Raw genomic sequence first — 144,179 nt, 5'->3', positions numbered from 1 at the left:
TCAAAATATGTTAGTCGCCAACCCCCTGACTCACAAAATGTTGCCGAGGATAGCTACAACTTTCCCGCTAGTAAACCCGAGTACAGCACATCATACTCCTGTGACCCAACATACTACTCGCTTAGATCTACCGCCAGCAGCTACTCCGTATGTAGTAGTTTTAGCTAATGTTCCTTCACTGACTGAGGTGGGGGATGAAACATGGGTGAATCTTAGGAATAAGTCCTTACACTGGCTAGGCTATAGAACAGGACTAACCGGCAAATTATTTGACGAATTCAAGATGGTAAGGAGGGTGAGTTGGCTAGGAAAAGGACCACATTTTTTTTAATGGGATTGCCTTGTATTGACCTTTAAATCACCCAACCTTGTGAACTCTATCTTGAATAACATGGGGAACAATCCTACAGGTAACACGCAGATTAGTGTTGTTCCTCTGGGATATTTCAATCGCCCCGCATACTGGGCCCATCCAAAGTCAAATTGGGAAGATCCAAGGATGTTATTTAGAAATCAGATAAGTATCCCCACTTATAATCTCTTTGATAGACTTCATGGGCTCGAGGAAGTAGATTGACTGAGTTTGGGAGATTTTATCAATGTTGGTACCTCCAACTTAACAATTGCTGCACAGCAGGAACCAACTTTTTCAGATAGCTTAGGCTGTTCTAGCAATATACACCGCTTAAAAGAGACCGTAAATAAACTTGCTGAACCTTGTGAAGAGAAACAGAATGAGCTAGCGCCTAATTGTATGCCCCTTGATGAAATTTCTCCAACTAATGCCACGGGTAGTGGTTGCCAGGTAGATGGTAATCCTAAGGATATTAAATGTCAAATGATGTTTTGGAACGTGGCTGGTCTAAAATCAAAGGTGAATAACAAAGTGTGGGTAGATTTCATAAATACATTTGAGATTTTAAGCCTACAGGAAACCTGGGCGGAAGAACCTATTCATTTGTGTGGTTATAAAACTCAGGCTATTAGCTCCAAACATGGTAGAGCAAAAGGGGGTCTATGTACTTATATCTCAAATTATCTAAAAATGGAAAATGTTGAGATGATCCATAACAAGAGTTATTATCATATTGTTACAATTCGCGTGGACAAGGCGCTATGTGTGATTATTGTGAATGTCTATAATAATTCCCCCTCTGAGATGATGGAAGACATGATGGGAAGTCTGAGCAGAAATGTAAAAAGTCTACTCGGTCAGAATACTAGAGATGTTTTTGTTATTTGGGGTAGGGATTTCAACTGCTCTCTATGCCATAGGGGGATACGGGGACGTGTGGGTTAATGCTAGGTAATGATACCAGTATTCCGCATTTTGCACATACAGTCTGTGGGGACTTTATGAACAATATTATGTTTTCCTTTGATATGGGGTACGCTAACAGTTTGTGTCAGCCCGAGGTGCCCTTATGTTCTACATTCAATGGTAGAGGTGTTTTCTCAATTATAGATTACATTTTGATATCCTGTAGTCACTACGCACGTGTCAGGAACTTTACCACACATGACATTGCCTTAAGTGACCACTTCCCATTAAGTGTCGATATTTTGGTATTTAACCTCTTGTATGCTCATGACGAGCTCAGCTCGTCATGGCATACACCTCTCGGGTGCTCATGACGAGCTGAGCTTGTCATGAGCCCCACCCATGGGGGGAGTGCTGGCGCTCCCTCCGTGGGTGCCCGATCTACTTTATTCTCACGGGGAAGGCAGGGGAAGACCTTCCCCTGCACGAGGCGCGCTGATGTCATTGGAGGTTCCCTTTCTCCTCCGACGCGCAGGGAATCCATTTGCTACCTGTACATCGGAGGAGAAAGAGGTAAGTTTGGGGGCTGCGATGGGGGGATTTAAATTAAAGAGGCATCGGGGGAAAGGAAAGGGTTTTCCTTTCCCTTGATGCCTCTTTCGAGCATTCCTGCTGCACGATCGTGTGATCGTGCAGCAAGACTGCCCACTAGATGCCAGGGATTTTTTTATTTTTATTTGGCAACGTTTGTTGGTTTGGGGAGCGGCTCCTTGGGCAAGGGTCGCTTCCCAAGAGGGGGCACAATAAATCGCCATGTCTGCCACCTGGGAGGAGGCAGATTTTTTTAAATTTTTTTTTAAATCGCCGCAAAAACGGGCATTGTTTTGGGGAGGGACTTTTGGGCAAGGGCCACTCTCATGGGGGCCATTTTAGTCTTGGGGAGTGACCCCTTGGGCAAGGATCTCTCCCCTGTAGGGGGTATATCATTTCACAATGTCTGCCACCAGGGAGGGGGCTGAAAAATAAATATTTATTAAAAAATCGCCACAAAATCTGGCATTGTTTTGGGGAGTGGCCCCTTGGGTAAGGGCCATTTACATGGGGGCCATTTTAGGCATGCATGCCTAAATATTTAGTCTTGGGGAGCGACCCCTTGGGCAAGGGTTGCTCCCATTTTGGGGCAATGTATTTTGTTGTGTCTGCCCTCTTTGGGGCAGCAGAAATGTAATTATTATTTATAAATGTTAACATTTGCGCTGGGGAGCGGCCCCTTGGGCAAGGGTCACTCCCATGGGGGGCCACTTTAGGTAGCCTATTTTTTAAATGTAGTTTTGGGGGCATTTTAATTCACTTTGTCTGCCCCCCTGGGGGTGCAGAATTATTATTATTTTTTCATTGGGTCAATGTGCTGGGGAGTGGCCCTTTGGGCAGGGGTCACTTCCATGGGGGCCATCTTAGGGAGCCCAGTTTATCAAATCTAGTTTTGGGGAGTGACCCCTTATGCAAGGGTTGCTCCCCTTTTGGTGGCCCATCATTTTTCTGTATTTGCCCCCCCGGGGGGGGACTGATTTAAATGTGTAGAACTCGGGTGGCGGAGTGAGCTAAAGAATGATGATGGATTAAACCCAGATTAGTTGATGGGGGTGAGAGTTAGATTTGCTGAAGCACTCTGTCCATCATCCCTTTTGATATCACCCTGAGGGGCAGTTTGGTGGGGTGCCGCCTTCGGACATGGGTTACTCGTCTTTATGGAAGGATGATTGTGACCATTTCTGCCCTCTTTGTGTGGCAGAGTAGCAGTAAGTTTTTAGGCCCATTTACTCCCAAAGGGGGCAGAAGCCATTAGACACCAGAGTTTTTTTTTATTTTTGTTTTGGGGGGTGGCCTCAAGGGCAAGGGTTGCTCCCCTTTATTGGGGGGGAATATTTAATTTATACTATTAGGCCCACCTACCCCTTAGCTTGGATGGTGGTTTGGTGCATTGTTTGCATATGTGATTGTAATGTTGTTTCTCCTTTTTATTCCAGTGTAAAGATTTTGATTTCGGTTTTTGCTTTCGACAGTGGTTGTTGTGCAGTTTTGCGTACTTGCAGCTTTTGGGCAAGTGAAATATTTGTGTTGTATTTGCTTCAAATGAGTAATATTGTAATGTAGGAATTACTTTTTTTGTAAGTGGTCGCATAGTGGCAGCATATTTAGTTAGTGTTTTGAGCAAGAACATCTTTGTCATGGGTTTTGTATTGTCTAATGTATTTTTTTCTCTTTTTTTTAGTGGTTCATTGTTAATCCATACAGTGTCTGAGCAGAGTATGTGGTGTAACTGCTTCTTGCAAGTGAGTGGTATCGTTTTGCAGTGTATAGGTATTTTTGATAAAGGTGAATTTTGTTCATTGCCTATTTTACATAGTCATTGTTGTTGTTGACTAGTGTGTCAAGTTACCTTTATTAGTAATCATTATGGCCGTAGAATGACTGCTCAGCAGGTGGTAGGTATGGTTCTTGAATCTTCCTCTGAGCCGGATTATGACACTGACAGTGCGTCTGAGGGAGAGGAGGGAGGGGAAGATTCTGGCAGTGAGTTTTCTCTCCACATGGAATCATCGGATGATGAAGGTTCTGTCAGTGCAGATGAAGGGCCTGTTTTAGAGGAGGATACTGCTGTGCCGATGGTGCAAGAGGCATCTGGATTGCAGCCTGAGGCTGCTAGCCTTTCTACTGAAAGTGCTGGACTCTGGGTTAATCCTAACATGGTGCAGCCAGTGTTGCCTGCCTTTAGCGGTGATGCAGGGTGTAGAGTGGATTGTGAAAATTTTTTGCCCATACAGTATTTTCAGTTATTTTTGGATGATGTATTTTTGGGTGAGATTGTTGAGCAGACCAATTTGAAAGCTGAACAGTTTTTGAGGGACAAAAGTGACACACTTAGGCCCCACTCTAGAGCTACAAGGTGGAGTCCCACAAATCTGGAAGAGCTGAAGAAGTTTTTGGGTTTTACTTTTTTGATGGGTTTGGTAAGGAAGCCTAACCTCGCTTCATATTGGTCTTCCAGTCCCTTGATGGCAACAGCCATATTTCCAGCAGTTATGACTCGTGATCGGTATTTACTTTTGCTACGCATGTTGCATTTTGTGGATAATTCTTTGGCGTTGCTACGTAATCACCCTGACTGTGACCGTCTTTTTAAGATTCGGGCTGTTCTTGATCATTTTGTTGATAATTTTTGAGAGATTTACATTCCAGGGAAAGAAATATCTATTGATGAGTCTTTGGTGTTGTTCAAGGGTCGTTTGTTGTTTAGGCAGTACATTCCTAGCAAGAGGGCATGCTATGGAATTAAACTGTATATGTTGTCTGAGAGTAAGACCGGATATGTTTTTAATTTTCATGTGTACACTGGTAGAGATTGAACTATTGACCCCCCTGGTTGTCCGTCCACTTTTGGAGTGTCAGAGAAAATTGTGTGGGATCTTGCTAGAAGACTGTTCGACAGGGGTCTCCATTTGTACCTTGATAACTTCTACACTGCTGTGCAATTGTTTAAGGAGTTGTTTAAAGTGGAAACATTTGCATGTGGCACAATCTGCTCTAACCGCAAAGGTTTTCCGAAAGAGCTTGTTTGCAAGAAACTTCAGAGGGGTCAGTGCAGTTCCTTGCATTGTGAAGAACTACTAGCAGTGAAATTTGTGGACAGGAGGGATGTGTACATGCTGACTACCATTCATTAAGAGAGTACTTCACCTGTGCCTGTTTGGGGTCAGGCTGCTGATGTGTACAAACCTGTGTGCGTTGTGGACTACAATAAGTACATGGGTGGTGTTGTCAGAATAGATCAGAGGTTGGAACCTTACACAGCTATTCAGAAGGCTTATGTTCGGTATAAGAAGTTGGCCATCCATTTTTTCAACTTAGCAAACTTTCATGCTTTCATTGTGTTCAAGGAGTGTTCTCCTGCGTCCAAGTTGACATTTCTTCAGTTTCAGCACTCTGTGATATCTAGCTTTGTTGTTGTGGAACAAGTAAGTGTTCCTAGATTTGGAGTGGTGGAGGATGTGGCTCGATTGAAAGATCGCCACTTTCCTGATTACATTCCTCCCACATCTACAAAAGACTTTCCCACTAGGAGATGTAGAGTCTGTTGGCGAAGAGGTTTGCGGAAGGAGACTCGTCTTTTCTGCCCTGGGTGTCCTTCTAACCCTGGGCTGTGTGTGCCTGCTTGTTATAGAGCTTACCACACACAAAAGAAGTTTTGGGAGTATCCATGAGTGGTAAAATGAGCTGCCTGGTCTGGGTTTTCTGAAATTTGTATTCTGTTTTAAGGTTGGCATTTGTGCAATGTATTTAGTTACAGATTTTGTGTTACTAGATTTCTATCTATTTGCAATTTGTTTGTGTTTGTTTTGTAAGAAAAAATTCAAAATGTGATGGCAGTGTGCGTAGGCTGGCGCTTTGCTGGTGGTGTGCATGCAGTGGCGCTTGGTTGGCGGTGTGCGTGGAGTGGTGCTTGGATGGCGGTGTGCGTGGACTGGCGCTTGGCTTGTGGTGTGCGTGGACTGGCGTTTGGCTGGCAGTGTGCGTGGACTGGCGCTTGGCAGGTGGTGTGCATGGACTGACACTTGGCTGGCGGTGTTCGTGAATGGCACTTGGGTGGCGAAGTGCATGGATTGGTGCTTGGCTGGCGGTATGCGTGGACTGGCGCTTGGCAGGTGGTGTGCATGGACTGACACTTGGCTGGTGGTGTGCGTGAATGGCACTTGGGTGGCGAAGTGCATGGATTGGTGCTTGGCTGGCAGTGTGTGTGGACTGGTGCTTGGCTGGTGGTGTGCATGGACTGACACTTGGCTGGCAGTGTGCATGGATTGGTACTTGGCTTGCGGTGTGCGTGGTTTGGCTCTTGGATGGTGGTGTGCGTGGATTGGTGCTCGGCTAGCGGTGTGTTAGTAGAGACTTGCTGGTGGTCACTACACATATTGCTAGTGAGTGCCACTCCACACAATCCATCAGTTTGTGTAGTTGCTGTGTCTGGAATGTGGGCGTTTGAAAGTGATGGGCCCTTGAACGGCGCTGTCTGCTGGTGTGAGTGTTGTAATATGAAGGGCCCACGGCTGGCGGTGTGAATGTTTTGTATGTGTCACACGTATGAAAGATGTATGAATGGCCTGTAAAAGGGTTGGTGCCTTGTCGTGACTTTACAGCTCATGAGCTGTGAGTCAATGGTTCAGTTTCTTGTCCTTTCAATTATTAACAGTGCATTTCACTTTTGTGAAATGATTTGCTGATACAATTGTATATACTGAATCATCACTCACTCTCGTGCCAAATCCAACCAGTATGTGTGTGTGCTTGAGGAGTAAATGGCTGTGCATTAATATTAGTCTTTTTTTTCTTTTTGAAGCAGGTTGTACTTTGTCCCTTTTTGTAAATTATTTAATGTCTTGGTTTTGTGAACAGTCTTGTGTGTATCAGGTATGAAAGGTGCATCAATGGCCTGTAAAACGGTCGGTGCCTTGTCGTGGCTTTACAGCTCACGAGCTGCGAGTTATTGGTTCAGTTTTTTTGTCCATGTAATTGACAGTGCATTTCATTTTTGTGAAATCTCTTGTTAATTAAATTAAAGGTACTGTACCATCACTCGCCCTCGTGCCAAATCCAACCAGTATGTGTTTGTGTTTGAAAAAGTGATGGCTGTGTTGGAACCTTTGTGTTTTGAGTCTCTCTGTCAAGGTGTACGTACATTCCATCTAAGAATAACCTCATAAATGTAGATGTTATTGTTAACCTATGGGAGTACATGGTGATGTCTCTCTTGTGAATATCAAGTTATTTTTTCATCCACAATGTCCTGCAAACTTGACAATGTCTGTCACAATTTCCATGTAATATTGTGCCAAAAATCTCACGCTGTAGAAATGAAAACATAACTAGGTCAAAAAAATTGGTGGTGCAAGGGGGCCACCTGGGTTTTTGGCCTGTGCTCGACGGCCATCTAGGGAAACCTACCAAACCCACACATTTCTGAAAAGTAGACACCCGGGGGCTGCCAAGGAGGTATGGCTTGTGTGGATCCCCCAACGTTCCCTTAACCAGAATCCCTTGCAAACCTCAATTTTAGCTGAAAAAAATCAGTGTTTTCACCCAACGTTCCCCTTGTTCTCCCGAGTAGAATGATACCTCACTTTTTTGTTTGGGTGTCCAAAGCAGAACTGGCTAAAAATGTATTTTTAAACAATTGTAGTGTTTAGAATTCTCTGTGCTCTCTTTTAAATACCACTGTTTTGGGGTCATCCTAGTCACAGGCCTTTGGCCCACCCATACAAGTGACATATCATTTTACTCGGGAGAAGAAGGGGAACGCTGCGTGGTAGAACATTTGTGCCGCTACGGAGATTCCACTCAAAAATGTATGGTAAACTGATTTTTTTACCTAATTTTAAGGTTTGCTGGGAATTCTGGGTAGGAAAACGTTGGGGGACCCACGCATGCCATACCTCACTGGACTCCCACGGGTGTCTAGTTTTCAGAACTATTTGGGTTTGATAGTTTCCCCAAGATGGTCGCCCCTAAAAATAAGGTAGTTTTACTATAGGTAATTTTTAAGTCTCCACCGTACGATTTAGGCCTTTTTCAGTTGCAGCCACTATGCCTACCCACGCAAGTGAGGCACCATTTTTATCAGGAGACCTGGGGGAACTCTGGGGAGGAGGAAATTTGAGGATCCACGCAGATTATACAACTTTACCACACAGAAATGTGAGAAAAAAACGAATAGTTTTGCGAATTTTGAGGTTTGCAGTGGGGACCGACGCAAGCCATACCTCGCTGGACTCCCCCGGGTGTCTAGTTTCCAGAAATGTGTGGGTTAGGTAGGTTTCCCTAGATGGCCGCCGAGCCCCGGGCCAAAAACTCATGGGAACCCCCTTGCAAAACCAGGTTGGTTTGTGATAGCTAATTTTGATGTCGCCTCATTAGGTTTTGGGCCCTTGCCTGTTGCGGGTCCTTGAGCCACCCACGCAAGTGAGGTACCATATTTATCAGGAGACCTGGGGAAATGCTGGGTGGGAGGCAATCTGAGGATCCACGCAGATTCCACACCTTTACCACACAGAAATATGAGAAAAAGCACATTTTTTGCAACTTTTGAGGTTTGCAGTAGATTCTGGGTAGGAGAATGATGAGGGACCCACGCAAGCCATACCTCCCTGGACTCCCCTGGGTGTCTAGTTTCCAGAAATGTGAGGGTTAGGTAGGTTTCCCTAGATGGCCGCCTAGCCCCGGGTCAAAAACTCATGGGAACCCCCTTGCAAAACCAGGTTGGTTTGTGATAGGTAATTTTTATGTCGCTTCGTTTTGGCCCCTTGCCTGTTGCGGGTCCTTTAGCCAACCATGCAAGTGAGGTACCATTTTTATTGGGAGACTTGGGTTAACACTGGGTGGGTGGAAATGTGTTGATCAACGCAGATTCCAGAACTTTCCACCACAGAAATTTGAGGAAAATGCATTTTTTTATACATTTTTTAGGTTTGCAAGGGATTCTTGGTAACAGTACCTGGCGGGAGGCAGTCGAGTCACCCCATCCTGAATTCCCCTACGTGTCTAGTTTCCAAAAATATATAGGTTTTCTAGGTTTCCCTAGGTGCCGGCAGAGCTAGGGTTCAAAAACGACAGGTAGGCACTCCGCCAAAAAAGGCCCATTTTTCACAGCGAAATTGAGGTGCGACCACGTTGCGTTTTGCGCCATTTCCTGATGCAGGCACTAGGCAGACCCACGTAAGTGAGGTACCATTTTTCTTAGAAGACTTTGGGGAACGCGGGGTGGGTGAAAATGTGTTGATCCACGCAGATTTCAGAACTTTCCAGCACAGAAATGTGGGGAAAATGCATTTTTTTGTCTATTTTTTAGGTTTGCAAGGGATTCTGGTTAACAGAACCTGGTAGGAGGCAGTCGAGCCACCCCATCCTAAATTCCCCTGGGTGTCTAGTTTTAAAAAATGTATAGGTTTGCTTGGTTTCCCTAGGTGCCGGCAGAGCTAGGGTTCAAAAACGACTTGTAGGCACTTTGCCAAAAAAGGCCCATTTTCCACTGCGAAATTGAGGTGCAACCACGTTGCATTTTGCGCCCTTTCCTGACGCAGGAACTAGGTAGACCCACACAAGTGAGGTACCATTTTTCTCATAAGACTTTGGGGAACGCGGGGTCGGTGGAAATTTGTTGATCCACACAGATTCCAGAACTTTTCACCACAGAACTGTGAGGAAAATGTGTTTTTTTGTACACTTTTTTAGGTTTGCAAGGAATTATGGATAACAGAACCTGGTGGTTTACCCCATAATGGATTCCCCGGGGTGTCTACTTTTCAAAAACATATAGGTTTGCTAGGTTTCCCTAGGTGCCGGCAGAGCTAGGGTGCAAAAACTACAGCTAGGTACTTTGCCAAAAAAGGGTCAATTTTTAACTGCGAAATTGAGGTATGACCATGTTGCATTTTGCCCCGTTTCCTGTCGCAGGCACAAGGCCGACCCACACAAGTGAGGTACCATTTTTATCGGGAGACTTAGGGTAATTCAGATTTGTAAATTAACTGTTATCACCTATTGAATTTTCATGCATTTCTCCCTTCAAAATGAAAGACATTGTGTAAAAAAAAAATCATTTTGAAAAATGACCAATAATTCTCATGCTAGTATGAGTATTCCAAATTTTGAAAATGTGGAAATATATACTGTTTCTAAACTCTATAATTTGTACCCAATTTAGAAATACATAGGTGTCTTTCATACCAATTTTTTCATGTATACATTTTCCCAGAATAATTGCTCTATACCCAGTTCATAATGAAATACCATTGCAAGTTGCTGCTGAGTTTTTGGCTCTGGGTTCATCGTGTTCTTGGCAAAACTACAAGTCCTGTATATCCCGACAACCAGAAAGGTCTAACGGATGTAACGGTATATTGCTTTCAAAGAGCTGTCAAAATTACAAGAAGTTACAGGTGAAAACGTTGAGACAAAAGGCTGTTTTTTCAACTAATTTTCAATGTTTCCAATATTTAACTGTTAATTTCTATAAAGAAACCTTCATGGATTTAGACAAATGACCCCTTTCTGGATTCAGAATTCTGTCTACTTTTTTAAAATGTATAGCTTACCAGGATCCATTATTGCTTTCAAACTCATTTCTACCATTAACTGGAAGGAGGTTGAAAGCACTGTCCCAGAAAAATGCCAAAACTGTGTGAAACATGTTGGTTCTCTGACAAAACACTGTCATCCCCTTAAAGCTGGGAAAATGCTGATTTCAGCCCCACAAACCCTTTTTTGATAACATTTGCAGGGAAAAACCCAGAGACTTTCATTTGCAACCCGTTTTTCCCATGTTTCTGAAATAAACAAACATTTTACTGTATTTTGCTTAATTTCTGGGACCCCTCCAAGGGAATCCACAAACTCTGGGCACCTTTAGAATCCTCATGATGTTAGAAGAAAAGGACGCAAATTTGGCGTGGATACCTTATGTGGTCAAAAAGTTACAGGGGCCTAAGTGCGCACTACCCCAAATCGCCAAAAAAAGGCTTAGCACAGGAGGGGAAAAGGCCTAGCAGCGAAGGGGTTAACCAGGAGCCAAACAGGTCCAGTAGACCTGAGTCATGCTTAAATAATATAGGCTTAAGCAGACAAAATGGTTATGCCCTGAAGTGGATGAAAGTGATTCCTAAGGAATTTCTTCATAATTTATTGGTGAAATGTGATTCTAGCTTCATTGCCTGTTTGGATGAAAACTCTACTAACATGGTGATTGTAGAGAATTTTACAACTATTTCAGCCCAAATTAAGAAAAGTCTTTGGTTAGATGCCAAAAGACGAGGTGCTACTAACAAGGGGTGGTTTGATACTCCTTGCACAAAGACTTATTCAAGGCTTAAGCATGCTTTAACACCTTGACCGCGGCGCCGATTCCGCCCCTGTGCTGGACATTCCAGAACAGGGCGTGGTCGTGACGGAACCGTTCCGTCATCAGCACAGCTCAGCCGTGACTGATGACGGAACGGTTCCGTCACCAGCATCGAAGGTGTTAAACACTTCAAGCAAGAATCGGGACTTAATAAGGGAAGTTAGAAGGAATTATAAGAAGGCGCTAAAAATAAGGAAGGATGAAATGAAGAGAGAAGCATGGAATACTCTGCATGAGGCGTCCATGAATCGAGATACTGTTGCTTTCTGGAAGGCGGTTAATGCCCCCTTCTTTAATGATATCCCCAAGGCAACTATAGAGATTTCTATTATGGAGGAAGAGTGGATATTACATTATGCCAAACTCTATAGTGACCAACCTCTGTCTGACCATTTAAAGGAAGGGCCAGAATTCGATCAAGAGCTCTATCCCCTCTCCCAGCAATTGGAGATGGGCTTCACTTTGGAAGAAGTTAAACTAGCTATTAAATCTAGTATGGGTGGTGAGGCCCTGGGCCCAGACGGAGCTCCAGTTGACTTGTTTAAAAACAATATAGCTCTATGGGGACCATTACTCACCCAATTATTAAATGCATGTTGCTCTATAGGCCCATTAAAGACGTGGTATGAATCCATTATAGTTCCCATATTTAAAAAGGGTGATAGAGCAAGCCCTGTTTGCTACCGCCCAATTTCACTCCGAGATTCTACTGTTAAGATAATTGGGAATGTGATCTTAGACAGACTACAACTTTGGGCAGACGAGCAATCAATCATCACCGATCTCCAATATGGCTTTCGAAAAGGCCTTGGCACTGTTGACCAGAGCCTAAATCTTCATATTCTTTTAGACAAATACACGAAAGCAAAGGGAGGGAAGCTGTTCTTAACTTTTGATGACCTAATGTCAGCGTATGATTGCATCATACATGTAAAATTATGGGCAATTCAGGAAAGGCTGGGGGTAGACAGTCAGATAACCACCTTTTTGAGGCAATTATATTCAGGGGCAAGGGCAAAGGTCCGATTTGGAAAGGACGGGGACTTAACTAGGGGGTTCCAGATTTCGAGAGGGGTGCGGCAAGGCTGCGTCCTAGCTACATTCCTGTTCACCCTATATATTAATGGTCTTGAGAATACTCTGCTTAGGGAGTGCAGGGATCTGCCTAGGGCAGTGGCACGATCTGTCCCTGCACTCCTATATGCAGATGATGCGGTCCTGATGGCCCGGACACCCATTGCTATGCAAAGGGTGGTAACATCTTTTTCACAATTCATGACAAATCTGGGCCTTACAATTAACTGCTCTAAAACTTTCTCAATGAACTACGGTCTTGGGGCAAAAAAAAAGAAAAAGACAATTTGTATTGATTTGAAAGTTTTAGATTTTACTCCCACATTCTCCTATTTAGGGATATTGTTTGAGTAGTCTGGCTCCTGGAGCAATGCAATAAAAACTAGAAGGCTCCTTTTTTGTAAGTCTTTAATGGCCCTGACAAACTTTAGCAGAAAGATTGGTAGGCGCTCGCCAGTAGAATTACTGTGCATTTACAGAGCTACATGCGTAGCAATTGCTACTTATGGGGCAGACATTTGGGGCTACGCCAATGTTTCTACTTTGCAGGTGGCAGAAAGTATCTTTCTTCGGTATCTGTTGGCAGTCCCAGGCAGTGTTTCCACCCTAGTTTGCCACACAGAACTTGGTGTTCCGTACTTGGAAGATATAGTTAAGGGTCAACCAGTCTTATTATGGCACGAGTTTGGACCACTGTTTTTAATCATTTTATTTTAAAAGATGTAATGAGTATCGACAATGTCAACAAAATTAGATGGCTCCACTATGTCAAAATGTTTTTGTCACAAATAGGCCACTTGGAATATTTTAACGATCCCCTATTAATGTTACTGTTTTCTAGAAAGGCACTTAAAAACCGTTGCATGACACACTTGAGTGACTTAAGAATAATTAACGAAATGACCAAACCCACAGTGGTAGCACATCACCTCACCCTGGTTACTGGTAACATTCAACCTTACATCTTGCTACCTATAAAGGATTTTGAGAGGTTCCTACTAACATGCCTCAGACTTAACGTCCTGCATAGATCCTTAAGTTTTCCTGAGGTGAATGACTGGTCACGATCACTCTCTAAGTATCCTTGTGATGATCTGTCGGCCCAATCGTCCATGCATGTTCTGTTTTTCTGTACATTTTACATGGTACCGAGAAAAAAATGGATTGCCCAGCTACTAAAGAGTATGGAAATAAGACGATGCCGCTCTGCATTCTTGGCAAGTCAGAAACTGGATAATATACGAACTGTTGCCTCTGTCACTGCCTTTCTAAAGACTGTTTTTAGATTTTGGAAATCAATTATAATATGAATTTTATTATACATGTTTTTATCATGTGTAACTTTATGGTTATTTCTTAAATATGAATTTTGATTGTCATAAGTCAACTGTACTTTTATGGTTATTTTATATGTAAAATAATCGAATAAAGTTATTTGAATTGAATACTAAATATTGAATACAAGAAACCTGGAGAATTGTGCTCTTTGGATCCAGTTAATGTATGCAGGTATTTCAATCATAGATTTGAAGCTATGATGTCTTTTATCACCAATAAAAAAAATCCTCCTCTTGGAGAGGTTGTGGATTGCTTTTGGAGAAAGGAGTATCAAGCGAGAGGTGCTCCCACATACATATGTTAATATGGATCAAATATACTCCCAAGTTTGGAACAGACTCCGTTGATACTCTGTTGTCTTTTATTGAAGAATATGCTACATGTGATATACCTCAGATAATCTATTGTCTTAATATTTATAATAAACATATATAAATACGTTTTCCAACATTAAAGTGATCGCGGAAGTCGCACACCCACTGCGTCTGATATGCCTATGATGTCACGCGCTACTGCGCGTCCGTCATGTCATGTTATACGTACATCTCGCGTATGTGACAGGCGTCGCTCACAGGTCGCACAGCAAAAGCGTTGGAAAAGTCATACCTGTCGCACATCCTCCGCGGATCCTAGACAGCGACCCTAAAATGGCGGACATGTTTTGCGCAGTTAACAAGCAGGGTGTTCGTACGGTGCGCAACTCTAAAAAAACTGAATAAATAATGTAAGTATATTATGAACAATATATAAAATATAAAATATAAAAATTATGATTTAAACAATCTTTGAAATTCACTAAAAAAACATAGGTTTTGCATATTTTATAGTTGGGAATTAGCATTTACAAAACCTTTGAAATTCACTGAAAAAACCATAGGTTTCAGACAAGTTATAGTTAGTTATTAGCATTTAAAAAAACTTAGAAATTCACTGAAAAAACCATAGGTTTCAGGGGTGTTATAATTAGCTGGACATTTCACTCATATAAAACTATCGAAATTCGCCCGTCATAGTTAGTTAGAAATCCACTGCAGACGAAGTCACATATTACATCATTCATGACATGGTCAGTGACATCACTGATGACATCACTGATGGCATCTCAAATGACATCACTGATCAATCAATTTTACAAAAAAACATCCATTTGGACACTTATTTACCCATTTATTCTTCCATCGACCTTTAGATATAAATATATAAAAAATATTTATTTTTCAGAAAGACACACATTCACTGGATGATGTCATCAGTGTTGTCATTTGAGATATCATGAGGGATGTCACTGACCATGTCATGAGTGATGTAATATGTGACGTCATCAGCAGTGGATTGGGGGCGCGCAAGTTACTGTTAGCTGAACTAACTATAACAGGGGAATTTCAATGGTTTTGTATGAGTGAAATTTCCAGCTAACTATAAAATGTGTGAAACCTATGTTTTTTTCAGTGGATTTCTAAGGTTTTTTAATATTCCTAACTATAACATGGCTAAAACCTATGGTTTTTTCAGTGAATATACGAACTACAACTGGCGGAGTCTTTCGGGGATGGAGCAGCCGCAGTCAATCCAGCAGCGGCAGGACACTTATACGTGTGGACTTTCTTCCCTTTCCCTGACTTTCCATGGCGCTGACGAAGGCCAATGATGCCGAAATGCATTCAGCCTGGTGGAAATTTGGGAATAAAAGGCTTCCTACCTGTTCCTGTGTTGGCCTCCGCCTTTTCTTTTGGGAAGGATACTTTTGTAAATTTTACAGGCCTTGGGAGGCCCCCGTACATCAAGTGGCCTGACTGATATCTGGCAACGATTCGGCATTGGTTTCTGTCATAGATTGACATGGTCAGGCCCACCACAACATCCAGGTGGAAGAGACGCGGTGATGAGGACATTGTTCCTTGCACTGGGCTAGCTGCATTGCCACATTCACCCGCGGAACAGAAATCTGGGCAGAGTGGTTGTGCGGTGGGGACGGAAGGAGGCTTTTCATGTTGCCTACAGGGGGAACATTGGATTCCTGTGCACACCGTCCTGCAATACGGCGTATCCAGTTTTCATCACCGCCGCTGGACCCCGAATTGGATTACTGCATTCTGGGTCCTGTAGTTCAAGTACCCACAGTACGAACTACAACTGGCGGAGCCCTTCGGGGATTGAGCAGCCGCAGTCAATCCAGCAGCAGCAGGACACTTATAGGTGTGGACTTTCTTCCCTTTCCCTGACTTTTCACGTCGCTGACGAAGGCCAATGATGCCGAAATGCATTTGCCCTGGAGGAAATTTGGCAATAAAAGGCTTCCTACCTGTTCCCGTGTAGGCCTCCGCCTTTTCTTTTGGGAAGGATACTTTTGGATATTTTACACGCCTGCCAGTGGCGTGTTCGGAGGCCCCCGTACATCAAGTGGCCTGACTGATAACTGTCAACGCTTCGGCATTGGTTTCTGTCATGGATTGACATGGTCAGGCCCACCACAACATCCAGGTGGAAGAGACGCGGTGATGAGGACATTGTTCCTTGCGCTGGGCTAGCTGCATTGCCTCATTCACCCGCGGAACAGAAATCTGGGCAGAGTGGTTGTGCGATGGGGACGGAAGGAGGCTTTTCATGTTGCCTACAGGGGGAACATTGGATTCCTGTGCACACCGTCCTGCAATACGGCGTATTCAGTTTTCATCACCACCGCTGGACCCCGAATTGGATTACTGCATTCTGGGTCCTGTAGTTCAAGCACCCACAGTACGAACTACAACTGGCGGAGCCCTTCGGGGATGGAGCAGCCGCAGTCAATCCAGCAGCAGCAGCACACTTATAGGTGTGTACTTTCTTCCCTTTCCCTGGCTTTTCACGGAGTTGACGAAGGCCAATGATGCCGAAATGCATTCGCCCTGGTGGAAATTTGGCAATAAAAGGCTTCCTACCTGTTTCCGTGTTGGTCTCCGCCTTTTCTTTTGGGAAGGATACTTTTGGATATATATATATATATATATATATATATATATATATATATATATATATATATATATATATATATATATATATATATATATATATATATTTTTTTTTTTTTTTTTGAAAGGCTTGTGAATTAAATACAACTTGCCTGGATATCGTGGGGTCTGCCTCTTCTTTCGCCGCTTGTGTGTGGAGGTTTGAAGATTACGGGATATATATATATATATATATATATATATCAGTTCCGCATCGTACACACAAGTATGTGGTGCAGTCTTTCACAATAATTCCGCCAGTCAGAGTAGCTTGAAAGACTTTATTCCAACATCAAGCCAACGAAAAATCCCAACGCTTTTCAGCAAAACAATCGCCTTGGTCATGGGTATTTCATTATTGACAAGCAGACATTTAAATAAAGATAACTTTACGTGCTCAAAAAAACACACAGTGCGTGCTAATAGAAATCAAAAATGGACTTCAGTGGTGTCGGCCATATTTAAGTGTTAAATCACAGATAAAGTTCTAATTACATCTCGCAATATATTCTTGCTAAATTCAACATAGTAATTTCAGTTTTGATTTCTACTAAATATATTATATAGTTCTGTGATTTCGGGATACAATCTATCTTTATCCAAAATATGATAGATACGTCATATTCTGCACAAAAACAGTTTCCTCAACGAGTCCCAACTAATTAAAATATATTTAATTTCATTATTCTTTTGCAACATATGAGTCTGTACAATGCGCAATTTATCTATAAAATTTACATCATTATATAGGCAAAAAAGTCAGTATTCGTTCAAATTTACACAAATAACATTCTCATTGCATTCATTTGAACTTAATCGTTGCGAACATAGCAGCTCAAAGAGAAATTATCAATATAAATTCCCAGTGGGTAATTATATAAGGGCAACAAATTCTTTAATAAATCTGAAAGCATAACAATAATGGCTCCAATTGTAGCCCAAATTGTGCAGCATTCTATTTGCATTTTTACAAAAGGTCAACTCCTAACAAAACTTTGCAGTGTTTCAATTCTATCAAATGTGTTTGCACAATATCTTAATCCCAAGTGGGTATATTCCAAAACTCATAGTTCCAAAATGAGTTGATATGTCAAAGCTTTACAATATTCAATTCTCTTGAGTGCTTGACACAATTTCTCAATCCCAAGTGGGTATATTCCAAGACTCATGGATCCAAATGTTAATTAGATATAACCTTCTTCCTGCTATTTCACCTAAAAGGAAATCAGATGTACAATATAGCTTATCCCAAATTGTCCAATTTGTTTTCAACACAAATTAAGAAGTGAATTAAAACATTTAAAAATAATATCAGAAGCTGAAAAAGGTCAAAAGAGACTACAGAATTCAACAATATTCCAACTGTGATATAAAGCTAACTTCATCAGAACGGACTTCATTCTCTCAAAAACCCATTCATTTCTTCTTCAGAGTTTAGGCCCCCAGGAATTTTAGTGTCCAGTTCTAATATGAACTTTAATTCCATTTGACGCAACTTGAGAATTCTATCTCCACCCCGGCTAGATAGAGGTACTCTATCAATCACAAAGAAGCGCAATAAATTGTGATTGCTGTTATGCAGTTCTTCAAAGTGGTGTCCTTGTTAGCAATAGCGGAAGAATGGGCTGAGAATGTTATGGATTGTTCAAACCGAATGCTCACAATACTTAGCAAATTTGCATGGAAGGAACGTGCATCTGTTTTGAAATTGATTGCTGAATTAAAAGAGGAAATCGAAAAAGAAGAGAATGCGGAGATCTTCATCAGCAAAATAGATGAGATCAGTAAGAGAATTAACAAACATGAGGAGGAGACTATTGCTAAGAAAGAACACAAATTCCTAAGAGATAAAATACACTACCAATCTGATAGGATATTTACTTCCAGCAAGAAATATGATAATGCTAACAGAAAAGTGAACACAGAGAATCCGATAGTTTGTGGTGTTGAAAGTGATGTATCAGATGATGGAACTCTGGTACCTGAAAAAATGCCCATACGTTGCCAAATTTTTGGAAGGAATTTCGCCTAATGAATCAGAGCCAAAATGATCAAAATTGGCAGATAGATCGAGGACGAGGGCGAGGAAGGGGATTCAGCGGACGAGGCAGAAGAAGAGGAAAATCAACAGGAGAAACACCATCAACCTCAAACAAGTCAGGAGGGGTGGTTGGTGGAAAACCCATACCAACAGCACTGGGAGTGGAGACAAGAGGCTAAAAGAAACAACAAGGCAAATGAGGAACAACAAAAATGTGGTAAATCTCTCTGATAGATTACTAACTAATGTTGAATTTGATGTTTTACGTTTTCTCCTTTCCTTTTGCCCTACCACTGCTTATTCATATCCCCAAGAAAGAATTGACCTTTATAATTTTACCAGAAAATTAAGGCTTCACAAATTGCACAAACTTAAGGTAAAGAGCATGGTAGAGAACGCAAATAATGTTGCACCAAGTGTTGAATCTGTCAATGAAGTTGAGGCTTTAATTGCTTTAAAAAAACTGGAGCGGGATGATTCGGAAGCGACACCAATAGATGCGAGTTCATTGGGTTTCACTGTCAACTTGAATTGTCCAAATGATTTTAAACCAAAATCTATTTTCAATCCCACATTACTACCTTGTGGTATTGATATTTTTGAGATTTTAATGATTGTGCCCCGGTAGAACCGAGGCACTAGAAAACAAAAAAAGTGAAAAGGGGGCAGGGTAGAAATACCCTGACCCCCTAGGCCTACGTAGGAGGTCCCACAAGGACCCCCAAAGAGAATTTTTTTATTTTATTTTTAAATCACGGGATACTCATAGGATACGTGTACGCCGTGAAAAAGAAAAAAAAAACAGCAGCTTGCTTTATTTTTGATTAGCCCCCGGGGGGCCAAATCCCAGGGGCAAAGTTTTTATTTATAATGGGGGCCCAGAGGGGCACCCTAGCCCCGGGGACCGCCACCCCCGGGGCTTCTTTTTAAAAAAATGTTTTTTTAAAAACCTGTGTGGGGGGCTCAAGCCCCCAACACAGGGACCTCCACCTCCCTGGGGCTCTAATATTCAAAATAGGCTGTCCGTAACAGACCCTCCAGCCCCGGGACCACCAACCCCTGAGGATTTTAAATGTTGGGAGTGGGGGTAGCGCGGCCCCCCTCTTGGAGCCTTGTGGTGGCCCTAGGGACCTCCACCTCCCAGGGCCGGCTCCTGCAGTGTCCCGGGGTGCCTACCCCGGGACACTGCTGTTTGCTATGGTAGGGCGGGAGCCTCGCTTTTCCCGCCCTACCATAGCAAACTGCTTTCCTATTTGGAAGAAAGAGCAGGAAATCTGCTCTCTCTTTCAAATAGGAAAGCATATTGCTTTTTGTCAGGGGGAGCAGCATGTAAGCTGCTCTCTCTGATGAAAAGCAATGCCGGCTCCCGAAGGACGCGGGGAGCCGGCTGGGACCGTGGTGGCGTTGGGGCCCCCCCCACGGTCGGCAACAATTTATTTGAGCCCCGGGGGATGGGATCCCCGGGGATAATAAAAATTTGTGATAGAGGCTTTTTTTTACGGTAAAATTACCAAGCGCGGCCAGAAGACGTATGGTGCGAAGTTCCTAAGTCGTCCCGTACGCATACCTAAGCAAGAAAAAGAAAAATATTTTTCAGATATTCATCAAGTTTATGTGTTTAGATGTTGGGTGGCTCTAAAATGAGCCCTTGTGTTTATTGGGAGATTTTAGTACCTACACAAGTAAGTACCGATGCAGAGTCTAAAGAACAAGAGCAAGACTCTGTTCTCCCATCTGTAAAATGTACACCATCTCTCCTATAGATGTCATGCATATTGAAACGTAGATTGTTGTTGTAAATGGACCCCATTCTATAGTCTCGGAAAAAAGCAGAAACTGATTTATTCACATATTTCCTAGCTTTCTCAATCTGTGGACAAAATTGATTGGACCAGTTCCAATTCTGCCTTTGGCATATATTAGAATAGACAAAGGTAGTTTGGGGGAAAAGTGACATCAGTTCTGTAGAGGTGTACTTCATAAACATTTCCAGACCTACCCCAGTCAAAGTGCCTAGGTCATTGCCACCACAGTGCACAATTATGAGGTCAGGGTGTTGGAGATGTAAAAAGGATTTAATCAATGGCATAAATTGGTGCCACTTTAACCCTCTCTGTCCAATCCATTTAATGTCTACATTTGGTAAACCTAGGTCTTTGTGAAATCCTTTCTGTTCTGCATACCTTTGACTCCAGAAAATATAGCTGTGTCCCACAATCCACAGTCTAAGCATCTTGAAGAGAGGTCTGGATGCACTCAGATGGTCTCTGTAAATGAAATGTCAGTTTGAAAAATAAGATTTTTCTAAAATGGTGGATAAGTGGAGTTTTGAAAAAAGCAAAGAAATAATTGGTTGTTTCAAAACATTTTACACAGAAACCTAGGGTGCAATTTTCTGTTTTTTAAAAGCCTGATATTTATTGGTTAACAAAAAGAGATAGAAAAGAACGTTACTTAAGATAAGCTGGTATATTGAAAAGTCATGCACACTTGCTGTTTTGATTTGCAACATTGTTTGGTGAACTTTTCACCTGTGTGCTTAGTTAAGTGTTCCCTGAAGTGTTTCCATGGTAACAGGCAGAATGTGGAATGAGGGTAGCGTTGAAAGTTTTGTCAGTTGGAAAGGGTTCAAAAGTTCAAGCAATAGAAAAGTGTGTTTCGTTTTGATTTAATGTGGGAATAAATGTGATTTGTTATCTATTTGTATAAGTGTGTAGATTGACAGGAAAAGTTTGCTATAGGACTTCCTGACACCCTAGGGCTGCTCATGGGGTTTCACAATGATCCCCAATGTCAAAATCTTTTTTTTTTAAATCACTGGATACGCGTAGGGTGCGTGTACACCGTGATGAAGAAAAAAACACTCAAAGCCCACTTTATTGTTAATTAGCCCCCGAGGGGGCCAAATCCCGGATACAATGTTTTTTATTTATAATGGGGGGCCCAGAGGGGCCCCCCAGCCCCAGGGACCGCCACCCCCCGGGGGTTTACCGATATGTATGCGGGGAGCTCACAGCCCCCCACAGCCACCCCTCCGGGGCTTCTCTTTTAAATAAAAAAAACAAACCTGTGTGGGGGGCTCAAGCCCCCCCACATGCCCCGGGGACCGCCACCTCCCCGGGGATATAATATTCAAAATAGGGGGGTCCGTGATGGACCCCCCAGCCCTGGGGACCACCCCCCGGGGCTTTTCAATGTTGGGAGTGGGTCCATGTGGCCCCCCCTCCTGGAGCCTTGTTGTGGCCCTGGAAACCGCCGCCCCCCAGGGCCGGCTCCTGCAGTGTCCCGGGGTGCCTACCCCGGGACACTGCTGTTTGCTATGATAAGGTGGGAACCTCACGGTTCCCGCCCTACCATGGCAAACTGCTTTCCTATTTGGAAGAGAGGGCAGTAAACCTGCTCGCTCTTTCAAATAGGAAAGCATATTGCTTTTCGTCAGGGGAGGCAGCATGTAAGCTGTTCTCTCTGACGAAAAGCAATGCTGGCTCCTGAAGGACACGGGAAGCCGGCTGGGACCATGTATGCGTTGGGGCTCCCCCTATGGTCCCCAACGTTTTATTTGAGCCCCGGGGATGGGGTGATCCCGGGGATAATACAAATTTGTGATAGGGGCTATTTTTTTCTACGGTAAATTTACAGTAAGCTTACCAAGTGCGGCTGGACAACGTATGGGGTGAGGTTCCTAAGTCGTCCATACGCGTACCTAAGCAAGAAAAAAAGAATAAAAAATATGTTTTACAGATATCTATCAAGCTTATGTGTTTAGATGTTGGTTGGTTCTAACAAGAGCTTTTCTCTTTATTGGTACTTATGAGTAAGGACCTTTTGCAGAGTCTAAACTTGTTGAGGCGGAGTGTTTTACAGTGTGCTGAACTTTTGACCTCTGTGGACAGTTGACTTTTGCATGATCTGTTGGGGGTAGGATTCAAAGTTATGTCAGTTGGAAAGGGTTCAAATGTTCCACCAATAGAAATGTGTGTTTGGTTTTGAATTAATGTGTGAAGCAATTTGATTTGTTATTAACCTGTGTATATGTGTAAATTGAAAGGGAAAATGTGACATTTTCTGGTTTTGCTGCGAATACTGAAGTAGAGAGATTCTGTATAAGAATATCTGCTGTGTGAGTGGCTTTCTTCTTAATCTACAAATCAATTTGAAAGGTGAGTTGATAACTTGTAAGGGAATGTATGTGGTGTATTTTGTTTTAAGTAAGAGTAATGTGTTTATCCTTCTAAAGTGTGTAGAATCACATTCTGAGTTTGTCTGCATTTGGATAACTATTGTGATAAAACCATTTGGTAAGTTAATGTGTTTAGTGAGTCAGCTTTGTGCAATAAAGTGCAGTACTAAAAAATGTAGAATGTCTGCAGTCACTTTTTCAGTTTGTAGAGTAGTTCATAGTGTTGCTTGTTTAGAATTAGGCTTGTGTTCTAAATCTACAATCTTTCAGCCAGTATACAGAAACTACTGTAAGTTCTCTGAGATATATATATAAGCCTCTTGTGCGTCTTTGTGCTGCCATTGCGTTACTTTTTTGATGTAATGTTCGCACAAATAATGCAGCAAATTGTTTATGTATTTGCTAAATGACTCATGGTTGTACAGTAAAATGCAGTAATTATATTTCCGTACTGTGTGCACTCATATTAGCCCTTCAAGAGAAATTAATTGTGTTTTTTGTCTAGAATCAGACTTGTGTTCTAAATCTACAATTTCCCAGTCAGTATACATACACTGCTGCATACACTCTGGGGCAGATTTACAAGCCCCTTGCCCCTTTTTGTTGTTCTAATGTGTCACTTTCTTGATGTAATGTTGGCAAAAAAAATGCAGCAAATTGCTTTTGTATTTGAAAAATGAGTCAGGGTTGTCCACTGAAATGTAGTAGTTATATACATGGAATGTGTGCAGTCACTTAACCGTTTCTAGACTAGTAAGTGTGTTTTGGTAAAATGCAAGTTCTTGTATTTTTTGTCTAGAATCACACTGTGCATTTGTGTGCATTTAGTAATTATATTCGCCCCTTTTTCCACATTCTCCCCTTTCTCCTCCTACTCCCCCCTCTCTCCTTATACTCTCTCTTCTCTCCTCATACTCCCACCTCTCTCCTCAAACTCCCTCCTCTCTCCTCATGCTCTCCACTCTCCTCATACTCCCCGTCTCCATTCATAGACCCCTGTCTCCTTATATTCTCCCCTCTCCTCATATTTCTCTCTCTTCATACCCCCTTCACTCCTCATACTCTCCCGTCACCTCATACTCCTCCCTCTCTCCTCATAGTACCCCCTCTCTCCTCATAAACCGCCTCTCTTCTTATACTCTTGTTTTGCCAGCATTCTTCCCCCTCTCTTCTCATGCTCTCCCTTCTCTGCTCATACACACCCCTCTCTCTTTATTCTCCTCTTTTTCCTCATACTTGCCCCTCTTTTCACATATCCCCCTCTCTCCTCATACTCCTCCTCTCTCTCCTCATACTCCCCCTCTCTCCTCACATTCCCCTGCTCTCTCCTTATACTCCCTCCTCCCTCCTCTTACTCTTCCCTCTCTCCTCATACTCACTTTCTCCTCATATTCCTCCCCTCTCCTCATGCTCCCCCTCTCTCCTCATTCTCATATTCTCTCTCTCTCCTCATTCTCCCGCCTCTCTCCTCATACTCCCCCCGTCCTCATACTCCCTCCTCTCTCCTCTTACACCTCCCTCTCTCCTCATACCCCCCTCACTCCTCATACTTCCCCCATTTCTTCATACTGCTCCCTCTCTCCTCATAATCCCCCCTATCCTCATACACACCCCTCTCCTCATACCCCCCTCCCTTCATACTCCTCTCTCTCCTCATATTCCCCCCTCTCCTCATATTCCTTTCTCTCCTCAGACTCCCCTCTGCCTTCATACTCCCCCCTCTCTTCACATTCCCTCTTTTCCTCCTATTCCCCTCTCTTTATACTTCTTACTGTCTCCTCATACTACCCCTCTCTTCTTATACACCCCTCTCTCCTTATACTCCACATTCTTACCCCAACCTCCTCATACTCCCTCCTCTCTCCTCATACACATTCCTCTCTCCTTATACTCCCCCTTTCTCCTCATACTTGCCCCTCTTTCCACATACTGCCCCCTCTCTCCTCATACTCCTCTCTCTCTCATCATACTCCCCCTCTCTCCGCACACTCTCCCTCTCTCAACTTATACTCCCCCTCTCTCCTGATATTCTCCCACTTTCCTCATTCTCACCTCTCTCTCCTCATATCCCCCCTGTCCAGATACTCCCCTCTATCCTCATACTCCCCCATCTCTCCTCTTACTCCTCCCTCTCTCCTCATACTCCCCCTTGTCCTCATATTCCCCCCTGTCCTCATACTCCCCCTCTTGCCTCATATTCCTCTCTCTCCTCATTCTCCCCTCTCTCTCCTTATACTCCCCTCTGTTGTCATACACTCCCCTCTCTCCTCTTACTCCTCCCTCTCTCCTCATACTCCCCCTTCTCCTCATATTCTTCCCTGTCCTCATACTCCCCCTCCCTGTGTTCATACTCCCCTGTCTCTCCTCATATTCCTCCTCTCTCCTCATTCTCCCCCTCTCTCCTCATACTCCCCCTTCTTCTCATACTGCCTCCTCTGTCCTCTGACTCCTCCCTTTCTCCTCATACTTCCCTCTTAACAATTCCCAAGTTAGTATACATACACTGCTGCATACACTCTGGGGCAAATTTACAAGCCCTTTGCGCCTCTTTGTTGTTCTATTGTGTCACTTTTTTGCTGTAATGTAGGCAAAAATAATGCAGCAAATTGCATATGTATTTGCAAAATAAGTCTGGGTTGTCCACTGAAATGTAGTAGTTATATACATGGAATGTGTGCAGTCACTTAACCGTTTTAGAGTAGTAAATGTGTTTTGGTAAAATGAATGGTCTCATATTTTTTGTCTAGAATCACACTGTGTGTCTGTGTACATCTAGGAATTATACTCACCCCTTTTTCCATATTCTCCCCCCTCTCTCTTCATACACACCCCTCTCTCCTTATACTACCCCTCTCTCCTCACACTCTCCCTCTCTCTCCTCATACTCTCCCTTCTCTCCTCATACTCCCACCTCTTTCCTCATACCCCCTTTACTCCTCATACTCTCCCATCTCTTCATACTCCTCCCTCTCTCTTCATAGTACCCCCTCTCTCCTCATATACCCTCTCTCTTCTTATACTCTTCTTTTGTCCACATTCTCTCCCCTCTCTTCTCATACTCTCCCTTCTCTTCTCATACACACCCCTCTCTCCTTATACTCCTCTTTTTTCCTCATACTTGTCCCTCTTTTCACATACCCCCCTCTCTCCTGATACTCCTCCTCTCTCTTCTCATACTCCCCTCTCTCTCCTCACATTCCCACTCTCTCTCCTTATACTCCCTCCTCTCTCCTGATATTTCTCTCTCCTCATACTCCTCCCTCTCCTCATACTTCCCCTCTCTCCTCTTACTCTTCCCGCTCTCCCCATACTCCCTTTCTCCTCATATCCCCCCTCTCCTCATACTCCCCCTCTCTGTCCTCATACTCCCCCCTCCCCCCTCTCTCCTCATATTCTCTCTCTCTCCTCATTCTCCCCCCTCTCTCCTCATACTCCCCTGTTCTCGTACTCCCTCCTCTCTCCTCTTACTCCTCCCTCTCTCCTCATACCACCCTCACTCCTCATACTTCCCCCATCTCTTCATACTGCTCCCTTTCATCATAATCCCCCTCTCTCCTCAAAATCACCTCTCTTTTCAAACTCCCCCTCTCCCTTCATACTCCTCCCTCTCCTCATATTCCCCCTCTCCTCATATTCCTTTCTCTCCTCAGACTCCTACTCTCCCTTCATACACCCCCCTCTCTTCATATTCCCCCTTTTCCTCATACTCCCCCCTCTCCTCCTATTCCCCCTCTCCTTATACTTCTTACTGTCTCCTCATGCTACCCCCTCTCTTCTTATACACCCCCTCTCTCCTTATATACCTCTTTTCTCCACATTTTTACCCTTCTCTCCTCATACTCCCTCTGCTCCCCTCATACATACTCCTCTCTCCTTATACTCCCTCTTTCTCCTCATAATTGCCCCTCTTTCCACATACTGCCCCCTCTCTCCTCATACTCCTCTCTCTCTCATCATACCCCCCCTCCCTCCTCACACTCTCCCTCTCTCTCTTTAGACTCCCCCTTCTCTCCTGATATTCTCCCTCTCTCCTCATTCCCACCTCTCTCTACTCATATTCCCCCTGTCCTTATACTCCCCCTCTATGTCCTCATATTCCTCCTCTCTCCTCATTCTCCCCTCTCTCTGCTTATGCTCCCCTCTGTCGTCTTACACTCCCCTCTCTCCTCTTACTCCTCCATCTCTCCGCATTTTCTCCCTTCTCCTCATATTCCTCCCTGTCCTCATACTCCCCCTCTCTGTGTTCATACTCCCCTGTCTCTCCTCATATTCCTCCTCTCTCCTCATTCTCCCCCTCTCTCCTCATACTCCCCCTTCTTCTCATACTGCCTCCTCTGTCCTCTAACTCCTCCCTCTCTCCTCATACTCACCCCTCTCCTCATATTTCCCCCTCTCTCCTCTTACTCTTCCCTCTCTCCTCATACTTCCTTTCTCCTCATATTCCCCCCTCTCTTCATACTCCCCCTCTATGTTCTCATACTCCCCCCTCTCTCCTCATATTCCTCCCTCTCTCCTCATAACCCCTCACTTATCATACTACCCCCATCTCTCTCTTCATACTCCTCCCTCTCTTCTCATAACCTCCTCTCTCCTCATACTCACTTCTCTCCTCATACTCCTCCTCTCCCCTCATTCTCCCCCCTCTCCTCATACTCCCCCTCTCCTCATATTCCCTCCTCTCCTCATACTCCCTGTCTCTCCTCATACTCCCCCTCTCTTCATATTCCCTCTTTTCCTCATACTACCCCTCTACTCATATTCCCCTCTCTCCTCATACTTCTTACTGTCTCCTCATACTACCCTCTCTCTCCTTATATTCTTCTTTTCTCCACATTCTTCCCCCTCTCTCCTCATACTCCCTCCTCTCTCCTCATACACACTCCTCACTCCTTATACTCCCCCTTTCTCGTCAAGATCGCCCCTCTTTCCATATACTTCCTCCTCTCTCCTAACACTCTCCCTCTCTTTCCTTATACTCCCCTCCCTCCTGATATTCCCCCTCTTTCCTCATTCTCACCTCTCTCTCCTCATACTCCCCCTGTCCTGATACGCCCCCCTCTCTCCTCTTACTCCTCCATCTCTCCTCATGATGCCCCTTCTTCTCATATTCCCACTGTCCTCATACTCCCCCTCTCTGTCCTCATACTCCCTCCTCTCTCCTTATATTCCCCCTCTCTCCTCACACTCCCCCTCTCTCTCCTCATACTCTCACTTCTCTCCTTATACTCCCACCTCTGTCCTCATACTTCCCCCTCTCTCCTTATACTCTCCCCTCTCATCATACTCATCCTCTCCCCTCAAACTCCCCATCTCTTCATACTCCCCCCTCTCCTTTTATTTCCTCCTTTCGTCATACTCCCCCCCTCTCTCCCCATACTGCCTTCACTCCTCATACTCCCCCATCTGCTCATACTCCTCCCTCTCTCCTCATACTCCACCCTCTGTCCTCATACATCCCCTCTCTCCTTATGCTCCCCTTTTCTCCACATTCTCCCTCCTCTATTCTCAGACTCTCCCCTCTCTCCTTATACTCCTCTTTTCTCTTCATACTCGCCCCTCTTTCTACATATTCCCCCCTCTCTCTTCATACTCCTCCTCTCTCTCCTCATACTCCCCCTCTCTTTCCTCACAATCCCCCTCTCTCTTCTTATACTCCCTCCTCTCTCCTTCTACTCCCCCTCTCTCCTCAAACTCCTCCTCTCACTCCTTATAGTCTCCCTTCTCTCCTCATACTCCAACCTCTCTCCTCATGCTCCCTCTTCTCTCCTCGTACTCTCCACTCCCCTCATACTCCCCCTCTCCCCTCATACTCAACTGTCTCCTCATATTCCCCCCCTCCTCATACGCCATTCTCTCCTCATACACCCACCTTTCTCCTCAGATTCCCCCCTCTCTTCTTATATTCTCCCCTCTCCTCATACACACCCTCTCCCCTCATACTCCCCTTCTCCTCATACTCCCCCTCTCCTCATGTCTACCCCTCTCGTCATATTCCCCCCTCTGTCATCATACCTCCTTCACTCCTCATACTCCCCCATCTCCTCTTATTCCTCCCTCTCTCCTCATAGTACTCCCTCTCTCCTCATACACCCCCTCTCTCCTTGTACTCCCCTTTTCTGCACTCTCTTCTCATACTCTCCCCTCTCTCCTTATACACCCCCCTCTCTCCTTATACTCCTCTTTTCACCTCATTCCGCATGCTACCCCATCTCTCCGCACACTCCCCCTTCCTCTCCTTATACTGCTACCTCTCTTATGATACTCCCCTATCTCTCCTCATACTCCCTCCTCTTCTCATACTACCCCCTCTCTCATCTTACTCTCCCTTTTCTCCTCATACTCCTCCTTCTCCTCATATCCCAACCTCCGAATACTCCCCCTCTCTGTCATCATACTCCCCCCTTTCTCCTCATATTCCCCCTCTCTCCTCATTCTCCCCCCCTCTCCTCATACTCCCCCATCCTCATACTCCCTTTTCCCTCCTCTTAGACCTTCATCTCCCCTCATACATCCCCCTCTCCTCACACTCCACCCTCTCCTCATACCCCCCTCTCTCCTCATATCCCCATCTCTCCTCATACTCTCCTCATCTCCTCATAGTCATGCCTCTCTCCTCATACTACCCCCTCTATCCTCATACACCCCTTCTGTCCTTATACTCCCCCTCTCTCTACATTCTCCCCCTCTCTCCTCATACTTCCCACTCTTTCCTTATACTCCTCCTCTCTCCTCATACTTGCCCCTCACTCCACATATACCCCCCTCACTCCTCATACTTCCCCATCTCTTCATACTCCTCCCTCTGTCCTCATAATCCCCCCTCTCTCCTCATACTCCCTCCTCCCCTCATACTCCCCCTCTCCCCTCGTACTCCCCCCTCTCCTCTTACTCCCCTCTCTCCTTATACTCTCCCTCTCTCCTCATACTCCCTCCTCCCCTCATACTCTCCTCTCTCCTCATATTCCCTCCTCTTCTCATACTCCCCCTCTCTCCTCCTACTCCCCCTCTCCTTATATTCCCTCCTCTCCTCATACTACCCCCTCTTTCCTCATACACCCCCTCTCTACTTATATTACTCTTTTCTCCTCATTCTCCCCCTCTCCTCATACTCCCTCCTCTATCCTCATATATACTCCTCTTTCCTTATACTCCCCCTTTCTCCTCATACTCGCCCCTCTTTCCACGTACTCCTCGCTCTCCTCACACTCTCCTTCTCTCTCCTTATACTCCCCTTCTCTCCTGATATTCCGCCTGTCTCCTTATTCTCCCCTCTCTCTCCTCATATTCACCCCTGTCCTCATACTCCCCCCTCTCTCCTCATACTCACTCCTCTCCTCATACTCCTCCTCTCCTCATACTCCATCCTCTCCTCATACTCCCCCCTCTATCCCCATACTCCATCCTCTATCATCATACACACCCCATTCTCCTTATACACTCCCGTGTCTCCTTATACTCCCCTCTCTTTCCTCATTCTCCCCCTCTCTCTTCATATTCTCCCCTTTCCTCATACTCATCGTCTATCCTCATACACTGAAGCACTTATAAATTCAGTCAGGCACCCACCTTACAGAAGGGTAATCATTTAGTCAGTACTCAAGTACTAATGCAGTGAAGTAGGCCTTAGCAGATGAACTGCTTCAATCCGTTATCCAGTATATACGCCTTCTTCTATCCATGTGCACTCTTGTGTTTCACATCTTCAATTCTCCATTCCGTATCCTTATACTTCCATCAAACACTCTGTAACTGTTCTTGCACTATTGTAGCGACCCATTTAGCAGTCTGTGATAATCCATTCACTGCATTAATACTCAGGCCTTAGGAGATGAACTGCATTAAACCCCTATCCAGTATAAATGCATTCTTGTATCCACCTGCACACTTGTGTTTCACATATTCAATTCTCCATTCTGTATTGTTATCCTTCCAACAAACGCTCTGTGACTGTTCTTGCATTACTGTAGTGACCTATTTAGCAGTCTGTGACAATCCTGTCACTGCACTAATACTCAAGCACTTATTAATCCAGTCAGGCACTCTTTTTACAGATTTGTAATCATTTAGTCAGTACCCAAGTAATGATGCAGTGCAGTAGGCCTTAGGCCATGGACTGTTTCAAACCCCTATCCAGTATATATGTAGTCTTCTATCAACCTGTACACCTGTGCTTTATATCTTCAATTCTCCACTCTGTATGCTTATACTTCCACCAAACACTCTGTGACTGTTCTTGCAGTACTGCAGTGACACATTTAGCAGTCTGTGGTAATCCATTCACTGCACTAACACTGAAGCACTTATACATTCAGTCAGGCAATCTCCTTACAGAACTGTAATTATTTAGTCAGTATCCAAGTATTGATGCATTGAAGTAGGTCTTATGCCATGGTCTGCTTCAAACCCCTATTTGCTATGCATGTACTCTTCAATGCACCTGAAATCTTGTCTTTTAAACCTGTAATTACCCAGTCTGTATCCTTACTCGCCCTCCAAACTCTCTGCCATTGCTGTTTCAGTATTGTAGTGAGCCATACAACAGTATGTGCTTATCTATGCACTGTGCTAAAAGTGAAGCAGTTATACATTCAGCTAGACACTCTCCTTGCAGAAGTGTAATTATTCAGTCAGTACCCAAGTACTCATGCAGTAAAATAGGCCTTAGGGCATGGACTGCTTCAAATCCCTATTTACTATGCATTCACTCTTCTATGTACCTGCAAACTTGTCTTTTAAACCTTTAATTACCCAGTCTGTATCCCTACACTTCCTGCAAACAGAGTGCCACTGCTTTTCCAGTATTTTAGTGAGCCATACAGCTGTATGTGCTTTTCTATACACTGTGCTAAAAGTACATCAGTTATACATTCAGCTTGACACTCTCCTTGCAGAACTATAAGCATTCAGTCAGTACCTAAGTACTCATGCAGCAAAGTAGACCTTAGGGTCTGGACTGCTTCAAACCCCTATAGACTATGCATGCACTGGTCTATGCACCTGCAAACTTGTCTTTTAAACCTTCAATTGCCCAGTCTGCATCCTTATAGTTCCACTAAACACTCTCACACTGCTGTTTCAGTATTGTAGTGAGCCATAAACAGTATGTGCTTATCTATGCACTGTGCTAAAAGTGAAGCAGTTATACATTCAGCTAGACACTCTCCTTGCAGAAGTGTAATTATTCAGTCAGTACCCAAGTACTCATGCAGTAAAATAGGCCTTAGGGCATGGACTGCTTCAAACCCATATTTACTATGCATTCACTCTTCTATGCACCTGCAAACTTGTCTTCTAAACCTTTAATTACCCAGTCTGTATCCCTACACTTCCTGCAAACAGAGTGCCACTGCTTTTCCAGTATTTTAGTGAGCCATACAGCCGTATGTGCTTTTCTATACACTGTGCTAAAAGTACATAAGTTATACATTCAGCTTGACACTCTCCTTGCTGAACTATAAGCATTCAGTCAGTACCTAAGTACTCATGCAGCAAAGTAGGCCTTAGGGTATGGACTGCTTCAAACCCCTATAGACTATGCATGCACTCGTCTATGCACCTGCAAACTTGTCTTTTAAACCTTCAGTTGCCCAGTCTGCATTCTTATAGTTCCACTAAACACTCTCACACTGCTGTTTCAGTATTGTATTGAGGCATTCAGTAGTATGTGCTTATCTATGCACTGTGCTAAAAGTGAAGCAGTTATACATTCAGCCAGACACTCTCCTTGCAGAAGTGTAATTATTCAGTCAGTACCCAAATACTCATGCAGCAAAGTAGGCCTTAGGGCATGGACTGCTTCAAACCCCTATAGACTATGCATGAACTCTTCTATGCACCTACAAACTTGTCTTTTAAACCTTCAATTGGCCAGTGTGTATCCTTACACTCCCTCCAAACACTCTGCCACTGCTGTTTCAGTAGTGTAGTGAGCCATAGAGCAGTATGTGCTTATCTATATACTGTGCTAAAAGTGAAGCAATTATTCATTCAGCACGACACTGTCCTTGCAGAACTGTAATCATTCAGTCAGTACCTAAGTACTCATGCAGCAAAGTAGGCCTTACGGCATGGACTGCTTCAAACCACTATAGACTATGCATGCACTCTTCAATGCATCTGCAAACTTGTCTTTTAAAGCTTCAATTGCCCAGTCTGTATCCTTACAGTTCCACTAAACACTATGACACTGCTGTTTCAGTATTGTATTGAGGCATTCAGTAGTATGTGCTTATCTATGCACTGTGCTAAAAGTGAAGCAGTTTACATTCAGCTAGACACTCTCATTGCAGAAGTGTAAATATTCAGTCAGTACCCAAGTACTCATGCAGTAAAGTAGGCCTTAGGGCATGGACTGCTTCAAACCCCTATTTACTATGCATGTACTCTTCTATGCACCTGAAAACTTGTCTTTTAAAACCTTTAATTACCCAGTCTGTATCCTTACACTTCCTCCAAACATTCTGCCACTGCTGTTTCAGTATTGAAGTGAGCCATTCAGAAACGCAACGCAGCTCCAGCAATGCTTGAGAGACCTATGCTCACAATACTGTGTCAATCCTTACGCCTGCTTCAAGCAGTTGCAGGGTTATGACGCAGCATGGACCCAAAAGTGACTAAGTGAAATCTTGTAGATGTCACTCAGCCACTTTTAGGAGGTGCTCCTGCACTGGAACACCCCCCCCCCCCTGCACAGGATTGTCTCCGTCTGGTACATAGATTTAGAATGTGATGTGATCCAGCGGCCTATAGAAAATATATCATAAACTACACTACCCAACTTCATAACCTATAAACAAAATTCTATACTAAATGTGGACCCATTTATAAACCTGACATATTTTGGGCCTACTGAATCAGGTGGTCAAATTAAATCTATATACACATTATCTACAAACTATATACATTTTATACATCTGCGAAAGGAATGTTGTCATTAGAATAAAACTATACCATTTAAATGACCACCATTGGCGACGTGATCTAGCTAATAGTAACCTACACTTCTGAATAACCAAGACCAGCTTATTTGTCAAAAGTAAGATTTTATTTACTAAATTATGGTATATAAATTGATAGTTTTATAAATGAATTTTATTTGCAATAAAGCAAGCATGACTGTAAAGAAATATGAGAAAAATACAATTTAAGCAAGTGAATCAAAATTAAAATGAATATTTAAAGTTTAGCATTTCTAAAATCTAATTCCCTAACTGAGCTAAATAGATAGAAATTAAAGTAAAGTTCTTTGAGGATTCTTACGTGCTCCACGCAAAGTCCAACAGCACATCACCCTCATCGGAAAGTCAGAAAGCAGCAGCCAGCCCATCCCTAAGGGCATGACTTTTTATACCTTTCTACGCTAACTGAACTAAGCAAAGGAAAGTTTTCAGAAATCTTCGACGTCCCATTGGCTGAGAGTGACAAGTGACATGTCACCCAGTTTTCAAAAAGTTCCACTAAATCATATTTCATAGAGACCATTGTTCCTTCCACGTGAAGCCAGAAGCTTCCTCATATTGCAACAAATGTATTAAGTCATTCTCGCAGCGTCCATTGACTTTCATTATACTTCCGCGGATGCCAAGTTAAGGATTGACAAAATGTTCACTTTCGACCTTGGCCATGTCCGACAGAATGATGACAGCATTAGTTTTTGCTTTGTGAACGCAGCTTTTGACAAACGCTTTATTTCAGAATGGGCGTCTCGTGACTTTCTGCAGAAATACATGTCAGCTCTTTTCTGCGGCTCAATTGACTAGGCCCAAAAGCAGGCAACTTATGATTTCTAATATAAAACAAACACAAGAAAAGTATTAATGTAAGAAATAATGTAGATTCTGTATCCACCCCTTGGTTCACTAATTAATTAACCCACCCGATTAATCAAAATGTTACCTAGCCATTGCAAACAAATAAAGCAGCGTTTATATCTACCAGTCTCCGTTATTCCATGAGACTCATATGCACCTAGAATAGTAGAAATGACAACACACAGACAAGGAAAAGCAAAACAAGCACATGCTTATTTTAAGTTTGCAGCAGTTAGTAATGACAAAAACGAAAACAATAAATTATTTTATTATTTTTGCACGAACAAAAAGATGCAACATTTATGCACGTTTATGAGCACACATGTTAGTCCCCCCACGTGTAAAGTTTAATCTAAGTTGTATTAGCACGACATATCACAAATCATTAATATTTTTATTCATGTTATGGAAATGTGACTTTGCGAGTTTAAACAAAATTTTGTTTTCTATCTCGCTCCATCAACTCCCTCATCTGGTGATTAACAAATCACCACACCAGCACTTAAAATTTTGCTAAATTAAAATTTTAAGAAATCGATTCAAATTCATTTGTATCAGTAAACCTAAAAGTCTGTTTCTGCATAATCTTTGCAATTAACATGACGCTCTCTATGTAACTCCTGTAATTCGATCTCCCTTTCTTCTTCTTTTCTGAGTTTATAGATTCTTTTCTTTTCTTTCAACTGTTTCTTTCTTTTATGTAACAAACAACCTAATTTGGTCAAAATAAAAATGAATACTATTATAATCAAAGGTGCCAGAATCTTGCCAAGAATTGAACTTCCGATATTATGAAACCAGTTTTTAATTGCTTGAAACCTTTTTGAAAGTTTCCCTGTAAAATCTTCTTCTTCTAAAGGAATTATCTCTGAATGCATTTGTGTAATATTCTTAATATACATTTCAATATTTTTACTTTCATCAGGTATATATGTACAGCAATGTTGAACATGTAAAATGCCACAGACTCCTCCCTCTTTTGCTAGAAGAATGTCCAAAGCAAGACGGTCTTGAATTACCATAGATCTAATTGCAATAACTTCAACATTCACTAATTGAAACCCATCAGCAGTGTCAGTTGATAATCTATCAACTATAGTGGACAATTTTCTGATTCTCCCTGCATTTAGGGTTATACCAACAAAAGGTATTACAGCTTGAAAAATATCTCCCAGAACTTCAGTAAAAGTTTCTCTTTTAGCTCTATTTACATAATTATGAATTTTAAACAATCCTTCTGAATCTCTGTCAACATGAAACACTTTAGGAAAAACAATTCCCACATAACAAGTTCCATACCAATGGTCTGGAAGGTTGTAGTAGGCTTTGTCACCACAAACAAAATAAATCCCAGGAAAGATAGGATCTTTTCCACCTTTAAATCCCCAACCTCCCAAAATCTGATAAGTATCTTCACAGTTACTTGCACCTACAAAGTAATTATCAAAAAGTGTATTATCTCTTCTAATGCAAAGCTTTCCACTAACTGGTTTGTCTATGTGAATTGCAATATTTTCAAGCATTTTGCCATTTAATCTCTCATCCTCTTTTTGCCAGAAGGCTGACTTAGTCTGCTTGACTAATTCATTTCTTTTATAAATTGCTCTTCTCTCCTCAACCAAATTCAAAAATTTCTTTCCTTCAGCACTTAATTTACATGTTAAATTATTCTTGTAAGCATACTCATATGTGAGTTCATTAGTAACAAGGAAAAATTCTCTCATTTGTTTTGCTTTCTTATGCTTATTTAAAGCGTTATCAATCTTAATATTAGCAAAAATCTCATCATAATTTGAATAGTAATATTCTAAACGTCCAGTTTGATAAAATAAACTAGTTAATACACTACATGTTACAGCATAAGTGAGAGGAAGCATATTATATGTTACTCCCTCAGAAACAGAAGCAGGTAACTTAACACAGACATAGCAGTCTTTTGCATCCATTACCTTAACATATTCACTCAATAGCTTTGTAAATGTATTACTTGAAAAATCACCTATTGATTTATCTTGATGAATGTTAGGCTGATGATCAATAACTTTTGCAGATGCACTATGTTTAGTTTGGCTAACCAGAGCTTTGCTTGTTATGTTAACTTTGTGTAATTCTCTATTCATTTCTAAAGGGATAATCACAGCTAGTACCAACCAGAGCAGAACTAAAATGAGCAGACATACCAGAGTCATCTTACAGCATCTTTTAAAAACAGAACATTTTGAAGTGCTCTCCTTAACATAAGGCATTTTTGGTTAGTTTTAGTCTCAAAAATAAAAATAAATTTTAAAATTTATATACACCCCCCTTTTAAAATATATTTTTCTTTTATAACCCTAAACATGATTTCTTCGACCTTATGTCATACATAAGTTTTCTTCAACTAAACAGTTTTTCTTCGACCTTGTGTCAACTAACAAATTTTCTTCAGCCTTTTGCCAATTTAATAATTCTGTACTTCAATCATTGTCACTAATTTCTTGGATTTCGTTTTCTTCTTCACTACTATCATATATGTCAATAACAGGTGGAATTACTAAGTAAGTCCACTCAGGAGACTTGTATTTCTGGTTTGGTCTTATTATTCTCTTCCCTTTTCTCGATATCACTTCAATTTTCCTTCCAACTCCAACTTCTTTTCCTGGACTCTTTTGACTACTGATTTCTTCAACTTGTTCTATTGGCTTTTTGATCAATCTGACTCTCAATCTTCCACCTGGCCAGTAGTCTGCTTTTCTCACGTACTTCTTCTTTGGTTCAGAATTATTTGATTCTGACTTCCAAGTCCTTTTCTTTCCGTTTTCACTTTCACCTTCCACGTCACTTTCTTCAGTTTCGTAGTCTGAAATTTCAATTGACTCAGGAACTTCTCTATTCGGCAATTTCACTCCTTCAGGAACTTCACTTTGTCTTCCATCACTGGTACTTGGTAATTCGTTCTCCTCCTCTTCCTCAATTACCTCCAACTTCCCAGATTTCGGATTTTTGTTCCTTACTTCAGAGTTTGTTCTCTGCCTTTCGATACTCTCCTGGTCTGAAACTTCTTTTGGTTCAGCTTCTTTGTCTTCAATAGAGACAACCGAATCCTCAGTTATCTTTCCTTTTAACAGATTCTCTTCACCTTGAGAATCTATTTCAATTATTTCCAAGTCTTTTCTTGTCAGATTTCCATTCACTGGCACAGTTTCCAGATGTCGACTTTCTTGTCGATCTTCAGAATCTGGAATTACTTCACCTTCTGTTTTGTCTTCTGCTTCAGAATCAGAATCATCTGTGGTATCACTTTCAATATCAGAACTCTCAGGAGTTGGTACTGGAATAGTATGACTAGGATGTATCCAACGTTTTAATCCTCTGCACTTTACAGCATTAGTAGTGATCAAGATTATCTGCCTAGGTTTCTGCCATCTAGGAGCTAGACAATTCCTTCTCCGATGTACTTTCGTTCTGACCCAATCGCCAGGTCTCAGATCATGAGTCAAAACTTTTTCATTTGATTGAGCTTCAGTTCCCACCTGATTAGACACAGAAGTTACCATATCAGATAACCTTTTACAGTAATCCAAAATTGCACTGTCATTTATGCTCAACAGTTTACCTACAGGTACAAATGCTTGTCTCATAACTCTTCCCATTAAAATTTCATGAGGACTCAAACCTGTCTTTTTATCTGGTGTACTTCTTAATGACATCAAAACAAGTGGAAGAGCATCGGTCCACTTAATACCTGTCTCAAGACACATTTTTCCAATTCTGTTTTTGATTGTTCCATTTATTTGTTCAACTACTCCTGATGCCTCTGGTCTGTATGCACAGTGTATTTTCTGCTCAATGCTCAAAGCTTCGCAAATTAACTTCATCAATTTGTTATCAAAATGGCTTCCTCCATCACTCTCAATAGTGACTGGAAAACCGTACCTTGGGATGATTTCTCTGAGCATTAGTTTTGCTACTGTAATTGAATCACAGTGTCGTGTAGGAAAAGCCTCTACCCATCGTGAAAATAAGCATACAATTACAAGTACATATTTCAAACAATTGTGTAAGGGCATTTCAATGAAATCCATTTGTAACCTGGTAAAGGGACCACCTTCTCGACCAATTATTCCTGTCCCCACCACTGATTTTCTGTTTGGATTCATTTGTTGGCATGACAAACACCTTTGACAAAAAGATTCAGCAATAGTTCTAAATTTGGTATTTAACCATGTTTCTCTGAAAAGTCTGACCATAGAATCTCTTCCTAGATGTGCTGGACCATGATATAATCTGGCCATATCAGCAATCAAACAATTTGGTAAGACTACTCTGCCATCTTTGTAAACCCACACTCCATCTTCTTCACGTGGTCTACAATCTGATCTTAACCATAAGTCTTTTTCATCATCTTCTGCTTCATTTTGTAAATCTCTAATCTCATGCCATGTTTCTACAACAGTTGTTAGCATTAATGAATTTGAATCAGTTTCTTTACTCCTCTCCCGATTGTATGAATAATTTTTCCTTGCGCAGTACTTTGCTGTTTCGTCTGCGAAGGCATTTCCCTTGGAAATATAATCAGTTCCTCTAGTGTGTGCTGCACATTTAACAATGGCAATTTCTTTTGGCAATTGTATTGCTTCAATTAATCTCCTTATGAAAACTGCATTTTTAATTGGTGATCCTGTTGATGTCATGTATCCTCTCTGTGACCAGAGTTGTCCATAATCATGCACAACTCCGTACCCATACTGACTATCAGTAATGATGGTAACTCTTATATCCTTTGATATTTCACATGCACGAATTAAAGCAATCAATTCAGCCACTTGTGCTGAACGAACTCCTTCAAGACATGATGCTTCTTCGACATCTACGACTGTACAAACTGAGTATGAAGCTTTCAAGACACCTCCTTCGGATCTTAAGGATGAGCCATCTACAAAGTAGACAAAATCCGATTCAGACAAAGGTCTGTCTTTGATGTCTTTTCTTGGTTTTGTGCAGAATTCCATGACATCTAAACATTCATGTTCTGTTTCAATGTCATCAACAATTTCAGAATCAGGCAGTAATGTAGAAGGATTCAGATTCAAACATCTTGAAATCGAAACATTATCTGCTCCCAGTATGATTTTCTCATACTTTGTCAATCTGCTACTTGTTAAATGTTGAGTCTTACCTCTTGTCAGTAATATTTCAACTGAATGAGGCACAAAAACTTTCACAGGAAATCCCATAATGATTCCTTCACTTTGTTCGAGGCTGATACTTGTAGCTGCAACTGCTTTCAAACAACCTGGTAATGCCTTTGCAATTGGATCAAGAACTGCAGAGAAATATGCAATAGGTTTCTTTAAATTTCCATGTCTCTGAATTAACACAGATAATGCACATCCTTCTCTCTCACTGCAATACAGTTCAAAATCTTTCTCATAATTTGGCATACCTAAAGCAGGAGCTTGGCATAAGCTCTTTTTCAGGTTCTCAAAAGATTCCATCTCAGCATCATTGAGAATAATTGGATCTTTTACATCTGACTTTGTCAGTCTTTGTAGTGGTTTTGCAATTACTGAAAATCCACTTATCCATTGTCGACAGTAACCTACCATTCCCAAGAACATTCTGACTTGTCTTTGTGTTCTTGGTGGTAACATTGCTTGAATCATTTTTATTCTCTCTATTGTTACTTGTCTTTTTCCCTTTGCAATTCTGTGACCAAGATATTTTACTTCTTGTTTGCAAAACTGTAGTTTTGCTGGGGACACTTTATGTCCTTCTTCTGCAAGGCGATTTAACAGAATTATTGTATCTGTTACACAATTTTCTCTTGTCTTTGCAGCTATTAACAAATCATCAATATACTGCACTAATGTAGACCTACCAGGTAAGTCTAGGTCTTCTAATGATCTTTTTAACAGTTCGTTAAAGATTGAAGGACTTTCTGTATAGCCCTGTGGGATTCTTGACCATCCGAGGGTCTTACCTTGGAATCTGAAAGCAAATATTTCATAACTGTCTGGATGTAAGGGAACAGTAAAGAATGCATTGCAAAGGTCTATGACTGTATACCATTCAGCATCATGTGGAATCTGAAATAGAATTACTGCTGGATTTGGAACCACAGGACAACATGGAACGACAATTTGATTAACCTTTCTCAAATCTTGTACTATTCTAAATGTTCCGTTAGACTTTTTAACTCCCATAATTGGTGAATTACAAGAGCTACTCTTCATTTCCTTTAATACACCTTGCTTAATTAATTTTTCAATTATAGGTGTAATACCTTCAATTGTTTCTGTTTTCATTTTATATTGTGGAGTGTTTGGAAATTCTATTCCCTGTTTCAATGTAATTTTCACTGGATCTACGTTTTTCATCAGACCCATCTCATTTCCACTAAAATCCCATATTTCAGATTTCACTGTTTCTTTGAGTTCTTCAGGTAGATCTTTTTCTTCAAATGCAGGAAACAATTTTGTTTCTTCTGCTTCTATCATCATCATTGTCATTCTGTATAAACCATCTTCCTCCATTGTTTGTAATTCAACTCCATCAGGAGAACAATATATTCTACAATTCATTTTACAAAGGATGTCTCTACCTAATAGATTTACTGGACTACTATTACAAACCACAAATCTGTGTTTATCTCTGTAGTTTCCAATTTCAACTGGTACTGGATCAGTTAAGTCAGTTTTAATTTGCTGATTACTTACTCCGACAACTTGGATGGTATCCCCAGAGAGAGGTAGGTTTTCAATTTCTACTGATCTAACAGTAGAACGGGTAGCACCAGTGTCCACTAGAAAAGTGATGTCTACATCATTAACTTTCCCGTTTACAAAAGGACCAGACTGGTCAACCTCAAGAGTGGCTCCAACAACACACTCTTCCTCCTCTCTCGGGCACCTTCAGTAACAATCATCAGAATCACTGTCTTGACTTTCTGCTAATAAAAATTGTTGTGAAGCATTTTGCATTTGAACCCTTTGCTGTTTTTGCTGTTTTTGTGGTTTTATTACCTGTTCACTTCCTTGAAATCCCACGTTTGGATTATATTTTTGAACTCCCCCACAATTCGGAAAAGGTGGTTGTGGCAATTGGTCTTGACGATTATTCACCTGTTGTTGTTGCTGTTGCTGTAACTGTCGTTGAATATTAAATTCGTTTAACCCCTGTTGCATCTGTAGCTGTCGCTGCAGGTCAACACCATTCTGCATCTGTGGATTCAATAAGGGATTCTTTAAGTTTTTAGGAGGATGAGGACACTCGTCCCTCCAATGTCCAATTTCGCCACAATTAAAACAAGGTAATCTTTGCTTCAGCTCCTCAATCTTTGGGCTAAATTTCTTTGGGAAATTATTACCTTTAAACTTTCCTTGTATCTGGTTTGTATTTCCAGTTTGAACAAAATTAGTGTTCTTATTTCCCATGCTGGCAATCTGTTGCTCAGCCACCTTTACCTGAGCCCACATGGCTTTCTCCTTCAGCTTTTTCTGTTTTACTTCTATTTCATCGCTACAATACTTTGCTTTTCTTAGAATATCATCTACAGATAGTGATTGCCATCCGACAATACTAGTTCTGATCATTTCTCCAATTTCAGGTTTTAGTCCATAAACAAATCTATAGACAAAATGACTCATGTCTTTTTCATCTAATTTTTCATAACCACTGTATTGTTTAAAGATTAACAGTAGTCTTTCATAAAAAGAATGAACTGATTCTTTTGTTTCCTGTTCTGTTCTTTCTATTTTAACCCAATCGACTTCTTTGGGTGGAATTTTGTTTTTCATCCAAACAATTACTTTCTCATAAAAATCCATTACAAGTGGATTAGGAGCACCTGTTTCTTTAATTCGCTCAGGTTCTGCTTTTGGCCAACTAATCGATATTTTGCATTCCGTCCAAAGATCAGATGGAACAACAATGTCAAAAAATCCATCTAAATCAATCCACAGAACTTTTGACACTTTGATAAATCTATCAACTTGCCTGTACCACTCAACTGGTTTTTCCCTCAATTTTGGAAAGTCATTTGTAAATAACAGAATGTCCTGTCTCGACCACGGGATATGAACATATCCTCCACCTGCAACTTCTCTCATTGGAAATTGTTTTGACAATTTATCCAATCTTTCATCTTCCTTCTTTTTCGTCCATTTTACTCTCCATTTATTCAGTTCTCCTAGCTTTTTGATATAGACAATCAAATCTTTAATGTGAACTATTCTTCCCATTGAGTTCAAACTCTCAATGTCGTTTTCTGAAAAGTCTAATCTGTAATGCTTTGCAAAATTCTTTTGTTTACTCACATCGATTTCAAGTTCTGCTGCTAGATCCTCTAATTGATCATATTTATTTTTCGTTTTCCACTGAATGCTTTTGCAAATGAACAGTAGTTCATCATCCCGATAGTAATTTAAACTATCTGGACCAATTGTTCCAATTATTAATTCTTCGATATTCGCTTTTAATTTGGCCACATCTAGTTTTGGTGTGGTTACCCTGACTTCAGGACTCCCTATATCTGATATAGCACCCATTGGTGTTTTTGGAGATAAATCCTCATTAAAGGTTAAATCAGGCATTCTTGATTTAGAAGTGTTTATTTCAGATAAATCTGAATAAAATTTTTCAGCAGCCTTTTGAATTTCTGTATTTAAAGGAATAGTTAATCCAGTTTTGCTTGTTTCCCTTTGGTCAAATACAGGCTGAACAGGACCAATTGTTACTGGAACTGTCACAGCTTCCATGCCTTTTGTCATTCTTTTTATTAGTTCTTCCTTTGATCTTATATATTCATTATAATCAACATCTTCAACATTTCTTGCCTCTCTTGTATAATCTTTTGGAGGTTCCCTTGCTCTTGGAGTCATTGAAAAATGTCTACCTTCATTTCGAGCATTCTCGAATTCTGGTCTTCTAGGAGTTTCATTGATTTCGCAATTATTTGGATAAAGTTTAGGAGCTTCACTAATTGGAGGTGCACTCGGTGAAGTTTCAGTAGAAACCACCGGAGTAGACCATGATCTAGGAGGTCTCAAAGGCTGATTAGGCTGATTCTTTCTAGCAGTTGTATATATTTCTTCCATAACTGCATCCTCAGATTCACTTTCCATAGATTTCCCTGTAGGAGTACCCATTACCATTTCATGAATTAAATACAATCCTTCACTCATGTTTCCCTGTCTCCACATTCTCAATCTATCTTCATGAGTTTCTCTTTTCCAAGATGGATTTTTAGAAGGTCTTTTAATTCCACTAGCTTCTCTTTGTAACTGATACATCTCGTCTTCCCACTCAACTAAAGCTTCAAATTGAGTTGGTCTCGGTTTTGGAACAAGAGCATTCATTTTCTCTCGTAAATTTCTTAAAACTCTTACATTAAATGAACCTTCATCAGGCCAAGTTAAAACACCGTCATTTTTAGTATAACGTTTCCAACTGTCGAACCATAAGACAGTATGATATCCATATTCACCTTCCATATACGCTGCAGGTGTTTTATACTTATGAAGTAGTTTACCACCTCGCGTTTCGATTTTCTTGTCAGGTGAAAATAAATTCTTACATTTCTGAAATAATGTTGACTTTTTCTCAACATGTTTAAAATGATAACTCATTTTTAAGAGTTAAATTTAATTCACAAAATCGTTCGTAAAATATTTCCGGGATGTTCCGCAAAACAACCAATCCGTGCGCGAAACACACCAACAAGCCAATGACAGTTGAGCTACGTCACTTTTCTGCTCAACCAATAAATTTGGAGATTTTCCGAAGGACCAATCAGCTTACAGGTCGTCAGAGACTCAAGAGCCAATCAGAATATAGCTTGTGACGTAGGTCACCCAATCCCAGCGCGGCTCTGTGACGTACACAGCAGCTGCGGTTTCTCGTTTCTCACTCCTGGCGCTTACCCCTCCTTCACAAAATCTTTTCACAGCGCCATTTTAAGAACACTTTTTAGAGTAAATTAATTCTTAACGATGACTATAAAGACAACATCTGTTCGTTTCACTATTTAGGATAGTTTACATACATTCAAGTATCCACACTTCGGAATAGACGGCGCTATTCACACTAAGGATAATATTCAATTGTCAGTAGAGTAACCTTACCCCACCCTTCTAACACGTATAATTATGAACTCGCTTTGCTCTGAACCCACCGCGAAGTGAAAGTTCTAAGAGTTCCACTTGAACATAAAATACAATTCAAACTCGCACTTTCACACTGAAATTTCCCTAATTTCAACCACACATGGAATCCGTACAGGACTCTCACCTGTTTATAGAAATCATGCACCGTTAGCAAAATAACGACGTTATCTGTACAGGACTCTCACCTGTTTATAGATATGAAACATGTACCCGTACAGGACTCTAACCTGTTTATAGATAATCATGCACCGACGCTAATTTACCCTTCACTCAAGCTCGGATATAACTAATACTTTTATCACAGTGAGTTTTATGGAAGGCGCTTTGTCCCTATTCTCATGCTGCTCTAATTTCTTAGAAAACCCTCACTATACAAGATTCAGACCTAGCCCTAAAACTGTGCTGCTCGGCGACAACACTATGGTATACGGCGATACCTCTTGTGATACTCGGCGATATCACTACAAACAGAACAGATGGCTTGCGTGACTAATTTCTCGCCACACAATCTATACCGGTATAGCTTATAGATAGCACGAAAAACGAACTCAACATGTGTTAAAACATCGATCCTATTTCCATACCATAACGTAACTCTTAGCAACCAACATATTACCTTGGTTACCCCTTAGCAACCATCAATTTCTGCTACCAGAGAATTGATCCAGCGGCCTATAGAAAATATATCATAAACTACACTACCCAACTTCATAACCTATAAACAAAATTCTATACTAAATGTGGACCCATTTATAAACCTGACATATTTTGGGCCTACTGAATCAGGTGGTCAAATTAAATCTATATACACATTATCTACAAACTATATACATTTTATACATCTGCGAAAGGAATGTTGTCATTAGAATAAAACTATACCATTTAAATGACCACCATTGGCGACGTGATCTAGCTAATAGTAACCTACACTTCTGAATAACCAAGACCAGCTTATTTGTCAAAAGTAAGATTTTATTTACTAAATTATGGTATATAAATTGATAGTTTTATAAATGAATTTTATTTGCAATAAAGCAAGCATGACTGTAAAGAAATATGAGAAAAATACAATTTAAGCAAGTGAATCAAAATTAAAATGAATATTTAAAGTTTAGCATTTCTAAAATCTAATTCCCTAACTGAGCTAAATAGATAGAAATTAAAGTAAAGTTCTTTGAGGATTCTTACGTGCTCCACGCAAAGTCCAACAGCACATCACCCTCATCGGAAAGTCAGAAAGCAGCAGCCAGCCCATCCCTAAGGGCATGACTTTTTATACCTTTCTACGCTAACTGAACTAAGCAAAGGAAAGTTTTCAGAAATCTTCGACGTCCCATTGGCTGAGAGTGACAAGTGACATGTCACCCAGTTTTCAAAAAGTTCCACTAAATCATATTTCATAGAGACCATTGTTCCTTCCACGTGAAGCCAGAAGCTTCCTCATATTGCAACAAATGTATTAAGTCATTCTCGCAGCGTCCATTGACTTTCATTATACTTCCGCGGATGCCAAGTTAAGGATTGACAAAATGTTCACTTTCGACCTTGGCCATGTCCGACAGAATGATGACAGCATTAGTTTTTGCTTTGTGAACGCAGCTTTTGACAAACGCTTTATTTCAGAATGGGCGTCTCGTGACTTTCTGCAGAAATACATGTCAGCTCTTTTCTGCGGCTCAATTGACTAGGCCCAAAAGCAGGCAACTTATGATTTCTAATATAAAACAAACACAAGAAAAGTATTAATGTAAGAAATAATGTAGATTCTGTATCCACCCCTTGGTTCACTAATTAATTAACCCACCCGATTAATCAAAATGTTACCTAGCCATTGCAAACAAATAAAGCAGCGTTTATATCTACCAGTCTCCGTTATTCCATGAGACTCATATGCACCTAGAATAGTAGAAATGACAACACACAGACAAGGAAAAGCAAAACAAGCACATGCTTATTTTAAGTTTGCAGCAGTTAGTAATGACAAAAACGAAAACAATAAATTATTTTATTATTTTTGCACGAACAAAAAGATGCAACATTTATGCACGTTTATGAGCACACATGTTAGTCCCCCCACGTGTAAAGTTTAATCTAAGTTGTATTAGCACGACATATCACAAATCATTAATATTTTTATTCATGTTATGGAAATGTGACTTTGCGAGTTTAAACAAAATTTTGTTTTCTATCTCGCTCCATCAGATGCACCTCATATGCGTCACATTGTAAATACCACACACCATGGCGCATCTTTTGCACCAGCGCTGCATCACAAAAGTGATGGAACAGCGGTGTAAAAGAGGCACAAGGGGGTTGTAAACCTGCCCCCAACACTTACAAAGTCACCCAGGCAGTTTCACCAGCAGTGCAAAAGGAAGCATAGACTTGTAACATATGTATGCACATATGTTACATTCAAGTGCTTTGGAAGTACTACGGTATACTATAAGTAAACACCTTATAGATTTATGCTGTATCACTTCCTTATAGTTCTGCACTTTCACTTTCAGCATACACTACTAATGTATTCATTCATTCATTTATGCACTACACATTCATTCAAACAAAGTTTACCACGCTATCATAGAAATATAGCTCTTGTTTTGACCAGTGAAGGTAGTTCTGAAAAGAACTGTTTTTTTTGTCTTTTTGGTTTTGTATTTTCTTTGTATTTTTTGAAAAAAAAATTTTAACGAAAAAAAAGAAACTGCAACCAAAATAGTGTCCAACAGGAACAAATCAACAAAAAAAAATTAATGACGTGAGCAACGGTGCTCCCGTTTCCTCCGGATAATCAAGTCAATTGACTGCTCCCCATAACAGAGAATCTCAATGCAAAATTTGCAATGGATGATTAGATCCGCAAACTCTGGTCGGATATCCGGGTGTGGACTGCTTGCTTCTGGTGGTGGTGCAGTAGAAGTGGTGGGAACAGCAGGTGGAGGGTTGTCCTGTAGCCTTTCAGAGCAAGCTCTCACATAATTACGAGGGTGGAGATTTTTTACATAGTGCACCATGCTTGCTGTTCCAAATGAATACTTTTTGCTGGGGTCGCCTCTGGAGAGTGTAGTGTCACAGATTTTACACGTGACTTTTGGGGCATTCACCTTTTTTTGTCCTTCAGGAAAGGTGAAAAATTTCCAAATGACGGACTGTTTCCTTTTTTCCTGAGGCTGCTCTGCAACAAATTCCTTCTCTGATGAGTGCTCTGAAGAGGATTCCACAAGTGCAGCCATATTGAAGTTGGTTTCTAAAATGACTAGAGCTCCACAGAAGAGATAGTTCTCCTGAGAAAGTCAAAGAAGAATGATCAAAATGGGTGGGGTCTTTCAACAGTTGGAATAGGAAGTGTTATGAACCAATTAAATATGTTCTTTTAAAGTTACATGGCTTTGCGTAAGCGTAGGGTGCGCTTACGGTGCGCGTACAGACGATGTACCGCCGCAATTTGCGTAATTGCTTTTAAAAGTAATATACGCTTATTAAAAGTAAAAAAATGTATTTTCATGATTATCCCAGATAATGTCTTCCCTTAATATTTACATTAAATACATGAATATATCTTTTTAAACAATTAGAAACTTTTGAGCATTACGCGTACGGGGTGGCGTACAAACGTACATGACGTCACGCGGAAGCGCCGATGCGCCGCCTAACGTCCAAACGTATTCGTAACGATTGCCCATACAAAGGATGGTGCGATCACCGTACATGTACCGTATGATTACCCCCAAAAAATATATAGAATTTAATTTTAATATATTGAAAAAAAATAAAAGTGATAAAAACATTTTTTTTATTTAGTTTTTTTATTATTTTACACTAAAAATATATAATGTAACTTAACAAATAAAATAACTAAAAATAATTATTATAAAAATGTAGGAAATTAGTATAAAAAGAAGGAAATATAATAATTAATTTATTTAAAAATTATCATTTACAAAACCTTTGAAATTCACTGAAAAAAACAAAGGTTTCAGCCACGTTATAGTTAAGAATTAGCATTTAAGAAACCTTGCAAATTCACTGAAAAAAACATAGTTTTCACACGTTAGAGTTAGCTGGACATTTCACTCATACAAAATCATTGAAATTCCCCCGTTAAAGTTAGTTCAGCTAACTATAACTCACGCGCCCGCAATGCACTGCTGATGATGTCACATATTACATCACTCATGACATGGTCAGTGACATCACTCATGACATCACTGATGACATCTCAAATGACATAACTGATGACATCATCCTTGGGAAAGAGTGGCAGACCTCCTCTCACTGTAATATAACCTTTGATACACACATTCAAAAATAGCAACTAAACTTTTCAAGAAAAATGGAGATACCAATACAAGTTTCAACAACCTATTCAGTAATTCCAACATCTACATACACATCCACTCATTCACCAACAGTTCTATTTAGTCACTTATACATGTAGTCACTCATCATATGTACTCATACACCTTTACATCCTGTTACACACTGACACTCATCTATAGAGTTACTCACACACATACTCACACATGCAAATAAACAATCAAGCATCCATTTACTTGCACATACAGCCATACACACACCACTACACTTCCGTCTACAGAAAAGTACACATACTCACTCTCTTAAACAATCACTTATAGAAACACATACTTATTTATACAGGAACTCTTCCAATCTCTCACTCTCACATATACTCACTTATATACATCAATACTCACATATACTAGTTTAAAACATATATAGTTACTCATAAAGACACTATTGAGACAGTCATTTACTCACTAACACACCCATACACACACTCATACCCATACAGTCCTGCACACATGCTGTCTTCAAAACACATACAAACAGTTAGTCAGTCATTCATGCATCTATGCACTAAGTAATACCCCCCACCAAAGCATACAGACACTCATACTGATACTCAAAAAACCAACTAATAACCCATATAGACACTCATGTAGCTACTCACCAACCCATGCTGCCACTTATACACAAAGTGAGACACTGATACAGATATTTAAATATTTAAACATTACTCACTAATACATGTATTCAGTAAGATACACTTAATAAGGCAGTTATACAATTAATTTTACAAAAACAACAATCCATTTAGACACTTATTTACCCATTTATTCTTCCATCGACCTTTAGATATACATATATAAAAAATATTTATTTTTCAGAAAGACACACAATCACTGGATGATGTCATCAGTGATGTCATTTGAGATGTCATGAGTGATGTCACTGACCATGTCTCGAGTGATGTAATATGTGATGTCATCAGCAGTGCATTGCGGGCGCGCGAGTTATAGTTAGCTGAACTAACTATAACGGGGGAATTTCAATGGTTTTGCATGAGTCAAATGTCCAGCTAACTATACCATGTATGAAACCTATGGTTTTTTTCAGTGAATTGTTAAGGTTTTTTAAATGCTAATTCCTAACTATAACGTGTGTGAAACCTATGGTTTTTTCAGTGAATTTGCAAGGTTTTTTAAATGCTAATTCCTAACTATAATGTGGCTGAAACCAATGTTTTTTTCAGTGAATATATATATACACAAAACTGGGGGGCACTCCAGTCAGCTCCTGTCTTGAAAGTTTCGGGGTGATTCCACAAGCGGGGGCTGAGAAAAAAGAGGGTGTCCCAAAACACGTTTTACCATGTTAATTTCCATAGGAAACTTTAGTCAAAGCTACAGCCCAAACTGCTGAACAGAATTAAACCAAATTTGGCAAAAAGGTAAACCTTGGTTTAGAAAGAGCCCTTTTTTAATGGTGTAAATCCGTTCAGTAGTTCCTGGGAAATTCAAAAAATAAAAAGTTTTGATATATGGGCAGAGCCTAACCCCCGAGCATAAGTTTGGATCTAATTGGCTGCCAACACTTTAAACAATGAAGTGTTGGCAGCGTTCTTGTGCTTCATGGGTGTTGGCCTTGGACCACTCCTCTGCAACACAGCTTTGTAGCGCTTACTGGAGGTACCTGGTGGGCTAGTTGGCCCCAGGGACCCTGAGGATTCAAGGGGAATCAATCCCCCAACTTAAGACCCAGCAAGGGAGAACGTTTGCACAGTAGTGACGGGAGGGGGTGGGCCTGATGTGACATGATGTGTACTCATATAATCACTCAAAACCCAAGCACTTATAAATTCACTATGCACTCTCCTTGCAGCACTCTCATCATCCAGTCATTCCCCATGCACTCATGAAATGACCCATGCACTAACACATGCACTGCAACAATCCCCTGAGCACTACTGATGCAGTCCAGCCATCTCCTTGTCACTACCCATGCACTCCTACAATCACCCAGCCACTTCCATGTACTTTTCCAGTCAGTACGCCAAAACCCAAGCACTTATAAATTCACCATGCACTCTCTTTGCAGTACTCTAATCATCCAGTCGCTACCCATGTAATCATGCAATGACCCATGCACTAACAGATGCACTGCTACAATCCCCTGAGCACTACTGATGCAGTCCAGCCATCCCCTTGTCACTACCTACGCAATTGCTCTGATCACCTAGCGAGGTCCATGTCCTTATCTAATCACTTCGACAAATCACAAACACTTATAAATTCACCATATACTCTCCTAGCAGTACTCTAATCATCCAGTCAGTACCCATGTACTAAGCAATGACCCAGGCTCTAACACATGCACTGCTACAATCCCCTGAGCACTACTGATGCAGGTAAGCCATCTCCTCATCACTACCCATGCACTCCTCCAATCACCCAGCCAGTTCCATGTCCTTATGCAATCAGTGCGCCAAAACACAAGTACTTATAAATTCACCTTGCACTCTCCTTGCAGTACTCTAATCATCCAGTCACTACCCATGTACTCATGCAATAACCTAGGCCCTAACACCTGCACTGCTACCATCACCTGATCACTATTGATGCAGTCCATCCATCTCCTTGTCACTACAATGTACTCCTCCAATCACCCAGCCAGTTCCAAGTCCTTAACTAATCACTGCGCCAAAACACAAGCACGTATAAATTCACCATGCACTCTTCTTGCAGTACTCTAATCAACCAATCAGGAGCCATATACTTATGCAATGACCTGGGCACTAACACATGTGTCAGGAATCATTAACCATGTCAGTGTTCCACAACATGTTAACATATGATTTGCTTAATTGTCATCCTGTTTAAACCTGTTTTGCCATGCACTTCAAAATACATGTAATGTGTGTAAAACACTATGCATTTATCCCTTATTATTTTTCATGTTGTGTGTTTATATTGTGCACGCGCTGGTTCAATACTCTTTCAGGAAACCAGCTGTCTCAGAATGCCTTCTGGCAGTGAGACACGTGCGTCTTCAAACTGTTGTTGACACGCGCTTGGTCAATGCCCTATGCTTGGCTATAAATAGACGCGCGTCCAGCACTCTGTGCTTGACTTTGTTTCTGCCAGCTTAGAGTCGGGCGGAAGGGATCCTGCATGGTCGAGAGGATTATGACTGTCAGGAGGAGGCTTTCTGCCCGACATCATAACAAGCCCCTAAGTGTGTATATGGCTGTGTCAGTGAGTGCATGAATGTGTCAGTGGTATATGGGTGAGGCAGTAGAAGCTAGTGTTGGAGTAAATGTGTGACTGTATGTGTGAGTGAAGGACTGTAATAGTGGCTGTATGGGTGAGTGTGTGCTTGTGCCAATGACTGTATAGGTTAGTGAGTATGTGTTAATGTCTATATGAATAAGTGAGTGGGTGTGTGTATAACTATATAGGTGAGTAAATGGTATTGTGATTGAATCTCTAGATTAGTGAGTAGGTGTGTGAGTAGCTCTATGAGTGACTGATAATATGTGCGTAGCTGTATGGGTGTATGAGTAGATATATCAGTGCCTGTATTAGTGAGTGAGTAGGTATATGAGTGGCTGTTTGGGTGACTGAGTAGATGTGTGTGTAGACCTATGAATCAGTGAGTGGGTCTGTAAGTACTGGTATGGGTGTGTCAAAGGTTTTGAGAATGGTAGTGTGGAAGTTGGAGCGGGTGAATGAAAGGTTATATGAGGTGTGAGTGGGTACATCAGAGATTCTGTGGGTGATGTCATCAGTGATGTCAGCAGTGATATCATTTGAGATGTCATCGGTGATGTCTCTGACCATGTCACGAGTGATGTAATATGTGAGGTCATAAGCAGTGCATTGCGGGGGGTGCAGGTTATAGTTAGCTCAGCTAACTATGACTGCTGAATTTCTCTGGTTTTGTACGAGTGAAACTGGAGCCTAACTACACCATTTCTGTATCCATTGGTTTTTCAGTGAATTTCTAAGTTAAAAGAAAAATTCTTTTGACTAACTAAAATGTCCCTGTCACCTTTGGTTTCTTTCGGTGAATTTCTAAGGTTTTTTAAAGGCTAATTTCTAACTATAACATCCCTGTAAGCTTTGGTTTTTAGAGTGAATTCCTTTTTTAATGTATTTTTACTGCCATTTTTTACTACAGAGAAAATAAGTATATAAAAAGAAAAACCCAATCCCCCCAACTCAATGCATTATTTTACAGGAGAAATTCAACTATATATAAATATGCTTGTAACAAAATATTTGCTTGTTAAACTGAATAGTTTCAAACATTATAGCAATTCATTATGGTGGCAAAATAATTCATAACATAAAAAGCCCCACATATATCTTAAAGTGATAAGTGTCTTAGAGTATAGCAATAATTCATCCAAATACAAACAAATCATACCACAAGGATGAGCCCCCCCTTAGCCCTAAAGGGACAAGTGCATTTACATGCGAGGGACACCCCACATTTTCTTCACTTGGCCAATTGATTAACGCACTTAGTCAGAAAGTCCCAGATTCTCTGTCTCTTTTTCCTAGTTGAAAGGCTCTTTCTTGTTGCACACTGATAATACAATAACACACGAGAGATACCAAGGGTCTTGTGAAAATTACATTGTGGTCGGTACCTATTTGTGGTATACAAACTCAAAGAATACCAAGAGGTTATCCAAGAGGTGACATAGGAGAGAGAAATGAAAGATCAAAACAAAAGAAAGAATACCCATCAGCCCACCCATTGGCGGAACTTCATCATCTGTTTTTTTTTTTAGAAAGATGGTATCCGCTAGACACCTCCTCAGAGAGTTTCTTGAGGATTGCTAGTGTCGGATCATCTGATAAGACCATCAACCAGAAGATGAGATTTTTTAGGCTGAAGGGGCAAGTTGCAGTGCTCAAATATAGTGGTGATATAAAAATGCCTGTTTTGATGTCTTAAGAAAGATTTAATAGGTGCGACCATCAAGACGGCATGTTTAAAAACAGAGTGAAAATAGTATGTAAAAAATTACTATTCATCAAAGATTTTAGTTGGTCGACATGTTTCAGCCCCCACGGGCTTTCATCAGGACCTATGATGTACACTACTGCAACACTTACCAGAAGACGTGATAATCAGTGTAGATTATGTAGACCTACCAGTTGTGGAGTAGTCTCATATCTTAATTTCAAAACCTCTCCTATGAAAAAGGAAACACAAAAGATATACACAAAACAGAGCAAGTGTCAAAATTGAAGAAACGCATCTGATGTGTTATGCTGGATGTATCCACATTTGTATAATCCACTCACCCATCAATGTAGGGGGGAACGACCTCACCTCGCCTGGCACTCGCTCAAGACATCAAAACAGGCATTTTTATATCACCACTATATTTGTTTATTCTCTTCACACTTTCTGAGCACTGCAACTTGCCCCTTCAGCCTAAAAAATCTCATCTTCTGGTTGATGGTCTTATCAGATGATCCGACACTAGCAATCCTCAAGAAACTCTCTGAGGAGGTGTCTAGCGGATGCCATCTTTCTAAAAAAAAAAACAGATGATGAAGTTCCGCCAATGGGTGGGCTGATGGGTATTCTTTCTTTTGTTTTGATCTTTCATTTCTCTCTCCTATGTCACCTCTTGGATAACCTCTTGGTATTCTTTGAGTTTGTATACCACAAATAGGTACCGACCACAATGTATTTTCACAAGACCCTTGGTATCTCTCGTGTGTTATTGTATTGTTTAGTTGGGGGACAAGATACAAGCAGGTCTATAAATACTAATTCCCCTGGGACCCTTTCTCATATTTTGGTTTCTGGCACACTGATAATAGCCTGACCAGATATTGCAGAAAGGAGGGAGGGTTAGCATCGAGCCAGGCTGAGGTGACACATAACCTAAAAATAGCCATAGTGATACAAAGCAAAGCCCCTCTTTCATCTGTTCCTACACTTTCTTGTACTCCTAGTAATATTAAAGGGGGGTTAAAGTAACATTCAGGGGCAGTTTATTTATGAAAGAATAGTTAATTTCTGCAATCACAGGAGAGAGAGAGAGAGAGAGAGAGAGAGACACAGGTAGCGAATACTAAGCATGGGGGTAAAATCCATTCCGCTCGTGGAATTTGCGAATTTTTTACAAATTTGCGTTCCGCGAATCACGCAAATTTGTCAAAAAATTCGCAATTCGCAAGTTTGCGGATTTTTTTGCTTGGTTGCAAGACTTTTTGTCCACGACCACACAAAAACAGACGTGAACACGCAATTGCACAAAGCGAGCATGCAACTAGCCCCTGTACGACCGCATGGGTAACATCGCGGTAGAGAGCACTGAAAAAATTCCGCAAACACGCAAAAAGCCCCACGAACATGCAAAAAACAAATTTGCAAATTCGTGGATTGTGCAAGCCGCGAATTCGCTTTTGCGCGAATTCGCGTACCTCGAATTTGCAAATTTTGCCCATACTTAGCAAATACATGAACCATGTCTGGCCCATACAGAGTGAAATAAGGACTGCGAGTTTATTTGCTTTCCCCGACTTAACAATCATGTACAGAGTATAGTATAAAAAGAAGCAGGTCTTGTAAAACTGGGCTTGTAAATTTGCAGACGTTAAAATGGATTGTGTCAATGAGAAGTCTTGGTTCGATGCTGAGTCCAATATACATAATTTCACTTGCTACTTTGCAGAATATTTTTCTAGATCAACTTTCATTAAATTATTCAGAAGATTGTATATTGTACCGATTCAGGGATGTTTCAGATCTGTCAGTTTCTATATAAGTTACATTTTTAAAAAACCTGTCAGCCCATCCCATTTGCGGTGTAAGAAATTCCTGATTTGGAGGTACTTAAAAAAAAATTCTTACGAGCAATTTGAAGGGAGAGGGAGTATCCGGCATGTCCACTGGAGCAATCCTGCAGAAGAGCAGCACAGTGCTGTAGAGTGGTCGCCCAGTACTATAACTTAAGGTTAGAAAAAGCCAAGCCCCTATCTTTTGGAATTGACACAAATGTTATGGATCTTTTGGGTCTTGAGTAAGCATACTGAAATTGAGAAGAAAGACCATCAAATTTCTTCAACCACTGATTAGAAAATTCTAAAGGTATGGCTCAAATTAGGTACAGAATTTTAGGGAAATATATCATCTTAACTGCATTACATCTACCCACCAAGGATAGATGTAAGTTTTTTAGCGTACCAAGGACTTTTTTCAGTCTTATCAGCCAGAGGAGCAACATTTTCTTTAATGATTTCATCCGTTTTAGCGGTTAAGATAACTCCCAAGTACACCACGTTTTTCACAGCTCTATAATCCACCAAGGGTATCTTCATGTTGATAATGATGTGTATTATCTTTATTTAAGGAGTTCTCCGAGATATCCCCAAACTTTTGAGCCTCTTCTTCAACTACCTTAATAGACCTATCCGTATTAAGAGTGACAAGAGCAATGTCGTCGGCATAGGCCAAGATGTTAGTAACGCAACCTTGCATATGAATCGGGAGAATAGTTTTTTTACTTTCCAGTCTCCTTATTATCAATATACATCACAAATAGCAATAGGGAGAATGGACAGCCTTGCCGTGCCCCTCTCAAGAGCTAACATTTTTCTGTAATTTCCCCGTTTATGGATACGCTAGCTGCAGGCTCAACAGTAAGTGCTTTTGCTGCTCAGGTGAAGCCTAATTATATTTCCATTCTCTGCATGATATCCCGGAGATAGTGCCAGGAAACCTTATTAAATGTGTTTTCAGCATCAAGTAGGATCACAGCCATAGTGTCTCCTGTCACTTGCGCATCGTCAAACAGAGTAATAACTCTAAAGTGATGTGTTGTGTTTCTACCAGGAATACATTTGTGCTGCCATTTTGAAACTATTTTGTGAATCACTTGTGACAAATGTATAGCTAAAAATTTTGAGCGCATTTTTGAATCCTCATGTTTAGAGTGATTGGTGATAAGAGACAATCTCTTCAATAGGATTGTTCTTTTTAGGGAAAAAGATCATTTTAGCCAAAGACCATAAGCTAGGAGGAGCTACTCCTATGAATGTTTGCTCTAACAGAGTTGTAATTAAATCCTTGAGTTGACCAGAGAATATTTTGGCTACGTTTGAGTCTTTCACTGATAAGAAAAATTTAGGTTTCATAAGAATCTTTCCAATATGTACCATCACATTTCCCCACAGAGAATGGGTAAAAACCATGGATATATCAGCCCCCGTTCCCAGTGAGTCGGTATTGATAGTAGATGAATTGCCAAACACCCCAGGCTTTAAGCATTCAATGCAAGGTATAGTGACAGGTATATGTGAAAAGAGTGCAGTAACAAAGCATCTGGGATACTGGTAAAAACAGGACACTAGACTTTTGGAAAACATGGAACGCAGTGTCACTTGAAACGCTGCTGCAAAAAGTTCTTACCAAGTTCAACAAAGATTGGAGTGATATTGTTTGTATTTGCAGTCATTCGGCTACGTATATAAAAAAGTTGTGTGATGATCTGTCACAATCAATACCTGAACTGTAGTGCGTCCCTGTAAGAGATCCTTGCTACTTGTTAGATGGCAATCTGAAAGCATCTTTACAATCTTTCAGAGTGAATGAAGAATGCTGTTGACTTTTTAGTCCATTCTGGTGCACTGTTTTGTTATGCGTGGGAACTAAAACACAAATATTTCTCATTTGTGCTTTTTGTGGCATCAACAAACTCGAGGATGACATCATACAACGTATGCAGCAGGAAGATTGGAAACAAGTATTAGAGAACATCAATAAGAACCTGGATATCCATGCTAGAGAAGTACACGAACGTAAGACCCGCAAGTTCCGCCGGGATACAATTGATTATAAACTTGACAAAGTTTATACATGGGCAGAGGCATATGCACAGAAAAGGGTGTTTAAAAAACCATGGGCCACGTCATCGGAGGAAACCATAGTCACAATCAAGATCTTTCATTACAAAGACCAAGTGTAAACACTGCCCCCCCACAACCCAGTGCACTAACTGAAGAGACAGCCACCACATCAATTGTTAAACCACCTTTTTTAGTGGAAGGCCCAGGCTCCAAGACACCTCCAGACAAAAACACGACAAAGCAAAACGATGTGCCAGGCGGGGAAAAGTTAAAAAAAAACTACAGAATCTGGCAGACCGCAGAGGAACCCAAGGAAATGAAATCCTTGGTGATAAACATCTCAAAGAGGTCCTTGAGTATTGAGAAGGAACAGATTTTGAATAAAGGAATTTCCTTTGTTCCTACATACACATCACATATTTTAGAAACTGAAGTAGCTCTTTTTAAATTTATGCCGAAACTCCGACTCAGATGGTTTTTTCTGTCAACATTATACCAGATGGACAAACACAAATACCACATAAATTCAAACTAAAGAGCAAATTCATCTCCCCCATTTCACACAAAACATTGGACACATTTGAAACATTGGTAAAAAAAGATCTGGAATGCAGGCGATACGGCCCGGCACAACATCCCAATCTCACCATGAAAGAACGACCCATTTTAAATAAACTCCAACAAGAGAAATCGATTACATTTCAACGAGCGGATAAGGGTGGGGCTCTGGTAGTCTTAGACACTGAGTTCTACAATAATAGTGTTAATCTACACGTACAAGTTGAGGACACTTATATACCCATGGGACATGATCCCACAAAGGAATTACTAGCCACCCTTGGTGAGATACTGCAGAAAGGAGTTGAAGCAGGTGTAATCGTTGAAAGTACTAACAAATTTCTGATGAACCTAACACCTAAGTTTCCTGAAATGTACATGTTACCAAAGGTACAGAAGAACAGAACATCTCCACCTTTTTGTCCCATCGTGGCAGGATGTGGATTGATCCACAACCATGGGCTACTATCTGGACTTTCATCTTCAACCGTTAGTTCAAACATCGGTGACCTATGGTAAAGATTCTACAGATTGTCTACTGAAGTTGGAGTCAATGAAACATCTATTTCAAGAAGAAATCCTACTCTGCACCACTGACGTGGTAGCACTATATACCTCTATAGCACACAATGAAGGGCTAGAAGCGGTAGAATGGCGGTTGCTTCAATCAGACATTGAAAAAGATAAGAGTATTTTTCTTCCTGAGTTACTGCATTTTGCGCTGTACCATAGCTATTTCACTTGGCAAGGAGACTTTTATATTCAACAAACTGGTACCTCCATGGGATTTCCTGGAGCTCCTTCCTACGCAAAATACATTTATGTCATACTTTGAAGAACAATTCATATTAAAAAACCCACGTTGGCAAGAGAATGCAGCCTTATTTATACGATACATTGATGACATACTAGTAGTTTGGAAATGATCAAGAATGCTACTTGAAGAAAGTATAAGAGAACTGAACAACTGCATCCCTAGGATCAAATACACCTTTGAAATAGACACCAAAAGCATTAACCTTCTGGACATCGAGATTAAAAAAAAAACCTTGGGTTTAGAGACACTGGTATATAAGAAACCCACTGATGTTAACAATGCTTTGCTTTTCTCCAGCGCCCATCCGCATACCCTCAAAAAACACCTTCCTATCTCCCAAATCATGCGGATCAAAAGAATAACCTCGGATGCGGATACTTGCCAAGAATTGATTAAACGTCAAATCATCAGTTATAAGGAAAGAGGATATCCAGATACCATGCTAAAGGAGGCCGAACAGATAGTCTCACTTAAACAACGTGAAGAGCTCTTGAAACAAAAAAGCTAAATACCTATGAAGAGAGAAGTATTCGTCTTAAAACATTCGGTACAAGCACCCAAAATCAAATCGATCATAAGAAATCGATGGGAACTTATTGAATATGAACCAGACTTCAAGGAAATCTTCCATGGGACACCACTTTTTGCACATACAATACCAAAGAATCTAGTTCCTTGACTGGTCACGTTGATTTAAAAGGTCACACCCATAAAAGACGAATCACGTGACTTACACTCCCCCTGAGAATTGTGGCAGCAGAAACGTTAACCGGCGGTCCCGGTGAGTGATCTTTTCAGGAAGCTTGTTTGTCTGGGGCTTCAACGCATTCCTTCACGCTATGTCGTTTTTTGCAGAACGAGCGTATTGTCAAGACTACGGTCCACACTTGTACCTCACGTTCCCTCGGGTAAGACTCACTGGCACTTATGGTGTTCACTTGGACGTTTTATGCACATTTTAACGTGAGGAAGCAGGACACATATATTTACACATACACATATTATTTCAGGAACTAGTTTTATCGTCATTTTGAAATCGTAACTAAAGCCATTGGGGACAGGATACTGTTGCTGTCTTTTGGTAGGAACATCCCCGTTAGGGCCAAACCGTACTATTCCACGACATTGTCGGTCTAGTATTAACTCTGTTTTCTACTTTTTAGTGTGCTCTTTGCACATATATCTCAACCTGACCTTGAAGTCAGTGACGAACCCACTCGGGGAGGTTAGTTTCTTTTGCTCATAAAACACAAGCACACTGGGCTCCACATGTTGAAGATAGTTTACCCAATAACCACCTTTACTTTCCCTCGAGCACATCTCTCCATGTTTGATCGATGGTGGCGTTTCATGTCTATCCTTTTTTCATCTTGATAGTGCAAATCCCCAGCTCATAACATGGGCATGTAGCTTAAACAATGTTTTATGATATGCACTCGAAATTGTGACACTGATGTTGTTTTGTGTTGTATTGTAGTTCCAGATTGAAAACCCTGAAGAAAACTTCTATTGCTTTGGCATTTAGCAGCTTTGTTATGTTTGAGTAACATGCATTTGATGTGATTATGACATCTCTTTGTGTACCTTTCTGATTGATGGATAATTTGTCTCTGGATTGACAGACAGATCCAAAATGTCTTTTTTACAAATTTAGATGTTTGAAGAATGAATAGTTTGAAAGACGAAATTTGAAGTGTCTTTTTTTCTTTTCTAAAATTGTTGAAAAACTGTAAAGAAGTGAGAATACACATGATTACATTGTGAAGGCCCTCTGCCTACAGCTGTGCTACATAAAGCCTTGGGTTGTCCTTAGGCTCTTTTTCTACTGTTCATAACTTTGAGGGTTTAGGGTCCCTCTCCCTCATTACTTGTATGCAAGCTAAAACTCAGTCATTCAAACCTTACTTGATAAATAACCCTATCATCACTCGCACTAGTCAGGTATGCAGACCCACCCTCTATTAAGGCATCAAAGAAAGAGTCATCCCAACTGTGTCACTTAGCAAGTGGTTCTCAGTCCTAGAGGCCATGAATGCCATATTATCCATGTGGCAACCATTTACAGAACTTTTGCTGAGTGATGATGCAAACCGCAAGAAATGTGAGGATCTTTGGTCACATACTGATGGTGTTTTAATAAAAATGTACACTCCACTGCAGTCTTAGATTTGTACAGGAAAACATGACTGCTGTAGTAGACATAATAAAAAAAATGAAAGTCTGAAAACACCCTTGTCTGCCAAGTGTTCAGCATTATTTGTGTAGATGTAAAACATCTCCTTGAGAGTAAGCTGGGTGACACTTTTAGTGACTTTGACACTGCAATATGTTCCATGTTAGAGTTCTTGCCAATTGGTAAGCAAAGAAATGTTGAGAAGCAATTTAGGAACGTTTATTTTACAATGTATGAGAAATAACCCTTCACCAACCGTGGCATTTGAAGTCAATGAAGCCTCACGGTAATACTCTGCACATGTTATAGATCCCTTCCATAAAGGGAAGTTTTCCCTGGAGTTTAAAAAGTGCTGCCTTATTTTTGACCGCTTCAATAACTACGAGGGCATATGCGCCCAGTTCAATGAATATGTTGCACAACTTGCCACAGAGAAACACAATCTTCAGGTGCACTAGTATTGGCATGGAAAGCTAGTGGGGGGGGGGTGCTGCTACAGCTACAGATCGAAGAGCCATGTCTTGAGGAGTCTTCCGAAGGCCAGTAGGTCTTGGGTCTGCCGTAGGTTGGTGGGGAGGGTGTTCCAGGTCTTGGCTGCGAGGTGGGAGGAGGATGCATTTGGACCTCAAGTACACTGTACATACACTGTCTATATACCATGACTATGAGTGTAGAAAGCAAGCAATAATAAAAGCAAAAAGTTCCATAAACACTGGACAAACACTGTTTCTGTTGTTTTTAATGGCGCAAAAATGTGTGACAACTGATAACCACTGTTTTTTAAGGTATTGAAATCACTGGAAACCCTCCCCACCAAAATTAGAAACTGAAAACAGGAAAGTCTAATTCTGTGGTTTGATGTCTTCGTCTTATTGCTAGATGACGCCCTATGTTTTCACTGCATTCATATGCTTTTTCCATGTTTGCAGCTAATTTAACTGCAGATTTTTTCGCAAATATTTATCCTATCTCTGCCTTGTCTGTCACCACCTCCATTTGGGCCTCCTCCACCTCTGTCTCCTACTGCACAGCTGCTACTAACTTCTGTTCTGCCCAGGCCAGGTTATTCTGATGGTCCTTCAAAATGTGTTTTTCATTTTTTCCCGGCTTCAGAGAAAACTGTATGGTTACCCCCTGGATACAAGCCTTCAGGGTGTCCTTCACAGCTCCTGTTGATGCACTACCAACATTCCTTCTCAAAAACTCAGGGATACACTCCTTCATATGTTTACAATTTTCATCATTGTGTAACAGCTAACCCTGGGTGGAGTTTGCGTTGCACTACGCGCAACTCCGTGAAGTGCAAAATTAACCTCTGCAGCACTACGTGGAGCTCCGCAAGCTGCGGAGGACAATAGACAAATGCCATTTGCAGTGATTGCACTGTGCTGGATGCTTGTCTGCACTGTGCAATCATTGTGAACGGCACCATGCACAGTGGAAGTGTTCCCTGCTTTCCTTTTTTGCAGCTTGAGTAGATTTCGACTTGAGCGGCAGCTTTCTCAATGTGAACTGGCCGTTTCTCAGCGTGAACTGTCGGAAGCATACGCGATCACTCACAATGAGAAACCTGACCTCCTGCATTGAGAAATCATACTGGGATGTTGATTTTCCACACTCACGCTGGCAAACTTGATGTTGACGATTGCGAACGAGGAAAAATCTTGCTGGAAGGTTGACTTTCCTCGCTCGCGGTCACCGACTTGATGTTGACGAGCATGAGCAAGGAAAAAAACTCTGCTCTGTGTTTTCGGAACTCCGTGAGCTCTGCGTCACACAGAGTGCAGAAAACTCTGCAAACTCCACAAACAGAGCAGAGTTCACCATCGAGGGTTAGGAACAGCACCCTTTGAGGCTGCAGGGAGAAGCCTTTTTTGTAAGCCCCTCCCACCGAATCTCAAATGTTAAAGGATTCTGATCAGATAAAAACCAGGGGTAATGCTTAATCCAACCATCGTGTATTACGAAAGAGGATGCAAAAAATAATCCAGTTGGACATGAGAAGGTTTGCCCACTAATAATAACTTTTTGTCTTGGTGGGTTTTGTAGAAAAACTTCAGCGCCAGCTTTATGAAATGGTGCAAACAATTGCCACAAGCACCATATAAGCTCAGCGGCTGCATGTGCATATTCAGGTTTGAGAAAAAAGACACCCCATCATTCACTTTTCCAGCATTCGCGCGAGCTTGGTCATAGATAAACTAACTAAGCAAATTGTTCCCAAAATGCACTAACTTTGATCTGGGCCTCTCAGCTTCATTCAGCGGTTATTTTTTCATCATTTGTGGGAAACGATGAGCGCGTTGAATTTCCAAGTACCAGTCCCATTTAATCTGATCAGAGAACGCACCTTTTAAGAGGTTCACTATAAATAATCCAGCATTGCACCCTACCACCCCTTCTGGAATCCCCAGGTATCGTAGATTGTTCCTCCGTTGTCTATTCTCTTTGCCTTCCTGCTTCCACATGGCATCGGACATGAATGCCCTTGGGATGTGCTTGGAGTTTTCAGTGAGCTAACCTCAGTCTCAAGGCTCTCCGTCTGACCCTCCACCATTGTTAATTGATCTGCAATATCTACACATGTTTTATTAAGATTCCAATCTACTCAGCATATTTTTTTAAGCTACTCTCACTCAACTGCATTCATTCCAGGGGTTTCCTCCCATAGTTGTTTTATAGAGTAAAAAATAGTAGCAAGGTCAGGTTTCCAAGGGTCAACACCAGGTCCGAGACCCGGAGTGCTTGCTCCTACCTGGTCATGCTCTTTTATAATTTCATCTCTTTTGGGAGAAGCAAGCTTTGTGGCAGAGTAGTCCCATTTTAATTGTCAACTATTCCCCCACCTGGTCTCGAGGTGGTGTTGGTCCAGGTTTTGGTTAAGAATGCTACGTGCGGGGTGGTGCTGTCGAGGAGGTCCCAGATTTCTGTGGCATGTTTGTGGAGGGATCGGACATTGAGAAGGATGCATTCCAGGGTCTTTGGTTCGGTTGTGTTCTCGCGGGTGGGTTGCGCTGGGTCTGTGGTCTTGGTGGTGCTGCAGGTGTCCGTGGTTGTCTGCTATTGATGCTCGCTTCCAGTTGTTGTTGGGGCCTGGATTGAGAGTGTGGAGTGTCGCTGGGTCGTAGCACTGGACAGCTGGGAGGCAGGAGCTGGGAGGGGAGCTGGATTGGGCCGGTTGCTCTGGTCGTGCTGGGGGGAGGGACTGCGGGGGCAGCAGAGGCAGGGAAAAGGGGCTGAAAAAGGCAAAAGGAAAAAGGCAATAAGAGAGAGAAAAGTGCAACTAAGGCAGCTAAAGTGCAAGAAAGAGTGGAGGAAAGACCCAGAGGACACATAAGGAGAGTGAAAGGGGGAGATTGAGCTGAGGGTAAAAAATGAGTGAAAAACTGAGGAAAAAGACAGAACGAGATTGAAGGGGGGACCTAGAAATGAGGGGTACATGACAGAAAATGGAGGAAAGACCCACAAGGAGAGTGAAGGGGGGAGATAGAAGTAAGGTGTTTTCCCTTTGTTCCTCTTGTTTTGAAACTACAACTCTTGCTGCAACCGTAGTTCGCTTCTATTGACACACGATCCTTTATCACACAAACTTCACATTCCACTTCCCATGAGATAAAAGCGGTTTGAAAGCGGCGAATGTGAGTACATTTGAGTTAGGTCTTTTGAGAGTTCTTTTGTACATAGATTTGTATATAGAAGAGTTAACTGACATCTGACACTAAGTTGGGTTGTTCTTTTGTTTGTTTCAGAGCCCATACTTAAAGAAATTGAGCACCTTTGAGGTAGGACTAGGTTCCGTTTTCTTTGACCTAGAAGTGATACAGGGAGGTCTTCTACCAGACTGACTCATGCCTGTCTTTCCATTTACAGCTATGTGGTCCTGACGAGAATTCCCTTGAAGAAAGGGTTTTCGAAACGCGTAGACCTTTCTCACACAGCATTAGGAGTGTTGTTTTATACTATATGTTGCATTCAGATATTACTGTGGTCTCTATAACAAGAGCTCCTTCAACATGTGTATGTAAGGATGCCACAAATAGCATCTAAATTAATCATTGGGTGATCGGCTGCCTCATAAATCATCTTTATTAGAATTGATACAGTACGCAGCTAATTGTTGAATATCACAATCTGAGTCAGACATGATATTCTGTGCACTCAGCAACATTTCGTATTTTGATCAGAGCAGAATTTTATTTCTTCTGTCCGTCCATCTGTGCTGTTTGAAAGAGAGTCATTAGCCATGCCTGGAATCCATATCCTTGATCACCTTAAATGAGAATTAATCAATACCATTTTTTGATTTGCTGTCACTTTTACATCCCTGGCCTTGTTTTATATATATGTATGCTAATTACTTCACATTTTTTTTCAGTTTCAAATGCTGATATTTTTTGCACCATGTTGACCATTTGTTTACAGCTGAATTCTCTACATAAATGGTTAATTGCATATATTGTACAGAGTTTAAGACATATAACTCATCAACACAATAATATTAATGTTTATACAGCAGTTTAGTATTGCAAGTAAGTTAGAGTTGCTATATGGAAATGGAATTCAATATGTATGCAATCTTGACAATTGTTTAACAAATATATTGTGTTGATTAAAAAGATTTATGTAGGCTCAGTGACTGCCACATTATGACTCACACATACAATTAGCCTTTCTTCACCTGAGAAATTATTGCTTGTGTACCTAACAGTTTTGCAGCCTGACACCTGTAAAAGTAACTTTAGATTGGTAGTTGCTTAACAATTTTTGCATTTACTTGGACATATTTCTGGGGATTCATCATACATCAGCTACAACTTTATGTTTGGTAGGTTGTACCGATAAACTATGAATGAAACATGGGTATAGCAATATAGCCCTTCTTCTGATGAAGCCAATTGATGATGAATTAAGAAAGATTGATCTTCAGACATATCCACAACACTTTTTGTATTTACATGTAAATATATATACGATGTTTCCTTGTTTGAGAAAATGTGCTTCAGTGTCTTGCTATTTGCACAGTTTATTTAACATGAGATGGCTCCCAGTGTAATGGCAACTACACTGCGATACCTTACCTTGGTGTTTCTGAACATAGAATATTGGCTAGTGTCTCACATCTTGATTAGCCCATACAATAATTGTGTCAATATTGCTTTGCGAAACAGAGAAGCAGCAAATGTAGTTGACTTGAGAGAAAATGTTTGTTATCTATCACATTACAGAAGGATGTAAATGTGGTTTATTAACTACTTTTAATGTTGTGATACTTGCAGGTTTGCTGCCTTTTGCTATTTTTGTATCAAAATATGTACCTATAGTCCACAATTTCTTCCTGAATTGATACAATATGTTAAGTGCATGATAAGACGTGGACTGTTGATATGCACTTTTTTTCTGTTCTGGTAGTACTCTCATCAACCTACATATACTGCCACGTGTAACACACATGCTTAAGATAACACATTTTCTTAGACACCTTTGAGTTTATTTTGAACATTTCTAAAGTTACTGACTTGCCACAACATTGCAAATACTCACATTGACTTCATTTATATGGTGTGTTCATTGTTCTTAGATTTCAATCATTCTTTGTCCAAAATATTTGTGAGTTAATGTTTATGACATTGCAAATATTGTTATTCTGTCCTCTCACACAGTGTGACATGACACAGTACTTCTCACTATGGGTATTTTTCAATTTTCTTTGTGTAAGCTGTTAAGTCATCCTACAGTGGATCTTCAGTGGCTATATGTTTGAGTGAAATGCTACCATTCTGTGTACATGACAGGAAATCCAAACACAAACATAGAGATGTCTATTAATTCATAATTTTGAATTGTGATTGATAATGATTTATTGATTAATGTGTAACTGTCTCAAAATATGTATGCATCATGGGCGCTTCCAGGACAATTCACAAGGACGTTGGTAAAAAGTCCATAATGATCCACTATTGCCGGGACATTCAAAGAGTAATAGTGGTTGCTGTATCTAAAAAGGTGCACAGTGGCTGCAGGATGGACAATTTGCACATGTGTGCAATCAATAGCACCAAGCACTTCAGGGAATCTAGCAATTGTGTAGAACCCTTGCTTAGTAGCTAATTGTTGTTTACCGGTTTTTAGAAGAGAAGTTATTGGATGTAGGTTTTATGATGACATCCAACACAGATGGGAGGTATGCTGAAAATGCTGCCTGATAAATGCCAGTTAATCTTGCTGATGTGCTTTGAAAAGATCCAGAGGTCTGCATGTGTAGATCTGACATCAATTTGATGTGTTTTGAGATGGCATTGGTACTTGAACTTGATGGCTGAAGACTCAGCGATATCTTCTCCAGCAATTCCATGATACTCTCCCTCTTCATTCCTCCTGAAGGTCAATAAGGGATTCACATTAATGGATATACATTGACAAAATACACACTTCCTATTTTGCTGCCTAAGTTCTTGTCTCCTACTTACTCCCAATTGCAATATCACTACCTCCATGGCATAGTTGAGCTTGCCAAAGTGTACTGTGATGGTGAAGTTTTCATACTAAAGGTACTGTATCATTGTGTTTGCCTTCATTGGAGATGTGCAGCATTTTGACGCATATCTATCATTGTGCTACAATGTGTGACAATGTGTGACACAGTGGAATGTTGATAAATCCCACTGTGTGACGTTTGCATTAGAATTTACACAGAAATGCCTACAATGCATAACTTATTTGCTGCATGATGCAGGCAGAATCCGAGCAGCACTTGCATTGCACAATTGCCTAAAGACAACACAATTGTGCTTTTACATCGCATGATAAATGTACTTGCTGCTTGAGGCTTGCATGACGCAAGAGTGATGCAAGCCCTTGATAACTACGGATGTGGGGGATTAACATATATGTCATTGGCAGTCTTTGTACACTTTGAATATAAACAAAAAAAAAATTAGCGTAGCTAATTTGTATTTTCCGCTCTGTTTCCATGTTTTAGGGAAACACACTTGTGAATATAGTGTACTGCCTGTTACTGGCACAAGATCCAAAATGACAGTAGACTAAGGGGCAGATGTATCATTCTTTCATGCAGCACAACACAGCAAGCGACCTCGCTGTGCTGCGCTGCATGAAAGGGAAAGGGCGGGTTTTTACCATGCCTATCCTTTCCAAGCGTTTGTGCTCTTTTGGCTGCCTAGCACCAATACAGGGGCTCTTGAGACATCGTGCAGGATTGTTTTTGTGCAGGAAGGGACAAAATCAATCCTGAGAGGCATTTTCCTCTTTCTATGTGTACTGCAAAATACAGCACAAATAGAAAGAGGAAATAAAGAAGGAGAAATATAGATATTTCTCGTCGTTATGCCTCACTTAGGCAGGCGGAGCACTTTTATACATTCCCAGGTCTACCACTAAACATAATTCTGTGAATGCATGACAATCAATGGGTGGATACATGTGGACACTAATGATTTACCCATGGAATGCCTCCCTGCCGCAGAGGGTCTCAAGGCAGCAAGTTGCAATGCCTTGCAGTCAGGGCCGGACTAGGAACTGAAAGCAGCCCTGGCAAATTTCCCCAGACCAGCCCCCATTAGGCGTGTTGCAAGCGAACACAGCGAGCAAGCCTGACTACTACTAGGGGGATTTGGGGGCGTTTGGGGGGGTTCTCCCCCAAGAAAATTTTGGAAAAAGACAGACCAAAATGGTGCATTTTAAAGCACATTTTTCATTACATATTTAATTATATCAACTTTCAAAGCACAGTAAATAGTAGATGATGACCTTACAGAGAACCAGGTTACCCACCCAGGCATATGTGTACTCATAGACATTCTTACAGGGACCACCAAAATAGACTGAAACATACAAACCTCTATTAGTAAAAGGGGCAGTCCTTTTTTATCTGTTTTAATTGTTTTTGAACATTGTAAAAAATTGGGGTTGTTGGTCGACTGTGTGTATGACAGGGGCGGCTTCTCCATTTGAGTGGAGGAGCGTCGCCCCACAAAGAAGAGCCCAAGTCCAGAGCTGAAAAATAACAAGCATTTGCAATGCAATAGGTCTTGCAATTTTTGAAAATTAGAGCTCTTGGTGTTAGAAATTACAATGGTTTTTAATTGTGTTTTCTATATGTAGTGGAGCAATGATATTTGCATAGTGCTATTTCTATTCATATTACCTTGCGGCGATGGAGAACCAGAAAATGGGAGATAGGTTATGGGGGGTAGGACAAGAGTAAAATGCTGGCTGTGGGAAAAAAGTAACTAAGGAATTATATGCTCTTGAAGCCTCAAGATTTTAAACTGGACTATGTATTTCACAAACATGACATATAATCCACATCCTTCTGCATAATCTTAGATTACAACACATTGTAGCTCATAACAACAAAAAAGCAAGACACGTGGTGATGGGCACTGGCATGTTCTCTCTAAAGTTTAATTTGGCACCGTAGAGTTGCTGATTGTTGAATTTAAGTGCTAAACTGGTTAATCGTTTCCCATTCAGTAGTTATTGTTATATATATTGTTTTTAGTAAAGTGTTTTATGTGCAATAACAAAAACCTTTCAAAATAAACTTATATAATAGTTTCTTTATTCGGCTTTACACATAGGAAAACCATAAAAGCAACATTTGATAATGCAATTACACAATTAAACGAAAAATCGTATTACAAAGATATAAAAGTCAACAAATACAAGTTAATATATTTTAAAACAGATTATCAGATTATTTCATTACGTCTTCTGGAACTAGATCCATCATGTATTTTACAGATTTTTCCTATGCTTTTCCTATGCTTCATAACACATTTTAGAAAATTGAGAACGAGGTAACAAACAAGTTCAGAATCTAACAGTTGGAGACGTAGCATTGCAGGACGGCACTGTCTAAGTCCCCAACGCCTTAATATTGGTAGTAACCAGATTTTCCTGTGTGGATGGTGGAATTTACAAAACAATATTACATGTAAGTTGGACTGAGAGGATTCCTCATCACAGGGACAGGGAGGGAGAATTAAGTCCCATCTGTTTCTCTCGGGAAAGGCCACTAATCTGTGAAAAAGATCTAGTCTGAATCTTGTCAGTAACATTCTATTGTGTGTCTTAGACTGTAAAGTTAAATACGGCTGGATGGAATATGTGACCTGGATCAAATTCGCATGAAGGACCGAAAATCTTGTCGACTCAGAGGTCAGCCTTAAGGACTCTAAGTGTCTCAGGGCCTGTTGTTTCAACACTCCCTTTGGAAGGTCAATAATGCCTTCAGGATGGAAATAATACTTCTCAATGCCAAGATCCTTGAGAAAGTTTCTGATGTACCGGAGCCATTTTACTTCTAGAGAATGATCAAGGGCCATTGAGTCTACCACGATTGCCTTTGTCAGCGCATTTTTTTCAGAGGTCCAAATGCGCCGCCATAGCAACAGTGGTTGGATTTTTAACAGATCCTCTAGATAGGGAATCCCTAGTTCCATGTGGGATGCGTACATTGAAGTGCATCTGGGTGTTGCTAGGAGGAATCTGAGGAAGGTGTTTTCTGCCACCTGACGGGCGCTAACATCTACGTGTCCCCACACTCCTGCCCCATACGATGCAATGGCCTGACACTTGGAACTATAGATTTTTAATAGCTCCACTGGTGCCCTCCTCCCCAATCTCTGGGAGAAGCTCATCAGGGCCACTATAGATCTTTTAAACAGGTGGCACCTTGCCTCTACTGCTGGCCTCCAGGTCAGCCTTTCGTCAATCATGATTCCCAAATACGGGTACTGGGCAGTTAGCTCAAGTTTTTGATTTTCGAGATAGATGTCCTTTGCTCGCTTTTTCCCGCTACCTGCTATCATGACGAACGTTTTTTTAACATTCACATGAAGGTCTAATCCGCCCATGAAGACCGTATATCTATTCAGGGATTTCTGCAGCTCTCGGGGAGTACGCGCCAGAATGACAGCATTATCTGCGTAAAGCAGAGCGGGAATCAGGCGCTGTTTTACCCACGGGAGATCCTGGTCCCCCCTCAACATCTCTAACTCCAAGCCATTCGTGTATAATGAGAAAAGAAAGGGGGCCAGGACACACCCCTGCCTGACTCCACGCTCCACTCCGAAAGATGCTGTCAGCTCTCCCTTCGTGCCAAAGCGCACCCTCGCAGATGCTTTAGAATAAAGCTCTCTCAGGAAATCTAAAATAGGGGGATCCACTCCCATTTGGCTTAGGACCGTCCAGAGTTTTGCGTGCGAGACGCAATCAAAAGCGGCGGACAGGTCTATATACACCATATAGACCGTGTCCTTCTTTGCTTGGGTATATTTGCCCAATATCAAACTAAGATTGAGGGCCTGCTCTACCGTTCCAAACCCCTCCCGGAAACCGAACTGAAGGTCGGAAATAATGCCTCCCTCCTCCGCCCACTGCGGGAGTCGCTCAAGGATTACCCTGCCGACGACCTTGCCCAGAGAGTCCAGCAGTGAGATGGGGTGGTAGCATTTCACGTCTTGACGGTCCCCTTTTTTAAAAATAGGGACCATGATGGAATTGGTCCAGGATTTTATCAGTCCCACTTTCGCGGCTGCAGTACACACTCTGGTAAGAATGGGGGCCCAGAGATCCATATTGTGTTTAAAAAGATCCACCGGGACCCCATCTGGTCCTGGAGCTTTCCCATTTTTACTTGTTTCCAGTGCCACTAATAAATCAGGGATGTCGAAATGCAGGGATATTGGGTATTCGACTATTGGATGTGTGTTTTCTGTCCCCCCTACTGTTGCTGTATTTTTAAAAATTTTGGAGAAGTGGGACACCCATGTATCTTCATTTATAGCCACTTCTATCTTGGGGCTGTCATTGTCTGTTAAGTAGGGTGCTCTGACGGTTAGCCAGAAAGCCTCGCTATTTTTAGAGACGGCGCTAGTATGTAGTTCGTCCCATAGTTTCTGTTTTAATTCGTGTATTCTTAGTTTGCGTTCCCTACCGTATTGCTGCCTAAGAAGTTGGATCTGCTCCGGATCTCTGGGTGTTTTATGCAGTGCTAGCTTTAGATTGGTTAGGGCAACAGGACAACTAAGATTAAACCACCCTTTAGCAATTGGGTTCGTGGTTCTTGGTTTTACTGTGAGAAGTCCCTTGACTTTCTCCAATATTTGAGTAAAATTATTTAGGACTTCTTCATCTGTTTCTGATAGATCCAGACATTTAATTATATTTGGATATGCCGCTTTTACCAATTTTTTTGTAATTTCGGTTGGATTTATTTTCCCCCATTTTAAAGTGTGTCCATTTTGTTTGCCTAACTCCAATTTGTTCTGTGCAAGAGTTTTCGCTATAGCTGTATTTAGGGGCGTAGAATCAATCAGGTAGAGATCAATCCTCAGAGCGGAATGATCACTTATTTTATTAGTCAGAATCTGAAAGGATCTAGCTATGCGTAGCAGTCCAGACGACAGGAGGATGTAATCGACTGTCGTTTGGTGTCCCCTACCCATGTATGTTGGTTGGAGGGAGTTTGAACCTGAACTTGGCCTGTTGGCTATTACAAGGTCCAAGTCAGATAGCACATTATTCATGGGAATCCCCACCTTGGTATGAGCAAAGTGCATAAGTGGAGCATCATATTCATCTGCTATCCCACAGCAATTTCTTTCAACCTGTGGGCATGAGTGGAGATTGAAATCCCCTCCCCATAGAAGATGAATTGTCCCTTGTCCTGCCTTCGTTTGATAAAACTGGATTAATTTCTCTTGAATGTTGGAGAGAAGTGTCAGGAATTGGGCATCCTCTAAGTTGTTATAAAAATTAACCAGAAGGATGGACACCTTGTTCATAAAGGAAAGAAAGAGTAATTGGAAATTCGGATCAGAGTCAACTATGGACACTTTTAGGTGGTTCACAGTGTTGGCAATGTACGTTGTTAACCCTCCCTTAGGTCTACCTACCCTACTACCCAGGGCTGGGATAGAGTATGTTTTATAGCCCAGGAGGTGGAGCTCCGTCATAGACCATGTCTCCTGGAGGCAAATGATTTTACCAGGCTCCAGGAAATACATGGCAGTCCCATCCTCAATTTTAGGGCGCAAACCCGCAACATTCCAGAAGAGGGTAGTAATTGGCTGTGGCTCTGGATTGACCACCACAGCTTCGTTTGCTGAAAAAATTGTTTTTGATTTAGGCATTAACTGGGGCAGGTTAGAGTTAATAGGTTCGATCTCCGTTAATGGTCAGTCGACCATTTCGAGGCCACTAAATCTGTTCCTCGTCGGGATACTGAACCAGGAATCCCAGCGAGGCGGCTCTCTATGGGCCGTCCTCCTCGTATGCAGACCCCAGTCGTCCCATCCTCCTCCCTGATAGCGTGGCCCCCCTGTAGGCCAAGAACTATCATACTCATGGTGACGGGGGCCCCCTATATGCCTTGTATTGGCATGTTCGAAGTGGCGGGGGGGGCTGCTACTGCCCAAGGGGTATCGTGGTCGTAAAATGGACCATTGCGATGTCTTGAGGGGTAGAGGAAGGAGAGTGGTTTGATGCCTATACCTCCATTTCCACTCAAGTAGTCCCAAGAGCAAATATAATCTACTACTCGGGGGTCTTCGAATGTAATCACAATGCAATCTCCCGGCATTGTTTTTCTGCCATTTCCCACCCAAGGGGTCCTACGTACAGTTAAAATCCTACTTTGCCAGGTTGGTGGAATGGGGCGATTGATATTTAGCCAGTGTTGAGTCCTATTCTTCAGAGACCACATTGGTTCTGCGTTGTGATCCACTAGCTCGGGCACGCCTGTCATTATCACTACAAAAGGACATGCTTCCGGTGGCATATCGACAGGAAACCTAACTTCAGGGGGACCCCTAGGGCCGTCTCTGTTGAATACTGTGTGCGAAGTTTTCAGGGCAGGAGTTTTAGGCGCTGGGGTTTTAGGCGCCGGAGTTTTAGGTGCCACTTTATTTTGGGCCAATGTCTTAGGTGCAGGTGTTATTTTTGACAGGGCATTTCCCTGTGGCAAAGTTATGGCAACATCAGTGGAAGGATTCGCTATGCTGTTATTATTTGCTGTTTCGGAGAGTGTTGGTTTAGATGTTACATCAGAGGGTATGGGGACATTCTTCTGTGTAGCTACAGGCTTAGGGAGGGTATGTCTGTTCTGTTTATTTCCCCCCATTTTTTGGGGCCCCAACACTTGTTTAGATTGTGTGAGGTTTGTGAACTTGGATAGCTGATTCTCTATCTGCGCTAATCTTGCATCAACTGGTTCGAGAAAGAGTTTTAATAAATCTGCAATCTTATTTAGTAAATAAGAATTATTGATGTCGGTTGTTTCCTTGCTACAGGATAAAAGAATAGGGGATTCTGAACTAATAGGAGCAGGGGTATCATAAGCGGACTGATGGATAATCGCAGAAACTACTAGCTGTTCTGCTCTAGAGGGTGGATTCTCTGTCATACTGGGGATATCGCCGATCTCGTTAGAAATGGGATTTTTCGGATCGTTCTTTCGTTTCTTTATTGCGCCCTCCCTCCTCCCTCTTGCTTGCCTTCTTTCATCAGGTGTAATTTGGGGTATAGTTTGGGGTAGCAGCTCTGGAGTTCTTTCTAGATCTGAGCTTATCTGGGAAACATCAAGCTTGGAAACCGATAGGTCCACGTTGTTTGGCAGGCTACGCCTACCCTCACAAAAGGTCCTTTGCCCAGCGTTATTATCTGGAGCGGGAGTTCTTGCGTCTGCCAAGTTACCCATAGAGGATCTCTTAGCAAACGCTAAGTCCAAGGACACCCTGTCTTCCATCAAAGAAATACTATGATCAATAAATGAATTTGCCTTGGTGATAAAATCGTCCATTGGGCCTAACAGCTTACCCACACCCCCCGGTACCTTAGTTTTGTTTCCTCTAGTTAACACCATTATTCCTAATACGCAGAAACGGAAGAATAAGTTCTAACGTAAACGTAAGGTCAATGAGATGGAGTATTTCAAGGATCGCAGGTGGAAAGTCAATAATTTAGCAGTACATATGTTTCAATGTGAATAACAGGAGGTGGGAGTTAGAGAGATGGCCCGGTCCAGTCTCTCGCGTCCTCGAACGGCCTCAAACGGCCCACCCTTTGCCCGGGCTTCGCCCCGGTCTTTGTCCCGCGCGCGTCCCGCGTGACGCGAGAGTGATCAATGTTATATAGGAGGCAGGGGGGCGGGAAGAGGACCCAGGTGTGCTGGATGGTGGTGCGCAAAGACTGCTGGTCCTCGCAGTCCAGCTCCTCAAGCCCAGTCCTCGATTCAGCAGAGTTTCAGCAGGGTAAGGCAGGTCTTGGCCCCCAGTCGGCAAAAGACGGTTAAAATATCCCTTTCAAAGGGTCCTGGCTCTATGAAGAAACCTGCGGCAAGAGTTCACGGCAGCGAGCGGCTCCCGCGCAGCAGGGGCCGCGAGCCGTAATAAGCCACAGGACAGGGGGCGGGAAGAGGACCCAGGTGCGCTGGATGGTGGTGCGCAAAGACTGCTGGTCCTCACAGTCCCGCTCCTCAAGCCCAGTCCTCGATTCAGCGGAGTTTCAGCAGGGTAAGGCAGGTCTTGGCCCCCAGTCGGCAAAAGACGGTTAAAATATCCCTTTCAAAGGGTCCTGGCTCTATGAAGAAACCTGCGGCAAGAGTTCACGGCAGCGAGCGGCACTCTTATATGCACAGATAAACACACACAAACGTGTAAGCACGGATAGAAATAAACACGTATACACAAATGCATGCATCGAAATGAACACATTTGGAAATAGCCAGCTGCAGCCACATACACGGATAGATGCAGCCACACAAGCACATAGAAGCACAGTCACACGCTCACATAGACAAGCACTTAAGCAAGCATGCACATACATATACAGCATTAACAAGACAAGATACATTCACAAACTCACACATACATGCAGATATATGCAAGCACACACACAGAGGCACTCTTATATATCTACGCATATGTGCACTCAGATACACATGCATGCAGGCATGCACACACACATTTACACGCACAAACTCTTGTATTTCTTGTCTCACCCCTGTGAGGTGTCTTGAATGAAATATTTATTTCACATTTTTTGCAAATGTAAGCATTTGAAGTGCTTTGATGGGACAGCTGATATATGGAGTTAACAATAGAGAGAGATGAGTGTGTGACATGGAGGAGAGCGATATGCAAAACACAGATGGGAGAAAGGAGATAAAGGTTTAAAGAAACAAAAGATGTTACGGACAGAGAGCGAGAGGGGGCAACATGGGTGGATGGGTACATAGAGAGCAAGAGAGAAAGGGGAGATAGATGAAGACAGGTGAGAGAAAAGGTAGAGGTGAATGTGTAAGGTGAGAGAGAAAGGTGAAGGGAGAGAGAGATGGGTCGACGGGTAAAGAAGTAAGACGGAGCAATAGAGAGGGTGGGATGAAAAGACAAGAGGATGTGTAAGGTGTGAAAGACAAAGAGGTGAGAGAGAGATGAAGAGACAGGGGATAGGGACATGTGAGATAGAAAGAGAGAGGGAGGAGAGGGAGAGATTGGGAGACTTGTGGGCTGGCAAATTGGGAAAGAGGGAGGTTGGACGAGTGAGATTTAGAGAGAGAGAGAGAGAGAGAGAGACACTTAGAAGGAGAGCACGAAAAAGTGAATGAGAGATAGGGAAACTGGGTGTATGATAGAGACACAGATCAGCCAGAATAAAATGTTTGCACAGAGCATGAAAGTTTGAGTGAGGAGCTGGAATGGGGTGTAACAAGTGAGAGTTAAAGTCCCAGAGCCACTGCACCTTTCTCCCAAATACTGCACAGAGGCAGGATCTGAATCTACGGTCAAGTTTTTTTCTTCTCTTTGAGGTTTTTAGCAGGCACGTACAGCCAACATGCTTGCCTACAGCTGTTGTTACAAATTTCAGGAAGAAGAACTGGAAAAATGCAGTTTTGCCTAGGCCTTCAGTAAGTATATACACTGTCTTGGTGAATTTAATCTTCTTTACAATTGTAGATTTCTTTGGATTTTTTTTTTTGGGGGTGGGGAGGGTGAGGAAGGGGGAATCTTATTTCATGCCAATTGGTTGAAACAAAAATACCTAATAAAATTATTTAAGTGTTGGAAAAGTTTCGGTTAAAGACAGGAAAAGACACTAAAACGCACATATAAAGGCTTTCAGAACAACAATGAAGCAAGTGGCTTGCTGGAGGCCTTCGTTAATGAGCACATCTGGATTACCACTACTCCAGAGGTGTTCCTAGGCAGGTCGAACAAGCGGAACACTCAGGTGGAACTACATTGCAGGTAGCACACCACAGGGTATGTGACAAAACGAGAATTTGAAGAGTAAAAAGCTGTTAAACTGACCAAGCATGACATCTTAAATGTCGCTGGGAGTAGGGTAAAAATACTTGGATGAAGAAAAATAGGAAATGTGCTGATAGCATGAGGATGGTCCCAGAGGGAAATGTATGTCCTTAACGCAAGAAAACTGAATGAAAAAAATACAGGACTAACATTTTAAACAACACAATGGAGTTGTTTTGTTATTCGAGAATAAGTCTGCATTGTTTGGTCAATAGTTTGGTCTATGGGAAGGGTAGCTGGTATAGCAGTGTTTGATGTCTTTGAGGAAGCAAAGTAAAGAGCGAAAAAAGGCAGATGAGAAGACAGGCCTGTGAAAGGGTGCACATATAATTTAAAACTAAACCCTAATTCAGAAGTATGAAAAAGAATAAAAATCTAATAAATCAGTAAACGATAGCTATCAGCGCAGCCACCACAGAGCAGTATTAAACATTGCAGGGTCAGCAATTGGGGAACTGACTAAGTATGGTTGCCAGCAGCAAAACAATTTAAAACACTGAGCAAAGAAATACAGCTTTTTATTAGCACACAAGTGCAAGGTTATGGCCAGGGCTTTAAGTGGGTCCGCAGTTCTAAAAAGCAGCTGCTAAGACAGGTCCCATTCTGGCTCTCCATTTTTGCCCTCGCTGTGAGGATTAAAAAAATCTTGACTCAGCAGTAGTACCACCTTCCACTGCCTTTAATGTAACTCACAAGCGACTCGTTATAGTTCTTTCACTGTCTCATCATGTCAGAACTGAAACATTTTCAATAATATATACGACAGAGCCGTAGTCGTTTTTTCATCTTATACAACTAACAATGATTGACAAAGCCAATAGTCCATACTAACAAGGACGCCTACCGTAGGTCGGTGAGATCTTACAAAGCCGCCTTGAGGTGCACCAAAGCCGCATATTATGACACGAGAATAAGGAATGCCACCAACTCAGCGAGAGAATCTTACCTCATCGCCAAAGAACTGCTGAAAATACCGGCGCCCCCTTCTTATAATTCATCTTCGCCGGACAGAAGCGATGAACTGGCAACCTACTTCGACTCTAAAATCACCCATATCCTAGTCTCCCTCCCGCCTCCTAGTCTACCTAATCACATGTACTCTGACGCACTCACCAATCAGACAGGAAATATACTGCCCCCACAACTCACTGCCTTTAGGGCAGTATCATTGGACGAAGTAGGATCAGCCCTGGCCAAACTGAATAGCGGCTCCCCCCTTGACCCCGTACCAATCAGATTCCTGAAAGCAGTCGTTCCCACTATCCTCCCCACCATCACGGAACTCATCAACATCTCGCTATCCCAGGGCTCTGTTCCACCGAGCTGGAAGAGCGCTGTAGTTAAGGCTCTTCTCAAAAAGCCCCAACTAGACCCCTCCGACTTGGCCAATTATCGGCCAATCTCGCTCCTCCCCAGTATCAGCAAAATAGCCGAGAAACTGGTAAACGTCCAACTGTCCCAGTTCCTTGAATCAAACAACCTTCTACGTCGGTCCCAAACTGGGTTCCGCCCTGGCCACGGTACAGACACCGCCCTCCTCGCTGTCATCGAGGAGGCTAGGTGCATTCTGGATTCAGGAGGGTCAGTGGTAGTGATCCTCCTGGACCTCAGTGCAGCCTTTGACACGGTGAATCACCGTGTCCTACTCCACCGGCTGGCCATGGCGGGACTCGCGGACACGGCGCTTGCGTGGATAGAATCTCTCCTATCAGGCCGCTCTTTCCAGGTATGGGATGGCAATTCCCGCTCAGCCCCTTTCCCCCTCACTAGTGGAGTTCCCCAGGGGTCGTCATTAAGCCCTACTTTGTTCAACGCTTATATGGCCCCCCTTGAGGATGTCGTCTCCCCTTTCGGAATCAAGATAGTGAGCTATGCGGACGACACGCAACTGGTCGTCTCACTCTCTCATCTTGACAATCACCCGGACAATCTGTTGAACTGCCTCCAGGAAATCCACCACTGGATGTGCGAGTCATCATTGAAGCTCAACGGATCAAAAACCGAAGTCATGCTCATGGGCAAGAAATGGTCCACCATCCCACCTTTGGTCTGGCCAGACGCTTTCGGTGAGGTGCCCTCCCCGAAACCAGAAATCAAGACCTTGGGAGTCTGGCTTGAACCGGAGTTGTCCATGAAGACCCAGGCAGCCAAAACAGCAGGCACCTGCTTCGGACTTATGCGTTCCATCCGTAAAATCCTCCCACTACTCCCGCCCCTATCTAGGAAACTCTTGATTCAAGGTTTGATCCTTGCCCGGCTAGACTATAGCAATGCTGTCTATCTGGGAGCCCCTAAATCTACCCTGGCCAAACTCCAGCGAACTCAAAACGCGGCAGCCCGGCTCCTTATGGACCTCCCTTCCAGAACCTCTGCCAGACCAGCGCTGAAGGCCCTACATTGGCTTCCAGTGCGGCAGAGGGTAGAATTCAAGGCGATGTGCACTGCCCACAAACTCCTCAATGGTCTTGGCCCTTCTATCCTGAGAGACATGGTCACCCCCTACAAGGCCCCTAGACTCCTACGCTCTGACAACGAACGCCTGGCCACCGTCCCGAGATTCAGGAAGGCACGCACTGGCGGTAGACGGTTCGCAGTAAAAGCGTCTGCAGGATGGAACTCACTCCCCCGCTTCCTGCGACTGGAACCCTGCCACCTCCTCTTCCGTAAAAAACTGAAAACTCTGCTTTTCCCCAAATAAGCTCCCCTTCCCCCTCTGGTCTCCACTTGTATCATTAGCGCGGGGATGCCTCCGGGTCACCAGGCGCTTTATAAATCGCTAAATAAATAATATAAATAAATAAATAAATAGTCCTCGCTTGCTGTCAGTATAATGTCGGACGGCACACCATGCTAAGCACAGAGTTTTAGGTTTCGTGCTTTTAAGCTACACCCTTTATAACACCAGCCATGCCCCTTTGAGAGATCCGCACGTTTTTTCATCCCACTTAAAGCCCTGGTTATGGCCAAAAACTTAACACAGACATGCCAATACAAACGGAATGTGGTGCCTCACAATGCTCAGCAAAACAAAGCATACACAACCTGCTTCTAGCCTGCTACAAAAAACAAGAGAAGTTGGCAAATATTTAAACACGCCTGCCCATGTAAAGGCTTCCTAAAAATCAACATGAAATATCAGACGTAAGGAAATGTTTGCCCCCACAATCAGGCCACCTCTCTCCTCTCACTCACAAACAATCAATCAGGCCTGCCTGCTCACAATCACAAACTGGCCTGCAGGTTGGCAATCACCCTCCCGGTCATCTCTCCACTGCTGCGCAGAGCAGAACCGGCTCGGGCCTGGTACTGTATCAGTGGTGGAAGTGGGGAAAAAATAGTAGAGGAACTGTGGGTGGAGAATCAGAGGGCGGGAATAACCCGTGGATTGGGTCAGTGGGTGGGGCAGAGGTGTGGCAGAAAGAGCAAAATGTCCCAATTTTTTGTATTTGTTTCCTATTTCACTAACTGGTTGCAGCTTATTACCTTATTTAATTTAACCAATGGATACACGTTTGCTTAAGGTTTAATATGAGTTATTGACATTAAAAAACATTCACAAAGTAGGATATGTTTCCAATCAGAGAATGTCCCAAATATCCTTAAAAGTGAAATCGCGAGCCATGTGTCTCCCAGCCATGGAGTTTCTGTCCCAGCACTTCTCCCTTTTTCCACAAGAGCAGTTCAAACATGAATGGCAAAATAACCTAGTATGCAAATTTTTTTCACATTATTATTGCTCTGCCATATTTGCCACATAATACATCATCTGCTGCATAATCTGAAAATTTTAACTAGTAAATTGTTTATAGCTCCAACGGATCAAAAGTTCCTAAAAAATGTGACTTGTGCTGCTGTGAAGTGGAGGGCCCTTTGCAAAGGTTGACTGGTCACCTTTCTCACTTCTGCAGTTGTATGTTACACTCGTACTAATAAGGAAAAATATTTGCAGAGACTGTTAGCATGTGTAAAACTGACAAAATAATAAAGTATCAGAAAATGTACAGCACCACTAATATTAGTGTAGGATGTAAGAGTATTTTACATCACACATATTACAAAAAGACAATCAATCATACATGTGTAAATCACTGTTTAGGAAATGTTAGGTAAGACAAAAGGCTACAAGGTGTAGGAGTCACATGACAACCATACTAGTAGGCAGCATAGTTTAATAGTGATTGGGCTGGAGAAACACAAACTCTGAATTTAAAACGTAATACCATAGTTGGGAGTTCTCTTTAATAATCAGAATTGACTTCTACCCAAATGTACCCGTTTTCTGCAAAATTAGGATAATCAAAGACTAGGGAAAAACCATAACACTCTAATTTATACCTTGCAGTTTGCATGCAACTCTTACAATACAGTTAAGAGCCCCCTGTTCTGTGTTCGGATTTTAAGTTATTAAATGCAAGTAACAATAGGGTCTCTCTGACAAAAGCAGTAACCTACTGACCTATTTTCATTATGTGCACTTTGTGATCTGCATGGTACATGTTCTTAGCAGCAGGCACATTAACGCTCTGCACTTTCTTTCCATGACTCAAAGCGTCCAAGAGAAAACACCATGTTGCTGAAAATTGTTGGAGGTTAGGAAGGAGGCAGTAAGTGCTCCTAAAACCATTTTATACTTGCAAACACAACACCCCCACCTGAAGTCAGCACCAACCGCGGTCCATGCAGGTAACAGAAGTGGGGTGATGGGACCAGGTAAGGGGTTTTTCGATGTACGGTACAGAGTGAAATTTAATTATTTATGTAATTTTCCCTCTGCATCATCCCTCGAAATCCCCCTTTACAGCTCCCCTCTGGCCCACCGCTGTTACCTGTACAGACTGCGGCTGGTCAGAGCCTGGTGCAGTTACACTGCCCTAGAACCTCCCTGCTCAAGGGCCCTGTGACCTCAGTGTCAGTCACCGTCACTCTAGGGTGTTCTGCTTCTTAGGCCTACCTGCAAGACTGCAGGTGAACTTCAGAATGAATCGTAGCGGACAGGCCTTCAAGATTAACCCACACTTGCCACTGCTAGGGTCCACCTGCTGGCGCTAAGACACCTGGACTTTTAAGATCTTGTGGGGCCTTTTAACTCTAGTATGGGAATGAGCTCCCTTGGGGAGAGTGGTCTGGTGGACTGGTCATGAAGGCTGAACCTGGTTTCCCATTTCCAAATTCAGCAGCTATGCGCATAGTGTCACATCCTGTCCCCCACTGAACACCATACTGCCCCACTGAGAGAAACTTGCACTGCACTGACCCGCTATAAACACCCAGATGTGAGACATTTCAAACTACGCACTAGACAAGAGCAATATGCTGTCTAAAAAGAAATTAACAAAATCTTAGAAAAAAACAAACACTCATAGGGAATGCAAGATTAAGTAAAGCATGTGAAATGTAAGCAGGAACAACATGGTTACCTTTTTCTTTTTACACTAATTATTCAGAACTTAGTGAGTGCTTTTGCTTCAAAAGTTAAGGCCATGACTACAGGGCCCAGAAGAGACACGCTTCAATGCACGTTGATTATATACTTACAAAAGGAAATCAGTATGATTTAAAAAGACCACGTTTGTGAATACAGAGCCGCAGTATGCATTTTGTTTTCCAATTCACCCAACAAGCAGGTATTTCAGTACCTCCAGGAATATTACACTTTACCACCCAGGGAAAACATAGTTTTTCAAAGAGTGAGGAGACAACAAAAGTAGCGCCTCACTGGCAAACACTGTAAAGTGGCTCTAATGTGTTTAGGTGTGAATAAATCAATATGGCCACCTTGCAACCACTCTGTCTTGCTTTAGTTAGTTAGTTATTTTTCATATTTTTAATGTTTGATTTCTCTCCACCATGAGGCTGCTCTTAGAAATTGAAAAATGTCAGAAAAAGACGATGTTTCCAGCAAGTGTTTTTCTTTTTTGGATCCATTTCACAGGGGAGCAAATCAACGAAAGATGGAAAGAAAAGGTAATGCCTGTTTCTTGAAGGCTTGTTTTTTACTTCATGAGGAGGAGCGAGACAGAAAGAGAGGGAAGAGGGAGCTGGTTTTGCTGGGGCTGCCCCAGCAAAATCGGCCCCGTCTGAAAAAAACGGCCTCCACACCATCCGGCCTACCGGGGGATTGCCCAGTGCCCGGAATTGACAGTCAGGCCCTGCTTGCGCTACTCTTGATTTATCAAACAATGTAGACCCTTGCGGCTTGATAAATTTCACTTAGGTTTTGTGTCGCCCTAGTGGGCTCAAGGACAACATAAAACCTTGATAAATCTGACCCTCAGTCCATAAAAATAAATTGCAAAGGAGAATGAAGAAGAACTTAAGGGTGCATATTAGCAAGAACCTCATTAAAATGATCGCTGTTTTAGCAGCAGGAAACTGCCGCTAAAACGGCGATAATGGGCTTGCTAATATGCGTTATAGAATTCCAATAGAAACCCAGGTTAGATGTTCTGCACATCTAACCTGTGCTTCTATTGGAATTCTATAACGCATATGAGCAAGCCTATTATCAGCGATAATTTTAACAAGGTTCTTGCTAATATGTCCCAGATTTCATAAAAAAGAAATCTCATGTTCCACCCTACACCCTAGTGTCATGTGCGATCTTGATAATAATTTCCTTAGCATCACCTTTCTACTGTTATGATAATAGCATTTTATCGACAATGTGACTTCAGAAATACTAGACACAGACCTTACTCTCCTGTAAGCAGAACAGTATTATATTTTCTCAAGGGCACCAACACCTTGCAATGGCCTGACAACAGTATTAGCATGGATGTAAACACCTTGTGCATTACAGGTGGCATCTTTTCTCTCAATGCTGAATAACAGAATCTGCTGCTGCGCACATGATATGGAATGTTTAGTGCAGAATATAATATTCTAATCCCAGATTAGATGCTTAATTTGAGTTATGTGAATTACTACTTTAATATCAAGTGTGTCCTAGAGGTATAGCTCTCTGGAAGCGCATGAAAGGCCTCACTCATTGCTATAGATCCCCGTAGATAGTTTGCAGCCCCTTTGATTTAATTAACATAGCTACTGATTTTTTTAAAGAACGTTTGTCTTCAGCTTTAATTACCTTCATCAGCTAGTGTTTGTTGATGCCGTCAGCCACTGATTCCGTTGCAGCCAAACCTTTTCAATAAAAATGTATAAAAAAAAGTAAAATGGCCAGTGTTTGAAGTCGAAGCGGTTCATGGATGTCACTTACCCTTATTTCATGGAGTTACAAAGCATGCAATGTCACTTTTGGTTTACCTACCCCTAATATTTGGTGACTTGTTGCCCCGTCTACTAATGGTTGGATTCATATTGTTCAATTCGTACACTTTACTGTGTCTTTCAAAAATGTCAAGAATGAAATAATGGAAGGGAGTCCTATGTTTTAATTTAATTGCAAATTTGTTTTGCCAACAATCTTAATGCAAAAACTAACCCTCAATAGGATTGGTAGCACTGAAATAATTCAAAGCTGCCGTTCTATTTTGAATGTGGAGCTATTGTTTTCATCCTTTGGGAGGTAAGCTGTATTTGTATTCGCTACCAATTAATTGGAGTGCCTAGGCCTTTATAAAAGTACAATGCATGGATGCCTAGGGTGAGGTTTGGTCTTAAATACATTAATATAAAAAATTATATATTAGACTGTGTCAAGTGCGCTATTTAACCCCAGGTATATTTCAGTGAATTCAGAGCCAATCTTTTACCGAATTTTATATAGTTAATGTAGCGCTGCTAAACCCGTAGGATGACATCATTGTTTAGATGCAGGAAAAGTGAGATAAGAAAGAGCATTTAGAGTGTGATGAATCTAGGGCTTTTACCCATTGTGTGTCCATGGGGAAGAGCGTTAATACACCTGGGATTTAGTTACTTGAGATGTAGATGAAAATTAAATCAACACTGATGCGATATGGGATAAATAGTATGAGCAACGTTCACTGAATGTTGAGGCCAGTTAGAAGAAATATTGGGTGCTTGTTGCAGTTTATTAGTGTGTGATAGGATTTTCTTCAGCTTACACTGGAAGGTCGTAAATGAGTGGGTAGAGTATTCCGAATTTCGAGGGCCGATGTTTTCCAGATGAACGTTGGCCAACAATGGTAAATTTGTTGTAACATAGCAAAAGGAAGATATCACACGAAAAATGTACACTTGCTGCCACAAAAATGCGTCCTGCTGACTTCCCAAAGAGGCTCCTCTCAAGGATTATTGATGAAAGAGAATAGCAGGATGGCAATTAAATGTGTCTTGGAACTGCACCTTCCTGTATTTGTGCAATGCATTGCTAAAATAATCTAAGTTTTGCCCAATGGCAAATGTTAAGATTCTTCCAGTTTAATAGCCTTCTTTGTCCCTGTGAAAAGCTGGCCTGGTATATGATCTCCGCTAATGTAACCGGCATCGTGCACCAGTCCAGACAACCCTTATGGTGATTTAAGAGGTCTTAGACAACATTAGCAAGCTCTCTAAGTGGTAGCTGTGGAGAGCAGCCTTCAGGCTTCGTCCAGGAGTGTAAAGCAGTTTGGTTTACCAGAATGCAATCCTATTGTAAAGATTAAGTGCAAAAGAACCACAAAATGTATTTATAAAATATGTATTTATTATAATATACTCTCTACCATGTTTAGATATCTACTACTCGGAGATAATCACAAGGCACACAATACTTTGTAAAGAAACACAGTAAATAGCACGAAATACACAGTGGACCCCAAGGGGGGACCAAACCATATACTAAGAAGGTGGTATAAGAACCATGACTCGGGTCAAGACAGTGTTGAGAGGACGTAAAATTGCTGGGGACCCAGGGAACCACCCAAGGTGAGTAGATATGCACCCCACGGAGGCCGTGTGCAGTGCAGGAACATGACTGCGTACTATGTTCAACTCCACGGGTAGGTCGCGGTTGGATTTTTAAAGGTTAAGGACCCTTCCCAGTGGACTCTGAAGAAACGCAGCGGAAGACAGCAGGTTGGAGAGCCACCCCACCCGTGGATACCCTAGTACCCGTGTTACCTACACCATAGAAGCCGGGTGCATACGTGTGAAGTGGTGTCAGAATCCGCAGTCAAACTCGATGGAGGACTTCAGGAAAGTGGCACTGCTGAAGAAGGAGAAAGTGTCCGGTGGAAACCGAAGGTGGATTCTAGATGAGAGGTACCTGCAAGCAGAGGGGACATAGTCTATGTCATTTAGGAGTGACCAGGAGACTTGGAAGACGAATGCCCTCCGATGTCTGGTGTTGCAGGATGGGTGACAATGACCTTGACTCTGCAGCTGTGAGGACCAGGCTGCTGTATATGAATTCAGGACCTTAGCGTAATTTTCCCGATTCATGCCCATATATAGGTATAAATCACCCTATCCGTATATAGGCATAGAAATCATAACCATATTTAGACTTAGCCTATGCAGTTCAAATACGGCATGGCTACTTCCACTAGGTCCAAAAATCCACAACGATTTCTTGGAAAAACCGGCCTTCAGCAGACATGGACTTCCCCTTGCTTGAATATTGATGTATCCAAGAACTCATGGAGTTTTCAAAGAACTGAGTCTTTGATGACATTATTATGTCCAACCTTACGTCAAACAAGGAACCTTCAAGGTATAAATATGCCCACACTTGCCCAGAAAAACCGGCCTTCAGCAGACATGGACTTCCCCTTGCTTGAATATTGATGTATCCAAGAACTCATGGAGTTTTCAAAGAACTGAGTCTTTGATGACATTATTATGTCCAACCTTACGTCAAACAAGGAACCTTCAAGGTATAAATATGCCCACACTTGCCCAGACAAACACACTGTGGTTTGGAGCAGTTCCACTATCTCCCTACACGACACAGCTTGCCGCAGCAAGTGCCGAAGGAAGCCGACCCTCCAGCAGACGCACTGAGAAAGACGCTGTCTTTTATCTTGCCAGTGTTTCCAAGCTACCCTTGCGGGTTGTTGGGAAATCGAGTCCTGAGAGAGAGATACCAGACCTCCTTCATTCTTAAACCAAGGTACAGAGCTGATTAGACCCTTAGAGAAATCTTTGATAGGTTCTTGGCAAAAGAATACTGAAACTAAGCTACACCTCACTTACTTCTTCCCTTGTACTAGACCTAGGTTCGGTACACCAGGGTAGGCGTATTTTAGAAGCACCAGTTGAGGACTTTTAGTCTTTATTTATTAATGTATATATTCTATGTTATTTTATATGACTTAAAAACCATATCATGCTTTTACAGTATTTTTTTATAATACTCTTCGTACTGAACGCATTGTACTTTGCAACCATTATTACGATTGTAGCAGTTCATTTCCTCTGCATGAGAAAGAAGACTGTTCAATAAATACTTTTATTGAAAACGCCCGTCTCTCTATTTCTCTGCACCTCTGGTGAAACGAAGCATGCGCGATTGACTGAGTGAAATAACTATCTATTGTTTCCGCGACTCTGAAGATACGTTTTTATCTCAGGAAACATAGTTGTCATGTTTTAAGCAGTTGTCAGAAACGAATCCCTTCTTGTTTATTCGAGAACGTTTCTAGTGACCTCTGAGCTAGCTGGCACTCACAATTAAGTCTAATATATTCGATAGAGACCTAGTCGACTTCAGTCCTACGTCTAATCTATAGCATATGTTATTCCAATGAGCAGAGCCTATTGGGAATATAGGAACTACACTACAAGGCAATGCTGAGGAAGACCAGGAGCTATTCACAAGCTGTCCCACGAAGAATGTGGAGTGCTGAGGGGTCGGTGTCCGGCAGGAACACCAACAAGCCATGGCAAATGCACCCAATGCAGGAATTGAATAAGGGGCCACGTATAGACCATCCAGGCCCATGGGACTCACCAAAAGCAGCGGAGTCAGGGCAGGCCGCGAGTAATCAGGGGAGCCCAAAAGGGACAATGATGACCCTCAACTGGACCCACAGGCCGGAGGCACTTGAGTCGCGGGAGGACCTCAAGCAGCTCACCAAAAGATGCAGGCCACGATGCACAACCATGCAGTGCGGCTGAAGATTCTGGTCTCTGGAGATGCTTGAGGTTGGGACTACTTGGAGGCCGAAGATCTTCTTGGAAGGAAGCCAACAAGCCTTTGCAATTGCAAGTTGACGGGTGCACAGGGGTTCGTTTATTGCAAACCCTACCAGGGGTACTGGCCTCAAACTTGTTGAGGGGGCAGGCCTCTGGAGCTATGGAAAACCAGCACCTATGTTGCAGAACATTACGGAGTCCGGAGGAGCTCAGAATCATCAGACTAGTCATCTTAGTTGCTGTGCATGCGAATGCAGGGGAGTGCCTCCTTTAATCTAGGGGAGATTCCTTCAGGTGTCTTTGATGCCCAGAGACCTTGGAAGGTTACTGTATGGTGCACAGGGACAGATGATGCAGCAGACTGGAAGGGTGACAAAGTCAAGTCCAAACAAAGACCAGCGAAGTCCAGAGTGCGCAGACAGTAGACGTAGAAGTGGTGTCTCATCTTAATCTTGTCTCACGACGAATCTAGGGACCCACCCACAGGTAAGCCCTTAAATACCCTTAGGAAAGGGTTGGGATGATTCAGCAGACTCTACCAGGGGAGGGTCTGGACAGGGGGAGGTTACTCCCATGTCCTTTGCCCAGTCTTGCGCCAAAGTGGGGGCCACAGCTCTGGTTTGAACTGGACAATGCACAGGGACACCAAATGTGCCCATCATGCAGATTTAGTGACACTTTAAGTGCACCCACCCGGTCCCAAAACACTAAATCCTGTCTGGGCGGTGGTCATACCTCCCTTTGACAGGATGCCTATTGTTCTGTCTTCTCCTGCTTGAGCTTGGCTCAGTAGCAGGAGGGCAGAAATGCATCTCTGGTTACCAGCAACCATTTTGTGCTGTCCGGGTCTAGAAGGTTGGCACCGGGAACACTGAGAGCCTAACGGAGGGCTCTTCCAGTGCTTGGAATCATACCTTCCACACCATTTATGGTGCGGGTGTATGATTCCATCATGTTGGATACTAAACATGATAAGATTCATTGCAGCCGTTTTAGAGATGGTCATTGCATAATTACACTGTACCTCTCTGTATGGTCTATGGCTGCTTCACTGACAACCTGGGAGAGTGGGCCCGTAGGCTGTGGGGGTTTCCTGCTCATGCAGGGGCACCCTCTCACTTAGAACCAAGCACCTTGCCTTCAGGATTGATAAGGTCCACCATAGGAGTGACATATAGGTTTTAAGTGCCATTACCCTCAATATCGGAAACCTATATCTGTAGTAAGTGGTGCTAGCACCAACTTACACAGGCTGCAATTGCAGGCCTGTAGTTCCATTTTGCATGGTTTCCCATTGGTGGCATAATACATGCTTAGTATCATATGCTCCCCAATATCCAATCTGGGATGTACCTAAGTACTGAACATACCAATTTAAGTGAGAAAGCAGATAGACTGGGGTCCTGATTAGCAGGATCCCAATCAGACTAGTCATTAACAGCTTAGCACCAGGCACAACATGGGGGTAACCATAAAAGCAGTTCCGACGTTCCTACACAACTTCCCCCAAACTTAAGGAGATGAGACTGAGCTTGCCCAGTCGAGTCTTCATTTTCTAAGTGGAAATATCTGGAGAGTCTAACTGCATTGGCATGGTTACTCCAAGGTCTATTTTCCACTGGATAGTCCATCCTCTGTAGGGTAATGGACCACCTCAAATGTTTGGAGTTTTCACCTTTAATCTATTTAAGCCATAAGAGAGGTGTGTGGTCTGTCTCAACAATGAAGTGAGTGCAACAAAAGTATGGCCGCAGCTTCTTTGGGTCAATACCATAGCAAAGGCCTCCCTCTCTATAGCTTACCAATGTTTCTCTCTGGGGGTCACCCTTCTGTTGATAAAAGCTACTGGTTGATACTTCATTAAGTTGTGACAACACATACCCTACTCCCAACTCAGATGCAATTGTTTGGACAATGAATGTTTTAGAGTAGTCAGGACTTTAATGAATGGGAGCAGTACACATGGCCTGCTTAAGGTCATCAAATGTCTTCTGCCAGTGAACTGTCCATTGAACTTTGTTCTGCATTTTCTTTGATTTTAGATCATTCAGAGGGGTCACTATGGACCCATATTCTTTTACAAATACCCTATAATACCCAGTCAGGCCCAAGAAAGCTCTGACCTGAGTCTGCGTAGTTGGAGCAACCCATTCCATTATGGTCTGGAAATTACTCTGTAGAGGTTGAACCTGGCCTCTACCTACCAGGTGGCCCAAGTAAAGAACCTTACTCTGCCCTAACTGGCTCTTAGCAGCCTTGATAGTGAGGCCTGCTTTCTACAGAGCCTCCAAAACATTCTTCAGGTGGACCAGGTGATCCTCCCAGGTGGAGCTAAATACAGCTATATCATCTAGATATGCTGCATTATAGGCTTCCAGACCTGTGAGAACTATAGGGGCATATTATCAAGGTGTTTTATCTCCGCTTTTTTTACTTTAAAAGCCAAGAAAGCGGAGATAAAATTATCTCCCTATTACCTAGCTGTCGCTGACACCAGTTAGCGACAGCTAGTAGGAGATAGCGACCATCTTGGGCCCCACTTTGCATGTCAGTGATATTTATCACTAATGACATGCAAAGTGGGCGTGCCAAGATGTTAGCAACTGGAAACAGTCGCTAACATCGCTATCTCCTATTACCAACTTTTGGAGATATTCACGCTAAGCGCGAATATCTCCAAAAGCTATCACCTGCCCCTGAGCAGTTCTTAGCCATGTTATCCAATGGTAGGTGGATAACATGGCTAAGAGCATTAGCTCGGTAATGCATGAATATCGCTGAGTTTTCAGCGATATTCATGCATTGCGGGCGTTTTTTATCGCATTTGCGATAAACCTTGGTTATACCAAGGTTTATCTGCGATAAAAATCGCCGCAGCTCAGCAGGAAATTTGTATCTCTAACCAAGCAATAGCGATAATTATCGCTATTGCTTGGTAATATGCCCCTTTGTTCACCAACCCTTGGAATGTGGCAGATGCATTCTTCAAACCGAGGGGCATTACAATAAATTGATAATGCCCACTAGGGGTTGAAGATTCCATTTTTTATTTGGCATCTCAGCTAATATGTTTTGCCAATAGCTATCAGTAAGGTCAAATGTACTTAAGAACGTGGCTGAGGCCAAAGTGGCAATAAGCTCATCTGCCCTAGGAATTGAGTGAGCATCGGTCCTAATGTCTGTGTTGAGTCCCCTTCAGTCTACAAAAACTTCATCTCTCTTTTTCCTATCTTGGTGTGAAGTTTAGGTACTAGGACTACTGGGCTAGCCCATGAGATATCTGAGGGTTCAATCACTCACAATTCCAGCTTCTTTTGGGCCTCTGTCCTAGTGCAATCTCTGACATGGTCATTCTGCCTGTAGATTTGATTCTTAACAGGTAGACTCCCACCTGTGTCCACTTAATGGGTACACCAGGTGGTTTGACTGGGTGTTAGAGAAAATATATGCCTGTATTGATTGAGGACCTTCTTGCAATACATCTGCTGCTGGTTAGTAAGGCAGCCTGCCAGGGCAACTCCATCAACTGATCCATCATCAGGGTTCTGAGAGAGGAGATCAAGGAGAGGCTCACTCTCTTCCTCCTGTCTCTCATCAGTTGCCATGATCAAACCCACTTCAGCCCTGTCAACAACTGTTTTTAGCCTGTTCACATGAAGTACCCCATGGGGACTTCTGGAAGTGCCAACGTCCACCAAGTAGGTGACCTCAACCTTTTGTTCAAGTATGGTGTGGGGTCCGCTCCATGTTTCCTGGAGAGCTGCTGGGGCTACAAGCTCCAACACCCATACCTTCTGACCTCGCTGGTAAACAGTCAGGACAACCTTTTGGGAATGCCAAGCTTTTTGTATTTCTTGACTAGCCTCCAAGTTTTTACTTGCCTTCTTAATGTACTAAGCCATGCGGGAGCGCAGACCAAGTACATAGTCCATTATGTCCTGTTAAGAGGTGTGAGAGGTAACTCTTATCCTTCCTTCACCAGACACAAGGGACCCTTAACTGGATGCCCAAACAGAAGTTCAAAAGGGCTGTAGTCAAACTCATTCTGATGGACCTCTCTGTAGGCAAAGAGAAAGCAGGTTGGTAGGACATCCCATTTTCACCTAGGTTTTTCTGGGAGGCCCATGATCATACTCTTTAGGATCTTGTTGAATCTTTCAACTAGCCCATTGCATTGAGGATGGTAAGGTGAATTTGTAATTCACTCCACACTCTTTCCACATTGCAGTTATGTAACTGGACATTACGTTTGTACCTCTATCAGTTAAAGACCTCCTTAGGGAAGCCCACTCTGGAAAAAATTATTAAGAGGGCCCTTGCCACCACAGGAGCTGTAGTGGTCCTAAGGGGAATAGCTTCTGGGTATCTAGTGGTGTGGTCTACCATCACTAGAATATAACTGTGCCCAGATGCTGTTCGAGGGTTCATGGGACTAATAATGACAATTATAATCCTCTCAAAAGGAACCCCAACCACTGGCAGTGGAATTAAGGGGGCCTTTGTGATGCCACCTGACTTGCTACTGGCTTGGCAGGTAGCACAGGAGTGACAAACCTCCTTAGTGTCCTCAGTCATATTGGGCCAGTGAAAGTGAGGGACAGTCTGTCCCAAGTCCTGCTTTTCCTAAGTGTCCTGCCAGGGAATATCATGTGCAAGGGTGAGTAGGAACCCCCAAAACATCTGGGGTATAACCAACCTCCTGGTTGTACCAGGCTTGGGGTCACTATCCTCTGAGTAAAGATGTTTTTCATCCCAGGAGATCTTATGAGACCCACTGATATTCCCAGCAGCTTCAGCAGCAGCTTGCTGTCTGAGGAGTTCAAGAGAGGGACAGGTGTGTTGTTCTAAACTCAAATCTGCTCTGAAAAGGCCCCCTGCCCCCAAGAACTCAACCTGATCAGGCTCACGCTCATCGGGGGCAGTACATTTACATCGGCTAAAATCATCTCCCTCAAAAGACTGATCCTCACTTTGAATCTGAGGGGAAGGCACAGCATTAACCTTCCTGCTCTTTCTCTTGAAAGGCACCTAGTCAGTAGTTCAAGGATCCAGGGCCTGTTCAGTGGAAAGCTGCTTAACTTGTGACCTGGGCACAGCAAAAACACTTGCAGAGATGCCCAACATTTGTGCATGAGTCCTTAACTTTACTTCAGCCCAGGTTTAAGTTTCCAAATCATTGCCCAACAAACAATCTATAGGTATGTCTGAAGCTACTGTAACCTTTTTAGGTCTAGTTACCCCTCCCCAGCTGAGATGCACAACTGCCAAGGAATGGTCAGTGCTGTCATTGCTAGCATTGGTCATTTTGTGCGTTTGTCCAAGTATGATCTGTTCAGGAGACAAAAGATTCTCTGTCACCATAGTGACACTGGCATATGTGTCCCTGTAGGCCATTGCCTATTTTCCATTTATCAAAGGCTGCTACCTGTACTTGCCCAAGTTATTGGAACTGGCTAGTAAGGTGGCAAGATCTACGCCACCATCACAGACCAAGACAGCCTGAGATGGAATCCTGACTAAGTCAGAACCCACCTCAGAACCCAAGGTAAACCCTGCTAATCCCTAGTTTCCTGTACCACCACTTGCACTTGTGCTAGGGGGAGCAGTTGCCTTAGGGGTAGTGGGAGTGGGAGTGGTCTCCTTGGCTTTTGGACAATCAGCATCTTTTGTCCAGTGGGTTTTCACCTTACAAAAGTAACACCAAGGTTTCTTCTTGCCTTTCTTGGATGTTTGTGACTCCCCCAGATGCCGTTTTTGGGGCCCTTCTGAAGACCCTTATTTATCTTGGCCCTTGTCCCCACCATTATCCTGGGATTTTGAAAAGTCATGTTTCTTCTGGTCACCACCATTGTCTGATTATTCTGCCTAACCCCGGTTCTGACCCCTTTTTTATTTTTACAGAGTTTTATATATCGCAAACTTGACCCCAAGGTATCTGGTATCATAGCGTTTTACACCCGCACTAGTTGTATTACAGGAGGACACATTCATTTTTTGTTTTGATAGGCACAGGGAGATAAATTGATTTGCCCAAAATCACAGGATGTTGCACATCCTTGCTGAGACTTGAACCTGGTTCCCGAGATTTGAGGTCAACTGCCCTAGCCATTAGGCTAACTCCTCTCCATTTATCTGACTTCTTTCCCAATTCTTGGGGAGAAGTCAGAACTGAGTCCACCAGATACTGACGCCAAAGTTGGTTCTGACAATTATTAAGGATCGGCTCCCTCATAATCAAATTGTACAATTCTAAGTAGTCAGTCAGTCAAATTCACTTTATTCGGTTAAATAAAACCATAAAAGCATACTACAAAATACACAATAAAATTATTTACAAGAATATTGTAAAATCACATTCATCACAAAATACCAAAGACAAGATCTAATTCATCAATATGCACATTAAAAAAAATTCATGAGATTTCTATCACGGATGCTCATTATTAACAAATCTTCCTTTCCTCCTTAACCTGACAGCTGCGGGTAAAAAGCTAGCTATACTAAAAATTTCCCAAACATTATTTAACATTTGTAAACACATAAAAGCCGGTCTAGCCTGGGTAAAACCTTTGCCTTTTAAAATGGGTAATATGAACCGGTTTCAGATGTGCAAGAAATGATCACAAAATAATACAAAGTGCATTGAGTCCTTGTTGGAAAAGTTATCGCTGGTACATACTTTCAGATCCTCTAGCTTTTTCTAACCCATAGGTTCAGCAAGGAGCCAATGTAGTTGATTCAATCTGAATTGTACCAGAAGAAAACGATGATGCTGATTTGTCACTATGGTTAGATATGGCTCAATCATTTGTGATGTAAGTAGTCATGAACTTTGCTACCATGCAACCAACCTTCTAGAGCCTTAATGGCACAATCCACAAAATCTACCCAGTCCTGGATCAGTGCTTTCTGGGTGTCTCTGAACTTAATCCTGTATTGCTCAGTGGTTAATCCAAAGCCATCAATGAGAGCACTTTTCAAAACTAAATAATTGTCAGCATCATCTTTTCTAACAGTGAGGAGCTTATATTTACCTTTGTCAGCAAAGGAGATCTACAAGATAGCTGCCCACTGCTCTTGGGGGACCTTCTGAACTTCACATGTCCTTTCTAAAGCATTTATCCATTTGTGGTTGTCATGCCCAAAATTTTAGGGAGCGACTATCTTTCTCAGGTCCCCATGGTTATGAGAAGGTTCTCTAACTCTAGGGACACTGTTAACCATGGGATTCTAGTCCCAATTTCTTTCTAGCTCTCTGGACGTCTAGGGACTCTTTGTCAAGGACCAACTGCTCTTGCCTGAAACTAAACCTAGCTTTCTCAAGTTCAAGAAGTTGGCATACCCTATCCAAAGAGTTCTCCCTCTCCCTAGATATGGAGGTCCCTATAGACTGTCTTGAGCCATTGGTTTTTGCAGGGGAAAATCTAAACCTCCTTGGTCTACTCTGCACTCTCCCAGTAGGAACAAAGGGGACCTCCTCAAGGCCACCTGCAGTATCCTCTGGGAGATCTGTATTATCCAGGTGGGAGTCATTTGACTCCTCCTAGTCAGGGTTTCATTCAAGGTCAAAGAGGGACTCCTCTACTGGCCTATCTTCATTCAAATGCCCACCTATTTTCTCCTGTTCATCTGAACCACTAGTTATCTGGAGGTCATCTAACAGTTATGCCTCTAGCAGGCGTTGAGTGTTGGCACCTTTCCCTGTCTTCAACTTTCTAGAGGCTCACAGTGCTTTCAGTTCTTGGAACGAAAGTTCACTGTATCTAGCAGTTAGAGAGCAACTGCCATGTCATTTGGAAGACATACTAAGTGTGGTGAGGTGTTGCACTTACCTAACCTAGTGGGAACTAAACTATCTGAGGTTGGAGAAAGGTTGTGCTAGACCCTTGACTTACCCAACCCTAAGTTCAGTAGAACGTACTATTCTAAGCTTGTATTATAGGTGCCTAGTATTAGTGATGGTTTTTCAATGAATCAACACAAAGATTTATCTGGTAAAACATTGCAGTCTTGAATCCCAAATGCTGTGCTTCAATTTGAGAAGGTAGCCTGGTATATGATGTCCACTAATGTAAGTGGGCACCTTATGCCAGTTCAGACAACCCTTATAGTGATTTAAGAGGTCTTCGACAACCATAGAACGTTCTCTAAGTGGTAACTGTGGAGAGCAGCCTTCAGGCTCAGTCTAAAAGGAGTGTAAAGCAGTTTGTTTTACCAGAATGCAATCTTATAGTATAGATTAGGTGAAAATGAGCCACACAAGGTATTTATAAAAATGTGTATTTATTATAATACACTCTCTAACACGTTTAGATATATCCTACCCAGAGATAATCAAAAGGAACACAACACTTTGCAAAGAAACACAGTAAATAGCACAAAATACACAGTGGACCACAGGGGGAACCACAATTTATACTCAGAAAGTGGTATAAGAACCACAACTTGGGTAAAAAAGGTGTTGAGAGAATGTAGAAGTGCTTGGGACCCAAGGAACCACCCAGGGTGATTAGATAGGGACCTCAAGGAGAGCGTGTGCAGTGTGGGAACACGACCGCGTGCTCAGTAAAACTGTACGGGTAAGTCGTGGTTGGATTCCAAAAAATTAAGTACCCTTCCAAGTGGACCGCGAAGAAACCCCCTGGAAGAAAGAAGGTTGGAAAGCCACCACCCCCATGGATAGACATGTGTGATAATAATATCAACGTTTCAACGCGGACAAAGCATCCGGACCGATGCAGACGTACGCACATAAAATGAAGTACCCGACCTTCCTTGGTGGCATTAATTAACGAGTTAGGACTACATCACAAGACTCCAGCCGGCTGGTGGATGTTAAGTGTTTTTGAGGCATTGCCCAAGATTAAGACTCCAACCTGCTGGTGGAGATCTTCAACGTTTTTGAGCGTTTTCCGCTCAGGAAGAATCCTACGAGATGATGTACTTCTCCACTCCAAGGGAAGCCTAATTAATCGAGTTGATAGCTTATACCTCTGGATACCATTATTGGATCCCAACTACGTCCTGACCCCTTGATCTTCCATTAGGATCGCAGTTTCCATGTAATTTCATTAATTGAAGTTTCCGCTTTTGTGGCTGTCCAACCCCCTTCCAAAGTCCTGAGGAAGACCCGTTGTGACGCATATCACGCTGCGCTGTTTCCATGGTTGAAATGTCGACATTATTATCACACATGTCTATATAGTTTTCTTGACCTTAAATTTAAACCATTATTGGGTCTTGCATTTCATGTAAGAAATCAGGACACAGGACAGAAATCTTGAATTTTTATTTATGTCACTTGTGTATGTCATGTATATAGTGCACCTTTTGCTTCACCAGTCACCGCATGTCACTTTCTCACAATAGTCACCTTTGTTTGGTCGCAATTTACTTGTGTTTGCCATTTATATTCAATACCGTTTCGAAAAATATAACAGTAAATCAACTCCGTTTTTTAATAGTTTCCTTTTCTTGGTGTGTTCTTATCCTAAATAGTTTTTCATGTATTGCAAAAGAAATTGAGATACATCATTACCCTGGAATTGAAGAAGGAGCAACGTCGGTACCAGCAAGGTCCAGGGGACTCCAAAAGAGGAGGGGAGTCAGGGCAGGTCCTAAGCAATCAGAGGAACCCAAAAGAAACAATGGTGACCCTCAAATGGACTCACAGGCCAGAGGCTCTGGAGTCGCGAGAGGACCTCAAGCAGATTCTTGACCCTGGAGATGCTAGCGGTTGGGGCTACTTGGAGCCTGAAGATCTTCTTGTAAGGAAACCAACAAGCCTTTGCAACTGCAAGTTGATGTGGTGACAAGGGGTTTGGTTATTGCAACCCCCACGAGGGATACTGGCCTCAAACTTGGTGAGAAAGCAGGCCTCTTGAGCTATGAAAATAACCACCCGTGTTGCAGAACATTAGGGAGTCTGGAGGAGCTTAGGATCAGCAGACTGGTCATCTTAGTTGCGGTGCCTGCGAATGCAGGGGAGTGACACCTTTACTCCAAGGGAGATTCCTTCAGGTGTCTTTGATGCCGAGGGGCTTTAGAAGGTTCCTGTATGGTGCACAGGCACAGACGATGCAGCAGACTGGAAGGAAGACAATGTCGAGGGCAAGCGAAGTCCAGTGAAGTCCAGAGTGCCCAGATGGTAGAAGTAGAAGTGGTGTCTGATCTGAATCTTGTCCTATGACGAATCTGGGGACCCACCCATAGTTAAGCACTCAAGTACCCTTAAGAAAGGTTTGGGACAAACCCTCCCAGGGAAGGGTCTGGACAGGTGGGAGGTTACTCCCATATCCTTTTTGATTTGATGGGGTTGGAGACCCAGTACTCATATCCAAATGTGCCATTGATGTGGGGGAAACTTCAAAGAGTGGTTTTGAAGTGCAAAGGTATCCCTTACAATCCAGTTCTAGGGTAATCAGTCCTTTAGGTGGGGTCAGGCCACTATTCTTTGAAGTTTAATTTTACCCACAAAGAGCCATCAGAATGCAGATGTTTGTAGATGGGTACTCAGCCACACCCAGCCTTCCTGTATTTGTAGCTGTCTGGTAGGAATGCACAAAGGTGAACTGTCACCCAGTCCAGATGTGTTTTGGAGACAGGTTGCAAGGCATACAGAGCAGTAAGGGCAGAGAATTGTCTACTCTCTAAAAGCCACATTTCTATGAAAAGTAATGTTAAATCCAGCTTCACCAGTAAAAAGGATTTTTCAAGACCATTCCAAACATATGACTCACAATGCAGCTACTCCTTTTTAATCAGGAATTACAGCTCAAAGGTAATTTAGGGATTTTCCAACGCTAGCCTATTAGAGGACAAGGCCTAACATTAGTGAAAAATTAATTTAGCTGTTTGTCGCTAAAAGGACATGAAAAACATAAAAATACATGTCCCACCTTTAAGTTGCACAGCATCCTGCCCTATTGGCTACCTAGGGCCTATTGTAGGGGTCACTTATGTATAATAACAGGAGAGTTTAAGGCTTGGCATGTCGTTTTAAATGTCAAATCAAATTGGCGGTAAACTGCACATATGCTCTGCAGTGCCAGGCCTGATGCATGGTTAGAGGGCTACTTTGGTGGGTAGCACAAGCAATGCTGGAGGCCCACTAGTTGCATTCAATTTACAGTCCCTGGGCAAATGTATGCACTTTACTAGGGACTTATACGTAAATTAAATATGCCAATTGGGTATGAGCCAATGTGACCATGTGTTAGGGAGAGAGCACATAAACTTTAGAACTGCTTAGCAGTGGTGAAGTACCCATAGTCCTAAACCCCACAAGAGCAAGGTCAGAGAAAGAGGAAGGGGAAGGCAAAAAATGTTTTGGGAAACCCTCCAGAGAGGGCCACTTTCTAGGCCTGGGCATAAAACTCCACTCTGCTCAGAGTTTGCAGAATTTGGCAACTTTGTGTTCCAAAGAAAATACAGAGGGGCATATTACCAACGATTAGCGATGTTTATCGCTAACGAGGCTTAGCAACACATTTTTTATCGCTAAGCATCGCCGGAAATTATCGCAGAGATAACTTGCTATTAGCAAGGTTTATCTCACAAGTGATAAAAATCCTAGCGCTAACTGCCAAATGAGAGATTATCGCTGGAAAACCAACGATAATCTCTCGAAGTTTGGCGTTAGCTTGATGATAGGGGCTCACAAACTTAGCCATGATATCCACCTTCCATAGGATATCATGGCTAAGTCAGGAAAATACCAGGTGTAAAAAAAGCGGCGCTAACCACAGTTAGCGCTGCTTTTTATATCACTAACAGGGCTAGCGAAATCCTTGATAATAGGAGAAATGTCGCTTAACAACATTTCTCCTATTATTTTTCTCTGGAACGCCCCCTTTGCATCTCATTAGAGATGCAAGGGGAAGCGTAGAGAAAAAGGGTGCTAACATGTGAATTTGCGTGTTAGCACCCTGTTGCTGTTAGGGAGATAATTTTATCTCCGCTTTCTTGGCTTTTAAAGCCAAAAAAGCGGAGATAAATCCCTTGATAATATGCCCCAGAGTTTCTGATAAAGTCCACACTCCATAATGGCGACAAGTTTTTTTCTGTTGGCAAGCTGAGACAGTATTTTTGCGTGTGTGGTGAGCACAACAAGACTTGCCGGATGCTCACGAGCACCCATGAGATTTTCTAAAGTTTTTGTGGCTGCTAGCATGGCTTTAGTCTGCACCAGTGACTTCCGCCGCTTCTTTATGCAAGGCTGTGAGCACGATTGACCATGATTGCAACCTGGAGAAGGATCTCTCCTCAAGAAGCAGCTACATCGCCTCAAAAGACAATTTGGAGTTGAAAAACTAATCAAATGGACCGTTTGCATTGCTTTGTGTGAGCAGTCCTTTTTTTTCCAACAGGGAGGAAGTGTCCCAGAGTCTCCAATTTCCTGCTTCTATCCAGGAGGTTCCTCTAAGTGCTTTGTCCACCTCCTGGTCACTTCAAATTTGGATTTGAAGCTGGAAGGATCACTGCTGCATATATATATCATTGGATGTAAGGACTTTCTATTTGAGATTTCACAAGTAAGTTCAGAAATTGTTGTGTAAGTGTGTTGTATTTGCTTAGGAGCATGCACCAGGATGTATTTGTACTTTTAATCTATTTGTTGCATGTCATTTTTCTTCTTTAAATAAAGGAAATATGCTGCACATTTCAGTACATTTTTCCCATATGTTTTTTTTATAAATGTGCAATATTCATGAAATTCACTATGTGGTCCAGTCTGCCAATTGGCCTTCAAGCCAGTAGGCCCAGTAGTAGGTCTGGATGGATTAAACATCATTTAGGCCATGGATGGCATTTGATTAAAATAATTAAATTACAAAATGTGAGTTCTTTGGGGTACTTCATGTTTTGTTTCTGCAAACACAGTTTAGGTAGTGTAATTTATTTGATGCCTCTGGAGGATGTGTGTTGTTGTAAATATTTGTAGCCCAGATAATTTTCGTTTTTGCACTTGCGGAATGAATGTTGTTTTCTCCCATGTCACCATGCCGCTTATATTTGGTCAGTGTGTGTGTGGTTGCCATAGGCCACCATTTGTTTGTGTTCCCCATGCCATGTGACCAGAGGTCATTTTGTATGGTCTATATCTATAGCACTGCATGTGTTCTTTGTTGTGGTCATGCGTCCTGACTGGTTGTTGTTGTGACCATGCAGCTTGCAGCCATTTTGTGTAGCCAGCCAGTGTGCATTTGCCATAAGCTGCCATTTCCTGCATGGCCCATTGTAGTTTCCACTGTGTTTGCCTAACTGTGCACGTTATAGGCCTAATTTTCATTTGCACACGTTACTACATAAATATGCTTGCTTTTGTCCCACATTGTACTTTCACACAGAACCTGCATATGTTCTGTTCCTTTTCTGGGATTTAGTCTGAACACCACCGACAAGGTCAAAGAGCAATGTTCCTTGTTTTTCTTTATGGCCAGGCCCTAGCACCTAGACATAACAAAAGAAGGCAGCTATTGTGTATGTGCACACGTGTCTTGTGACATAGATGAGCGCATGAGACGAAAAATACACAAGAAATTAGTGTTCTGAGACAAGAACACTTCATCTGCTGAAATATAGAACGTCCATCTGTAAATGATAAGGTATGGGGTCTGCCAGTAATCCCAGAGATTTTTGATATATTATCATTTAGCTTCAGTAGCAGGGTAGGGGGGTTTAGGTTAGTCCGGCCTATAAAATAATAGGTATTTTTTATGGTGTATATGGATTATTAACCATGCTAACAGTATTTTTTGTATGCATTTGTTTTCTTATTGTGTCACCTATACTGCATTTCAGTGCATGATAGTTTCAATAAATATTCTAAAGTTCCTCTGTGTCCCCTGGTTATCTTATTGTGGACAAGTATGAGTGAGAGAGCAAAAGGGTATGTCCTATTGCTGCGATCCCTGAGAGGGTCAAATTTTGTGTTCTGGAGGGCCAATTCACTTGTTTCTCTGGTAAGGGTAGGAAAGCAAGTGAGGCACTATAGCTAGCCAGACTCGGGTTCATAGATACTGATATGGTATGATGACTCAGTCCCTAAATGGCGATGGTCTATGATCCCAAGCATAGTTCTGTTCCTGATCAGAATCCCTGCAACATGGCACAACCAACATTTGGTCTGGTACTTACTTGTGGGAACCCTGAGTAGTGTTTGTGTTGTCCACAGTACCATGGCACATTTTCCAGGTTTATCCTGCACAGACATAAGGGGCTACCTAGTTATGTTTCGTTATTCAAGCTTGAGTATTAAAACGTTTTATGGCCCTCATTGTGCTACGCTTTTAATTCCTCCTTAATTAATTATGGCCCAGCTCATTGTTATTCCTGTTACTGCCATGCAACAGTTACTTAGCACTTTTTACAACATGGAGTCCCTAATGCTGGTGCTCCTGTGATTTTTGTCGTAGAGGTAGATGCACTGTTCCGCTTTGAAGTTTTTTACTTGTGGTTCACATTCTCGTCTGTTGGTGCTAATGATAATACTTTTCATGAATACACTGTATCCCAAGTTCCTAACGCCGAGCAACTATATGCACTTACGGAATTCCTGTTACTGGCTGAGGGCACCAGCTTTGTTTAAAAGGCATCCTTCCCTTTGTGCGTGGGACTGTCCGCATGGGCCCCTTAAGTATCCATGTGGCCACATGGACGGCACTAGGGGGCTATACCTCATATCTACATTTGGCAAATATACATCTAGTGCTGACTCACACTTTATATAATGTTCTTGTTGTCTCATATAGATGGATGACCCAGTTCATTGCAGTGCCTTACTAGGTGGACCTACTTGGGTTGCCCTACAAGGATAACCTCAGGGGCCTGCAGCCCATGTTATAAGTCCTCAAATTGTTCTTACAGTTATGAACAAATGACCCCCAAATTGTTAAGAAATCCCCTTACGGACTGCCCAGAAAATAGGTCCACTTGAAGCTTTGTTTCCCCACAAGACATGCACAGAATTTTAACTATGTGCTTCCCCAATGTCCTGGTTTCCCCACCAGTAGATTACAATACCTGGTGGACTATTATTTCCACAGTTTCTACTCTTTGTCATGGCACTCCCTCGATGTCCATTCTCTCAAATGTCCTCAAAGAAATACAGAATGAGCATGGGGCAAGTCCTTGCGCTCCATTTGGGAATGAAACTTGTGGGAAATGTCCCCGTTGTCTCTAAAATGATACTTTCTTAATGTTACATTTGAAGCAGCATCTTTGGCTTTATGCCAGCAGCTTGTAGTTAAGGCAGTAGCCAATCACAAACATGAGTTGCCTGTAATTTTTGCTAATTTATATACATCTTTAGGGCATAATAGTTTGGGGACCAAACCTTAAGTATCAACGCTTGGCAAGCCTAGCTCTGACAAGGATGCCAGAACTGGATATGAACTTCCTAACAAACCATGGGGTAAATCTAAATAGCAACAAATGACTAGACAATGCAAATGCTCTCCACCTTGGGAGCCCTCTGAAAGATCGCATTAAATTAGAGACTCCAAACTGGTATTAATCATCTGATAGACATTTTCCTCCCACCTCTCAGGGATCGTCTGATCAACAATATGACAGAGGAAGGCGATCTGACTGCAGACAGGAAGAGTATTTGAAACAAAAAAGGGAGATACAGCACTCGTCTGATGTGAAGATTAGAAGGAGGATAGACCTCCTCCATATAAACCCCCTTTTCAGAAAAAAAAGTTGCTGCATTAAATGCTAAATAAGCCACAGACAGTAAGAGACATCCTACTGACCAGGAGCTGGGTGGTGACTTTCCTCATCAATCAATAGGAGTATAGGGGGAAAGAAGGTAAGGCCGCCCCCCACTCAAACAACTATAAACAAAAATCACCTTACCTACTCAACATAACATCAGACCTGTACGACCACCAAGGGGGATCTGATATATCATACTTAACCCCTTCCGCGCTCATGACGAGCTGAGCTCGTCATGAGTTGTGCCGCTCGCACGCTCATGACGAACTCAGCTCGTCATGTAACGCGGTAATTTAAAAAACGCAGCGCGCCGCGGGAAAACCGCAAGCGTGCATGCGGTTAATCTAGATCCCTTGAATGTGTAAATAACACTAGTCCTATGGGTCAAAGATGTCAACTTTGTAAAGAGAAACAGACACAGGTCCCACAAAACACAAAACACAAAAAATGTGTGAAGACAGAGAGAGTACCTCACGGTCATAACACCCGAGGGGGTTCCTGGTTACCAATTACCAGTATACCCACTTCTCACTCTCTCTGTGTGTGGTGTGTAAGAAAGAACCAAATTTACACATAGGCTTGCAGCAGCAGAATAAAGACAGATAGCAAGCAATCCTCACCATATCATTTAAAAAAATCTTTTTGGTTGAATCAAACACATTGGTTTGTTTTACCTGGGGGTTCTAGGTACAGCAGGACACGGCTTATAATAGTGCACATTGGTATTTGTTTATTTTTTATAATTCACTATTATTATTTATGCACATGTGTAAATTTGGTTCTTTCTTACACACCGCACACAGAGAGAGTGACCAATGATGAGAAGCGGGTATACTGGTAATTGGTAACCAGGAACCCCCTCGGGTGTTACGACCGTGAGGTACTCCCTCTGTCTTCACACATTTTTTGTGTTTTGTGGGACCTGTGTCGGTTTCTCTTTACAAAGTTTACATCTTTGACCCATGGGACTAGTGTTATTTACACATTCAAGGGATCTAGATTAAGTATGATATATCAGATCCCCCTTGGTGTTCGTACAGATCTGATGTTATGTTGAGTAGGTAAGGTGCTTTTTGTTTACTGGTGACTTTCCTCAACAGCATGGCAGAAAACACCATAGTACTTTGGAATCAGCACCAATTTCTGGTGGCAGAACAACTGAAACATTTGTTGTGATTCAATCAATCAGTGTACTTGTAAAGCGCACTACTTACCCGTAAGGGTCCCAAGGCGCTGAGGGAAGGGGCAGGGGATGCTGCAACTGCTCGAAGAGCCAGGTCTTGTGGATCCTTCTGAAGGCGAGAAGGTCTTGGGTCTGCCATATGTGGGTAGGGAGGATGCACCAGGTCTTGGCGGCAAGGTAGGAGAAGAATCTGCCGCCAGAGGTCTTCGTTGGATGTGGGGGACAGCTGCGAGGGCGAGGCTGGTGGAGCGGAGCTTGCGAGTTGGGGTGTGGAAGCTGAGTCTGCTGTTCAGGTAGGCTGGTCCAGTGTTGTGGAGTGCTTTGGGTGCGTGGGTGAGGAGCTTGAAGGTGATCCTCTTGTCGACGTTGAGCCAGTGTAGGTCTCTCAGGTGGGGGTTGATGTGGCTGCGGTGGGGGACGTTGACGATCAGTTTTGGATGCATTGTAATCGTTGTAGGTGTTTGGCTGGGATTCCTGCATAGAGTGCATTGCTGTAGTCCAGTCTGCTGCTGACGAGGGCCTGCGTCACCGTTCTTCTTGTTTCGGTGGGGATCCACTTGTAGATCCTGCGGAGAATGCGGAGGGTGCAGTAGCAGGAGGCGGAGACGGCGTTGACTTGCTTCGACATGGAAAGGGAGGAGTCGAGGATGAATCATAGGTTGCGTGCATGGTCGGTGGATGTTTGGTGCTGTTCCCAGTGTGGTCGGCCACCAGGAGATGTCCCAGGCTGAGGGGGTGGGTCCGAGGATGAGGACCTCCATCTTGTCCGAGTTCAACTTCAGACGGCAACTCCTCATCCACTCGGCGACAGCCTCATTTCCCTCGTAGAGGTTGGTTTTGGCGGTGTGTGGGTCCTTGGTGAGGGATAGGATGAGCTGCGTGTCGTAGGCATAGGAGTTGATGTTGAGGTCGTGATGGCGGGCCACTTGTGCAAGGGGGGCCATGTAGATGCTGAATAGCGTCGGGCTGAGGGATGAGCCCTAGGGGACGCCGCAGATGATGTCGGTGGCGTCGGATCAGAAGGGTGGGAGGCGGATGCTCTGGGTTCTTCCGGAGAGGAAGGACGTGGTCCAGTCAAGAGCGATCTCTTGGATTCCGGCTTCTAGGAGGCGTGTCTTTAGAGTGCGATGGCAGACCGTGTCAAAGGCGGCTGACAGGTCCTGGAGGATGAGGGCTTATGTTTCGCAGTTGTCTAGTTGGCGCCTAATGGTATCTGTAGTGGCGATGAGGGCAGTCTCGGTGCTGTTGTTTCATCTGAATCCAGACTGGAACAGGTCCAAGATGTTGTCTTCCAGGTGGCGGGCCAGCTGCATGTTGACGATTTTTTCAATGACCTTTTCCAGGAACGGGAGCAGGGAGATGGGCCAGAAGTTCTTGAGGTCCTTGGGGTCCACTTTGGGCTTCTTGAAGAGGGCGTTGATTTCGGCATGCTTCCAGCTTACCGGGAATGTCGCTGTTTCGAAGGAGATGTTGATGACCTTCCTTAGTTGAGGTGCGATGGCAGCATCTGCTTTGTTGAATACGTGGTGTGGGCATGGGTCACACGGGGGAAACATCCTTTACAACGCAACTTTTACCACGCAGTGCCTTTACGACGCAACTTTTACAACGCAAACCATTACAACGCATTGCGCTGGAGGGCGCTCTAGGATAGGGAATAGATTTAATTTACTATTCAACACCTTCCCTACTATCCTCGGGGACTGGAGTTGGAATAGTAAATTAAACTATTCACTATCCAGCACCCCAAAGCGCTATGCGTTGTAAAGGCATGCGTTGTAAATACCGCGTTGTAAAGGCATGCATGGTAAAAGCATGCGTTGTAATGTCATACATCCGTCACACAGAGATCCTGAGTGGATGGAGTTCATGACCTTGCGTGTCCTGACGTCGTTGATGTTGGACCAGGAGATCAGGTGGTTGGCACTGGTAGTGTTCACAGGGGGAGTGGTGTCTGGCGCAGTCGGGGCGGTCGTGATGTTGAAGCTGTCGTGGATGTTAGCGATCTTGCCATGGAAGAAGATGGCTAGTGAGTCGCACAGTTCTTGTAAAGGCGGGATGTCGTTGGCGCTGGGGTTGGAGAATTCCTTTACGATGTTAAAGAGCTCTTTGTTGTTGTGTGCATCGTTATCCAAGCGGGTATTATTTGGCTAATCTGATGAGGTGGTGGTGTCTGCAGGTGACGTCCTTGTGAGCTGCGTGGTTGTCCGGTGTGCGTTCGTGGAGCCATGTCTTCTCCAGTTTCCGGCAAGTGCATTTGGAGGCCGGGAGCTCGTTGGTGAACCAGGTGGCTCTTTTGTTGGCGTGGCTATTGGAGGGTTTCTTGAGCGGGGTGAGGGTGTTGGCGCAGTCGTCGATCCACTGTCTGAGGTTGCGGGTGAGAAAGCTGTTGAGTGCGCTGGTACGTGGTTAGTTTCTTGAAGGTGAAATGGATGGAGCGGTGGTCGGTCCAGTGGAGTTCGGTGGTGTGGTCAAAGGTGACGTGGGAGCCTGTGGAGAAGATGGGGTCAAGCTTGTGGCTTGCGGCATGGGTGGGTGCTGTGACGAGTTGTCTGAGGCAGAGGTTGGAGAGGTTGTCAATCAGGGTGGCAGAGTTGGCATCGTTGTTGTTCTCGAGGTGGAAGTTCAGGTCCCCGAGGAGGATGTAGTCCATGGAAGCGAGTGCGTGGGTGCTGGAGAGGTAGGCGATGGAGTCGCTGAACTAAGCTCAGGGTCCGGGGGGGTCAGTAGATGAGTGTTCCTCAGAGGGTGGTGTTGGGGTCGGTGTGGACCTGGAAGTATAGGTGTTCGGCGGTGTAGAGGGTGTCGTCTGAGTGGGTGGCGATCTTGAGGGTGGACTTGTGGACGATGGCTATTCCTCCTCCGATTCCGTTGGCGCGGTCCCTGCGGATAATGGTATAGCCGTCCGGGATGGCTATGGCGATGTCGGGCACCAAGAAGATGTTCCACCAGGTCTCGGTCATGAAGCCACATCTGGGACGGAGTTGTCGAGCAGATCCCAGAGCTCGACAGCGTGTTTACGTGCGAAGCGGGAGTTAAGGAGTATGCAGCGGAGGTAGTTGGGTCCAGTCTTTGGAGGTTTGGTGGTTCTGTCGCACGTGAAGCTGCAGGTGTGGCAGGAGAAGGGTCTGTGGGTCCGTTTCAAGGCGGCTTGGAAGCAGGTGTGGTTTTGGCTGGTGTTGAGTGCGCGGAGGGTGCTGGCATCGTAGTGGATTCTGGTGTTGTGGCGTTCGCGGGGTCCAGGGGTTCTGGTGCTGGGCGCAGTCCAGGTGCGCCCGCTGTTCGCGTCCGCTTCTCGGCCTGATATGAGGTGGCTTGGGAGGGCGGAGCAGCTAGGAGGCAGGAGCGGGGAGGCCAATGGGTGTGTAGGGGGCGGGGCCGCAGGGAAGAAGGGGTATGAAGAGCCTGACCGGGAGCAGGAGGGGGTGGGAGGAAACTGGCGCACGGGCAGGGAGAGGTGAGATAACAAACTCAGGAACACGGAGGCAGCAGGCAGGTGACGAGCAGTGGCGTGGGGGCGACCTTCCTGCAAGCAGGGTCAAAGGTCGCTCCTACCGCTATTCGGCCTGCATATGAGGTGGCTTGGGAGGGAGGAGCAGCTGGGAGGCAGGAGCAGGGAGGCCAATGGGTGTGTAGGGGGCGGGGCCGCAGGGAAGCAGCGGCAGGAAGGGCCTGAACGGTAATACGCCATGCTTCTTTAGTGTTAATACTATGGGGCCAACAGCATTGGACTCAGCTCCAAGGGAGAGGCAAACAAGCCTTTTTTTAATAAATGTGTACAGAGATGTTACAAAATAATAATGTAAAAGTAGATATTGTGGAACATGACCTCAACCGTGTGCCCAATTTGAATATGTGTAAAAAAAACGGGTATTATCACATCGATTTGTAAAACATTAGTGTGATAATTGGGCAGAGGGAGATGTGTCCTGATAAAGATGAAAAATGTGTTTAAACATATGACCATATCAAATTGTAATCGCATGCTGGCGATAATACGCCATGCTTCTTTAGTGTTAATACTATGGGGCCAACAGCATTGGACTCGGCTCCAAGGGAGAGGCAAACAAGCCTTTTTTTAATAAATGTGTACAGAGATGTTACAAAATAATATTGTAAAAGTATATATTGTGGAACATGACCTCAACCGTGTGCCCAATTTGAATATGTGTAAAAAAAACGGGTATTATCACATCGATTTGTAAAACATTAGTGTGATAATTGGGCAGAGGGAGATGTGTCCTGATAAAGATGAAAAATGTGTTTAAACATATGACCATATCAAATTGTAATCGCATTAGTGTGACAATCTGGCATAGGGAGATGTGTCTTTACAAAGATGAAAAACTTGATCAAACGCAAAAATGGATGATAACTCTGTGTTTTTAATGTTTTAATCGTTTAGAATCAGTCCTGAGGAAAGTGTACTAAAAGAAAGCCGAAACGCCGCGTCAACCTTTTTGATTCTTCTTTCTTTTATAATGTATTTCATGTAAATTTTTATTAAAATGTCTATTGTGATATGTTTTTAACAATGTTTTGATGTGTATTATGAACTGTAAATTGATTGAGTAAATAAATCTAAAACATAGTTTTACCAAACATGCATCGTGACAAGTCTCAATGATTAAATACCTAGCCTTTTGTTAATATCATAAAGAGTTATACACTATTTGTAATAACCTATGATTGTCCCTAATGCTATATTGTGTAATTGATGTGTATAGACAATTAAAACACATTATATTGTACCTTTGCCTTTCTCGCCGACTTTACGGCATGCCTGTTTATTCACCATACCCCTATTATTAACACTTAAACAGGACAATCCTCTGTTGTCCACCTAGTTGGGACATTTTTGTTTTTCGACTACTGTCTTCCCCCCAGTCCCTTATAACTCTGTGTGGGGTCCTCCTTTTTCTTCAATTTCTCAGATTATAGACATTTAACCGCATGCGTGCGGGCGGAATTCCGCTCGCACGCTGAGATTTTTAAAAACGCATGTAACATGACGAGCTGGGCTCGTCATGAGCGTGCGAGGAGGCTACCTCATGACGAGCCCAGCTCGTCATCAGCGTCGAAGGGGTTAAATAGTCATACTCACACTTTTGCAGTGCAAATTACCCATAGTCCATCACTGATTATTAATATGGCCAGTGGAAGCATTTTGAGAGTGGGTACACCCAAGGTCAAATGAAGAGATTTGATTGATAAGGCATAGCAAAGGAGGTGGCAACAACGGGGAAGAAGGTCCATGGGTGGTGGAGGCTGGGTTTGTAAATCTGCTCCATCTATAACTTTCTCTCTCTCACAGTTTTAATGTCGTTTTCCCCCCTTTTTTTCTTTCTCACTCTCTCTCACTTCATTTATCTTTGTCTTTTAAAGTTATGGACGCTGTGTCCACTCTGACGTGTAAAACCTTAGCTGAGTACAAGTTATGAACTCTGCTGCTCACAGTGTTTAAACAAAGTAAGCAGAACAGCCTAGATATACAATACATCCGATTAAATGCATTAGAAATAAAAGAGCTTATTTACAAACCCCTTGCGCAACTTTTGTGTCACTTTCAACATGAGAAAAGTAACACAAAAGTAGCTTAAGCGTTTTGAAAATAAGACCTAAAGAATATTGGCCTGCATAGTGACTTGATCTCTCACCTAATTCTGTCTCATCTCTGAATCATTTTAAAGACCTGTTGATCTGTAATGTAAATATGACGCAGTAGACACTTCTATACAGACACCGCTTGAACGCAAGCCTATAAGACAAGTGAAATGTATCAGGCACACTTCACATATAAAAAAAAAGAGTAAATATCGTCAAGTGTTACTTTAACTTGTAATGTTTCACTTCATTTATTCACATCGATCTAATTCTAAACACTAATTTTCTTTTTTGTTTTGCAGATTACCTACCGTACTTATATTTTCCAGCCATATCACATGTTGTTTATTCTATTGTTTGGTTAGTTATGGTTCTAGGTATTTATTTTATTGTTATCTTTTAGTTATGTTTCCAGTTATTTATTGATTTAATAAAAGTTCATTAAAAAAGTATATACGTCTTTTTTTGTGAGGGTAGCAGTCCACAATAGAAATTATATTTATAATTTGAAGTATAATTCTGAGGCTAACTCTTTTCCAGATCTTTACCAGAGTCTACTACTTCAAATAAAGGTTCCTATGAAAAAGTTTTAAAACTACAACACCATTGGCAACATAGTGTGGTGAACTTCTAACATCTGTTCTAATTTAAGTGCTCCATGAACTGTTACTATGGTAACAGGCAGAAAGCCGTTTGGGGGTAGGGTTCAAAGGTACTGACTGTACAGAAACTGTTATATTTCCCAGGATCCTCTACATGACAGAAAGGAAAGCAAAGTAAAACAGAACACTGTGTACCAGATTTACAACCCCCTTGCACCACTTTCGCGTCCAACCTCCCCTACAAAATTAGAAGTGTGTGGGCCTCAACTACCTCCCTCAAGCCCCGGAAACCACTACCCTCAGGAATTTGTGTATTACGGGAGACAGACTACGTGGCCCTCCGCCTGGTGCCCTCGAGGGCCCTGGGTACTGCCACGCCCAACGGTCGGCTCCTGCAGTGTCCCGGTATGCCTACCCCCGAGACACTGCTGTTTGCTTTGAAAGGGCAGGACTCTCACGACTCCCGCCCTCCCCTAGCAAACTTAGTTTGCATTTTGAAAAACAGAGCAGTGAAATCTGTTCTCACTTTCAAAATCCAAACCAGATTGCATTTACACATACAAATTAGCATCTTCCCATGCGAAAAAGCAATGCCCGCTCCATAGGAACGCAAAAGTTAATCACACAATATTGCTAAATAAAACTGCAAGTGTGCTTGACTTCTCAATATACCAGCTTATCCTACATAATGTTCTTTTCAATCACGTTCTGATAACCAATAAGAATCATACTATTAAAAAACAGAAACATGCACCCTAGTTTCAAGGCTGTTTTTCCAATCCCCGACGCGTTTCGAAGCTACAAGCCTCTTCCTCATGGGGCAACAAATGGCAAACCACAGTATTGCCACACCTATTTATTCCCAAAATGCACGCAATCTCCAGTGGTTCATGCTGGTAGTAGTGAGCCAATTCTTCCCCACCATTAGGGTCCGTGTATATTTGGCCAACAACAGTTTCTTTTGTCGTTTTTACTTACATTTTCCTGCCCTCCAGTGTGCTCTAGGCATGATGTTCAGCTTTCCCCAATCATAAAATGCCCCTGCTGTTATCACGGCCACACAGTTGTAGCCATGCAGTCCTGCCACCACATTTCAGGTAGGTGGTTCATCCTCCGCGACTGAGACTGCCGCGCATTATATTCACCCAAAATGCCTCTTCAGACAAGGACGCCACTCCGTAGGCAGTGAAGTTTAAACAAAACCTTATTTTGGAAAGTTGCAGATCACGGCTGTTTTTCCAATCCGCCGACGTGTTTCGAAGCTACAAGCCTCTTCCTCATGGGGCAACAAATGGCAAACCACGGTACTGCCACACCTATTTATTCCCAAAATTTCCCAAAATGCACGCAATCTCCAGTGATGCATGCTGGTTTTTGTGAATCAATTCTTCCCCACCATTAGGGTCCGTGTATATTTTGCCAACCACAGTTTCTTTTGTAATTTTTACTTCTATTTTCCTGCCCTCCAGTGGGCTCCAGGCATGATGTTCAGATTTCCCCAATTATAAACTGCCCACGCTGTTATCACGGCCACACAGTTGTAGCCGTGCAGTCCTGCCACCACATTTCAGGCAGGTGATGCATCCTCCGCGACTTAGACTGCCACGCATTATATTCCCCCAAAATACCTCTTCAGACAAGGACGCCACTCTGTAGGCAGTGAAGTTTAAACAAAACCTTTATTTTGGAAAGCTGCAGATCACGGCTGTTTTTCCAATCCCCTGACACGTTTCGAAGCTACAAGCCTCTTCTTCATGGGGCAACAAATGGCAAACCACGGTACTGCCACACCTATTTATTCCCAAAATGCACGCAATCTCCAGTGATGCATGCTGGTAGTATTGAGCCAATTCTTCCCCACCATTAGGGTCGGTGTATATTTTGCCAACAACAGTTTCTTTTGTCATTTTAACTTCCATTTTCCTGCCCTCCAGTGTGCTCCAGGCATGATGTTCAGCTTTCCCCGATTATAAACTGCCCACGCTGTTATCACGGCCACACAGTTGCAGCCGTGCAGTCCTGCCACCAAATTTCAGGAAGGTGGTGCATCCTCCACGACTGAGACTGCTGCACATTATATTCACCCAAAATGCCTCTTCAGACAAGGACGCTGCTCCGTAGGCAGTGAAATTTAAACAAAACCTTTATTTTGGAAAGTTGCAGATCACGGCTGTTTTTCCGATCCCCCGACGCGTTTTGAAGCTACAAGCCTCTTCCTCATGGGGCAACAAATGGCAAACCACAGTACTGCCACACCTATTTATTCCCAAAATGCACACAATCTCCAGTAATGCATGCTGGGGAAAGCTGAACATCATGCCTGGATCCCATTGGAGGGCAGGAAAATGGAAGTAAAAACGACAAAAGAAACTGTTTTTGGCAAAATATACACGGACCCTAATGGGGGGAAAAATTGGCTCACAACTACCAGCATGCATCACTGCTGATGTCAGACCAATTGCCCTTGTCATCCATGCTTGTATCTTTAGGAGCACTATAATCATTTGATAGTAAGGTTCATTTTAATTATTGTCAACCTCCCCATGTCTTGCGGCAAGAGACTGGTTCTTCTGCTTGTGACAATTGTACCAGCTTCACTAAACACTTACTGCGAAGATACAGTGGTTACCGGCTATACTAGATAATTTATTACCAGCCTGCTGATCCCTGGCAATGGTTCCCTCTTCCCATACTTATAGGTCAATGTGTCTTGATCCAGGTAGACCTCAGTTGGGCCATCCAAATAGTCTTGGGCCATCTTCTAAAGTGTCATTGGTGCTGCCACTTGCTGTGACTGTGTTGCATGAATCTCTGTATTTTACTTGAGTCCTGCCATATGAAACCAACCATTTGCAGAGAATAGCAGTGTGCTGGAATCTGTAGTTGTGTTGCACTTCAGAACTTGTGCTCTGGCCTTGATTTTGCAGTTGTTCTTCTTGTAGATGACTTACTTTACACACAATACAAGTCCTGTAAACTAGGACATTCACACCTGTAAAAGGAATGAAAGCGGACAATAATTTTTTGTATGTGACACAGGTACTTTTTGGAGGACACGATTGCAGAAACTGTAAGGATAATATCATTAACTTCTTTATTGAGCACCCATACATACCATAACATGTAAAATCATGATAACAGTACAATAAAAATACTAAAAGATTGTATATAAAAGTTACAAATCTGATGGCAATGTTTAGAAAAGTTGGGAGTAGGTACAATCTGATCAGTAGTATGAGTTAAACCAGAATTATCTTGTTTTTCCGTGATGGTGCAGAAACATGCCACGTATACCCCATCCCCAACAAAGAATGAGGCATGGAGAACAAAAAACACAGGTGCCCTGTGTCCAGTTGCCTGGAGCACCTCCTCCTCAAAAAACATCTTCTAGCATTTCAACACAAGAATTTCAGAGATATATATATCTGGTCACATACATGGAACTCCCCTTTTACCCATCATCATCATTAAACCAGCAATGCCAACATTGAAAATTAGATTAACTTCAAAAGTTCCCCAAAAACAAACAGCTCGATCCAACATCCATTACCCCTCAGAAATACTTCTACATTTTGCAGGAAAAAAAGTAAATGTAATAAATCATTCATGTTACACATACAGAAATTTGTAAAACATGGTGGTCAAGCACATAGGGAAAAAGGTACCTCAGAACATAGGAAAATGTCTGGCTACTTGGGCCTGAACTCCAGATGGCACCACATTCCTAGCAACTAACAGGCAAATGTTGGCAAAAACTAGTCTACTTTTTGCTTTAACACAAAACCATCCCCAATTCCCTAAGGGCATACTTCTGAAAAGTGATGCTTTGCTGTGGTAATATAGCAATGCGCCCGAAAAAGTTGCACAGGATCAAAAATATTAAGACAATCTTTCTTTCTTTCTTTCGAAAACTTTATTTCGATTCATTAAAACAGAATCATAAAAGTATGACATAAACAAAATACACAATGTAAAAAGAATCATGCACTTATCTCTAAGCATTATAATATTATCATTACATGATTTACAGATGAATATAAAAGAAATCAAATAAGTTAAAAAGACAATTTTACCAATACAAATACAATACGATAGATAATGGGTAATGGTGCCAACTTTAAACAAATCACATAAGTGGGAAACAGCAATTCCTGTCAGTAATTAATATCGCTTTCTAATGCTAAGTGCTACTCTAATAAAACTAAGAACAGCATTCAGCAATCAATCAATCAAGATCTTTATTTCACATTTACATTAATGTATTAAGGGGAAACATGGCTAAAATACAACTGATAAAAACATCCTTACATCCAGACAATTCATTCTTCAATATCTCATTGTTCTGCTATAAGTACATAGGTGCTAAGAAACATTAAAAAGTATGAGGGCAGCTGTTTGACATACAAGGTTATACTAAATTTCTCATTAAATCCTAAATTGATAAAAAAAAACATCCAAAAAGAACAATTCTACTAAAAGACTTTAAGTAAATATAAATCAGAGCTAAGCTAATCTCATTATACTTAAAGGGAGCCATACAATACAATGGAAATACCAATAATGGGTTAAAAAAGGCTATAGAAAGCATAAAGGAAAGACTTTAATGTCTACTTTGGTCCTATCTAAGGTGGACTACTGCAATGGCTTACTGTTGAACGCGCAGGAGCAAGTTCTGAACAAATTACAGCTTGTTCAAAATGCTGCTGCTAGGATCCTAACCGGCACACCTAAGTACTCATCCATTTCTCCCATTATTCGTCAACTGCACTGGTTGCCGGTCAGAAGCCGTACAAAGTTTAAGGCCTTGTGTATTATATATAAGGCATTGAACAATACTGGACCAGAATTCCTCAAAAAGGCAATTATTGTATATAACCCTAGTCGAACATTACGTTCTTCCGCAGCCCAACAGCTCCAAATCCCACGTACAAAAAAAGCTACATGGGGAGATAAACGCTTTGTAGTTGCTGCTTCAAAACTGTGGAACCTACTTCCTCCCTTCATCAAACTTAGTCCCTCACTGTTAATTTTCCGAAAGCGCCTTAAAACCTGGCTTTTTAATCAGTAAACTTTTCTTTATGGAAACCCTCTGTAATCTGTGATCTGTACTTTCCAGCGCCGAGACACCGTAAGGTATTTGTGCGCTATAGAAGTTTTATAAATAAATAAACGTTTACAGACTCAGTGCATGGATGGTCTTAGATCCTGGCCCTTATATCAAAATATTAACTTTTCTGATCTTTATAACAGCTAATAAATAGGAGGCACTCTTATAACATACATAGGGCGATTCCAATCCTCGTAATACTTCCAATACCTGGTTATGCAAACGTAGATTGAGTTTTTTCAATAGTAGGATGACAAATGTATTCCTCTCAGCCTTATAAAATAAGCAAAAAAAGAGCAAATGCGACATAGATTGCTTAGATAAATCCATCACAAGGACAGAGAGACAAACGGTTTACCAGGTGAGATTGAGTGGGATATCCAGCAATTATGGAATATAATTCAGTCTAAATATCACCAAAAAAAACAATGTCTTATATTGGTGACAATGACATATAAGATAGATGCCCAGTTGCCACAGAAGGTGATGCTCGAAAGGCAATAACTGAAATGTTAGTTTGATATTTTTTTGCCATCTACATTGAGGGCGTTTGCCGATTAAAATTTCTTTTAACCAGGATTTGGGGGACGATGCACACTAAGTCCAGTTCACTAAAGGATGTTTCACATAGGCTAACCAGGCAATTGATGTAGCTCGGTCCAAGGACAAAATATCCTTTAACACTGTTTGATTTAGGAGGACTGTTTCCCTTTTTCAGATCAATATCCACGCCATCAGCGGAGCCAGTTTTATGGTGTCAGAGATAAACAAGTAACCTAGGGCCTCATTTATGAGGCTGTTCGTCACTTTTACGCCGCCGGTGCGTCACTTTTTGTGACGTACCAGTGTCCTAAAAAATGCACCTTGCTCCGCCATATTTACAAAGTGACGCATCTAGGTAGATGCATCACTTTGTAAACCCCTGCGCCACATTATACCTGTGCCAGGTATAATGTATGCAAGGGGGGCGTATTGACGCAAGCAACGGTCGTAGAAGTGACGCAGTGAAATCTATGAGATTTCATTGCGTCACTTTTAGGACGCCGTGTCGTGTTTTGGCAGCTCCTGAGTTAGCGTTTAGCACAGCTACACGGTCTTTTCGTTAACTTGACCAAAACGAACGGGGGCCATTTTGAATCCTTCTGGCTTCCATTTCCTGTGAACATGCTGCCTCGTGGTCAGTGTGCCCTTTCGTCCTTTCTCGATACCCATGGTCACCTATTCTGCTCGGTAACAGGCTATTTTTAGTACTGGTCAAGCGCACATGCGCACTATGCATCAACTGGTCATTCTCTAGGAATGTTAACACTAACTGACCAGTGCTATTGAACTCCTCCCACATGCTGGCTGTGTTCCAAAAATGACCTTATATGTACCTAAAATATGTAACTTGTAACCGCCTATCTTTTTATTGCTATTAAACTGTATAAAAGAGGTCGCGCACCGATGTTCGGTGTGCTACTTCTTACATTGCCGAAGGGTGCTGTGGGAATGTATCACCACCCCATGGGGTCTTAATAAACTTGTCTTTTGCCTTTTCCAGTGTCCGTGCCAACTTCTATACTAAGGTGTATGAAAGGTTAGCAGAGTATGTAGGCTTGATTTGAACCCAACACCACAATTGGCGACCACGAAGGGACTCATCGGCGACTCGGATGCCCGAAGGAGAGGTCGTGACAAAGGTCAGGAAACTCGCCATGGACGCGATCGCTGCCATTGAGTGACCCGAGTCTTGGCACCCACGGTGTGTTTTTCCTTCCTTCCGATCTGACCTTCCAGGTGGCGCCGGTCTTCGACTGAGATTCTGATCTTGGATTGTCGTGATGTGCCGTTTTGGCTGATTCGACCACAGAACTTGGCAGTTGGACCTTGGACGTTTTGAAGATACTGGGTAAGCTTTTTGACTGGTGAGGTAGTCTACTGACACTTGAATTTGAATTTGAATTTGTTTGAAGTTAGCTAACGTTTGAATCTTTTGACTTTGAATTTGAATATGTGAAGTGCACCTCACATAGGCAGGCATGTAGGGATATTTCTCTGATTTATTTGATTTGAACGGCACACCGTGTATGAAGCACATTAAGTGCCATTTTTGTGTAGTATCGAGTTTTCGTGGTACTTTTTGAACATGCCTGTTTTTAGTACGCTCCGAAGGATGTGCTGTTTTGAAAATGGTACCAATTATCGATTAAATGAATCACAGCCGGCTCCCCCAGAGGGGACTCCAAATCGTGAGATGTATGTTAAATTCGGTATTCCACCAATAATGTATAGTACGTTATGGCATAAGTATACTAAAACTGATCGTGAATTACAGTGGCCACTACATGGGTCATTTAGTCTTCGAAAGGTTCAGTATGTGGAGCAGTGTTTGTTTCAGCGAAGGTCTAGACAAGATATGTTTGATTGCGTGCGTATGTGGGAGAAAGAGGCGCGTGAACGAGTGAAGCGTGAGGAAGCCTTGGCGGAGAAGGTGCAGCGGAAGGCTGCACATGATAAAGCTTTACAGCTACAGGAGAAGGAGTTACAGGAAAAGAAAGAGAGGGAGACGCGAGAACATAATTTACAGGTTAATGGTCAGTTCCCTATCAGGCTTCCTCTTTATCCGGTCCTTACTAATGAAACAGATGATTTTTCATTACTAGATCGCTGTCCACCTCCGTACGTTGCACCTACGGCTCCGAACGAGGAATCAGATGAGGGTAATGATCGTACGCAGCGTACAAGGTTACATGCGGAACGAACTGCGGAATTGCGTTCGTTTGCACGAAAGCTAAATATTAATACTGTTACTGTTTCTGAAATTAGTAAGCAAATGGAACAATGGTCTGATCAAGAGCGACTGTATTTCTTAGATCATTTTGGAGATGAGGTTGTTGAACGGTTCAGAAAATACTCTTCAGAATTAGAACCCAAGGATATATCTAAGGGTCGTGAGAACTTTCGTAAAGGTCTTTTTGTTCTTTCAGATGCGGATGAATTTTTCAAACGGTTGGTTCAACTACGGAATGAGGCGACACGGCTACGGGAGTCGGAAAAATCGAAGGGTCCGCCTGCGTCCGGAGCGATGGAAATATCCAAAGAATGCCCTATCTTTGGAACAGATAAGATTGCTGCGATTAATGTTAGACCTATGCGAGAAGCTGCGCCTTTATATGTCCCCCACAAAGGGGATGGCACAGATGATGATAAACGCTCTAAAGACGCGAAAGGGTATTTTGTATATAACTGGGTTTATATGCCTTGGAATAGAGCAGATGTTATGGCGCTTAAGAATGCTTTGCCTGATCCCCGTAAAAATCCTGCGGCTTTCTATGAAAGTGTTGAAAGTGCAATTTCATCGTGTATTATGACGTTAGTTGATATTGATTTGTTTTTCGGGTTGATATTGCCACCTGATATGTGGAGAACGATTCGTAAGTTTGATGACCACACGACTCTTGGGGCCACTTGGAAAGGTCTTGCTCAAGCTGATTTAGATAGGGAACCAGCATGTAAGCCTTGTCAATTAATATTAGACCTTCCAGGGGCCATACTAACAAAATTAAAGACTCTTGCTCCCGCTAAAAAGATTGATTGGACTATATTAGCCTTGTGTAAACAGAAGACGGATGAATCGGTTTCTGACTTTTTCTCTCGCTTTGAGGCAGCATTCCATGATTACAGTGGGCAATCATTAACAGAAGATACAGGCAGGCATTTATTCGTTGATAAGTATGTGGCTAATCTCCTACCGGAGATTGCAAAACGATTAAAAACGAGTGAAAGTTCGTGGACCACGGCAACCCCTGCTTCTCTCTTGACTATGGCTCAATATTATGAACGACAGGAATTGGAGGCAAAGGAAAGTAGTGAGAAGAAAGCGAAGGATTTGAAGACGAAGGTAATGTTAGCTCAGGTTCAGGCTACGAGAGGAAACAATAGAGGGGGACGAGGATTGTACAATAACGCTCCTCCCCCTCGTTCTGACATTTCTGTGAATCAATGTGCATACTGCAAACAGTTTGGGCATTTGATTGCAGACTGTCCGGTGTTTCGAGAACAGTGTAATTTGAGGGGACGAGGAAGTGGAAGGTCTAGGAATAATTATGGGGGGCCGCGAGGATATGGAGCAAATGGTCGTGGAGGATATGGAGCAAGGGGTCGTGGTCAGACAGATTATAATACATTTGATAATCGCAATCAATATCAGATAAATGAGGGTGGCTCTTCTGAGCCACGTGATGAGCACTATGCATAGGATTGCGTAGGATGGGGTGTGGAATCGGTTGAGGTACCAGTTGAACAAAGGGGTCCATATATAGAAGCACATGTTTTGGGTTCTACTGATCAATTTCTGGTCGATACAGGAGCTACTCGTAGCGCTTTGTCCAAATACTTGGTTCCAAGGGCTCCCCTGTCTGGCGAGGTAATTACAGCTATAGGGTTCGATGGAACACCTACTTCTAGCCCACTGTCTCAACCCGTTGCATTTTATGTTGATAAATTCGCTGCCCCTTGTCCCTTTTTGTTGTCTCCAAATACACCAGATAATATTATGGGACTCGATATGTTAAAACACTTTCGAGCTACTATTCGCTGTGCCCCAGAAGGAGTACGAGTTGTGTTGAATGAGAATTACCCAGAAATTGAGCGAGTGTGTTTTCTCCATGAATCTGAAGTATTAGCCTCCTTACCAAAAACGTTGTGGGCCACTTCTGATACGGATGTAGGGCAAATGATAATTCCTCCAGTACGTATTACTGTAAAGGAGGGAGTATCTCTACCACGTGTCCCACAATATAAGATTTCGAGAGAAGGTGAAATTGCTTTGATACACATTGTGAACGATTTGATTTTGGCGGGAGTCGTTGAGGAAGTCCCCTACAATGTTTGCAACAGCCCGATTTTACCGATCCTTAAAAGAGATACAGATGCTAAGGTTTACCGTTTTATTATTGATTTGAGGGAAATCAACAAGATAGTAGTGCCTCAGTACCCAATGGTGTCTGACATCACCACGTTGCTTACGTTGGTTCCATCGACAGCAACTACTTTTACAGTCATCGATTTGAAGAATGCCTTCTTTTCGATTCCTGTACATCCTGATAGTCGATATCTATTCGGCTTTACATTGAATAATAAATCGTACAGATTTTGTCGAATTCCTCAAGGTTATACAGAAAGTCCTAGCATCTATAGTCAGGCTTTGAAAAGACAGCTTGATTCCTTTGAATTACAAGATGGAGTGGTTCTTATTCAGTATGTGGATGACATTTTACTGGCTGCAGACACACAAGAACAATGTGAGAAAAGTACCTTTTCCTTGCTTTCCTTCCTAGCCAAAAATAATCATAAGGTTTCAAAGAAAAAGCTGCAATATTGTAGACCCAAGGTGACCTACCTCGGTCATCTTTTGTCTAAGGAGGGCCGTGCATTGACACCAGATCGAATTCAAGCAGTTTTAGATACACCAGTCCCTCGCACTCAGAAAGATGTTCGTGCCTTTATAGGTTTGACGTCTTTTTGTAGGCAATGGATATTGGGTTTTTCACACATTGTTAAACCCTTGTTGGCATTGTTGTCTAAAGATACACCGATCCCCATTGAATGGACGGATGAATGTCAGAATGCTTTTGAACAATTGAGACAAGCTCTTTGTTCTGCACCAGTGTTAGGTAAACCTGATTACACGAAGATTTTCACATTATATGTACACGAGAAGGATGGGTGCGCGTTGTCAGTTTTAGTACAGACACACGGAGACAAACAGAGGCCTTGTGCATACTTCTCGGCGGTACTCGACCCTGTGGCTCGAGGATTGCCTGGATGTTTTCGAGCAGTTGCAGCAACAGCAGTAGCGATACGACAAAGTGAGGGAATAGTTTTGTCACACAAATTGTTGGTGTTAGTTCCCCATGCGGTAGATGCGTTATTGAATCAAACGAAAACACAGCATCTAACCAGTGCCCGTCTGACAGGATATGAGTTAACGTTGTTGGCGCCGCACATCACACTAAAACGATGTGCGACACTGAACCCTGCTACTTTACTGCCGGATCCTGTTGCTGAAACTCAGAAGGAAAAACAACATGATTGTGTTTTTCTGACTGAGGAACAGACAAAGGGTCGTATCGATTTACAGGATACACCCTTTCCAGATGTAGATGGGGAACTGTGGGTTGATGGATCGTGCGTGAGGTTACCAGATGGTACGACTTCCGCAGCTTATGCGATCACGACACTTAAGACAGTGGTAGAAGCAGCACGAATACCTCAGAAATCGGCTCAAGCAGCTGAATTGATAGCCTTGACGAAAGCATGTGAGTTAAGTGCTGGACTATGTGTGAACATTTACACGGATAGTCGTTACGCTTTTGGAGTAGTGCATGATTTTGGCCTACTCTGGAAGGAACGAGGATTCTTGACTTCACACGGAGTACACATCATGCATGGAGAATTGGTATACGATCTCCTGAATGCACTATTATGTCCAAAGAAAGTAGCAATAGTCAAATGCAGTGCACATAAAAAGGTGACGGACAAAATAGGACAAGGCAATGCTTTCGCAGATCGCATTGCGAGAGAGACCGCTATGCTACAAAATAATTCCCCCATGTATGTGGTAAAATCACAAGCCGAGCGGTGGCATGATGCTAGAGAAGAAATACTAGATATACAGAAATCAGCATCTGAGGCAGAACTTACGAAATGGGCCACTGAAGGAGTATTGGATGATGAGGGTTGCTGGCGCAGTAAAGATATGGAGAGATGGAAACTACCCATGGCCTATTTACAAACAATGGTGCAAATGACACATGGGCTGGCACATATTGGAGCTCTCGCAATTACTAAATTGCTTACACGAGTTTGGGAGAATCCTGAAATTGCTAGCACGGCTAAGAGAGTAGTGCAGACCTGTCTGATATGTTTACAGCACAATCCTGGACAAGGGACTCATACTCCTAAAGGAGGGTTTGTTCCACCTACTGCACCATTCGAAGTACTACAGATGGATTACATCCAGCTGGAACGCTGTAATAATCTCAAGTATGTCCTAGTGGTGGTGTGTGCCTTCAGCAAATGGATTGAGGCTTACCCTACGAAAGACAATACAGCATTGACGACAGCTAAGGTGTTACTCAAAGAGTACTTTCCGCGCTATGGTGTTTGTAAGTTTATGTGGAGTGATAATGGTCCTCATTTTATTGGAAAAGTAGTAGAGTACGTCCTGAAAGGATTGGGAATCAAGCAACGATTCCACGCTGTCTTTCATCCGCAATCAGCAGGTTTGGTAGAAAGATACAATGCGACTTTGAAGCTAAAGCTAGCAAAGATTGTGGCATCCACATCTCTGAAATGGCCGGATGCTTTGCCTCTGGCATTGCTGTCTATTCGATCAGTGCCACATTCTCGATCTGGCCTCACACCCTATGAAGTGGTGTTTGGAAGGCCGATGAATATTTGGGGAGTTCCTAACCCTCGTTTGATACATGATGTGCCTTGTATAATGATGAACGATTATTTGGCACGATTAACAAATGATTTGCTTTCTATTCATCAACAGGTTCGAGAAGCGCTCCCTGATAACTCCACTGGTGAGGCTCACGATCTTCGTCCTGGCGACCATGTCATGATCCGAGTGTTCGAGCGCTCCAGCAGTTTGGAACCGAGATGGCATGGCCCTGAGCAAGTGCTGCTGGCGACTCGGACTGCTGTGAGAGTAACCAATAAGAAGCGGTGGATACATTCAACGCACTGCCGACGTGTCTCTCCGGATCTGGTGAGCCCTGTGGTGCTATCCGACTACAGAAAGATTTTGGATGCAGAAAAGAGCCCAGCTGTCACGCCTGATGAATTGGAGGGAGCCTTCCCGGACCACACTGTTTCTGATAAAGTGAAGTACAATCTACGTCCCAGGAAATAAGATTCCTTTTTGCATTTTTGAACTGGTTGGTAACCGCTCTGAGGTTTGTGAAACGGAAGCCGGGAATATCAAGGGGGGGGATCAGTTCTGCCCAGTGTAGCGACACCCGTCTTGAATCCCGGAGAACAAATCAACGGCAGCCTCGGTCCAGAACCATCGTTTTTATTTTTTTTTCGTTTAGTGTTGTTTTTGAAGAGTATTGTTTTGTGAACTATGGCATCTCCTTCGACACGAAAAGGGAGAATTCTTGGTGCTGTTTTGTTTGTCTTGACCAAGGTGGTGATCGCAGTATTAGCTTGGACTATAGAACAATTGTTTCCTGCATGAGAACATTTGCTGCCCACCACTCCAAGCCCATCTGAACATTTTCATTTTACTTTGCCTTTTCACGAAGAAAGACATAGGCAGACTTATTTGAATAACAGTTTTATTCAGATTTTGCATTATACTCATAATATGACCAATACGTCCAATTGTTGGGTATGTGGAATGTTGCCCGGGCATCAGAAGAGGGGAGGAACTCCACTCATTCCTCTCCCGTTTTCTCATAATGGTTCTTGCCATGCTTGGTATACTCTTCTTTTCACTCTGCGATGGCCAACGAAAGGTGGATTACTTTTTCGATTGAACAAAATATGCTATAACGACAAAGATGGTTATCCACACGCTGAAGGAACTAAATTTGAATGGGAAGAGTATCGTCCGGACAATGTCTCTGCACCTCGTGTATATACGAATCAAAGACTTATAAATGTGACGAGCTTGCATATGATAACAGTTATTGATACAAAAGCAGATCTGTGTATTAGAAATAAAGGTACAATCCCTGTAGGCCGCAGTGAATGTAATATTACACTTACCTTTGATACGCCAACTGGAATTGCATTCGTAGATTCACGTAACACATATTTCATTTGTGGAAATAAGGGATACCATCGTCTACCATTGGGATGGTTAGGAACGTGTTACATAGCTTTTGTATTACCACCTGTATTTATTGCTCCTCCTATGTACCACAATGATTACGTGCTGTACCATGATTTCGTACTGAACAGAGTTAAACGAACATTAGATCTTGATGAAATCGACCAAACTGATACCACTTTACAACAATATGTAGATTTCAACTTGGGTTTATTTTCATTTGTAGGAGCTGCACTGAATAGCAGGAAGATAAGGCGGCTTACACGTGTGGTGGAAGCTGTCGCTAATGAAACTGCCTCTGCTTTAGGGAATATTACTGAGGAATTGCAAATTACCAGAATTGTAGCGCTCCAGAACCGAATGGTTCTAGATGTGATACTAGCTGACAGGGGCGGAGCATGCCGCGTCATCGGAAGTAGTTGTTGCGTGTACGTGCCAGATAACTCACCTTCCGTGTATGATTCTATTACGAAATTACATAAGATATCTGCTGAGATCCACCCAGAAAATGGAGCATGGACCTTTTCTGGTTGGTTCTGGACCCTCTTTAGTACTTGGGGTTGGAAATTATTAACGATTCTATGCATTTTTATTGGAGTACTATTTTCCCTTTGTTTATGTATTCAATGTGGCCCTACATTATGTTCTGTATGTATCACAGCCTGTATTCCGTCTAAACGAGCTATTGTTAAGCAAGAGAAACTGATCAATGCTGAAGTATTGAAAATAATGGCTATTAACATTGATGATGAACATTCTGATTACGTCCATTATGAGGTAGCTTTTGCTAAACGCTAAAAGGGCCGTCTGTCGTGTTTTGGCAGCTCCTGAGTTAGCGTTTAGCACAGCTACACGGTCTTTTCGTTAACTTGACCAAAACGAACGGGGGCTATTTTGAATCCTTCTGGCTTCCATTTCCTGTGAACATGCTGCCTCGTGGTCAGTGTGCCCTTTCGTCCTTTCTCGATACCCATGGTCACCTATTCTGCTCGGTAACAGGCTATTTTTAGTACTGGTCAAGCGCACATGCGCACTATGCATCAACTGGTCATTCTTTAGGAATGTTAACACTAACTGACCAGTGCTATTGAACTCCTCCCACATGCTGGCTGTGTTCCAAAAATGACCTTATATGTACCTAAAATATGTAACTTGTAACCGCCTATCTTTTTATTGCTATTAAACTGTATAAAAGAGGTCGCGCACCGATGTTCGGTGTGCTACTTCTTACATTGCCGAAGGGTGCTGTGGGAATGTATCACCACCCCATGGGGTCTTAATAAACTTGTCTTTTGCCTTTTCCAGTGTCCGTGCCAACTTCTATACTAAGGTGTATGAAAGGTTAGCAGAGTATGTAGGCCTGATTTGAACCCAACACCACAGCCGTTGTGTCAAAATCTTGCGCCTGCCTCACAGCAGGGGTAAGACTGACGCAGGCCCTTTCACATGGGGCTTGCCCCATGTGAAAGGACGCATTGCTAGAGTTGCGTCACTTTTGTGACACACTCCAGCAATGCGTCACTTTTGCGCCATACAGATACGTCAGAAATACTGACGTATCTGTAACTCCTTGCGACATGATGCGTCATACATTAAATATGACGCATCAGGAATGTCGCAAGGAGTGCGCACTGAGAAGTGACGCATCGCTGCTTTCACGCAGCGATGCGTCACTTTTTATAAATGAGGCCCGTAGTTCTTTGTGGACCAGAATGTTTGGACAAGAAATAGGTATAGCCAGTAGGTTTTTTTTAAAATGTATCCTCTGTAGCTTGGAGGGAGTCTACCTGTGCTACGCTCCAGACTGCAGTGCCATAGGTAGCTATAGATAGTGTTTTTGCAGAGGAAATTTCTCACATTTCTTTAATTGGTTAATCCCCCAAATTTAGGGTGAACTTCCAGAGGCCACTATACTTCTAGACAGCTGGTTCACTCTATTTCTACCATTGCAGACCAATTTAATTTATGATCAAAAAGGATGCCCAGATACAAGAAATTCTCTACTCTCTACAAATGTCTACCATCAATGTGAAATCACATTACTTTCTTTCTTGTTTTCCATTCCCAGACCCATTACATAGTACTTGGTTTTGTTAACAAATAAGCCAAGTTCAGTCACAAAAGCAGAGTAAGACTCGATACACAGCTGTATTGCTATTGGGGTCCTTGCCAGCAGAACTGCATCATCCTCATAAAGCATGACGGCAAAGATTTTAAGCCTGCCATTGCGACGTCCTTGCAATTTTCAGTCAGGACCTCAGATAACTTATGCGTATACAAGGAGCCAAGAAAGGGGTTAATAACGCAACCCTGTCTCACCCTATTTTCAATCCTGTTTTGAGCAATATCAGTTTTTTCCATATCGATTCACAGCCTCTCCCTGACTATATAAGTATCTAATGAAGAGGGTTATCTAATGAATAGGCAACGCCTATTGAATCCATATTGTCTCACAGTTTACGGCGGGACACAGAGTCAAAGGCCAGGGACAGGCCCATAAACACTATACATATTTGACCTTTCTTAGCAGTGACATATTTTGCGGCAATTAGGGCGAGATTGAGGCATTAATCTGTCGCACTCCTTCCCTTCCTGAAATAATATTGGGCTTTCACAAGTATGTTGTATTGGCTAGCCCATACCTCCAGCCTATTCAATAACAGTCTACCCAACAATTTGGATGTGCTATCAAGGAGATTGGGCGATAATTAGCAGGTTCTGCTCCATTCCTCGTCTTGAAAATTGGAATTATGACAGACTGTCTCCAGGACTGGAGAGGGCCTGTTTTAGCAATAGCATAAAAAGCTATCGTCAGGACTGGGCCTCAATAGTGTTTATTGATAAGAAAAACATCCATTGGGACCCCATCTGGGCCTACAGCCTTTAATGTAGGGGATTGGGATAGTACTAGAGTTACCTCGTCCAGCACAAATTTCTTTGCCGGTGGAACATCTGGATGAAACTCAGGGGGCTCTGTGATGTCATCTGTTTGCTTTCTGAATATTTTCTGAAAATGGGACCGCGAATTGGCCTCATCTATATGGAGGTCTAGAGAAGGCCCACTTCGTCTTTGAACAAACAGGGAATTGAACACTTGCCAGAATGTCTTATTGTCTTTATATAGTGAGGCTGGTCCTAAACTTCCTCAGGCATCCACAGAGAGCACCCTTTTTCTCTACTGCTGAGCAGATTTATATACAGACCTAAGATTTCTAATACAATTTTATCCCATGGAGACAGTTTAAGTGCTGTCCTTTAGAGCTGCTGAGGCTTGAGAATAATGTTTTTCAAACCACTTAGTTGGCAGGGAATTTTTCCAGCAAGTTTGACATGTTAGTGAGTCTCTTATGACATTTAAAATACTACTAATGGCTGCCACAACTTGTATACTAGTAGAAGATTGGTCTAGTCATAAGCATATCTCCTAATAAGACAAAGACAGAATTTTAGGCAATATTTCACCAGTCCCTATGTTCTCCCATTTTAAAGTATATCCATTTTTCCTGGATAGGGATGGTTTAGGTAAAACTTTGATTCCCACTCTCTCTTAGAGGCAACAATTAAATGAAAAATATAATAAGGCGTGATCACTATATTTGGTCATCACAACCTCAAAATACTTAGGGGTGCTACTCAGTGACAAGGGAAACAATATAAAATCAATGCACAAGGTGGAACCTGACCGATAAAAAGTTGGGGTCATTTGACCTGTACTACAGCACATTTGATTACCAATTTTCAGATCCCAAGCCATCAACAAACTATTTAGGGCATTACCATAACTTTAGTGATTAAAAAGGTCAATCATATTTCCCTTCATTTCTGTTACCCCACTTATATTTGAGTCTGAGTGCTTACAGACATGTGTGTTAAAATCACCAACCCAAACAATAAAAAGTAGTTTGGGGTGGTGGAAGAGCAAATCCTCCATAGATCATCTCAAATCATCAACCACTTCAGTTGGATTTGCAAAATTATTGTTATAAAATACATTATAAATTAATCAAGCCTCTTTCGAACTCTAGCCATAACAACATGAAAGTAAGCAGAGCTGGTCACAAAATCAACCTTTCAAAAGAGATAGTGTTGGCAATAATAGTTAAAAGGGCCCCCTTTGTTTTACTGGAATTCGAGGGAACTGCTTGTGTATAAAGAAAATTATAGCCATTCATAGAAAATAGGTTTTGTTACTAAAACCTGCTATATTTCAGGAGATTAATAACATCTCCTGGTATTCAGGCTGGGGCACAGATGCCTCCGACTTATCAATGGATGCCATGGGCAAAACAGGGAAGCTACAGGTCATAAAGGCCAATACATTGATGCCAATTGGATCACCCAAACCTGTATGTATAATAAGGGCTCTGCCCTATAATTTGCTGGTCACAGGAAGTGTATCCGGATAGGGAGTACGTCAATCACAACTATCCATACCCCCAGAGGGCCAAATCTATTTGCTACAGGTATATTACTATTAACCAGCTATGGAGGACAGGGGATTTATAGAAGAAGGCCAGAGGGACAGCAGACGTCTGGGATTGGGGGAGGGGATTGCTGTTGGTAATTGTGTCAGTAGATCCCTCACCAACCATAGATTGTCAAAATTGAGAATGATACAATCGTTTTCAAATAATTTTGGATCTGGCCCTACCCAAGGGATTCTTCTGACCATGAACAGGTGATCTTGTATTAAATAGCCTATATTGGCTTCAGCCAGTGAGGAAATGTGGCCAACAATTGGGGAGTTGTTTAAATTTGGTGTGCTCCCAGAGGAGGGACGCTAATCAAAATTATTACAAAGGGGCATGCCGCCGCCGGTAAGCTCAAAGACTGGGGTTTGCTTCTCTTACTGATATTTGTATACTGCTTGTCTGTTAAACCACTATTTGTAGATGTACATTCAGTGAGTTGAGTAGCCACACAATTCGCCAGCTGTGTATTACTGACAAGACTGGGGCAAACTAATATTGTCGGGCGGTGTTTCGTGAATGTCCAATATGGGGCCTATCTAAGCTTTAGGGGGCAGATTTACAAGCCCCTTGCGCGTCTTTTATGCCGCTGTTGCGTCACTTTTGTGACGCAGCGGTGGCGTAAAAGATGCGATATGGTTCGGGGTGTTTACAACGTGACGCATCTGGGAGATGCGTCACGTTGTAAAGCCCTGCGCCAGAAGGAGGCGTTCCTGCGCAGGGAGGGGCGTTCCGGCGCAGGAACACCTTCTAAAAGTGGCTGAGTGAAATCTACAAGATTTCACTCAGTCACTTTGGGGCCCATGCTGCGTCAAAACCCTGCGCCTGCCTGAAGCAGGCGGAAGGATTGACGCAGCATTAACAAGATAGGGCCCCCCAGAGCATTGCTGGAGCAGCGTCGCGCTTGCGATGAAACTCCAGCAATGCGTCACTTTTACGGCACAGATGCGTCACGCATCTGTGCCGTTTTTGCCCCATTGTAAATGCGGCGCATCCATGGTGGCGGAGGCATGGCGCACAATAAGTGGCGCATCCCTGCTGATATGCAGGGATGCGCCACTTATTGTAAATATGCCCCTAGAAGTTTACAACCTGGTTTGCTTGTTTCCCCTCACAATGATTGCGAACAGAAAATCTTCGCTAGCATTTACATTTAATGATGGTACCAAATTGCCGTCCCTGTTTGTGATACGAGCATGACATCAATCTGTTAGCTGTTCAATCCACAAGGGCATGGTCAATAGCGTCCAAATGAGAAACTAACAGATCTAATAGTTTTTCGAGGATCACTTCAATATCTTGTAGGTTCACCGACAATGTAATGTCAGCCTGTTGAGGGGCAAGAGTAGATGCTGTAACTGGGGGGGAGATGGCCCCTTTTTGCTTTTTTATCAGTATTAGCTGGGGCTCAATTGGATGGCCCCATTTTTCTTTTTTTGGAAAAGCAATAGTTGTAAAGGACAATGACTGGGCCGCTATGAGACACAGGGGTACAGCCAGATCAGCCAGATCAGCTTGAGGGGACTCACAGGCAATGCGCTGATCGGCTGAGATTAATATAGTGGCCTGGAAAGGCAAAGATATAGTGCCAGATCAGCAGTCCCTGCCTCCCACAGAATCCATGCAGTTAATGCACTTTTATCATCCAAGGCAGTCTTAGCTTTATCCAAAAGATTATCCAACACAGTGATTGTTACTCCTCAATGGCAGCTTGGTTCATCTTTTTCCTGCCCATTTTGCTTGGAGATCGACCAAAAAAACACATTGGGAAGCCCAGCCCAGGCTCCTGCGGGCTCCGACAGGCTTGGACGGGCCCACCCTTGGCCCGGGCTTTGCCCGGGCATGTTCCTATGAGCGTCCCACAGGTGCGGGTGAATGGCGCTCCTTTCAGCGCAAGTCCTCAGGTGCAGGGGATGATGGGATTTCTGGCCTCCCCACAGGGGCGTAGCTAGAGCTTGTGGAACCTGGGGCTATCCCTCAGATTTCCGCCCCTGATGAGGAGGGGGAGTGGGAAAGGGTACTAGGGAAAAAGGACCGAGAGACACATAGTATTGCCACTAAAAGTTACCTCGATCATGCAAGTTACATGCACATACATGACACGGTCCAAGGCTACACAGTTAAATACACCGGTGACCGGCAGTACAAAGGAGAACACAGACTGCCACCCTGCAGGATTTCAGGAAGGGCCTAAAAACATGGTTATTCGATTAATGTCCCTCATCAGCAGAGCCACCCCAGTGCCTAGATATCCTCACAGGTGATAAGTAGCGCTATGCAAATCCTGTTTGTTTGATTGATTGACACCCGATTTCCACACATCGTTTGTGCGCTATATTTTATCTGTAAAACTGTATGTCTTTGCAAGTTAGAAATTACCAGCATTCGCAGGGTTCTATACTTTATGGAATGTTCTCCGACACACCACTGTACAACCGACAGCCATGTCTATGTTTCTGCAGTTGCAGGGCAATGCCTGCAATGTTCAGCTCATGGTTTGTGCACGTGGAGGGGTGCTGCTGGCACCAGAAGTACGGCTAACAACAGCAGGCCGGACATAAAGGAAGCATAGCTGCCAAGGTTTCAGATTGCTGAGTGTGACATTTTTATAATGTCAGCGTAACTATGAGTGACATTTCAACAACTATGAGTGACACTTTTTTCTCTAGGAAAATCAAGCAATAAAAACAACGGAAACATAAATATCCGGAATTACACCCGTTTGAGCAACAAGAAACCACAAGAAGATTGTTAAACGGCTGCAAAGCACTGAAATGGAAGGGTACACGCGTAGCTTAGAGGTCACAACCCCTCTCCAGACTGTAATTTATCTCAAAAAGACACACTGAGCAATTTGATAAAAATCAATTTGCTGATAACAACAGGGTGTGCGGTGCCACCCTTTATTTATTAACAACCTGAGGCTGAAGCTGTTGCATTGCTAGTCTAAGCAATTAACACTGAGACACAATAGGGCATGGGGGTGCATGAAAGCCTCAGGAGAAAAGTTTGATTAAAGTACACATAGCCTAGGGGTCACAACTCGGCTGTAGGCAGTTTTATTTCAAATATATACTTTTTGGAGAAAGTGAGCATTAAAAAGCCTGAGCTGTCTAACAGTACTTGCACCAGTGCGTGTTATGCAGCAGGCTGTAAAAGTAGTCTTAAAAACACATATGGCACTGCACACAAGTATTTGCTTTAAAACATACCGGCACTCCTAATGACTCCTGAAGATGAATGACTTCTTGTGGCAGCTGTGCAATGGATCCCGCGTTCAGGTGCCCCCACGTGAGAAGCTTAGACAGCTCCTATGCTTCTGCACAGGTTCGCCGGCGACTCAGAATGCCTGCCTCAGTCCAGTAAGCCACAGGTAGGCCTGAGATCATGGGTCGAGTTGCCAGGCAGGATCTCATCATGCTGCTTTGAGGCGCTTCCAGCAGCCTTGCCCAGCATTTAGCAGGCAGTTGACCGTCTAAATTTAACAGCAGCCGGCATTGCATGGGCCCGTCTGTCCCGGAAGGCGTACGTTGGTGGTGGGAATCAATCCATTCCTCAAGATCCCCACCCACCGGGACAGGGTCGAATAACTTGAAGCTGGCTTCCAGGCTGTCGCGCAGTTTAGAATTAAACAGCCTTAAAGTGCAGCACAAACATTTGCGGGCGGCAGCTGACCTCTGCATGACTGCGAGACCGTGACTCATCCCTGCCTTAGCCAGTGTCTCTGTGCACGGATTGCCCGGGAGAGACAGAGACTGCATGCTCTCACCACACCTGCGTGCAGCGTAGAAGGTCACGTGAGTTTGCTTCAAAAGGGGGCTGCACGCGTGGCCCGTGTTGCGGCCTTTAGAATTTATTTGGGGACACTGACTGACAAAGTGTCAGACAGTGAGTGTCCCCAAATAAATGATAAAGGCCACCGCAATGGGCCACCAGTGCCGCACGGCCGCCGCCTCCAAAACAGTGCCGCCTGGGGCGGTTCGCCCCCCTCGCCCTCCCCTAGCTACGCCGGTGCCTCCCCACAGCAACACACATCATGGCTCTCCCCCAGACCACAGTAGCAGGCAGTGGCAGACAAACAGTTGGCGGCTACCATGGCGAGCATGGCACACTTTTCAGGGCAAGTCCTCAGGTGCAGGGGATGATGGGTTGATGTGGTCTCCCCAGAGGCAACACACGTCACGGTGCTACTCTGGACCACTGTAGAAGGCAGTGGCATGCAGTGAGATGCTTAAAATATTTAGGTATCTGTGGGATGGATGGCACAACGACATTTAATGGATCTGCTGTCACAGTGATGCTAAGCTGATTTGCTGGTCGAGACGAACGGATCCCTCGACCCCTCACAGTCCGGCTTCCGAGCCAATCACAGCACCGAGACCGCCCTCATCGCCGCCACCGATGACATCCGAGCCCTGATGGACAATGGAGAAACAGCGGCCCTCATCCTCCTAGACCTCTCCGCGGCTTTCGACACGGTCTGCCACCGCACCCTAGTGCAGCGCCTCAGCAACGTCGGAATCCAGGACAAGGCGCTGGAATGGATCATCTCCTTCCTCGACGGAAGAACACAGAGAGTCCGCCTACCACCATACAAGTCAGAGGCCTCCGAAGTCATCTGCGGCGTCCCTCAAGGATCATCTCTGAGCCCCACCCTCTTCAACGTCTACATGAGCCCCCTCGCGGCCATCGTACGCAAACACAACCTCAGCATAATCTCCTACGCCGACGACACCCAGCTGATCCTCTCCCTGACCAACGACCCCGCCTCCGCCAGAGCCAACCTGCACGAAGGGATGAAAGAGGTAGCCGAGTGGATGACGACCAGCCGCCTGAAACTGAACTCTGACAAGACGGAGGTCCTCATCCTGGGCTCTTCCCCCTCCACCTGGGACGACTCCTGGTGGCCTCCCGCCCTGGGCACCGCACCCAAACCAACAGACCATGCACGCAACCTGGGCTTCATCCTGGACTCCTCCCTCTCCATGACCAGGCAAGTCAACAACGTCTCCTCGGCGTGCTTCAACATCCTACGCATGCTACGGAAGATCTTCCGGTGGATCCCCACCGAGACCAGGAAGACCGTCACCCAGGCCCTCGTCACCAGCCGACTGGACTACGGCAACGCCCTCTACGCCGGTACCACCGCCAAGCTCCAGAAGAGACTCCAGCGGATCCAGAACGCCTCAGCCAGACTCATCCTCGACATCCCACGAACCAGCCACATCACCGGACATCTGAGAGACCTTCACTGGCTCCCCGTCAACAAAAGAATCACCTTCCGCCTCCTCACCCACGCACACAAAGCCCTACACGACCAAGGCCCGAGCTACCTCAACAGCCGGATCAACTTCTACGCTCCCAAACGCCACCTCCGATCAGCCAACCACGCCCTCGCCGCCGTCCCCCGCATCCGAAGAGCGACTACAGGAGGAAGGTCCTTCTCCTACCTGGCCGCCAAGACCTGGAACTCCCTCCCGACCGACCTGCGCCTGACCCAAGACCACCTCTCCTTCAGGAAGAAGCTGAAGACCTGGCTGTTCGAGCAGTAGCGGCACCCCCCCCCCCAGCGCCTTGAGACCCTACGGGTATGTAGCGCGCTCTATAAGTGTCACTGATTGATTGATTGATTGATAAAGGATTCTTTACATGCCACAAAATCAACTTTCATCACATTGGAGTGCCTCATGCATCGGAAAGTCTCAGAAAGTGATGCATTGCAAAAAAAACTTTGGGAATTCACAAAATGGTAAAAAGGGAGGGAGCTGCAAGTCCAAACAGTGAGGGCAGCAACCCCAACACCAGCCAAGATGACCAGACAGAATCCCAGGGGAAGAGGAAGAACATTTTTTATTTGTATTGCCATTTTAAGAAAGTTTACAACCAAAGTGCATTTGTCAAAACAATTCATCACCCCTCACCCAGCCCAACACAAATAATGAAATTTCAGCTTAGTCCAAAGAAAAATGCTGAAACCACTATGTTTTACCTACAAGCATAAAACACGCCCATTTTAAATATAAATTCATACAATCATAGCAGCATTCCTCTAGTGGACAGCTCTTCTCTGTGCTCTTGCAGTAAAGAAGGAGAAGGAATACCTGCCAGATAAGCCTGGATTTCCAAGGGATCCTTTAGTTGCTCTTCATTGCATAGCTTAGTGTAAAATTGTCTAAACACCTCACAAATCCCACTTGTATCCGTTATCTGGTGGCCAGAGCCATCCATAATCCCCTTGATCTCCCCAAGTGCCGATCATTTTTTCCTTGTTCAGACTGCTAAGGTGTAGCCCACCTGTTCGCTGCATTCATAACAGGGCTCCTTCCTTGCTGCGTACATAGCTGCGACCTTACTTTCAATACTTTCCTCAGCCGCCGCCTTCGCCCTCGCCACCTTGACAAAAATTTCTTCTAAAGGCGCGCCTGCAGAAGAAAGTACCGCCAGCTCCGCTTCAGCCTCCACCAAAGTCTTAGTCAACTCAGTTGTTCTTGCCTGCTCCTGCCTTCGTTTAAACAGGCTAAAACTCAAGGTTTCACCATGGACTCCTGCCTTGAAGGTATCCCAAGTGGACCCTGTGGCCTTGCTGCTCCTGTTATTATCCCAGTATTCTTTAATCCAATTTTTCATGTGCAGCACATAGCTACTGTCTTTTAAAAGCCCATGCTCAAAAGTTCACTTGCTCGTGGACCTGGTTCTTATTGCGTCACCTAAGGAGAAAACTAAGGGATTGTGGTCTGATATGATGCGTGGCAGTTTTTCAATCTGGGAATTTGCTACCAAAGTGTTAGAAACCAAAAAATAATCTGACCTAACGCAAACTTTATGGGGATCCGAATAGTAGGTTGTCCCATCGCCTCTGGGCTTAAGTTTAGACCACACATCTACTGGTGCATTGTTCCTAGCTAGGCTTAAGATTGCCCGGCATACCTTCTTCTTACGCCCCTGATATCTATCTATTGCCTCCAGACAAAGTCCTCCTACACCATTAATGTTAAAATCCCCCCCAAGGGTCACATAGGAGGCCCACGCTGCTAGCTCTACATCCAGAAAAGAGAAAATCTCCGGATCATCCTCCGTGGAGCCATAGATTGAGCCTAGGGTAACCCATCCACCGTTAATCAGACACTCTACCAAAGCCCACCTTCCCCATCGATCGTCAAGTTTCCTCCTCACTGGAACATCCTTGTGTTTGGACAGTATTGCGACACTTCTGGTTTGACTCATCTCGCATTCCATCACCTGCAATCCTACCTGGGCATCTGTGTCTGTAAGTAAATCACCATCCACGCTTCTAGGACCTCTGGAGTCTCAGCCTCCTTCCGCTGGTTACCGCTGCTGGCCAGAGCAGATGCATCCTCTGGTTCTGGTGCAGGAATACCTTTCCCTCCTCCCCTCCACTCAGCTTCACCGTCCGCTTCCTGGGCCTCCTGGACAGAACTACCGACCTCACCCGCTTCCTCCACACTCGGCTCGTTCTGCCTTATCGAGGAATCGATGCTATGGGGAGTCTGCTCAGGTACCGTAGGTCGCCCAGTTTCGTCTGCGTTCCCGTCCCTCGCAGGAAAGGCTGACACTACGGATGCAGCGGGGAAAACCTTGTACAGGGTAGGTTGCCGTAGCCCAGGGTCTTTGTCTTTGTCTTTGTCTTTGTCTTTGTCTTTGCCTTTCACGCCACCAACCTGTCGACTCCTGGTGCTCTTTTTTGCTGCATCGCTGGGCATCTCTCTTTCTCCCACACATTGCCTGGTCTGCACTTCCACGCTCCCTGAGTTTTTGGAAGCTGCTGCCTCTACCTTCTTTGCTAGGACTGCGCCATGTAGGTTCGGGGCACCTGATGACACGGGTGTTACCGCTGCTGTAGACCCTGCTGCGGATTCTTTCAATTCCTTTTCCTTAGGCTCCTTGAGTTTTGCTCCTCTCTGGGTCATTCTAGACATCAGGTAGCCCGCGCGCTGGAAGAGATAGGCCTTCAAGATTCTCGCCACAGTAATTCGTCGTGGGGCCTCGCTAGTTTGATGCTGACCCTGCGTCCAACTGCTCGGTCTATTCAGCAATCGCAGGAGCAAGTCCGAAACGGCCAGCATCCTCAGCGCACTTCGGCATCAGCTTCTATAATCATATCCTGAAGGAGAAAGGCAGCGCAGCTGTTCTCCTAAGGTCTGCCAGCGGCCATCTTGCCCCCCTGCCGATCGGTTTTACAGATTTTTAAATAGTGACAATGGATCTGGTGATTAGAGAATGGTCATAGATCAGGTCATGCATAGCACAGCAAGAAATGCGTACACCTATCTCTTCAAAATATGGCCATGAGTGCCTTTGCACAAACCATTGTCAATGTGCACTTCTGTGCCTCCAGCTAATCAAAATAATCAAATGTGAATGTGCAGTCATAGCTGCACATTGTACGCTGCATCACTAATCTCATATACAAGTAGTGACTGCCTGTTGATCAAGTACATGTGTGTAGCACGCCCATCTACCTGGAACAGACATCACAGCAAAGTGCGATGAAAGAGTCTCACATGTAGTGACACATAGCACCAATGCTAACCCTTTTTCTTATACACATAACCAGTCATAGACAGACAACAATGTGAGTAGCTAGTGCCTCTTGACAGCTCAGGTCACTCTTATTGGGCCAGTCCAGATAGGCTACACTCCAATACACCACACAGATCACATCACATTTCCATATTGTGTTGTTAGGCCTGCTAAATCAGGACAAATGGCACATATACTGAACACGTAGCAGTTTGCAGATCAAATTTTAATGCAAATCCAAGTTAGCATTAATAATTTTCATAACCACCATGGAAAATATTCGCAAAATACATGTATATATAGCAAATATTCCTGCTTACCCCATAGTGGATAACATCTCTTTGCAAAGTCCAAAAACGGGCCGCAAAAGGCCAGGAAGTGATGTCAGTCTGCATCCTGTTTCATGGAGGAGTATTGTACAGTTTCGAATTCTCTTCCAACCACACTGTTAATGTCTGTTGAGAGTTGTGAATGTGTTGCAAACTGTCTGCTGGTGTTGGTGTGTTGGAGAGTGTTTCTGTGCATAGTGTACTGTCCATACTGTCTTTGTTGAGTCCTGTGTCTTTGTCCATAAGTTTGTTTTGCTACTTTGTGATTGTTTTGTGGGGTGTACGTCTTAGGCATATCTTTATGTTTTACACAATTATATGGGGTAATTTGTGGGTTAATTTTCTTTTTACAGGGTAACTTGTGTTTTGGGAGATGTTGGGTCAGGGTAGGGAGGGTAGGATTGTTGAGGGGGCCTTGGGGAGGCTTCCTATGGCTAGTATAGTTTTATTTGTCACAGATGGTTGAGGCAGGGTGACGTATCCTCCATGGATACTATCTAAAAATCCAGATGTTCAGGTGGGAGCACATCCGAGAAAAGATGATGAGAATGTTTGTTATGGACAGGACTGTCCAGCAGAAGAAGCACTGTTGGCAGGATTGCATTGGGTGTGAGGGATCACCTGGAAATCATCGCTGGCAGGTCAGGTGGTAAATACATGACCAACTATGTTTCAGATCAGAGGTTGAATCCACTGACCACTAATTAGGTTCAGGAACACATCTATGCTCCCCTCATGGAATGTGCCACCTCGATAAATGAAATGCTACGTACATTGTTATTGGAACACTTGTCATGATTAATTGGCTGTAAAGCTTTGTGAGATAAACAATGCGGGATATCAACATGTGAAGGGTTGTGATATACCTGTGGGTAGGCAAATGGACCCATTTGACCAAACAACATCACAAATATTGATTTTGTTGAGGTAAAAGGTTACTCATGAAGCTGTAGATCAAGTTGTATTATGTTTTGTCCCACTGACCCTGGTAGGAAAGTCCAATAGGCCACAAAGCTGTAATTGTCATGTGTTGGGTGTCAGATAGCCAAGGCACATCGCAACATGTATTTAACATGGACAAACTCATGATTGTTACAGTGAATGAAATTGTATCAAGAAGACCTCAATGACTTATGTGAGATGTGTGAAATGTGAAGTTAAATACATATATTTTTCTTTCCATCCATTTGTCAGAGCTGGAAGACTCTTGATCACACAGGGAGATGTGGATGCCTTTGGTGAGTGCAATGCCCGTACCTTTGATAAAAGGTATCTAAAACAACTAACACCCCCCACAGCTCCAAACTAAGACTCACACTCCTGAGCCACCCTATACACAGCGGTTACACCTCTGTGACCATCTACACCAATGGCACAGTCATGATTCAAGCCAACCATGACAACCTAGAATCTATCGACTCCCTCTTCCCCTCGCTCTGCACCGCCCCATTGCCTCTACACAGCCCTGGCCGTCCAACTCCCTATCCCCAGATAAGCCACCCATCCTGAAGATCGCAAAAAGCAACCACAAATCCCCTGCCTTGAAAGTCAACCTCCCCCACCAGATACCACCCTCCCCCACCTACCCCCCTGAAAGCTCTCAATTCTCTCCCCCCTCCTCAAGCAGCCAGAGCCACATCACCGATGAGACCCTCCAGCCCCTATTGAAAAAACACACACTCCCTCCTTCATTAAAGCACCACTCCCAACTAACAACCAGCGAATCAATGACTCCCAAATCTCACTTGCAACCAACACACAAGAGACCGCTGCTCAAACCAAGCCATGATCTCCCACTCCCCACACCCTGGACAACCTATAGGGACAACTTGAGCAATTTCAATACCAAAAGCCACCCCCAAGATCCCACCCACAACCCACACCTGGCACCCACACTCTCCGATGCCAATCACTCAAGGCCCCCCTTGACTCAACGACCCAGATTGACCAACACCCCAATCTGGAACCAGACACAAAGACTCAAAAGATCAAGAGCCACAATGCCCTCCCTGGACGCCCCCACCCCCTTCCCCACAGAGACGTTCCAGTGACTTTCCCTGCTGGAAAGCCAGTTAAAAACAGTAATACTGGGCCTCACCGAAATCTTACGGAACCTCAAAACACCACAAAAGCCGAACAAACTCCCATTTTCGAAACCCACACTCACCAACCCCACTCATACAAGGCATCACAAGACCAAACGGCTCAGCTGGACCACAACCACCCTCCTAAACCAGACACTGAGACCCAAAAGAACAAGAGAAGCAATGTCCCAGATTGAAGCAATGGATCTTGTCTCCTCCTATAACACATCCACTACTGCCCCCTCCGGCTCAAAGATCCAGGTTATCACTGGATGTGGAAGAGACCACCCTCCCCACCAGACCCTCAAGACCCCCAGCCTTCCTCACTATTATCCCCAGGGCCCCCACAGAAAAAACCCAAAATGGAGGAGGGATCCTCCACTAACTGCATGCTTGTTAACTGCAGCTCGGCCACCAAACATGCTACAGAATTGGCTGAGACAATCCTCACCCACGACATAGACATCACGTTCATCACCGAAACATGGCTAAACAAGATCTTCCCCCAACTATGGACATGCTTGTGCCCCCGGGTTTCACAATCATCCACAAAGACAGAAACAAACCAATGAGGAGGAGGTATAGCAATCATACACAAGAACGACATCCCCGTGAAGGAACCCAATGTCCTAGAATATAACCCTTTCAAATGTTTCACTGATACCATTAGGACAAGCAATAACAAAACATTACTCTGCCATCTCCTCTACCATCCGACAGGAAACACTGCCTCATTCAGGGATCACCTCTCCGACCTGATAACTCACTACTCACTCTGTGATTCCAACAGCTTAATACTAGGTGACCTCAATCTACACTGGACCAAAAAACAACAACACGCTAATCAAAACCCTAAATGATCTCCTAATCAACCACAACCTCATCCAACATCCTGGATGCCATTATCGCACAACAAGACTTTGCCTCAATCGACCACACCATGCCCGTTCACTTGTCTGATCACCATATCATTCTCTTCCACATCAACAAAACCATCCAATGTCAGCCCTGCACGCAGGACCCCTCCCCCCTGCTGGGAAAGAAATTTAGGTCAGATTCTGCTTGAAGACCTGGAGGAAAGGTTAAACTCCTTCCTCCCCATCCACAACGGCGAGCTCTCAACAGCAGAACTCACCTCTCACTATAACTTCACTATGACCTCTATTATGGACCATATTGCCCCTCTGAAACTAAAAAGAGCCAGGAACATACGATTAGATCATGGGTCAACACAGGCATAAACTCCAAATGTAGAGAACTAAGAGCTGCAGAAACAACCCATCCACAATCCTATGAGATAGACTCAAATCAGTTTGCGGAAAAAAAAAACACATAATGAACAAATAATCTTCCTTCTTTTGTAATGCCATTGATAATGCTAAAAACAGGCCCAAAGAACTCTTCAATCTCATTAGGCAACAAATTTCCAAACCCACTTTGACACTAGCTTCGGCCTCAAAAGACCTATGGAAATCTTTCAATCCCATCTCCGAAGCAGAGATAATCACAATGATTTCCAACTAGGAACTCTCAGCACACTTCCTGGATCCCATATCTGCCCAACTGGCCAAAAAGCTCAAACTCTCCCTAGCCCCGCTTGGACTGACATTATAAACAGCTCCCTAAGCACAGGAGTCATGCCGGATTGTCTCAAAATCGGACAAGTCACACCTCTACTGAAAAAACCTGGCTCCGACACTAACGATCTGAACAACTTCAGACACATCTCCAACCTCCCTTTCCTAGCAAAAATTCTGGAAAGATGTGCTCTCCTCCAACTTACTCAACACCTGGACAGTACCAACCTTCTTGACCCCCACCAATTGAGTTTCAGAAAAGGATGCAGCACAGAGACAGCGATCCTAAATATAATAGACGATATGCAAAAATCTCTTGACACAGGTCAATGTTGCCTACTCATACACCTGGACCTATCAGCAGCATATGACACGGTTGACCACAAACTTCTCGTTAAGACATTTAAAGAAAGGGTTGGAGCGGAAGAGTTGGTCTTACAATGGTTCACCTCCTTTCTACAAAACCGCACCCAAAGAATAAAAATCAAAAACTTCTTGTCTGACCTACTCCCTGTTAGCAGGGGTGTCCCACAAAGATCAGTTCTCTCGCCACAGCTTTCCAACATCTATATGGAACCACTTACCACCATACTAAAAAATAAATAGATTCCCTTTCACCTCTATGCTGACGATACCCAGATCCTCCTCCATCAAAAATATTCAGGGAGTGAACGACACTCTGAGAGAAGTTCAGCACTGGTTATCAGACAATCACCTGAAACTAAATCAAGAGAAGACAGAAATCCTCCTCCTCCTCTCCAACAAGGAGAAGAACCCTCAAATCACAGAATGGTTAAAAGTCATTGATGCTCTCAATCACAACCCCACCCCAGCCGATTCTGTTAAATCGCTAGGAATTACTCTGGACCCTAAGTTAGACATGAGTAAACACATCAAGAACACTGCAAAGAGAGCCTTCTTCAACCTCAACCATCAACCTCAAACTACTCAACAAAATAAAACCCTTCATCCCTCCCAATGACCTCAAATAAGCACTCAGTGCCTGGTGCTGTCAAGATTGGACTACGGAAATGCAACCCTCATAGGATCAGCAGAATCTCACCTAGCTCCCCTCAGATCAACTCTGAACGCAGCAGCTGGAATGGTCACCGGACTCAAGATATATGAACAAATCTCGCCTGCACTTAGAGAGCTAAAATTGCTCCCAATCAAAGTGCGTGCCAACTTCAAAAGTGCCTGCCTCACACACAAAGCGATACACAGAAGGGAATCCCGCCTACCTGGCCT

This window comes from Lissotriton helveticus, chromosome 1_2, assembly GCF_964261635.1.
Source record: "Lissotriton helveticus chromosome 1_2, aLisHel1.1, whole genome shotgun sequence".
Taxonomy (NCBI): Eukaryota; Metazoa; Chordata; class Amphibia; order Caudata; family Salamandridae; genus Lissotriton; species Lissotriton helveticus.
This window is presented reverse-complemented; position numbering follows the sequence as displayed.